General features: G+C 42.4%; 5 protein-coding genes across 8 annotated transcripts in view; 4 read left to right on the forward strand and 1 right to left on the reverse strand.

Moving 5' to 3' along the window:
• Window positions 1-3,986, forward strand: part of GCM1 (glial cells missing transcription factor 1) — a 14,676-nt gene extending 10,690 nt beyond the window's left edge. The window contains exon 5 of the mRNA XM_079970525.1: window positions 3,004-3,986. Coding sequence (XP_079826651.1) covers window positions 3,004-3,738 — 735 coding nt within the window. The 3' untranslated portion in view covers window positions 3,739-3,986. The remainder of the gene's footprint in view (window positions 1-3,003) is intronic.
• A 21,087-nt stretch (window positions 3,987-25,073) lies between these two features.
• Window positions 25,074-47,876, reverse strand: FBXO9 (F-box protein 9). 2 transcript variants are annotated; one of them, XM_079970526.1, is made up of 13 exons: window positions 47,518-47,875; window positions 44,876-44,953; window positions 43,633-43,791; window positions 42,312-42,369; window positions 36,169-36,268; window positions 33,320-33,450; window positions 32,371-32,485; window positions 30,199-30,317; window positions 29,648-29,738; window positions 28,859-28,954; window positions 28,489-28,582; window positions 27,120-27,274; window positions 25,074-26,209 (listed from the first exon to the last, which is right to left on the reverse strand). In XM_079970526.1, the coding sequence occupies exons 1-13, from the start codon at window positions 47,518-47,520 to the stop codon at window positions 26,101-26,103; spliced, it is 1,308 nt and encodes a 435-aa protein (XP_079826652.1). In that variant the 5' UTR covers window positions 47,521-47,875; the 3' UTR covers window positions 25,074-26,100. The 2 variants fall into 2 exon arrangements, with proteins under 2 accessions (XP_079826652.1, XP_079826653.1); XM_079970527.1 differs by lacking the exon at window positions 43,633-43,791 and having other exon boundaries at window positions 47,518-47,876.
• Window positions 47,877-48,062: 186 nt separating this feature from the next.
• CILK1 (ciliogenesis associated kinase 1) lies at window positions 48,063-74,130 on the forward strand. Of its 2 annotated transcripts, none has more exons than XM_079970461.1 (14): window positions 48,063-48,416; window positions 54,217-54,483; window positions 57,081-57,135; window positions 57,490-57,611; window positions 58,578-58,657; window positions 60,542-60,674; window positions 62,053-62,224; window positions 63,103-63,270; window positions 64,466-64,768; window positions 65,702-65,889; window positions 66,005-66,147; window positions 66,913-67,041; window positions 67,877-68,002; window positions 69,776-74,130. In XM_079970461.1, exons 2-14 carry the CDS (start codon window positions 54,383-54,385, stop codon window positions 69,928-69,930), a joined length of 1,875 nt encoding a protein of 624 aa, XP_079826587.1. In that variant the 5' UTR covers window positions 48,063-48,416; window positions 54,217-54,382; the 3' UTR covers window positions 69,931-74,130. The 2 variants fall into 2 exon arrangements, with proteins under 2 accessions (XP_079826587.1, XP_079826586.1); XM_079970460.1 differs by lacking the exon at window positions 48,063-48,416 and adding an exon at window positions 49,413-50,174.
• A 1,912-nt stretch (window positions 74,131-76,042) lies between these two features.
• On the forward strand, window positions 76,043-90,817 carry LOC307212920 (glutathione S-transferase 3-like). 2 transcript variants are annotated; one of them, XM_079970583.1, is made up of 7 exons: window positions 76,043-76,130; window positions 82,405-82,502; window positions 84,551-84,602; window positions 85,825-85,957; window positions 87,169-87,310; window positions 87,512-87,643; window positions 89,134-90,817. In XM_079970583.1, exons 2-7 carry the CDS (start codon window positions 82,416-82,418, stop codon window positions 89,278-89,280), a joined length of 693 nt encoding a protein of 230 aa, XP_079826709.1. In that variant the 5' UTR covers window positions 76,043-76,130; window positions 82,405-82,415; the 3' UTR covers window positions 89,281-90,817. The 2 variants fall into 2 exon arrangements, with proteins under 2 accessions (XP_079826709.1, XP_079826708.1); XM_079970582.1 differs by having other exon boundaries at window positions 76,046-76,125; window positions 82,396-82,502.
• Window positions 90,818-93,838: 3,021 nt separating this feature from the next.
• On the forward strand, window positions 93,839-119,080 carry LOC307213492 (uncharacterized protein). Its single transcript, XM_079971412.1, has 15 exons — window positions 93,839-93,960; window positions 96,047-96,154; window positions 99,340-99,391; window positions 99,741-99,873; window positions 102,741-102,882; window positions 103,579-103,710; window positions 104,611-104,730; window positions 105,377-105,449; window positions 107,210-107,335; window positions 112,794-112,900; window positions 113,116-113,167; window positions 115,495-115,627; window positions 116,773-116,914; window positions 117,666-117,797; window positions 118,754-119,080. The coding sequence occupies exons 2-15, from the start codon at window positions 96,068-96,070 to the stop codon at window positions 118,877-118,879; spliced, it is 1,557 nt and encodes a 518-aa protein (XP_079827538.1). The 5' UTR covers window positions 93,839-93,960; window positions 96,047-96,067; the 3' UTR covers window positions 118,880-119,080.
• The last annotated feature ends 803 nt before the right edge of the window (window positions 119,081-119,883 follow it).

Below are 119,883 nucleotides of genomic sequence, written 5' to 3' on the forward strand. Positions count from 1 at the left end.
CACCAGCTTGGAGAAGGCTGACCTACTGTAACTAAGTGTCTAACTAAGCCTACTTGGCTTTTCAGTGACACATGCTTAGGTATGTTCAGCTACAGGCTGGGTATGAGAATTCAGTTTTGTGAAAATGGTGCGTCATTTTCAATGCCTTGACAAACAGATATCCGTATCAATATAGATATGTTGCCTGCAGGTTTTAAATTATTTTACCTAACTTCAGTCCCATTGATCTATATTTATGTTAATTTCAATGGGATTTTACTGCACTTTAATGCACCTGCAGCAAGTTGAGTGATCTCTCTGACATCTACCAGTAAATGCTGCCACAGTGAGAGAATACTGACTTCCGATGTGGAGCAACTTAGGAAAGGGAGTGGGGGAAATCACCCCTAAATTATGCACAAGGAAGGAGACTACCCTGGTATGTTCCATGACCTAAAAAAAAGGAACAGGCTAAAATTAGATGGATTTTCAACATTTTCCTTGGAGTGTCACATTACTTTTCAACTTAGAAAGGGATGGGCTCTAAAGAATTTGCCACTAGCAAAATGTCTTCACAAAGTCCCCATACAGCAGAAGCGTGTTTTCTATGTCTTATTTCTGCAAGCAGTAATTTACTACTAATTATCAAAATCCACTGATATGGAATAATAATAATAATAATAGTCGCAAGTCTCTTATCAGTGGCCCAATGTGGGGTTTTTTGGGGGGGGTGGAGGATTAAACTCCCCCCAGTTATAATCCTACAGCTGTGGTGTTCAAAGCATATTCATTGTTCTGTGCCCAAGAGAAGTGTTTAGTAAATGACTGGTGTTTGTTCAAACCATATAGGCAAACGCTATGCCTTTGCAGACTGCCTTGAAATGTGGAGAACTGAAGATGTGAAAGATGTGAAAAATGAGAAAAATGAGAAATTGAGAAAGACTGAAATTGATAGGCTTGGCCATACCTAATCCAGACACAGGTTTCTAGCCGCAGTGAAACGTTTGTCTCTTTTCATACATCTAGGTCAATTCACGTGCAGGCAAAATAACTTTGATTTATGCAGTTGTAAAATATATGTTCTGATGAGGGGGTGCAATCCTTTTTAGATTAGAGAGCTATTTGGCTCCCTGGGTTTCTTTGGGTTACATTGCATAGCTGCTGGAGCAGAAGGAACAGACCAGGAATCTCTGGGTCACTTGTGACAATACACTGGCAGCCAGCTTTTGCAAAAGCAGCTGTTCATGAAAGTGATTTACCCACACGAGTAGTGTAACATCAGAGTGACTAATTCATAAAAAAAAGATCGCCCCCTTTCTTCTGCAAACTGGAAAATCACTACATGGCAATTTTCCAGTTCATGGAAGAAGAGCTGTCGGTTGTATGAGCAGCACTGTAGAATTTGTGGTGATGCTACATCATATTTACTGATTCATTCCCTCTATTAGCAATGTTTTGGGGGTGAGTGTTGATTCAGCATCAACCACACATGAGGCGGGAGCATCAGCAAGCTTAGGAGAATCCCAAGGTTTGCAGAAACCCCAAAAACCTTCAGAAAAAATATCCAGAAAGGTCTGAGCATTCTCAGTCACTAGCCAGAGAATGCTATCTGGTGGGGGGAGGGAGGAGAGGGGATGCAATGGAGTATTATGTAAGAGGGCTTGGCTGGCTGGCAAAACCCTGAACTGGAGCCCATTTGGTTGGTGCTCCTACCTGTCTCTATTATTTGTGCCTGCGGCAGTGAAGCTGAACTTGTGCGACGGTTCAGAATATCCAGTTGTTCAAGGAAGGAAATCATTTTCAGTCTAGTTTCTGTGAGGGAAGGGAGAGTTGTCAGTTTGGCTGGGATTAAAAACTCTCACACAGAGGATGAACAAGGACCACTGTAGGGAAGATAACGAAGGAAGAGCCCAGAGGAAAGGAAACTGAATGAAAGGTACTAAGGGGGAGGGGGATGAAGGAAAGATAAATGAGAATGAAGCTTAAGGAAAGGGATTGAAGGCAAGGAAGAACTAATAAAACAGAGAGGTGACGCTGGATAAACATAGCTGTGTTAAAAGTGAGAAGGGGCTGCATGGTTTGGTTGGAGAGAAAACAGAGTGCTAGAAGAACTGGTCAACTGTCCCAGCTACTAAGTGACAGTTGAGCAAAGTAGGCAGTGGCCTGAGGAAACAAATATTCAGACATGAAATTAAATAAAAGAGGGGCCAAGTAGAAGTGGAGCAAAATTCCCATAGATGAAGACGGGGTGAGGAACTAGTGGCCCTCCAGATGTTGTTGAATTACATTATCCCTGACTGGGGATATTGACTGGGGTTGATGGCATTCTTGTCTAAACATCTGGAGAGCTACTGCTTACTTTGCTCAGGTTCCCCATCCTTGGCTTAAGAGATAGGAGGAGCTGTGCACTGTTTGCAAGATTGAGAACCATAAGGTTTGCAAGAGAGAAAAGCATAAGGACATAGGAACAGGACTGGCCCACCCCTGAGGCTCGGTGAGGCAGTTGTCTCGGGTGGCAGGTTGAGGCCAGCTGTGAGGGGTCACAGATCCAGGCCTCTGAGGAGCACACAGCATGCTACCTCCTGCATTTGTCACCTGTCTCCTCTGCTCCCACCTCCCCAATTCCATTTGCTCCTCTCTGGACTCCTTTTTTCTTCCCCACCACCTTCAGTGCACCAGGGCTTCCCTGGGCTGCCTCTGGGCCCCTCAGGTGGAGGTGGAAGAGTGTGGGTAGAGAAGGAAGTAGCAGGGGGAACGCCATTTTCTGCTTTGCCTCAAGCGGTAGAATATCCTGGGATGGCCCTGCATAGGCATGTCAGGCTAAGAGAAGTCTGCTATTTTGTGACCTGGCAACCTTAAGGGGGCAAAAAGGGAAAACAAGGTGGATGAATTTCACATACAGAGTTGAACAACCCAGCTAAAGTCCTTTAGCTGCAGCCTTATAGTTCAATAGTATCAATCTGAGAAATTAAGAGGGCTTTTTGTTTGGCTGCATGATATTATGATGCATTTTTCTCTCTTAAGTCCCTGACAGGTGAGAAGCCAAACCAGGACACTTTGCCATTAATAGTCTCCAAACAGGAAGACCTTATGTCACAAAGTACCTTCTTGGGACAAGAGCAGGTGTTGAACGATTGCTTGTCTCTTGCGAAAGGGTACAGTTCAAGAAAATCCTCTTATCTAATAGAGCACACTCCGGATGTAGACTGCAGCAAATACCTGGACAGGTGCAAACAGATCAGAAGCAGAGAATATAGCTACAGAGGCCCAGCTGAACCCTCAGTATTTGCATATTCTGAATACAGAGAGCAACAAACCTGGAATAAGACTGTGGGCCTGGGAAGAAACCCATTAGCAGAGAAATACTGCAGTGGCTCTCCGACAGCCCTGGCGGGTCTACACTGTGAAACCCTGGCTTCCATAAGTGCAGTTGATGCAGGCATCCAGCATGCTCCAACCAAGTGGGACCCGATGGCAAAAGTTGGCTACCAGTCCTTCAGATCTAATGTAGGTACATTCGGAGGAGAAGGCATGTATGAAGGAAAGCCACACCTGCATTATAACAGCAACCACGCTCCTTCCTCCTGCTGCCCGATCTCTCCAGAGGAGCCCTGCCTCATTGCAGACGCTGCCCATCACTATTACCAGAGCTCCTTGCCCCTGAAAGGAAATGAGTGGCACTTTGAAGAAGAAAGGAAATACACAAATCTGGACCACTGCAACAATGAGATGTTTTTTAACTTCTTCCCTTTGCGATGACACTGACACCTTTCCGTTGTCGCTCACCTCCTCTGTATCTCTTGGCAGTGCCACGGATTGTCTGCTGTCCTGAACTTTGGGTGGTTACTTATGCTTTTTTGTTGTTGTTTAGTCGTTTAGTCGTGTCCGGCTCTTCGTGACCCCATGGACCAGAGCACGCCAGGCACTCCTGTCTTCCACTGCCTCCTGCAGTTTGGTCAAACTCATGCTTATAGTTGAGGCAAATAAAGTTGCTGATGTTGTAGTGCTGTTCCCCTCACTTTATAGAAAAGAAGGCGGACTGAATTTGTCACATCAGAGAATAGGTTCCCTTTCCTAAAGAGGAAACCTTTTCTCCAAAGGTTGTACAGCAGTGCATAGGCACATTCATGTTATAAGATGCATAACACACTCATAGAGAGTTGCTCTTCTGTATACATTGGCTCTTTGGGTCCTTTTCAGTGGTTCATGTACTGGAGGGAAGGACCAGTGAAGTCCCTCGCTTACATTCCTCTCTTGGGTGCAATGTTTTGCATGGTTTCAGCGCATTGGGTCAGCTACTGAAAAATGCCGACTGCAGCTCGTAAACAGAGCCATGTAAACCAGTACTATTGTCCTTATTTTGACCTGAGCGGTGATCTTAAAAGTGCTGACCTGGCAACACACTTTACTAAAATAGATATTCTTGCTTCTCAATAATATGCACAGAAAGCACAACTACGCTGCGCTAACAAACGCAATATGACCTTAAATCAGTTTGAATATATGGAGTGAATGCCTAGACGTGTCTACTGAGATGTTAGTCCCATACTTCAGTCCAAAGAGATTTATGGCCAGGACAGTGAGTACAGTGGTACCTCGGGTTAAGTACTTAATTTGTTCTGCAGGCCCGTTCTTAACCTGAAACTGTTCTTAACCTGAAGCACCACTTTAGCTAATGGGGCCTCCTGCTGCTGCCATGCCGCCGGAGCACAATTTCTGTTCTCATCCTGAAGCAAAGTTCTTAACCTGAAGCACTATTTCTGGGTTAGCGGAGTCTGTAACCTGAAGCATATGTAACCTGAAGCGTATGTAACCTGAGGTGCCACTGTATAGGATTGCAGCCCCTGATTTTAAGAGGCCACAGACCCCTCTGTATGGGAGATCTATTCTTTTATTTTTGCCACCAGAAGTTTCTCCTTCCCCGTCATCAGAAGCTGCCTCTTCTAGCTGAAATTTCCTTCCAGTTTTGGCTTGTTTAGCCCCTTTGTTAGAACAATACATTGAGGGCATTGCCCATACCACTGATACATCCGTTAAATGCACATTTAATGCACACGACTTCCCCCAAATAATCCTGAGAACTGTTGTTTGTTCAAGATGCTGGGAGTTGTAGCTCTGTGAGGGATCGCTTCTGAGGGTTTGGAAATGCTACATATATCAAATCCTAAAGACATTCAGACTTCCCCAGTTTCCAGAACCGTACCTATTTTCAAATAAACTGAGGTGTGCTCGCGCTATAAAATTTTATTAATACAAGTCTGGGATGAGAATGTTTCAGACCTTGCAGCAGTAAACCACTTTATAGTACCTCACAGGGTGCTATTATTTGGCTGTTCTCAATTGGGCTCAGTCAACTACAATTTGCCTTTTGTTCGCCGGTCTCTGCCTTCTTAGATCCCCTTTGCCTCCCTCCCAAAACACCTTGTTACTATGGGAACCATGTTGTCAGCAGCAAGAGTGGCATTTAGTGACATTGGCAGGAGCCGGCTAAGTTGGATTTATGGGATGTTTCAAAATTTACACAGCAATTTGCAAGCCTGTAATTGGTTTCACAACCTCAACAGGTGCCTCACAGCGTGACAGTGGCTTTTCTAGCTATAGGTCAGCAGAGGGAAATGTAGGTTAGTCCATCAACTTATGCCTCAGCTTCAGATAACCTCACATTTTGTGAATTTTACTCTGTTCTGTGAAGTCTACGAATACGTCCCTCGCAAACACCACCACACATGAAAACGTTTGCAACTGTGTGGATCCCAAAACGTTAAAACCTCTTGCGCTACCAGAACATGAATGTTGGATACCACTCACAATAATTAAATTGAATAAACAAATTAAAAACACCTTTTTATAACCGATTTTTATTGGTTATTAAACAAATGCAAGAACCATCAAACACTTATCCAACAGTACATCTAATACTCTATGCACTGACACTACTGGTAAGAAAACTAATGCAGTTGTACCTTGGAAGTTGGATGGAATCCGTTCCAGAAGTCCATTCGACTTCTGAAATATTAAAAAACCGAAGTGCTGCTTCTGTTTGGCTACAGGAAGCTCCTGCAAGCAATCAGAAGCCATGGAATGTGGGCATTCGGCTTCCACAAATCGTTCACAAACCGGAACAGTCACTTCTGCGTTTGCAGGGTCCAGGAGCCAAAACGTTTGAAAACTAAGCTGTTCAAAAACCAAGGTATTGGGGATTTGTTGGGGAAGAGATAGGACCCCCCCCCCAGCAAATGATATTTCAAATAATGAATACTGAACATAGTTCAACAGCTACCAAGGACACATCTTTGATGACCTTCATCTGCACTGAGACACAGCACAAGAGGAAACATCAGTGGGGTGTAGACTATGACCTGGAAGACCAGGGTTCAAATCTTTGCTCAGCCATGAAACGAACTGGATGACCTTTGGCCAGTCAGTCTCTCTCTTGTCCTAACCCACTTCATAGGGCTGTTGTGTGGCATAAAGAAGCTGGAGAACACTGCGCGACCTTGAGCTCCAAAAGCTGGCATTTAAATGAGAGTGAGATATGAGAAGCCTAAATGTTATCACAGATGGTTTGTAACAGGAATAAGGAAAACTATTCAGTCTCCCACTTAACTCCACAACGAGAAAGCACACACTGAAAATCAGCATGCAACACAGTGAGCATAGTTTTGAAGAAGGACAACTGCCCTTTAGAGTTCTTTGCCACCACATAGTTGGATCAAATTAATAAAAGACAGTAATAATATGAGTCGATACTCACAAAGCTGATCAGGTCACTCAATACACTTTTCTGAAAACTGAAAATGACTGAAAGGAAGTGGTGTGAAAAAGAAGCTTTGCAGAACTCAGTGCATAGTGAAATTTAATAGGTCCAACACAGTGATATTTCTGCCCTTTCCTACATTGCAGGGTAGCCAATGGGATGCCTTCTCAATGTTGTTGGACTACAACTCCCATCAGTCCTGGCCAGCATGGGCAATGGTCAGGGATGATGGGAGGTGGCAGTCCAAAATATTATGAGAGCACCATCTTGGCTACCCTTGTTATAGTCCATCACACAAACAATCCCAGAGGGAAAAGAGCAAAGTAGCGTGAGGTAACAGGTTCCAGCCCCTTTGAAGAAGACAGGTATGGCTTGGCTTGTCATATTACTGCATGAACAAGTTATAGCTGCTGCCATTTTTCTTGTGCACGGCTAGGAAAGGTCCGAGAGTCTCTCACTGTATTTTAAGAAGTAGGGTTATATTTCCCTGGTCTTATTACTCCAGTTTATCTACCTCATTCATCTCTTTTCAAAGACATGGGTGTTTGTGAGTTAACTGAAGAATAGGAGGTAGAGCAACAGATTCAGATAAAAGGAATGCAAAGTAACAGTAAAAGTCAGTCCAAGCAGGGATGCCAATTTGAATAACACATGGGGGGTGGACAGTTAAGCCCTGACCAAATGAGGCAGTGCGCACACACCATTTGAAAGGCAATGTCCATTAATTGGGGGAGCCCAACCCCCTCTAATATTTTACAGGGGGAGCCAAAGACCCCTCAGCCCCTAGAAGTTGGCTCCTATGAGTCCAGGATAGTGCTGCTGATTTATTTGGAATATAACCTTTTGAGCTGACGAACTCAAGACCATCAGTGACAACTAATCTTGATGTCTGTGCTCTCTTTCCCACTGTCAGAAGAAAGGACTGCTCCACACAGTCCACGATTAAACTACGAAATTCTCTCCCACAAAATGGCCACCAACTTGGATGGCTTTCAAAGAGGAGTCCACAAATTCATGGAGGATAAGGCTGTCCATCTCCACTAGCCTCAAGGGCTACGTTCCACCTCAACTGTTGGTGGCAGCAGGACTCCAAATGTTGGTTTGTGAGTGGAGAGAATGCTGTGACATTCAGTTCCTTCTCGCTGTCTTAAAACAAGTCACCCATAAAGCAGCTTCCCATTTCTGCTGGCTGCCATACTTAAATCATGATCTATTCAGGGAGAGTCCAAGAAGCGACATTCAAGGAACTGGTGTTGAAATATGATGGAGCAAAACTGATGGTTGAGGGGCGTGCCTCAAAGAGTAGCTGCTTGCTCCTGCTGCATTAGAGGCCAAGTTGCTATAAAGTCCATTTATTTTAAGTCTCTAAGGGGAAAGGGGCACTTTCATTTCTTTCTTTTTTTAAGGATTTAGAAACCACTTCCCAATGAATGCTTCTGAAGTGGTGCTCAACAGATATATGGATATATAGATATAGAGGGACGCGGGTGGGGCTGTGGGTTAAACCACAGAGCCTAGGACTTGCCGATCAGAAGGTCGGCGGTTTGAATCTCGGTCTCTGCTCCTGCCAACCTAGCAGTTTGAAAGCACATCAAAGTGCAAGTAGATGAATATGTACCACTCTGGTGGGAAGGTAAACGGTGTTTCCATGCGCTGCTCTGGTTCGCCAGAAGCGGCTTAGTCATGCTGGCCACATGACCTGTACACCAGCTCCCTCAGCCAGTAAAGCGAGATGAGCACCGCAACCCCAGAGTCGGTCATGACTGGACCTAATGGTCAGGGGTCCCTTTACCTTTACCTTTACCTTTATAGATATAGATATAGATATAGATATATAATTAAAAGCCCAACGTTATCTATTAAAAATAAAAATACATAATCTAAAAACGTGATTTGAAGCATCAAATTACAAAACTCTACCTAGTATACACTCTTCAGGGAAAGCCCATTTTAAACAAACAAACAAAAACAAGTGTTCAACAACCTCCTACAAGCTAAAATATTAGGTGCTTGTTTGATTGGAAGCCAATTCCATAAAGCTGGAGTCACCTTGCACTAAGGGTGTAAAGCAGCAAAACTGGGCCTTGAAACAATTTGGGAGTCAAAGCAGTTACTTTAGAATGGGTGTAATATCACTGCACCGGGTTAGACCTGTCCATAGTTGAGTGAGCCAATTCTGAACCAAAGTTCTGGATTGTTTTTAAGCCCAGGCCCACTTAGAGCTCATTAAATTAATCTAATCTAGAGGCCACCAAGACATGAATGACAATAGTTAGCAGAAGGTTTCTTTGTCCAAAGAGTGGGATTCAGTCAACCATTTCCCACATGGCACTGCTTAGACATTTCCTGTCAGGCAGTTATCACATTCCCACAACTGCCATGGGACCTGTGAAATTTGAGCTGGTGGTAATACTCAGGTCACCAAAAGGCCAAAGGCTACAAGACGACAACCAAAAAAATGGAAGTGTGGTATGCAGGTATCTGATTCCATTTGACTGTACCGATGACAGAAGAATGCATAGTCAGGACAGAGAGATTGTGTGGGTGTTTTTGTGTAGGACAACTTGTATAAGGGCCAGTTGAAGATTCTCAGCTGGATGGTCAGGGTGACAGGGAAAATAGTTAAGGATTTTTTAGGACAAGATGTTCCTTCAGCTTTTCACACGGATGACCCGTAGCGGCCAAAGGTATGAGCTGTGAGCGAAGTGGTGTCTGGCTGCTGGCACAAATTCACCGGGAGGCCTTAGGTGAGCCACAATATCTTAGCCTCAGGACTCCTTTCGTAACATGGAGATAAGTCATATTGGCCCACTTTATATGGTTGTTGCAGGATTGCTGCCATAACAAATGTGCAGCCCTTGAAACACCGAAAGAACACTATTTAGTGGTAATTACTATTCTTAGGGTGCCTCCAGACAGTGGTGGCCAGCGGGGCTGTGCGGGTGCGGCTGTGCTGCCCTCCAATCTGCCCAATGCCACACGTCCCTCTGTTTCCTGAGAGAGACGGGGGAGGGGAAAGGGTGCTGGGGCTTGATGCAGTGTGGGTCCAGCGGTAGAGCCAATCCAATGCTCCTGCCACTGCGCCCACACCACAATGAGCTCCCCATGCCCCTCTTGGTGACCAACATCAACACACGACATTAGAAAGAAGGGAGAGCAACACAGCTCTACCTACTGCTAGTGCCTTCAGGCTGTCGCTGTTTTGCAGGAGGGATTCAAGGGCATATATTAAAAATTTAAATTTGCTCTGTCACCCTAGTACAATTTAAAGCACTCTGTCACCCTACTACTAGTAGTAAAGTAAGTAAATTTTATTTATACACCGCCCTCCCCGGCCAGAGCCAGGCTCAGGGCGGCTAACATCAATAAAATTTCAGTAAAAACATAATAAGAAAAAAAAAGGAAAAAACAATTTAAAATACAGGTTAAAATGCAATTTAAAATGCAGCCTCATTTTAAAAGTCAAAACCATAAGGGGAGGGAAACATAAGGGTCAGACTGAGTCCAAACCAAAGGCCAGGAGGAACAGCTCTGTCTTGCAGGCCGTGTGGAAAGATGTCAAGTCCCGCAAGGCCCTAGTCTCTTGTGACAGAGCATTCCACCAAGTCAGGGCCAGTACTGAAAAGGCCCTGGCCCTAGTTTAGACCAACCTAACCACCTTGTGACTTGGGACCTCCAGAATGTTGTCATTTGTGGACCTTAAGAGCCAGTGTGGTGTAGTGGTTAAGAGTGGTAGTCTCGTAATCTGGGGAACCAGGTCTCCGCTCCTCCACATGCAGCTGCTGGGTGACCTTGGGCCAGTCACACTTCTTTGAAATCTCTCAGCCCCACTCACCTCACAGAGTGTTTGTTGTGGGGGAGGAAGGGAAAGGAGAATGTTAGCCGCTTTGAGTCTCCTTAAAGGGAGTGAAAGGCGGGATATCAAATCCAAACTCTTCTTCTTCTTCTTCTTCCTTCGTGGGGCATACCAGAGGAGGCAGTCCCATAGGTACGTGGGTCCAAGGCTGCAATATAATAGAAGTAAAAACACCCTGCACAGCAGCGTCTGGGGCAGAGCTTTTTTAAAGGAGATCTGTCAAAGTTGTTGAGCTTTCTTTAGGAGATACCCCAATGCTGTTGAGCTTTTTAAAGGAGATACCCCCAAAGCTGTTGAGCTTCTTTTATGAAATCAACAAAAGTTGCTGCTGAAATTTTTGGGAGCAATGGACAGTGGTTCTGCAGCTCTAAAGTGCCAGTACCGCCAATCAACTCCCATGCTGCCCTGCAGCTCCAATGCCGCCCAGCAGTCCCCCCAGAATGCCCTATGGCACCCAGTGCAGCCTCCCCACCTGCCCCAGTCTTGCTATGCTACTGATCCTGCAAGCAATTCAGGGTGAATGCAGACAAATAAGAAGGAATACCCTGTAAGCACTGGGCATATTCTAACCTCTGCAGAAGTGTGTAAGCAAACCAGGATGAATGTTCAATAAACCAGCTGTTTGGAGGAGCCATTAGATTAACCATAATTGCAGGTCATAGCTGGTACCCCTGGAGCACAGGCACATTTAGAGCAGTGCAAGCCGTGCAGCCACACAAGGTGAGCAGCTGAGGAGGGTGCCTTCTCAGAGTGCTTATCCAGCTTCGAGAAGGAGGCAGGAGGGTTCTGGCAGGGTCCTAGCATCCTCCTTCTCCTTGCCAAAGCCAGGCAAGTGCTTACCAGGCTTTGGGAAGGAGGTAAAGGTAAAGGTAAAGGTAAAGGTACCCCTGCCCGTACGGGCCAGTCTTGCCAGACTCTGGGGTTGTGCGCCCATCTCACTTAAGAGGCCAGGGGCCAGCGCTGTCCGGAGACACTTCTGGGTCACGTGGCCAGCGTGACATCGCTGCTCTGGCCAGAGCCAGAGCCAGAGCCGCACACGGAAACGCCATTTACCTTCCCGCTGGTAAGCGGTCCCTATTTATCTACTTGCACCCGGAGGTGCTTTCGAACTGCTAGGTTGGCAGGCGCTGGGACCGAGCAGTGGGAGCGCACCCCGCCGCAGGGATTCGAACCGCTGACCTTTCGATCGGCAAGCCCTAGGCGCTGAGGCTTTAACCCACAGCGCCACCTGCGTCTGGGAAGGAGGTAGGAAGGCTTTAAGACCCTGCCAGAGCCTATACCACCTTCCCAAAGCCCTGTGTAAGCCAGCACTGAGATGATTGCAGGGAGGGTCTGCCCCTCCCTGTAGGTCAAGTTGTCCTCACTTATAGGGAGGGGTCCCACTGTTTCTGGACTGAATGTACATAACCATTATTGTACGCCCCACTGCAAAAGGAAAAGCTCGTCATTTAAGGCACCCTTGTGAAGAACCCATAGCTTAAAAATGCTTCGCAATATATCTATCAAAAGGCTTCATTTATATGTCTGGATTGTGTTGTCATAACCAGTCGCACCTTTCCCCCAACCAGCATATTTATTACATCCACTGCACGCTATAAGGGGATTATTCTTCGTTGTGAAACGCAACCTTACACAATACACTCTTTCCCTGAGGACAACCCATCATAAACAGAAATTAGCGAGGACATAAAATCATTTGTATTTACAGCCGGTAACTTTCTGTTCTCGACCAACTTACCAAACATTGGCTGCCATATGTACTACATAGCCAAATACTGTTCCTGGCACTCAAGAGAAAAAGTGGCTGACAGGATAGCTGAGCAAAGACAACTAAGGCTGGCTGTCCCACCTCCATCTTGAGAAAGACACCGTGTTTGGGATTCACAATGGAAGAAATGATATGTCAATTTCCTGACTAATCTCTCGTGACATTAAACCAGTATTATGATCTCTTATGCCATTGCTAAGAATGCCAAATGGATGCATGTCAACTCCACAGCTCACAGGTTCTGACAAATAGATGCTGAGAGTTCAGCTCCATTAATCTTTATTACCTTCCCTGTATTACCATGCTATTGATTTTTCCAAAATGTTTCCAATTAAGATGGTGTTTTTCATATCCCAGATGTGATGTCAGACCATAATAGCAAGATTAACAGAAGAACTTGACATATGCAACACACTGAACTGCTAGCTTTTGTACGGAAAGTAATTAATATAATTAGTAATAGCATGATTAGAAGCATTAGGCCAGTCAACAAATTAAAGGAGTTTGCTTAATTAACTGCTTGACTTAACTCTAAATTGACAGTATTTTCATTAATGATGTCAGGCTTCTCATGTAAGAAGTTACCCAGATACATTTTTGTCTACTAGATTGTATAAAGCTCAGAATCTGTATATATGCAGACACGCTTCATGCCAGTGTCCACTGAGGTCAAAGGCAAAATTTTCACATATCTAAATGGATCTGCATTGTAACATTCATTGCACAAGAAAGCCCTTGTCACCATTACTGAATATACTTTCTCAGTTGACAGCTGTACCTAAACTGGATGTGTTGTGAGTAATCTAAAGTTCAATAAATTACCGGTAACTCTGCTTATTAATCATTTGCATTCCAAAGAATACCATCCATAAAGGAGTCACCAGTAAATGTTGCCAAACAAAGGCTTATCAAAGAATTTATTATCTTCCTTATCAAGAAATATTGGGCACAATCCTGCCAAAGGTCAGCATTTTTAGGTTCAGTTAATTTTAGCGAGAGATTTAAGTACACTCTGATGACTGAATATGCACCATACCTGTAAAGCATGTTTGAAGCACATTCTTTCCCTCAAAGAATTCTGGGTACTGTAGTTTACTCCTCACAGAGTTATGATTTCCAGCAACCCTTCACAAACTACGGTGTCCAGAATTCTTTGAAGGGAGAGGAATGTGCATCAAATGTACATAAAAAGGTCAAAACTGTCCCATTAGACTAATGGGATCTATGAGTGCCGTCCAGAGAGACACTGGGGATGAATGTTCTTGGCAGAACTGCACTTTAGCAACAAATGGATGTCAATTCTTAACTTGGAATAAGTTAAAATGCCAGTTTTTCTCAACTTCAAGATCCCAATCAGAGAAACATAAAAAAATCTGCCCTGAGGAGGAAATTTTTACACCCAAGAAGCATGTTAATCATATGCATTTACATTTATTATCTAGTTGGTGATCTTTCACTCATAAAAGCTCTTTTAATTAGCATCCCTTCAAAACAAAGAGGAAAAACCAGATTGAGATTATCCCTGTCTTGTTACATACCCAGACATGCATTCATCTTTGTCATCATATTTTCTTTAGCTTTTCAGGTTCAACTAGATTTTGTCTTTAGAAGGCAATCCTACACACAAGAGGGAAGTAGTTTGGGTTTTTTTTATTTGATATGTTTTCCATTTGGACTTATCAGAAATCAAGGATAGCAACTCTATTTTCATTATCTATTAAAAGGTAAAGGTAAAGGTACCCCTGCCCGTACGGGCCAGTCTTGACAGACTCTGGGGTTGTGCGCCCATCTCACTTAAGAGGCCGGGGGCCAGCGCTGTCCGGAGACACTTCCAGGTCACGTGGCCAGCGTGACAAAGCTGCATCTGGCGAGCCAGAGCCGCACACAGAAACGCCGTTTACCTTCCCGCTGGTAAGCGGTCCCTATTTATCTACTTGCACCCGGAGGTGCTTTCGAACTGCTAGGTTGGCAGGCGCTGGGACCGAGCAGCGGGAGCGCACCCCGCCGCAGGGATTCGAACCGCCGACCTTTCGATCGGCAAGTCCTAGGCGCTGAGGCTTTAACCCACAGCGCCACCTGCGTCCCATCATTATCTATTACTGTTGATGAAATCAGGGTTGGAGGCAGAGAGGTTTTAACCAATTATTCTTCACCATTCTGCATGTTCAGATGTAAGTGGGCATTGCATGGGAGATGCAGCAACAATATCCTAAATTTTAATGCATGTTTAAATATTTAGGCCCTTGCAGGAACATCAGCTGCACCTTAAACTTAGTTTCCTATTTGAATTCTTCCCATAGTTAACTTTGGAAGAAGGGCTGAAAGCTGAACCTAGTTAGGACTAAGCAGGAGATTTCCTCACTTCAGCTGAAGTTGACAGTTCCTGAGGAAGCCAGCATCATGGAGAGGCAGGGACAAATGTTGCAGAGTTTTGTATTTTTTTTTTTTTGTTTCCCAAAGGCCCTTTGCATCTATGTTCAAGAATATTTTTCAAGTCACTAGTAGTGCTTTGATGATGCAAACTGATCCATCAGAGTTCCTGGCAGAGGTTTAGAACTGGGCAGATGAGATGATACAGTAGGGAATTAAATCCGCTGAGATCCAGATACAGCACAAAAAGAGATGCTTTGCTTTATTAAAAAAAACCTTCAGAGGTTATGTACAATTCCGGGCACAATTCAAAGTGTTGGTGCTGACTTTTAAAGCCCTAAATGGCCTTGGCCCAGTATACCTGAAGAAGCGTCTCCACCCCCATCATTCAGCCTGGCTCTGAAGGCCTTCTGGTGGTTCCCTCACTGTGAGAAGTGAAATTACAGGGAAGCAGGCAGAGGGCCTTCTCGGTAGTTGCGCCCTCCCTATGAAACGCCCTCCCATCAGATGTCAAGGAAATAAACAACTATCTGACTTTTAGAAGACATCTGAAGGCAGCTCCACTTAGAGAAGTTTTTAATGTTTGATATTTTATCGCTTTATTGTAATTATTATTATTATTATTATTCTGTTGGGAGCTGCACAGAGTGGCTGGAGAAATGCAGCCAGATGGGTGGGGTATGTATGAAATATAATATAATATAATATAATATAATATAATATAATATAATATAATATAATATAATATAATATAATATAATATAATATAATATAATATAATATAGGCCATTACAGTCAGAACTTACTAATAGTTACATGTGACGCTCTGGAGCGTTGTCTTTTTCTGTTCCAGGAAGTGATCAAGGATTCTAGGCTGCCCTGGGTCTAAAATGCTACAACAAGTCATTTACAAGAATGCATGTCAAGATGGAGACTGTCAGATCTATGGTGGCTTCAGGAAGAAGCTTCTGTAGATTTAATAATGCACTAATATGCATATCGGTGCCTGCATTTCTACTATGAAAAGACAGACCTATCAGGATTGAGCTAGCTTTTCTGTTTGGTCTCACCTCGGCACCACCAGTTTTCTCTAAGATCTCAGTTATCGGATTGTCCATCTGAGGACAAATACAGACCACTTCACCCATCAAAAAACAAACTGTGACCACCAACTTGGAGAGTGGACTTAGATGACTGGGTGAAGACAGTCACACAATATGTGTGTGCATGGTATTATTAATTTAATCTTAGTTATGAAAATGATATACTGCCTTTCAGGCCAACAGAATTATTAGTGAGCACCAATACTTAAAGGTATATTATTATATCATCACAGCCACCAAACTGCAATGACTATGATTCTTTGGAGGAAGTAGCAACAGCTGAACTGGTATAGAACCAATGTACCTCTGTAGCTTCAGGGAAACAATAGCCTCTTTCATCTCCTTCCACACGCCTCAAACTTGCAGAAGGTAAACAAGGCTGTGCCCCCTGGTTCTCCTCCCTGTCCTCTGGGTGATGTCCAACTGCTCTGTCACAATTTGTGTGTGCAGTGTGGATAGGGAAGAAATTCAGTTCAGCTTACATTTAAAGCTGAATATGTCAAATCTACAATTTCTGAAGCAATAGGAGAACTGAAACACATCCATCCTTTGAAATTCACACAAATCTGAATTTTGTGATACAATTCTCCAACCAACCAATGTACAGTGGTACCTTGGTTCTCAAACGCCTTGGTACTCAAACAACTTGGAACCCAAACAATGCAAACACAGAAGTAAGTAAAAACAAAATTAAAAAATTCCTTCCAGTAGCACCTTAAAGACCAACTAGGTTAGTACTTGGTATGAGCTTTCGTGTGCATGCACACTTCTTCAGATACGTATCTATGGCAGACCAACACGGCTACCTATCTGTAACAGAAGTAAGTGTTTGCAAACTTTTTTCAGAAACCGAACGTACTCTGTTTTGAGTGTTACGCTTCCGATTTGAGTGCCACACTTCCGTTTTGAGTGTTATGCTGAGGTCTGTCTGTTTTTGCTATTTATTTTGTGTTTTTGATTTTGTGGCTCTTTTTTGTGTGTGACTGTGTGGAACCTAGTTCAGCTACTGATGGATGGATTGTGTGACTGCAGCACATTGTTTATTGCTTTCATTTTATGAATCAATGATCTCGTTAGATAGCAAAATTCATGTTAAATTGCTGTTTCAGGGATTGTTTTTAAAAGTCTGGAATGGATTAATCCATTTTGCATTACTTTCTATGGGAAAGTGCACCTTGGTTTTGGAACGCTTTGGTTTGGGAATGGAATTCCGGAACGGATTAAATTTGAGAACCAAGGTACCACTGTATACACAAATACATATATTAGCGGGGAGGTATGCCTTATTGGTAAAAGATAACATGCACAAATGCATGGTATTGGGAGAAATGGCTTGCAAAAAAAATATGTTCATCAAAATTGCATATTAAAATGTGCTCATTAGGAGAAACTTGCTCTAAAAAGCTGAAGGATTCTCATGAGGATTTAAAAACAAACTGTTGCAGAAATATGGAGAACTGAATTTAAAGTTGGAAAAATGAGAACAGCCACCGGCAGATCCTTCCATCCCTGGTGTGTGGTACAAAATACTTCTGTCAATCTTCTGCTGAGCTCACAGAAGTGAGGAGACAAGGTCAGCTGATGTAATCTCATGCACTTAGTAATGAATGGAGAGAAGGTGTTGAAAGGGAAGATAGCCATGACTAGATGGATGAGGAATAGCTGCATGGCAAATCCAGACACTACTGGACAAAGGGCAATTCGATGGCAGGTCAAGTTCCTTCCAGTATCTTGCCTTTTAATGAGAAACTGAATGAAAAGCATCAAGTGATATATGCATCAAATCTCCTTGAATATTGACTACAAAAGAGGAGCATATCTGGAAACTGACAGCGGACCCATAAATTGTTTGCTGTTACAGTGGTGCCCCGCAAGACAAATGCCTCGCAAGACGGAAAACCCGCTAGACGAAAGGGTTTTCCATTTTGGAGGTGCTTCGCAAAACGAATTTCCTATGGGCTTGCTTCGCAAGACGAAAATGTCTTGCGAGTTCCTGCGGTTCCCCCCCCCCTTTTCTAAGCCGCCAAGCCGCTAAAAGCCGCTAATAGTGCTAATCCGCTAAGCCGTCAATGGGCTTGCTTCGCAAGACGAAAAAACCACTAGACGAAGAGACTCGCGGAACGGATTAATTTCGTCTTGCGAGGCACCACTGTATTACACATAGCTAGTGACAATGGTTCCATAGTCCTTATCCACTCTTCCTGATTAAAAAAAGGATTGCGGCTTTATTTCCCACAGAGCCTAGGACTTGCCGATCAGAAGGTCGGTGGTTCGAATCCCCGCGATGGGGTGAGCTCCTGTTGCTCGGTCCCTGCTCCTGCCAACCTAGCAGTTTGAAAGCACGTCAAAGTGCAAGTAGATAAATAGGTACCGCTCTGGAGGGAAGGTAAACGGCGTTTCCATGCGCTGCTCTAGTTCACCAGAAGTGGTTTAGTCATGCTGGCCACATGACCCGGAAGCTGTACGCCGGCTCCCTCGGCCAATAAAGCGAGATGAGCGCCGCAACCCGAGAGTCGGTCACAACTGGACCTAATGGTCAGGGGTCCCTTTACCCCCATTTATATTCGCTCCATGATAATAATTTGCTTAGAAATTCCCAAAGAATCAGGCATGATCGCTTCTGATGAATGGGACTCTCAGTCTCAACAAAGATTAAAAGAAAATGTGGGACCAGGGCCAAGAAACTAGTATATATATTGGGTCAGTGCATGCTGTTTCAAGAAGTGCTTGTAGATACAATCAGAAAGGAAGAGGAGGCAAGCAGATTCACATTTAAGTTGATTTGATATACACAAGTGTGGTAATTGGTGGGATGGACATATCTTTCATATGTAGTTCATTGTATACTTTTTCTCCTTTGTGATTAATTAGCACCAATAACCTGGTATCTAACCTCAAGGCTCTTGAACAACTCAATGAATTAATGACTCACAAAAATAGAGAGGAAGAGGAAGAAGAAGAAGAAGAAAAAGTTTGTCGTCTTCTGTGCATTTCTGCTGAGGAAAGCAGCACCTGCTGAATTTTTACCTTTGATGCAGCTGTTAAATGCAGGTGGTTCTGCCAGGAAAAAAACGTGGCAATCTTAGTCTTATTTTCAGGATTTGCTCTTCACAACACTGAGCGCTAGACAAAACAACACCCTGAGTCTATTTCAGTAGGACCCAAGTAAGAATGCTTCACGTGAGTTTAGAGCAGAAACCAATGCTGTCAATTAATTTGCCTAACAGCTGTGTCTTCATATTTTCCAGAAGGACAAAGGACAAGATTCTCTGTTTAGTCCCCACCACTCATGATTTTAGGTACCTTTCCATAAAGTCCCATTTTAAGCCAAATGACTCAGTGTGACTACGTGTGACTAGCCAGTTCATGTAGTCAGAAGTCAGTTCAATAAGGATCACATCCAGGTATTTGTGGATAGCATTGCCACCTTCATTACTTTTTCAGCATGTCCCCCCCCCCCCCATGGCAGAAGCACAACAATACAAATCAACTTAGCGTATTTGCAGTATAGCTGCTTCGTAAATGCTTGACTCTGATTCTGACCTGTCAAGACTGTTGCTGCTTCCTTCGCCCCCTTGATAGATTTAAAATATCATGCCCGTCCAACAATCAAAACCCTTCAAAACAATAATTTTCTGCTAATTTCACACACACACAATCATGATTTGCAGAGCTATCCAAAATCCCTTTTGTGCTGGGGTTTTGAAAAACGTTTCCCACTATTCGCTTGTGTCATTTACACCTATGGAAATGGCATTGATCTTCCTTTCTTCTGGGGGCGGGGGGGGGGGAGGTTACGCTTTCTGCAGCCTAAGAAAAGACCCACAGGGAAAATACAGGACAATGACTGGGTGGTGGTGGTGTATGGATGCTGTTTGATGTGACTGAGCCAAGGAGGCAATTCCACGTTAAATATCGATGTCGGCCACCAGAGACAAAATAACTCTTCCATTTCCAGTGAGCCAATAAACAAGATATCCAAATCATCAACTGCCACCTAGTGGCAAGGAAGAAGTATTTCAATTTTTTAACAGGTTAAAAGAGACTCAACCTTCAATAAGACAAAACAGCTCCTCTATGACACCCAAACGCATCCTTCACTGTTTCTGTAATGGTGGGTGCCTATGTTTTGCTTGCTAGTCTTCCAGTCTCTCTGTTCATATGCATGGCCACTATTCTGAGTTCTTCTGTTTATTCCTTTTTCACTCTTTAATCATCCTACACCTGGTTTCTTTCCATCACCTTTATCTGCTGCCTTGTACTCAAACTTCTTTGAATGATGAAGCCTCTCTCTGATTTTGCCACATGCTTGTTCACTATTCTTCCTCCTCATTCTGTCTGTTATCTGTCTATTTCTCCTTTGGGGTGCTCTCTCTATTGTAGCTCCTTATACTCTTTTCCTTTATATTTCCATCAGGCCTCCTCTCTGCACTCTTTCAGAAAACAATTTAAATCTTCCTTATCTTGCATTTTCCTTTTGACGACATTCTATTTTAAGCTTCTTGTTTTATTTCCCTAATAAGTGGGTTTTGTTTTTAAAAACAGATCCTATGTTGCAGGAGCAGCCAACAGTGTGGTGCCTTCCTGATGTCTGGAACTACAATTCCTACTAGCCCCAGACAGCATAGGCAATGGTCAGGGATGATGGGAATTGTAGTCTACAGCTTCTGGAAAACATCCTGTTGGCTCCCCCTGCCCATAACTCTTTTAAAGGTTCCTTTTAACGTCGCCCACAAAATGTTAAGAAGGACTTAGCAAAAATTGCCTACCTAAATGGGGCACTTGCCAAATATTTGTGGATTGGGAGTGAGATGAAAATCTAGTTTTTCCTCAGAAAATTCTTTTTGCCCCATGTAATGCTGAATCTACTTGCACTTTGACATGTTTTTGAACTGCTAGGTTGGCAGGAGCTGGGACCGAGCAACGGGTGCTCACCCCGAATCCCCGCAACGGGGTGAGCTCCTGTTGCTCGGTCCCAGCTCCTGCATTTTGAAAGCACATCAAAATGGAAGTAGATAAATAGGTACCGCTCCGGCGGGAAGGTAAACGGCGTTTCCGTGCGCTGCTCTGGTTCGCCAGAAGCGGCTTAGTCATGCTGGCCACATGACCCGGAAGCTGTACGCTGGCTCCCTCGGCCAGTAAAGCAAGATGAGCGCCGCAACCCCAGAGTCGGTCACGACTGGACCTAATGATCAGGGGTCCCTTTACCTTTGCCTCTGAATAAAACTATTTTCGGTTCATACCGCAGGATGAAGGAAGCACACAGCTAATGGCGAATGGCCCAAGGTCAACTGGTGAACTTCATGGCTGAGTGGGGATTCGAACCCTGGTCTCCCGGTCCAACACTCTAACCATTATGCAACACTGGCTACACCATTATCAGTGTAGTGTCACTGGGGGCAGCACTTGTCATATTTTGTGTTGTTCTACAATCCACTTGTCATATTTTGTGTTGTTCTACAATCCACTTGTCATATTTTGTGTTGTTCTACAATCCACTTGTCATGGCAGGGATACAGTGGCTGATCTTGGAAGGTGTTCCTTTTCACATAGGGACCACAACCTTTTATACCGTGAATGTTGGAGGTAGATTCTTCATCAGTAAAAGCACATCTTAAGGTTGGAATCTTCACAAAGCCAAAACTTTGTGAAAAAGCTTTGCTTTTTCTGGTCTATGGCATAGGGAGGATCTACACACAGCAGGAAAACCCTCTATAAATAAGTCAGAAATTAAATTGTTATAACAAAATTAAATAAAAAACCCTATAGGAAAATGTGTATAATTTTTTCTGCTCTCTGGCACCATCTGGTGTTGCATGTTTATAGTGCATGCATATCGTTGTTTCTTTACTAATGTAGCTGAGTCCATGGTTATAATGAAACTTCTTAGTTCTCTTCATAGACGCTTCATTCATTTTTTTACCCAGTAGCTCTTCCGTCATTCAGTAATGATACCTTGTCTCTGATGGATATACCAAAATCCTTTCTGGCAGACTTTATCTGCCTCAAGTCTAAAACAAGGATCAGGAACTGTCGGCCTCTTAGTCAGGTGGTCAACTGGTCCTATCAAAGTAAAAGGAGGGTGTGGAAGGGAAAACCCTGGAGTAATGATGGCTACCATAGGTCCATCCAAACAATGGAGGTGTGGAGCTCGGACTTCATATTCCCTTGTCACCATGGCCTGCTATCAAAACTAATTGATGAACAGTGCCCTAGAATTTTCAAGTAAGCCTAGTTATGTTCCACATTATGTGAAGCTTACAATGACCCCTTTTTAATTATAGCTTGAAGTTGTTGTTCTTTTTTGCAACCTAGCAAATATACATCCATAAAAATAAACCACAATTTTCCAGGGCAATTTCCCATGATAAAAAGCTTAATCAGGGCATAGTTAACAGCCCTGTGGCTGCACTCTCAACGCAACAATAAATTCTACAGCACAGCATTTATTGGTTTATTTCCTCCAGATAAGGTATTGCACAATGTGTTACTTTATCATCAAAGAGAACCAGACTTCTCCCAAGGGCAACGTGCTAGAAAACACTATTAAATGATAAATACACATTCTATCCTATTATGATCCATTTTCAAAGACTGGTCTACTTGCTTGCTTTTTCAAGTTCTTCAGCTTATGCAATGAAAACAGATGAGTGCCACTACTGTTATTATTGAATGTTAAGAGAGCCTACTTTTAAATGCCATGTTTACTTTTAGGGTGAAATCCAATGTATGAACAGACAGGACTTCCTTCTCCATCCTTTCTTACAAAATCTGCTCTAGAAAATGCCCCAACTTGCCAGTTTTGTAGGGAGTGGCACTGTGGGTAAAACCTCAGTGCCTAGGACTTGCCGATCGCATGGTCGGCGGGGTGAGCTCCCGTCTTTCGGTCCCAGCTCCTGCCCACCTGGCAGTTCTAAAGCACCCCCAAGTGCAAGTAGATAAATAGGTACCGCTTTATAGTGGGAAGGTAAACAGTGTTTCCGTGTGCTGCGCTGGTGCTGGCTCGCCAGAGCAGCTTCGTCACGCTGGCCATGTGACCCAGAAGTGTCTCCGGACAGCGCTGGCCCCCAGCCTCTTAAGTGAGATGGGCACACACCCTAGAGTCAGACACGACTGGCCCGTACGGGCAGGGGTACCTTTACCTTTACCTTTTAGGGAGTGGTAGGGGGAGGAAAAGGGGGGAGTCCCATTGCATGAGCAGAAGTCTGTTCCACTCATGCACAGACCCCCCCCCCAATTCAAACCCTCCACTTTAAATGAATACATTTGTACAACTCAAGTGCTTCAAATTTCTTCTTTACAACAGGTATGTTTTTATAACACAGCATAGCCCTTTTTCACTGTGTAGAACTGATTTGATTTCACTTTGATTGCCAGTTTGACCAGGATTGGTGTAGCATGTTTAAACTTCCTTGTTCTGGTGAGCAACCTGGCACAGAATTCTGCACCAGCTGGAATTTCCAGTCTTCAGAGGCAGCCATATGTACAACACATTGCAGTGATCTAACCTAGAGGTTACCAGAGCATGAACGACAGAAGTTAGGCTATCCCTGTCCAGACAGGGGCGTAGCAGGACCACCAACTGAAGCTGCTGAAAGGCACTCCATGTCACTGAGGCCACCTGAACTTCAAATGACAGCAAAGGATGCAGCAGTACCCACAAGCTGCATACCCGCTCCTTCAGAGTAAGTGTAACCCCATGAAGAGGCAACCTCCTATCCATTCAGTCTAGGGAACCACAGTGCCTCAGCTTTATTATGGACTAAGCTTGAGTTGGTTGGCTCTCATCCAATCCATGATTGAGGCAAGACAATGGTCCAGCACATCCACTGCCTCACCTGCAGATGTAAAGGAGAAGTAGAACTTTGTGTCATCAACATATTGCTGACAACGTACTCCAAACCTCTAGATAACCTCACTCAGTGGTTTTATGTAGGTGTTAAAACAGCACAGGTGATAAAATCGAACCCTGAGGAACCCACATTGAAGGCTTCACATGGCCGAAAGGCATCACCTTCTGGAAACGTCCATCCAAGGAGGAGCAGAGCCACCTGAGTGGTGCCACTGCCTGAAACTTGCAGTTGCTCCAGAAGTCGATAGTATTGAAAGCCACTGAGAAGTCAAGGAGAATTAATAGGGATACATTTCCCTTTGTCATGAAAATGGTTCTAAATTAACAACCGAGAGCAGAACATGGTTTAAAAAATACAGCGACATTTTTTTCAATCTGAGCAAATACTTCTGTCTGCTTGGTTTGAATGTGTGGATGGGTTAAAAAAAATGACCCTGAGCACTTCTCCTTGAACGGAGATTGCAGATGTGTGAATATAAGTTGTGTCAATTTACTCAAGAGTTCAAAAGTGCACTGGCAATTTATGTTTAAAGTAAACAACCTGTATTTGCAGTCATAGAATTGGACCTTACAACTCTAGCAACTGAATTCAAAATACTGCTAGAATCCAGAAGTAAGCAGACCTACTGTATCCCGAGGGACTTTGGACTTCTACTTCTAAAACGTCTTCCACAAAAGTATGGCAAAGCACTTTTGAAAACAGCAGCTGGACTTCATAAGCTATTTGTAACAGCTCCAGCTAAGGGGAGGAAATCTACCACACCCAGATAGTTCTTTAGATCCCAGCCACTAGGGTTGGATGCTCAGATAGGTTAGTGGAACCTCTATGCAATGGAGCTCTTTTGTCCTACAGCCCCTTCCTTGAACCTCCAAAAAGCTTGTCCTCTGGAATGATATGTGATGAGACACAGGGACGCTGCAGCAGGTCACTTCTGAAAGACATCTGTGGACCCAAGCCATTGTCTCCAAGTTTAGGCTGTGACCCCCCAAAGGTTAATAAAAAATGCATTTAATTTTACTGTATAAAATATTTTGAGATTCTGCCTCGTAGCTATGAACCGTAGCCCTGTGCTTTGTCCTATAAACTAGCCATTTGTTTTATTTTAAAAAGCCTGTCTGGTGTACTGAATAGAAACACTGTATATAGACTACAGAGACTTGAGTTCAAATCTTGACTCAACAATGAAGATCAATGGGTGGCCTTCAATAAAACATCCTTCTTGTCTAACTTACTTCATAGGGATGCTGTGTGGATAAAATGATAGCAAAAACAAGCATATTGTTCTGAAGTTCCTGGGACAAACCTACGATAAATAATATAAATCGGCATTTTAAAGGGATGTGCTTGATTGTAAATAAATAAATGTAACACAAACTGGGAGAAGAAAAACATTTAGAAACTTTAGTTTTATGTTTGTAAGTACATATTTATGATAAGCGTCATACAGCAGTTGCATTCAACTCCCAAAGTACATACGCAGGAGAAGCAGCACACAGTACCTGAACATCTGTAGGAGTCCCCAAAAGCAAAAAAATCAGTTTAGTGTGACAAAACACCCAAGGGGTGTGCAGTATTCTTAGAAGTTAGGTGAAGGGTTAAACAAAGAAAAGACAAACATACTTGAGTACAGCCCTATTCTCATTTGCATAACATAATTCAAACAATGCACTTTCAAGTTCAGTGCTCCAAATTTCTTTCTTGAAATCCTTTCCTGGATCAAGAAGAAGAGAGAGGCAGCCAGTTCCCCAATGTGACTTCTCGCTCATCTTCTACCCCTTGCAATGCAATAACTACTAGTTGTTGAAACAATGTGATGCCAAAACAGATAGCAACAACTGAAGCTGAACTTCCGACTTTGCTTCCCTTGCTTAATTTTTTTTTTTGTAAGGCTTCAGCTTACAGCAAAGTCAATGTCTCTTCTTGAAAGGCAACCCAAATACATGTATTTCAAAGTAAACATTTATTTTACATTTGTGTAGGCCACACACAGATGTAGGACAATTTCTTCACATTTTGAGCCTTCCCCCAATGCACGCACACCATGTCATATGTACAGCAGTAGGTTTAGAACGATTCCTGAACTTAAGGTGCATAGGCAGATGAAGCCTTACGCTGGAAAGAGAACAGCTTATAAATTTGCTCATAAAATGACATGGCAAAAATGCCTTTTATGTTATCAAAGTCTTTTCACAACATAATCAAGTTTAAAATAATGTGTAAACTTGACTTCAGAACCAATAAAATAACCCTGCCACCCTAAATCAAATTATTTCCAGTATATATCTTTCAAAAAGATCCCCCATTTTTAAAATAAAATTCATATATATATATATATATGTATATATATACACACATTTATAACTTAAGTGTTGTTTGCTGTAATTTTTCATGCAAGAGTAAGAGATGTGACCTTCTTAGAGAGGTCTTTCTGAAAATGCAGTAAAGCTCTTCACTCGTGCAAAGAACAAAGGGGTGTACATCTTGTCGATGTCAAAAGAAGAGACTGCTGTTTCACCAGTAGACCTATAAAAGATATTACAGAAACACATTAGACCGGTGCTGCGATATTGCAGAAAATGGTACTGAAGACAAAATTCAGCTTCCCCCAAATCTTAAGATTTCATTTCATTTTATTAGTTTCTGTAACTTGTGGCTGCAGCTTATGGTTGCAAAAATGGATCTGATAGCCATGTGGGCCAACACCTTGTAAATGCCGGGGGGGGGAGGGGGAGGGAATGGAATAAGAATTCCAGTAATCTCACGAGGTGCTGAGTAATGCCACCTCATAAAGCAAATAATTATTTGAACCATTAAAATTTACAAACAAAACAAAACAAAACAAAACAAAACCCTTCAACTGTTAAGTATTAAAATAATCCAATCTCGATTTGTAAAAGCCTGGGGAAGCAAACATATCTTCAGTTGACATCTGAATGCTGTATATAGTGAGGAGAACAAATTTATCTTCAAGGGAATGGCATCTCCAAAACCACGTGCCACTACCAAGATGACCCTGTTGTGCATGCCTGAACCATGGATTAATGCAGGACAACACAAGCAAAGCATCTTCCCCATCTATCTTAAGGACTGAGTTGACTGTACCAATCCTCATCTACTTACAAATTCTTGTAGTGGAGGAAATCCAATTGCTTTTCTTTCGCTAGTGCATCCATCAGTGGAATGGGCGTAAAGGCAATTTTTAGCATTCCTCCCCCTTTCCCACAGACTGCTCCAGGACTATCCCCAGGGGCCCCCACCATGGCAAAGCCCCTACCATCACCACTCTTCCCCACTGGTAGAGGCTGATGGAGGGGCATCCTCACCTCCTCCAGGCACCAAACACGAGGAGTGGGACAGAAGAACTGACTACTCTCTGTTATTAATCTCAACCAAACAGTATTCTTTCCTCTCCCCTTTTTATCCAAAATCTTACTTGTAAGTAATGTGACAAGAGTGATGAATCCAAACAAGCTTGTTGAATCTCTGGCGGCCACTGGAACACAGCTGTAGCCCTACATGAAAGCTGTGGTCAGTTTCTTGCACAGGGACACGACAGAAATATCTGTACTTGTGGTAGTCAATTGGTTTCTACATGGAAACAGAAACAATATAGTGCTGTCGAGAATATGTAACAGTAAAGATAGTTGCCAAAGCCGAAGTTAAGGCTGCCGAATAAATGACACTGCTTGTATATTTCCATTTGAAAATACGTAGGTTCTATATATGATAAGCTATCATTATCATAAAACAATCACAACATGATGGTCAGAACTGAGAACTGTAAAGCAACAGAAGGCTTTCTGGGCGAAAAATCATCACCTAAGCAGTTTGAGTTTATTTTACAGAAAAATGGATGCTCTTTATATTTAAACAGCTTATAAAGATCAAAATATCTAAAAACCAGACTTACAGTAGAAAGCTCCTATTAAAAACATAGCAGTGGAGGCCTGCAAAAAAATTACTGGAGGAAGACAAACAGACGAAACTAGGTCCTTCTCGGCACCTCTGCTGCCCTCAGCTTACCTCCCGTAAAGTCTTACCTCCACCTGAATTTCTATCCCTTGACTTCAACTGACCCTTGTCTACTTCCTCTCTTTCCCTGCCCTCTAAAATTCTGGTGTTCTACTATTTCTTGCCCATAAGCCCACATTCCTCCCCCTAAACCCGCAGCTAACAATCATTAATTATTTGGTTCAGAGCAGCAAAAACAACAGAGATCACAAATGAGGCATAATCCAAAGGCATGAGCAGAAACCATGTATTTGCCCAACCCCCTTCATTTATCTCCCTCATAAGAGATTACAAATTGTTGTTAACTCTGTCTACATTTAAATAGCATTTTAAGTAATTGGTAATTAGGTGATACCAGAAGGCAGCTTAGCATAGCAATAACAAAACAAAAAACTAAATTTATGGGTTTTAAAAAGAAAATTGAGGGCCTTTGTGGAAGTACTTTGGTGGTGTATGTATCCTCTATTTATTTTGAAAAGTTGTTTGCCTATCTGTTCTCTATGCATCTTGATACCTCTTAAGATATTGTAACCAAACTTCACATAATGGTTCTTGAGATTAAGAAGCAGGTTTTTGTCTATGTTTGGATAAAGTTTGACAACATTTTGAATCAAAATGGCAGGCCGATTCTATCAAAAGTGCACTGATTTTTTTGTGTGTCTTGGAATTTCCAAGCAACGCTGGAAACAAGGCTTCTTTTCAATTAAGAAATTGTGTTCAAGAAAGCATTTACTGCTTTCTTGCTATCTTAACCAATGTCTCAGTCCTCTAGCATTTTGTTTCATATGTACCTCTTCCTTCTTCTTTGTCATTACAGCAAATACTTTGGTTTGATTGTCCGTATCCTGGGAAAGGCGATAATGGCCAAGCAGGATTGCATCCGTTCTAAGGTTTAGAAGGAAAAGACTCCATTAAAATATACTTCTCAAAGAGCTGACAATACTTCACAGATACTGCTTTCCTCTCTTTAAGTGACAACTTGGGGCTGCAACTCTCAAGCCACTTAATTTGTATTTTAGTTTGCTCCTGAATGTTAATGGTACAGTATTTTAGTGCTCACACCTTACTTTAAATCCTGACATCCCCCTTACTTAAAAGACGAGGCGCCAATCCTTTCAATGCATGACAAATAAAATTCTGTGATACATAAACTTAACACACCTTGTGTTTTTAGTTCGTAAACGAGGAACAATAGACTGAGGTTCTTCCGGAGTTGTTAGCATCATTACTTGGCCATCTGGGAAGAATCTCATGTACCTACAAAATTAAGCAACATTAACCCGGGAAGGATGATTTTCCTTTTGTAAAATCACATAAATTTGAAAGCAAAACAAAGAAATACAACTTAAACCAAGTTCCCATATATGTTTACATTTTTCCTACTTGAACACAGGTGATTATGCAGCAAGGGGCTTGTACCTGCATACAAATGTCTGTGCAGGACCACCAGAACTTGTCTGACCTCCTATTTCAAATAGTTTCTTATGTAACAACAGACTGCTCCCAAATGTTCTATGTTTGGGGATGTGGGAGTCTCGAGACCAAAAAGAGGCTCACCACACAGTGTTTTGGATCTTGGTGAGGGAATGCAGCAAAACAGCATAGGTCCCCATAATTTCAATCACAGAGATTCAATGGTGCTACTGGAGCTATACCAGCAGCACAAGCAGAGATATCAGTGTGAAGATTTAGCACTGGGGTGTCATATCCAAGAGCAGTTAATGCTCTGCATGCTCATAGTTTGAGAAACATGGAAGGGTTCACAATGTGAAATACTGAGTCCAAGTGATTTTCAGTGGTTTCCAACTGAAAATAGAACTATGATTTAGAAATTAAAACCTTAACCCTTACGAAATTATACATGAGCATTATTTGTCGTTAGGGTCTTATCTGCTGCAGTTATCACTATTAAGAATAGCCAAGCTGAACTGCACAAAGAAGTAGTTGTACCTGTAATAGTCCACTTGGTGCCATGCCCTATAGAAGCCATCAAGAGACTGTTCTCCTTGACGTATGTATGTTGTCTTGCTGATGTATACGCCTATGGAATAGGAAGTAAAAAAAGAGATATATAATCATCAATAAATTTATGAACAATGATCCACTGAGTTCTTAAATGATTCATGCTTATAAAGTGATAATTTTTTAAACTTTCAATTATATTATTCCATCTAAAAACCTCTTTGAAATCCATTGGATCTCTCACATAGTGATCCTCATCTTTCTCTTATTAATTTACATGCTGCAGTCCTATCCATTGCAACACAGTTGTAGTTAATCTAGTGGCATTAGGTCAATGCATCAAGAATGGGATATAGTCCCACCAACTCAACCACTTCAGTTTTACCAGTCATTTAACCCCTGGGCAAACTAACACTCAAACACTTCACATATCATTAACTGACCAGTTAGCATATTACATTGAGATATATTTAAATAAGAGAGAAAATGCTGCTGCAATTGTCTTAAGTGCTGCTTTTCTTGGTTAATGATTGCCTTACCATCAAATCGAACTCTAGGTCTTTCCAAAAACATTTCCCTCCATGAGGTATAAGGAACTAATTTGTTACAGGTCCTGCCCCAAACCTTCAAACAAGCCTGACGCCAGATTTCAGGATCCCTAGTAAAAGAAAAGCAGACATAAGAAAACACAAGGAAATTGAAAATACAGGGAAGAGTGAATTTGGCTGTGATGAGAAGAGACTATTTATGAATGGCTTTTATGCTACAGTTTAAATTTATAGACCTGTATTTTCCCCACAGTAACAAAACTGTTAGACTAAAGTTTGGAAAAATGAACCCTACACACATTACCCAGGAATAAGCCTCAAAGAACACTGTGGGACTTACTTCTGAGTAAACCTGCATAGGATGGTGCAGTTTCACCTGCTCAGACGTTTCACCTGCTCAGAGGTAAAAGAGCAGTGGTGTGGGTTTTTTTGAGACGTGGGGGAAGAGTTGACAACCGAGAAGCAGTAAGATTCATGAGTACTGGGGACCATGCAGAACAAACCAGAATGGGAGCTAGATCGGAGACAGAATGGGACAGCCCCAGATGCACCGTAGGTCTTTAGACCCGCAAAGCATGAGAGCCAACCATGCTTGAACACTCCAGAAGAAATAACAAAAATGCCAGCAGCCAAGTTCATGCTGGAGAGAGAAATCCGCTAAAGTTGCTAATGGTCACAAGAGGCACCTCTGCCATAAGCAGTGAAGTGGTCCACCTTTTTTTGATCCTCCTCATCCCTACCCCCAAAGGAGGCATTGCAAGGACAGGCAAGATTTCCACTATTTATCTCCATCCCCTGTTTGCACCCCAAATACATAAAACAAATCTGTGAATAATTTAAATAAACCACGGAGCTGATTGGCTGGCTGGCCTGCCTACCTGTCTCTCCCCCCCCCCCCCCTGTAAATCATGTTCTTGCTGGTTGGTTGGGCTGTCAGAATAGGCAGCTGCTACTGTTGTCATTGGGAGTCATTTGGCTCACCTGTGCATTGCAGAAAAGAACTGTTGATGGGGTGGGGGTGGGGAGGTGGGAAGTGCCAGAGCTTTTAAATGGCAATGATGGGAATCCCATGGACAATAGGAAGGATGGACAAAACAAAATAAAAAAATTCCTTCCAGTAGCACCTTAAAGACCAACTAAGTTAGTTCTTGGTATGAGCTTTCATGTGCATGCACACTTATCTGAAGAAGTGTGCATGCACACGAAAGCTCATACCAAGAACTAACTTAGTTGGTCTTTAAGGTGCTACTGGAAGGAATTTTTTTATTTTGTTTTGACTATGGCAGACCAACACGGCTACCTATCTGTAACAGGAAGGATGGAGAACTTCAAAGTAGAAGGCAGCAGGGTAACACACCACAAAGCAAGCAGGCAACAGAGTGATCCCTGTTACTTCATACGGGAGCAAACATAGCAGCACAGTTTCTCCTGCTGGTCATGTCCTATAACTTCAGACCTCTCAAATACGTGGCAATCTAGGACCAGCCAATACTCTCATTTTGTTCGTTGCAGGAAGCAGAAAGCTGGATGTGACAATGAACTGCTCTGCTCTATGCTTAGCAAAACTACCTTTATAACATGGCTTTTGTTTTACATAGTTGCTATTATTTTGCTTTATTTTTTATTATAATTATAATTGTTATAAAATTTGTATAGCGCCTCTCATCCACAAATCCCAGGGCAGTTCACAACATAAAAGCACAAAATATATTACAAAAACAAGAACAAGAAAACACAAATCAATAAGCCCCTCCCCTATTTTTATTCCAAGATAAAAGTGAAAAAGAACTATTCCATGAATCAAGCACAATTACAAGCACAAATTATTACCATTTTTAAAGCAGTAAATTTCATGGTTTCACAGTTAAGTTTTAGTCTGTTTTTGTACTTAACACAAAGTATAAACTCTGTTTATGATTAAAATATCATATTTGTTGTTTTAATAAGGTTAAAATGTTCCTGTAATTTTCCATTTCTATGTATACTGTCCTGGAATTCATTTATGTGTGAGAGAGGTGACACTATAAAATTAACACATGCTTTAAAAATACTTGATCCTTTGGCCAGTCAATATACAAAATATTTTTAACCAAATACCCAACCCCGATTTAATCCAGACTACCAAACTATGACAGGTTTCTTAAATGATAGTTGTGTTTGTACCTGGCACAAATGTAGAAGCCTCTGCAGACCAATGATAACTGTTCTAAAGACCTCAGGTCCAGATCACTGGAAACCACCCATCGAAAAATATACATCATCAGCTCCATTGGCAACACTTTGGAAAAAACAGATAAATAGTAATTATATATAATTACTCCAAGCCTATTTTAGATAGCTACTTCCAAAATAAGTGGTTCTTTGGATGTGTCTAAGAATTATTCACTGTTTATTTAGAATTGTACTATTTTAATAAAGATATCATAGCTATCTTTAGCTACATTAAGCATAGTGTGTTAGTTCCAAACAGCTGTTTCTCCAGAGACTGCTTATATCACTAAGCAAGTTAAAGTACTGATTCTGCATGTCAACAAAATGTTTACATGAAGCATGCAGCCCTCTATCACCTGCAACAAAGAATTTCAGCATCTATAAAGTCAACTCTCTTCTTCTGATGACAACTGTGTCGAATACATCACATGCTATCACCAGCATACAAAAAGAAAGAATAAGTAACTATCAAGAACACAACCAAGCAAGAAATCTTTAGAGTGTTATTTAAAGGGATATGATTCTTAAAACCAGCAAGAGGAAGATGGCAGTGTAAGTTCTTACAGCAACTACTAACAAGCAGCAGATCATGGCCTTTACAAATAGGCCTCCATTCACTTGGGTCAGGAAGCCTATGAAATTAAATGCAAAAACAAAAGGTAGGATTAAAAATAACTGTAAACAAAATAATAATAATAATAATCCCTGCATGTCCCTATTTTTATTACACATTTTCAACACTAAATATGTATTTTTAACATGGAAATTATAGTGTTAAGCCTATAGCATTCCAAATTATAACAACGAAGTACAGTTCAGACAGAGGTTTACCAGGCTCAAATGAAAACCCATGTCCACCTTTTTACTGTGCACACTATTTCAATATGAAAACTTCCCTTACCTGAGATATGAGTCTGATTCATATCAAGCTCTGGCTGACACAGTTTGATGGATGATTCCTGAAGAGTAAATTGCTGTTGAAAGTAGGATAGAAGGTCAGCCACCTTGCTATCATTCTCATTATCTTCAATGCTAGAAAAAGGAAGCACAAAGAGATTAGATTATCATACAACAGCCCCTTAACCATGTTTATGCTGAACCTATTAATTTCATTAATTTACTTCCATGCGTGTGTATATCTAGAACTGCAGCCTTGTTCCTGAAGGCAATGTTCTTTCCTATTTACATCATGTTCTAGAAACAACCTTTATTGGTTTCTGTCACCAATATTCATACTTGTCAATTTAAATGAGGATTTTTCACCAATACTATTCTATATTTTTTGTAAGTAAATTTCCAGACAGGCTCTTAGTTCTGGAAATTATTATGATACAGGTCAAACCTACACATATCTACTTAGATATAAGTACAATTGAGCTCAGTGAAACATGCTTCCAAGAAGATAAAGCTAAGGGTTCACTCTTAAGATTGCATACTTATTTGGGATTAAGCTGCATCAAACTCAGTGAAATTTATGTTTGAGTAAACAAACACAGGGTTGTACTGTGCAAACTTAAACAGGATTTCTCGCATATAAAATAACAAATATGCATTCCTTGTACAGACTAGGCTTACAAATGAAATGTGTGGAAAGTCACGGCCGTGGACATTAAAAAACTGAGGCACGTAATCTTTATCAGTACAGCTCTTGGAAAAATCAGACAAAATGCTTCCAGAAGAGCAACTGAGATCAGAAAACGGGGAGAGAGGATTATCCTGCCATTTCTTTGTTCAAGATTGCTCCCTTTCAAGAAGTTTTCTTGCCCTTAATTGACAGATGCACGTAAACATGTATTTAGAAATTGGGGATAGGAAGAGATATTTCAGTTAGATCAGGAAAAAGCACGCAAAGAACATATAAACTACCACCCCTGCTTCTGTAATGCAACTATCCTGACGTGCTTTTTCTGATTTTATTAAAGAGAGTCACTGGATTATAGCACACATGTCTATGTGTCAGGTGCAGTTTGAACCCTAGATAAATCACAGAAAACATGTTAGAATGATAAATACAAACTCTTTGTGAATTCTATGCCCTCTTGGACTCTCAACTTATCATTTGGCTTCTATTTTTTGTTTCAATGTAACTATGTGAATTTGTTGTTTGTTTGGTTATAAGTTGCCTTGAGCAAAATAAAGTGACTACCAAATTTAATAAATAAAGCAAAAATAAAAATAAACTTTGATCTAAGGTAAGTGTGCATAGTGCACAGCAACCTTGCAGAATACTTCAGAAGAGCAATAAATGAGATCTAAACCTAATCTTTTACCATCTGAGAGAAAACCAGTATTAATGAAGGCTAAAAACACACACACCAGATTTTCAGTTAATTTATATCTCTTGGCATTAAAAAAGAAAAGAAAAAAAAAAGACTATGACCCTGTTCATGTATTACAATAAACAATGGTATTTTTGTGATGGGCACAAGCCATAAGGAGCCTCAGGCTCTTGCTGATAAACCTTGGTTTATCACAATGTGCAAATGTGGGTGATGGCTGTTGTATTTGTATGAAAAATATATTTGTAAGTTTAATAACAATATGACATGCACATTTTTTCAGAGGCTGCTTCCAGTGACTTTAACAGAGTTTACTCACAAGCCAAATCTATTAAGTCCTATTGAACTAAGTGCAACTTGTGTCTTAGGATCATAGGATCATATTTACTTCAGAGTATGATCTAGATATAGTACAACACTCAAAATATTTGCAGGCAATATGAGTTGGATATTTAATTACTGTACAGCAACTTTTATTTAAAGATACATTATATGACACCTTTGGAGATCCTTTAGCATGAAGGATTAAAATGATCCAATTGTGTCCAAAACACAGCACTGCTAAATTACAGTGGTACCTCGGGTTAAGTACTTAATTCGTTCTGGAGGTCAGTTCTTAACCTGAAACTGTTTTTAACCTGAAGCACCACTTTAGCTAATAGGGCCTCCTGCAGCTGCCACGCCGCCGGAGCACAATTTCTGTTCTCATCCCGAAGCAAAGTTCTTAAGCCGAGGTACTATTTCTGGGTTAGCAGAGTCTGTAACCTGAAGCGTATGTAACCCAAGGTAAGGTAAAGGTAAAGGTAAAGGTACCCCTGCCCGTACGGGCCAGTCTTGACAGACTCTGGGGTTGTGCGCCCATCTCACTTAAGAGGCCAGGGGCCAGCGCTGTCCGCAGACACTTTCGGGTCACGTGGCCAGCGTGACATCGCTGCTCTGGCGAGCCAGAGCCGCACACGGAAACGCCGTTTACCTTCCCGCTGGTAAGTGGTCCCCATTTATCTACTTGCACCCGGAGGTGCTTTCGAACTGCTAGGTTGGCAGGCGCTGGGACCGAGTAGCGGGAGCGCACCCCGCCGCAGGGATTCGAACCGCCGACCTTTCGATCGGCAAGTCCTAGGCGCTGAGGCTTTAACCCACAGCGCCACCTGCGTCCCTAACCCGAGGTACCAATGTATATTTATTTAAATGGCACTTGGTAGCAGCAACTGTGCATAGACTTGCAACTTTACAGAGTGATTTTACACATGTTTACTCAGACATATAAATGTCTTACTGAGTTTGATAAGAAATCCTCTCTAATAACAGCTTAACCCTCTGCAGTTAGGTGTATTTCAACCTACTGATTTCAGAGCACTTAGGCATATCTCACTGCATAGGACTAGGGCTTAAGTGTTTAGAATTGCAGCTATTTGGCATATTCCCTCATCAGCATCTTAAGCTTTCAAAATAATAAATTTATTATACTTACTAGCTTTTCCCAATACTATCACCATCTGGAGATCGGGTGTAGGTGATCTTAAACTCAATATCTGGGACCAGTTGCATAGCCAGACGATAGAACTTAATAGCTAAAAATAAAAGTAATGTATACTTAAATGAACTGCACTTACTTTACTGAGCATATGCATGAAAAGCATGCTTATTAGCACATTTCTCAGAAGGTTGTATCTAACAATGCTGAAAAACTGCTCCAAAGGGTCGCCCTCCTCCCGAGCACTCATAAAATACCAGGAGGCAGTAGGAGAGGTTGACCAAGATCAATATTTATTTCTGTAAAATAAATGCATGAATCCAAGTATCATGAATGGTTACCATGAAATAAGCAGTGTGTAATACAAACACATATTGGGGACAGTCTATTCCCATGCACTAAATAAATGCATACAGTTGTACCTTGGTTTTCAAACAGAACACATTCCGGGAAGTCCATTCAAATTCTGAAATGTTTGGAAACCAAGAAGTGGCTTCCGATTGGCTGCAGGAGCGTCCTGCAGCCAATCAGAAGCCGAGGCGGATGTTCAACTTCTGAGGCAAAGTTTGCAAACTGGAACACCTACTTCCAGGTTTGCAGTGTTCGAGTTCCAAGTTGTTCATGAACTAAGCTCTTCAAAAACCAAGGTACGATTGTATACACTTCTTACACCAACAAGGACCTTAAAGCTGAACCCCTGAATCATTAAAACTGTCCAAGGACATATGAAAGTAGTCACAATCAACCAAGGATTAAAATGTCAGCATGTCGCCTTCTATCAGTCAGGAATAGGCAATGTGGCCTTATTTTTTCTGGTCCAGTCAAGATCTGGAATAAGGTGAAATGGGAGACCAGAGAGGAGAAATAATTCCCCTGGCAACTGTATCTTCCTAGGGAAGGCTACCTCACACTACTGGTTAATGCATTAGTGCATGTTCAGCTATCATTTTTAACTGACATCAATGGGAAAGAACCATGTAACTAGTTCTACAGGTTGAGGAGGGATTTGGACTTGTATGTCTTATACAACAGTCCCCAAACAGCATGACGAGCCGCTTTTCAATCTCAAGACGTTTGGAGAGCGTTTGTAACACAGCAGTAGCAGCTTTGCAAAAACAACTAAGTCTTTGGAAAACAGGCAAAACAAGTGAAACATGGTTTATGCAGAGAAATGCATTACAAGATGGGCAGATAAGTTGGCCTTCCCCCTTAAAAGTTGCAAGTACACAATATGTCCATGGCCAATGTATAGCATCTATACATAAGCAATGCTTGGATGGAGTGAAGATTCTAGGGTACAGAGGCAGGCCTGGGTGTCATCAGCATATAGACACTGAAAGCGTCTTTCACCACAAGGCCTATTTTTGCTCATATTAGATAATACAGTGTTTCGTGAAACCTGTATAAATCCACCAGTTCGTCAATGCAAGTTAGTTACTATCTCCTTTGTGACTGTCCTCAAAGCAGCACTTGGGAGCCACCAGTGAGAACAGGGACAGAGAACCTATGGCGCTCCAAAAGCTAGTGAACTACAACTCCCATCATTCCAGGCCACTGATCATTCTAGCTGCAGTTGATGGGAGTCGGGTGTTCATCATCTGGAGAACACAGGTCGATCTTTATACATTTCATCTAGGCCTCATATATAGCCTGTGACATCTTGGTGCGCTGGCCAGTTGGCACTGACCCATTAAGACATCCTTTTCAATGGTAGTTATTGAATGTCTCTCTAGTGATGTGTAGCGGTCTCCATCATTATTAACCTGCAGAAGGAACTTGAAAACTTTCCACTTTACAAGGCTTTTGCTGTCTGAAGAATACTGTTCCTGGAAACCCTAAGATCACTGAACGGAAGAATGTTTTAACTGCTTTTTGAATGTTTTTCACTGCAACTGATTTCAGGTTTTTAAAAAAATGGTAATCGTTTTTGGAATGTTTTAATCTGTTTTACAGTGCATTCATTTGTTTTTAAATGGTGTATTTCTTTGCAGCCTTGGGATCCGTGGAAAGACTAGGGCATAAATTCAATAATAATCTGCACTATACATTTAAAGCAGCATCACACCACTTTAAACAGTCATGGGAAGAGGGACTGATTCCTAAATTACTCTGGAAACTAGCTTTGAAGGGAATAAGGGTTTCCTAGCAACTCTTAGTGCCCTTAACTACAGCTCCCAAGATTCTTTGGGGAACGTTATGACTGCTTAGAATGATGTAATATGACTTTAAATCTATAGTGCAGATGGGGCCTTACTGACTGTAAAAAGTATAGTGGATGTTTCAACATGTCAGTGAAAATTATGTAGTCTTATTCACACTTAACCTTCTGTTTGAATGAAGGGAATGGATCAAATGCAGCTAGATTATAACTATGCTTTATTGGTTAAAGCATGGTGCTGATAAGGCCAAGATTGAGGGTTGGTCCCTGTATGGGAAAGCTGCATATTCCTGCATTGCAGGGGGTTACACTAGATTCTATGATATCAAATCCCATTGATTTCAAGGTAATTTATTTCTTGATCAATCAGTTAGGATCCAAATCTTAGAATGGTAGCTCCATTAGCCTCTTTCTCATATTATTCTTACTGAGTAATACAGCATCTTAAGGTCTAGCTTCATTTATTGTAAGTAACTTTTATAAAATATTTTACTTTTTTAAGCATGTCATCTAGTAAATGCTAGGACTGGTTTTGTATCCATTTATTTATTTTAAATGGTAACAGCAGCAGTGATTTTTATAATGGGGCAGCTCACAAATGACCTTTTTCAGTTTAGCCATGTCCAAGTCCATTTTGATTGGGATCCTCCACCCTAAAAACCCGGGCTCAATTTAGGAGGGGGTTCAATACAATGTGAACTGCCCTGAACCTGTGGGTATAGGGCAGTATGTAAATTTAATAAATAGTAGTAACAACCCTTCCACACCCTTTCCAAAATCTAGAGGGGGAAAGAAAAATATAAGCAGTTAAAGCTACGCACTCCTCCAATGCTATTGGGAATCACGAGAAAACATACTTCACCAATGCTTCCCAGTTCAATCCATATTGCATTATCATTTCCCATAATCCCTTATGACAACCAAGGAATGATCAGGCTTCTGCTATCAGGTGGCTTCATTGCCACGGCCCTTGATAGCCTAAGTTTGGGAAGAAGGGTTTGAGGGCCTGCAGGCCACCTATTATTCGCCCACTATCAGCAACAGGTGTAAAATCTGGTTTGTTTTATACTTAGGTCCTTGGAATCCATCTGATGAACTTTAAGACCATTCATTTGAAATGGGCACATTCGGAATCAAGTTAGGGCAGAGTAGTGGACTAACTACTACATATATATCCCACCTCTTATCCAAGGAACTTGGGTTGCAAGGTTCTCCTCTTCTCCATTTTAGTCTCACAACATCCCTATGAGGTATGTTAGGATGTGAGACTATGACTGGCCCAAGGTCACCCAGTGAACTTCATGGATGAGTGGAGGTTTTGAACCCAGGTCTCTCAACACTCTAACCACGCTGGCTTATAAAGGCCTACTGGCATGCAATGGCCCCTACATGAAAGTTGTTATAACATGAAAGAGGCTATATGATACATGAAAGGGGATATAGTGTGCAAGTCATGACTCATGGAGTGTCCTACAAAAGGGCACTATGGATATCACCAGAGTTGCAGCAATTAAAGAGATTAATTTTGTGAGCATCTCTTAAAGATTATGCTTCGCTTCCAGTAACCTTCTGTGTTGAGACTGTACTGTAAGGACTGGCACTCTACCATATGTTTATGGTATGGGTGCATCTTATCAATCTCTCTTTTATAGAATAGTACATATTGTTCCAGTGCATCTTCTAGTAATAAATGCACTTTCTCCAATCATCATTCTGTCTCATTTTGCAGAAATACCAAGTTATTCACACACAAGAATTTTATAAAGTTTTTTATTTAAAAGAAAAGAAGGGTAAACATCACAGAACCAACAAGACTCAGGTGAACTAACCTAGCAGCCTGGAGTGTAGAAACCAAAATAGATGAGGTTGAAATAGGTGAAGTTGCGAAGTCTTATGCGGCAAATGCAGCACAGCCTAATACAGTCTTAGCACATCGCCGAAACTGGATAAAATTCTATTATGTGGGGCAAGCTGCTTTATTTTTAAAATGTGGTATATGGCTAAAACTATCCTGTCCTAGCAATATTACATATTAGTGCAGCATCCCAACTGCACAAAGACAATATTCTATTGTATTTTAAAGGGTATACAAACAGTGCAACTCTATGTATATTTACTCTGGACCCAATAGAACTTTAAGACTTTTATTCACACTTAATTGGGCACAGGGTTTTAGCCTAATGTTGTTCTTTGACAGGAATATCAATGTTAGGATCATTAGAAGTCATTCTTGAGTACGAACATTTTTATATAAAAGCATAACTTGCTACAGCAATTCACACAAGCAGCATGTTTCAAAGTGAAGCAACTATTTTAAGGTTCTTTTTTAAAAATAGGATTTAATAAGAATGGAAACTGGGACAGGAGCTAATTTGTGTTTTTTAATATCGAAGCCTCAGAAAACCAGAGACAAGAACTACCCTCAACAAATAGAATAGTATGCTATTTTGTTCAGGTTAAATTTAGCAAGATCCTAAAAGACTGCCCACTGCTGCCTATTCTATATGTCAAGACTACTTCTCAAAATAGAATGCTGGTAAAAATCCGTTTCACACTGAACAATAAAAGTGAAGAGAGGGATCCTTAAGAGAAATCTTATTCAAGTCAAATTAGATATCACTTTGACTTTTTTCCAGCAAAAGAAATGGGATTATCGGCCAAATATCTCCCTTGTACAACAGCTTTAAATTTCACTATTTTTAGCCTTTTTAAAGACCCCTGAGAAGCGGTTTTCAGGCCCTGGCAGCATGTAATAATTTCCTGTATGAAACTGTAGAATTTCCTTGAGAGTTTTAACCAAAACTTCCTCCTGAGAGCATTCAAAAATGAAGATGACAAAAGCTGCATAACAGTATGTTTAGAAGGTACCTAGTCACATTGTGATCAGTAAAGCCATTTAGACACAGGCCAATATTTATGTGACTTTTTAGCACAGTATCCCTTCTGCACAGGAAGCTTTCCCACAGGAAATATTACATTGCGCCAACTGGATATCAAGACACTCAAGGGTGAATTTGCATGTAGAAGAGCTTGCTTAGCTATGAAAGTTCACCAGTGTCAATAGCACCTATCTGCCACCGACAGATGCTGGGTTTCTAAATATAACCAAATTCAGTACAGTGGTACCTCTAGTTACGAACTTAATTCGTTCCGGAGGTCTGTTCTTAACCTGAAACTGTTCTTAACCTGAGGTACCACTTTAGCTAATGGGGCCTCCTGCTGCCACCGCCACACGATTTCTGTTCTCATCCTGAGGTAAAGTTCTTAACCTGAGGTACTACTTCCAGGGTAGCGGAGTCTGTAATCCGAAATGTTTGTAACCCAAGGTGTTTGTAACCCAAGGTACCACTGTACTTTATATCATGGTGGCATGTTAGCACACCACAGGTGAGACATTCTTGGATTTTGAATCCTTCCCAAGTAAAGGAACTAGGCTCCTGACAATTAACAATTTTCTGCCAAGGAGTACTTGTCATTTCACACGTGCAGTGCTAATAGAAAAATGTAGCAACAAGTTCTATATATTCCAATACATGCTTCAAAATGAAATTGTCAGTTAAGTTTAAAAGTTCTTAAAAAGAAAAGGGCTTTAGAATCATTTATTAATCCTCACAACATCCCTGTGAGGTAGGGTACTGAACATCTCTTCCCGCACCCTAAGGTTACCTAATTAAATTAATGACTGAGCAGGGCATTTAACATGCTTCACCCAAGTCAAAATCAATATTCTAGCCAAGGCACCAGAGGCCCCATGTCATCTGAACTGTAGTTAGTGGTCCTTCACTTTTGCAACAGGATTCTTAACCAGCAGATGAGAAAACAAAACTGCCTAACTCTTAGCTGTGTTCACAATTCTTTCCTCCCAACAATTACTGTACAAATAGTAGTTTTCACCCACAGCAGCCTATGAATTCAGTTCATAACCAACAGTTAAGATCCAGAAATTTACTGTATAAAGATTAAAACACAAATATTAGATTACCTTCATAAAGAGCCCCATTTTGTTCTTGTTCCACTGCTTTCAGGAACAGTTCTCTTGCCTGTACAAAAATTAGTGAATTGTTTAAGAGTCCCTTGCCAGCAAGCCAAATAAAATTACTACTTAATCATAATATATGGCAAGTTTTATCAGCATTAAATATAAAATTAAGACACATAGAAGTGAAGTTTATCTTGTCCAACTAAATTTAAATAAATGGATTGTGTTTGTGATATGTTATTTTCTTAACCTTAAATTTTCATCATCTCGCAATACCATTTTACTTCTACTATTTGTTTTGCAGTTTTACAATTAATTCATCCATCTACGGTAGTTCTGAAACTGGCAGTAATTCCACTCATCTGAAAATATCTCAATACAGTGACCACAAGAGGATGTGCCATTGTGGATCTTTACAGCAGTTTTTCCAAGAGTAAGATAAAATTATGATTTGATACTATCATGGTGACTAGCATCTGCTGGAAAAAAACAGTAACTCCTTCTAGATTCTACACCTAGAGCAAAAATCGATGACATATTAAGCAAGAAAGCACCTGCGGGATGATTTCCAAAAGTGAAGTCTAAGGCAGTTGTGAGAGAAAGCACAGTCGTCAGAGCACATTACAGCTGCAATATTTCTGCCAAGTCTTGCAATTAAGAACAGAACACACAAATCAGGGAAATAGCAAGTTTTTCCAACATATTGTGTTATTTTTGATAAATAAAATTTGCTCTAAAATTTCCTAGAGCATCGAATGAAAAAGACACAGCAAAAAAGAAATGGGAAAGGGAGATAGTTTTTGTCATTCCACTTTCCTTCAGAAGAAAAACTGTCTAGCTTACTATAAAAAAGTGATTGAGGTGAATCAAGTTCTTCAGCATTTTCGGTTTTGACATGCATCTTCCTTCTGTTATGAATTCTTCCTATTTACACATGCAAGTTAAATTAGTAGGATTTTTGTCATTTTTATCTTGCTAATTTATCTATCCTAGTAAAAATTTGTCCCCATCATTTTACTAATTTATCTACAATAAACATGGCTAGTCCCTTTTCTTCATTGAACTTGGATCCAGACAAGCATTTTAGGAACTGTGAGCAACATCTTCCAAATAAATATTTTAAAGCATCTTTCTGTATTTCCCAGCTTTAAGGGTAATACGTCCATATTCTGTTAATTCAGAAGATGAAACAGAATGAGAAAGTAGGGAGAGATGGCACAGCGGTAAGAACAGAAGTAGAAAAAGTAGCCCATGCTTTTTAAGTGCTTAGCCCATAGATTGCATTCCATTAGCTCACTGAAGATAAGAAGCTCAATTTCTTTACCTTTTCCTCTTTTGCTAGTTCCAGCTTTCCTTTGGTATCTACAGCCTTTACTGAAGGCCCTCTTGCCGACGTTCTGCAGGATCGAACCTCCAAACCCGTAGAGCTCACCCCTGGGGTAAGTTCAAACATCCATTGTGCTCTGAACATCTGGAGCTCTGCCTAGAAATCCAGAAACTAAATCCAATATTTGGGTAGATGTGTCTACAAGTGCAAGATATTTAGATAATTTCTTCCATGTAATGAAGCAAATGATTCTTGGTATTTTACTTTTAAAAAAAATATTTAAAAAATATTTAAAAAATATTTATTCCAGTCAGTAACTGACATTTTGCTGCTGAATTTTAGTGTATTCATAGCTACTAATTTTAGAGTCTATATGTGAGAAAGAATCACTTTGCTGTGGGCCTTTCCAGGACAAATTTGCAAGTTTGGAAACAAGCAAAATAGATTCTGGTACATCTTGTCAAACCCAGTGCAACTGAAACATCACAAAAACATGGAATGCCAATAAATGGGTTCTGACAATCATCTAAACAAACGATTTACTATATAGTTAAGCCATCTCAGCAAGTGCTTTCTGAACAAGATTGCAAGGTCCTAATCACCAATGAATTTCTACTATTTTCCAAGCCAGTTTCTGAGTAAATATGGTGAAGAACTATTTTGGGGTATTTTCATTTGGTGAAAGTAATTGCGCTGGATCATTTAACTTGCTGAAAAATGAAGTGAATTCCTCAATCATTATTGCTGCTAAATTATAAGCTGCCCCATTGCCTATTTATTGTAAGAAAACTAAGAGTTGCAACATTCTTCAAATCCTTCGGATAAGTATGTGGCAGGTGTCACAATAAGATGCTAAGATGTCTCAATCTACACAAAAAGATAATACCCTAAAGGAAAAGGAAAGGTCTATTTGCAGAAAGAGCTTACTATAGCTCATTCTTCAAAGAGTGACCAATATACACTATGTCAGTATTTAAAAGCTTGGAAGTTAGAAAGAAGCCAGGAATTACAGCATTTTATATGAATTAATGCACTCCCTCAGATTGTGAAGTATTTCTTATCCACAGATAGAACTTACGAGGCACGTTATCAAATTGCCTATCTGTTCAAAGCATTCATATACATTGGCTCTAAAGTGCTGATTGGGACAACTGTACCAACGAAAGGGCAAAAAATACACAGACCAAAGAACTAAATTATGCAGATGAGTCCCTGCCCTAAAATACAAAAGCAGACATACCTGAAGATTTGCTTCCCCAGACCTTTCATTGTCATCTGCTCTTACCATGTCAGAGTGACAATCTTCTTCACCTTCTGCCTGAGAGAATAAATCACATGAAATTAGTACTTAAAGTCACATTTTTAATGAAATTAGTATTGTCCCATAATTTGTTCTTATCCTACAAAACACCTAATCTAAAATCATACAGAATTTTAAGTAGATGTTATAGATGAGCCACTATTCATACTCAAAGTATACCCTCTGAAAGTATTAAATATTATTAATCAAATAATAATAAGTACTTGCATGCAGGATTCTATGTCATTGCAACTCTGGGGTTTGTTCATCACTGCTTCATACTAATGAGATGAATATTAATTGGCTACAGTTTATTAATGGGATTGTTTACTAACTTAAGATTGTGCTCAATGGTTGACCTGTCTTCTGAAAGATAACCCCGTAGCTATTTTTAAAATGAGATTTCTTCATGCAACAGATAAATAAAAAGAAAAACATAAAACAGGAGACATAAAACCATTTACACAACCTTGCAGAAGAGAACCAAAAATGTTTAAAAAACATTTAAAGATGTGTTTCCTAAGATAAGCTATCTTTTGGAAGAAAAGGTAAGTGGACAAATACTATTACTTGCTATTAAAACTAAGACATCTATAGCTAAGATCTGAAACAGGAACTTTTCAAGTGTAAATTTAACTATGTGGCATTCTAGGTAAAGAATTTTGTATTCACCTCATTTGTATAAAGCAGTGATGAACAAACACTGGAGTCACAGTAACTTGACGTACAATCCTGCATGCAAATACAGAACCTTATCAGACCATGCATGAAGTAATACTGTATTTTATTTGTTCCAGTCTTATATGCCATTTGCTCCAGATGAAAACATTGGGCAGTTTGAAACAATTATATATATGTATTATATAAACCAAAATGAAGTTATTCATCCATTTAAAAAACAGCAACACTAAGCCTCAACAGTATCAAGACCATCAAGGCCTGGACAAATACACATGAAAATAGACTGTGTGTATGCAATTAGTGTAGCAGCTGCAACAAAGAGCTGAAGGTGGAAAAATAAAAAATCCTCCCACTACCTCATGAAAGTCTCTTACTTCCTTTCACAGAAACCTTCAGCCACACCCACAAGAAAGCACAGAATCAAGATAGTGGGAAGAGGAGTCATTTTAGGCTGCTTGCTATTTGATTATACTAGTTCTTGACAGGAATATTACCTGGATTGAGTTTTCCTTCACTGTGGGATCCTAAAACTCAGAAAAATCTTAATTGCAACCTGCTCAAAAGCAGGTTCATACTGGCAAAACTGATGTGCAACACCACACCCAGCTCAGCAAATGACTCATTCTTGCTACTTGGGATATAAATGCATGACACCCAAGTTCTGAGTGCTCAATATATATACTGTATACAAACCTATTAACTCATTATCAGGTGTTAAAGAAAATCATAGATAGCTTCAACTAGACTCATCCAATGAACAGATTCAAAGTTTGGGACCAAAGTGCTTTCAAAGTGGCTCAAACATTCTAAAAATATCTAATGCTAAAGTTTCCACTATTGTTTCACAAACAATCTTCCTCGAGTTCTGTGGGCCTCACTGGATGGATGGCATCAGCAGCTCTTGTATATTTATGATTATTTATATTATTTTTATTTTGGTTAGTCGCCTCCTCTCGCCATAGGCCACTTAGGAATAGAAGCTGCTGTTGGCAGTGATGAAGTCTTCTCCAAAGACCTGGGTGTTCAAGGCTGCTCCCTGTATGTATGCATGTATTTAAGTATATACAATAATTCTACATATTCATATACGCATATGCATACACACGCATATTCATATACGTGCATATTCATATATATATGTGTGTGTGTGTGTGCATATTCATATACATATATATGTGCATAAAAGGTAAAGGTAAAGGTACCCCTGCCCGTACGGGCCAGTCTTGACAGACTCTGGGGTTGTGCGCCCATCTCACTTAAGAAGCCAGGGGCCAGCGCTGTCCGGAGACACTTCCGGGTCACGTGGCCAGCGTGACAAAGCTGCATCTGGCGAGCCAGAGCCGCACACGGAAACGCCGTTTACCTTCCCGCTGGTAAGCGGTCCCTATTTATCTACTTGCAGCCGGAGGTGCTTTCGAACTGCTAGGTTGGCAGGCGCTGGGACCGAGCAGCGGGAGCGCACCCCGCCGCAGGGATTCGAACCGCCGACCTTTCGATCGGCAAGCCCTAGGCGCTGAGGCTTTAACCCACAGCGCCACCTGCGTCCCTCATATATGTGCATACACACACACAAAATAACAGCGGTCATATGCTTAATTTTGCATCTCGGTGCTGTATCATCTGCCCTGGACTTCAAACATGATGGATCACTGGGGAGAACTTAAGAATTTCCCCTCCAACATTTCTCCCGATGACAACAGGGATGCCGTAAGGAAAAGCTGGATCAAGTCAGAATCCCGGGATCAAATCAGAAACCGGGATGGCTTCTGCAGATCCGGAACGGCCCCTGACACCTGGGAGGGTCTGCGCACGGGACGAAGAGGAGGGCAGGGAGGAGGGAGGCGCGCTCCGCCCCGACGTGCCCCGCCCCGTCACGCGCCGCCATCGCCCCCCTCCCTTACCATGCTGAGGCCGAGGCAGTTCCTACCCCAGGCCGCCCGTCCAACGGTCGTTCACGCGCGGCTGCGGGCGCTGTGGCTGTTTCAAGGCGCGAGCGGCCTCTTAGGCTGGTTCTTCGCGAGCGTCGGTGACGACCGGCAGCCGCGGGCCTCGTCTTTTGTGCCTTGAATAATGCCTGGTTTTTAAGTTTTCTTCACCCCCTCCTCTTACGAGCGGTTAAACAAGCCGGGAAGGGAATTTTAGTAGAGTTCTCGGTCGGAGAAGCGGACCACGCAGCGGGAGTCACTGCGAGCGCGGCGTACGGCAGCCATTTTCTCAAGGAGAGAGAGAGCGAGAGCAGGTCGCAGGCAGGCAGGCAGGCAAGCGCGCGAGCGAGTGTAGCCAACTGAGCCGCGGAGCAGACGAGGCGCGCGGTGCCGGATGGGACGCCGCTGTGCGCACGCGCGCAAACCTTTCCCCTCCTCCCACTCGGGGCGCAGAACCAGAGCGGGTGGGTGTGACGAAGAGGAGGGACCTACTGTACCCAGAAGGCAATGCGCTAACGGTTGTTTTTTTTGTCTTCCGTTACCCTGCGCTGCCTGCCGGGAAGTGTAGGCGGCGCAATGTATGCCGGGAGCTGCGAAAGCGTTCTTTAAGCATTCAGCTGGGCGGTGATTGGCTGGGATGAGGCTTTCAGAAACGTCGCTCCGTGGTGTGCGATGGGGATTGTAGTTCGCGGTAGCTGAGGGCCGTTTAAGCACATAGAGGTGTTGAGGGGTGTCAAGCTGTAAACCAAACCAACCATCTGGACTTTGTGTGGTTTCAGGCCTTTGGCTCTCCCCTTAAACTGAGTAATGTGCGTGACCTAAGCATGGTTTCCCACAAGCAAATCCCACGGGCCTCGGTAGCACTTCCTTGACTGGTAAGTGGCGAAAGGAGGCAGCCTAAGCGACAAGTGTTTGCCCATCTCCAATTGCCTTCCCACCACCCGAGCTACCCCCTCCTTTTCTCTAGAGATGCAACCAGTGCTCCCCCCCAAAAAAAATGTTTAGGGGCACTCTCATTTTCCTACTCATGTTGAAATACTGCCGCTCAATGAGGCCAAACTTGGATTCACCAAATGTTTAAGGTGCCGTGCCGGATTTACATATAAGCTAAACAAGCTATACCTTAGGGCCCTATTCCCTTGGGGGCCCCCCAAAATCTTAAAAGGAAAAAGAAAACTGGATGTACATTTCCAAAATATAAGATAAAAAAACAAATGAAAGAAATCCTACATACAGCAAAAGTGTTTTGTGTTGTGTATGGACCTGTTAGGTTCATAAATTACCATATAGCATATATTCAACACAAAAAACAGTGACAATTTGTTGTTGACAAAGGACAGCTGGACATATAAAGGGCCCCATTACCTTCAGTAGCTTAGGGCCTCATCAAACCTAAATTCAGCCCTGTTTAGGGGTATGCGTCCCCCCAGAAAAAAAGCACTGGGTGCAACTAAGGGGAAAGTGGGCTGGCTGCATGAGGAGCCGGCGACAGATTTGGATACAGCATCTGGGAAGACAGACCCAAATATATATTCCCTTTTTTTAGCTTTTGGACTACATTCATGGAGAGACTGATAAGCTGAACTTCTCCCTCTCTTGACAAAAGCGTTTTGCATCCATCTTTTGGTTTCCATCTCAAGTTCTTTCCCATTGCTTTCTGCTGTTTGCTTCCTGCAATCCTCATAAGCAATGCTGTTAGGTTTAGATTGTCCACCCATCGTGTAGGTGGCTGTTTCCTTGGCCTTTTAACAGGTAGGTAGGGTCTTCCACAGTGAAATTTATATCTTCCCAATCCTATGGCATTCGGTCACAATTCCTGTACAGGCAAGTAAACGATAAGGTTTTGTTTAAAAAGGAAAAAACTCTCTTAGGCTGCAGTGCTAAATATAATTATGTCTGGTTAGATGCAGTGGGGTTTAGTTCCAAGTAAGCATAGAATTGCACTGTCCAGCCTTCATCCTTTGCTGATACTAGGCCTAAAGTACTCTTCCTAACAAGACAGGACTGAACGGAATACCTGTTCATCCCTTGTTCTTCATCTTCCTCATTTTTATTACCTCTCCTGTGTTGAATTTCAGGTTATTCTTTGGGGCATGGGCCTATCATCTTTCCTTGCTCTATGAAGAAGTCATACACATTGATGGCACCAGTGTTGTGCATAGTGATATATAAACAAACACTGTTTATGTTGTGCTTAGCTTCTACAAAGATATGTATCTAAGCTCAAGCCTTCCTGTGCAATGCTGACCGATCCTACCACTCCTCCCTCAAAGTCTGCTGTGTTGGCTGATACATTGACAACTTCAGTGTTCCCAGTTGTTGTTTGAAAAAATGTCCAGGGGCCAAGCTTTGCTCATCTTAGGCTTGCATGCATTGAACTTGCTGCTTTTCCAGGAAATAAGACAAAAATTGTGCTTGCCTAACTAAATGCCATACGGGGGAGCTGCTGAGTTGCTTTTACCAGGGAAAGCTCTTGGTTGTCCCTGCTCAGTGGCCGCATTTTCCTTTTGTGTGTGTACAGTATGTTTTTCTCTTGGTGGGCGGAAAGCTTCCCCTTGCCCATCTGAGTGCGATGAGTCTGCCTCTGCTCTGGTTTCCTTCTGATGGAAGAATCTACAGCTTCCACTAGCAGGGTTTGTACTGGCTATACAACTGTAGCTTTTAATCTTGTTTCCAGCAATTGCAGGACTTTCTTCTCCTGAGAGGGTGCGTGTGAAGCTGACAGACTTCCTTTGGAGCACTGATGTAAATTTTGTATGTCAGTCCCACAGACATGACAGCTTTGGGGGCTTCGTAAAATCAGATTAATCCTCAGGTTTTTGTTTATTGTCCAAATTCCTGAGATCTTAGCCATCCCTCCATGTCTGACAAGGAGTAAAATAAGAGTAGAAACTTCATTTGTTGCTTACATTTTGAATTGTTAAAAGATGACTTTTGCTACTATTTTGACATCTCAAGAAGAGGCCTAAAACTTGTCTGCTTGCAAGAATATTCTGATTCGGCCTATTATCTACTGTGGGAAAGGATGTAGAGACATTGATAGTTTTTTGTTTCTGTTTGTTCGTTCTGTAGCCTTTTAGTGTGATTTGTTGGCAGTATTTTAATACAAATGCTTATTTTGTGATAATGGTGGATAAAAAATAAAAACTGATCTAAAAGCAACAACTATATAATGTAATCACTAATTTTCTCTTAAAGAACAGATTAAATAATAATAAATTCTGTTTTGTTTTTTTAAAGAAACTTGTTTCTTAAAAATAATCTGAATAATACAGGTCACCAGCAAAGTTATATATTGAGCAGCAGCATCTGTAAGATATTCTAAGTTTAGTAAAAACCAAATAAAATATACAAAGCTGTCTCTTTATTTACAGTACATAAATCATATTATATTTAGTTGTAAATTTACATAGTTTAATAGAAATTCACTATTAATTAGGTAATGTAGGGGAAAGCATCAATTCAAAACCTTTAAATAGCATTTTTTCCTTGCATATTTCAAGCATGATCTCTGAGAGGTCTAGAGGGTGGGTTACACAAGGCCTTTTTGGTTTGTAATGAATTATCATGGCCCATATACTGCTCACATTTAGCTGTTGCTGTGAATACTGAGATTTTTGTTTTATTCATTGCATTTATATCCTGCCTTTCTGCCAAGGCACCTAAGGTAGTTTACAATTTACTGTACAATTGGGAGGAGAAGCAAAAGAAGGAGACCGTCTGGTTGGAGCAGGCTGCTAATGTTGCCTTTGCCTGCCTCCTTCACATGCTGCTTCCTCCTTACTGAGCAGATGATGTCTGTTGGCCCTTTGGGAACAGGGAAGGGGCATGAATGTGACCATGTCATCCATTCTTCACTACGAAACTCATTGTACTTGCTATGGAAAACTGACTCTGTAACCTCAAATAACATTATTTTAAAGAATATCTCTAGAACATCTTCTTTGCCTATATCTGTCTGTCTATCTTGTAATTATGAGTACTGTGTTTTGCTTTGTGGTCACTTTCATTTATGTACTTAGTTTTCAGGTAGGAGTCACTTGAAAACAAACAGGAGGTATCCTTCTGCATTTCTCTTGATTTCCCCCCAGTGCAAATTAATCATATTGTCTGTGATGGGATTGAGCGCTTTGTTTTGTTTTTCATTTGCATGACTCTTAACTGTGGGAATTGCCAGCAAAGTTCAGCTTTCTCATGGTTATCTACTATATATTTTGGAATGTTGATTGTTTACCAGATCACTATGCATTTGAACACCTTTAGTTATTGTAACCAAGGTTTGCATAATGGTTCCTAAGATGAAGGAGCAGGCTTTCCCCTGCATGTTGGTGAATGGAACTTTTCAAAACTGTGCTGTTTTGAACCTCTGGTTTCAAAACTGTTGGATGCAAGACTGCTAGTATACTATATAGCAAGGGATGCAGGTGGCACTGGGGTCTAAACCACTGAGCCTCTTGGGCTTGCCGATCGGATGGTCAGCGGTTCAAATCTGCTCAGTGGTGATATTGCTCTGTCCCAGCTTCTGCCAGCCTAGAAGTTTGAAAGCATACCAGTGCAAGTAGATAAATAGGTACCATTGTGACGGAAAGGTAAATTGTGCTTCCATGTGCTCCGGCTTCCATCCTAGTGTCCTGTTCCACCAGAAGCAGTTTAGTCATGTTGGCCACACGACCCGGAAAGCTGTCTGTGGACAAACGTCGGCTCCTTTGGCCTGAAAGCGAGATGAGCACTGCACCCCATAGTCGCCTTTGACTGGGCTTAACCGTCCAGGGGTCCTTTGCCTTTTACCTTATGTAGCCATTTTCACTTTCAGATTTGCAAACCAGTTAACTTCAGAATCGTTTGGCTGAGATCCCATTGAAACCTGCAGAAATTTTACACTCGTTTTGAGCACTTAGACTCAGAAGCCTCATTTAAACAATAGGTCTTATTTTCATGAAAATCAATAAACCTAGGACCAGGGATTGAGTCCTATATGTTTTCACGTTATACACCAAACAAGAAATGTTCTTTTTGTATCCTTACCACTGACTTTGCTTTTGCTTGCTACCTTGATGCTCAGCTCTTGCTGCAGGGTGGGGTTAGAATTAAAATACTAAAATGTCTCCATTACGGCTTTCAAAATGAGTGCTTTTAGACATTAACACGATTAATTTCCATTTGCCAAGATGCTATTTGACATTTCTGAAGCAGGGTCCATTACATTAAAATGACAAAAGCTTTCTTGGAAAATTAAGAATAATTAAGACCAGGGGATAACTATGTACCTTACCAAGAGTCCTATGTCTGTGCAAAGTGATATATATGTAGTGTGGCCCTCTATCCATGTGTGTGGCAGAACTCCAGGTGTGCATTGCTGGACCAAAAGAATTCCCGCCTGGGTAGCATAGGGAGGATATGAATTTTGTTCTCTGTACATAGAATCAGATGGTCACTTATCACGCAGCAGACACTTTAAACCACTTCCCAACCTCCTTCCCGCTTATGGTTCCAACCGTGCAGAGAGTCAGTCTGTAGCCTCTGGCCATGAATTTAGCATATCACACAATTAGGCACAAACATCACATAACGAATGAACACGCTCCACAGTTTCATCAACTAAAGCAGAATTAAAAAGCAGTGAGTGATAGCTCTGTTAAGAACCATTTTGAACACACAGTTTCATAACAAAAGCTCCTTTCCAAAGAAAAATGACAATGCAGGGTGTTTTTTAAAAGAACTTCTTCCTTAAAGATGAAGAGCAGGGAACAAAAATACTTGGATTAAAAAATATATATTAAAAGATTTATTTGCTTGTGATCTTTGACCCGTGATGAATGTTTGTCTTCAATAAAATATATTCATTGTGGCAACTAAATAAATATGTTGAAAATTTATTAACATCTTACGAAACGTTTGAGAAGAAAATCTACTGTGCTCTGAGTCAGTGACCCATTGCTAATCTTTTAATAATGGATGCTGACATAGGGTTCCTTGTGGCTACAGGAAAACAAACACTGTGGTGCATGAATTTTCCAAGTGCTCCCCCCCCCCGCACTGTTTTTTTTTAAAAAAACAACAACAACAACTATGGAGGTATCATTTGAATATGATAAGATTATATTTAGCCTTCCTGTAAGTAAGCTGACCTAATCATAAAGAAAATGATTGACAGATGGTAGACAAGAGGGAATAATGAGTCTCTTTTTCATCTCTCTTCTGAATCTGAGACAGGGGCAGCTGGTCTTGATAATCCTAAACCTTCTGGAATCAGATTAATCATTGGTCTATGTTATGCTGGGATAACATTGTCCATTTATGTCTTGCATCTGTCTGGTTTATCCATCTAAATATGATTTTGACGATAAGAAATTATTATAAATTAAAGTGCATTATTTTATCAGAATTGACAGGACTATGTCTTTGTCATTAACAAACTTTCTCTTGAATTCATTCTTCCAGTTCATATTTTTGTGCCTATAATTTTGTCAGTTTCTGGTGCTAGTATAAATTGCATTAAGTAGTTCATGTGGGCCATCTTATCAGTAGAGCACACCACACCCTCATTTGATCCCCTGTCTTCAGGCAGACCAGGAAAAACACAGATAATGATTATGGAGCCACATTGCAGGGAAATGAGAATATCCAGACATTTTGGGCTTGGAAAATGGTAAGCATTTCCCTGTATTTTTACAGAGGCAAAGCCAATCCCTGAAAATATGAGCCCGGACAACATTCACACTGTTCCAGATGCTTTGTGTTTGTGCTGCCACCGGAAAAACTTCACTCTGAGAGGAAATGCAGCTGTGGAAAACGGCATCCTAGGGACTGAAATGAGTTTGCATTCTGGAGGATCTCCATCATGAATAGATATACAACTATTAAACAGCTGGGAGATGGGACTTACGGTTCTGTTCTCCTGGGAAGAAGTATTGAATCAGGGGAGCTGATCGCCATTAAGAGGTAAGAGGCTCACGTATGTTGTTGTACAACTTCAGCATTAACTCTTTGGAGACACTGTGCAGCTTAAATAGTAGGTGACTACAAGTTGACAACGTGTTTGAAGATTGTGGAATCCAACTTTGCTGGCTTTGAAACTGGGCCTGATCCATTGGATGGGGGAGTCCGAAGCAGTGTGATATGGTACAAATATCAGCATGTTTGATAGGCCACAACCAGGGATCTGTGTTTGTTGCTCTTCAGCAGACCTGTAGGACTTGGTATTGAGTTAAACAGCAGCTTCTTGAGAATCTCTGCTTTCTAGCCTTTTGTGGCTAGGTCATGCCTGTTGAAATCTCTGAAGTTACTGGAATTTTGTGATGGAGTTACTCTACCCTTAATAGCTTCTCATCTCACTGCAACGAAATAAATTATGGGAAAAGATAAATTTACAGACTATTTTGTGCAAAATATATTCAATTATCCACATTCAGCTTTTCAGCGCAGAATTTGGTTGCCTAGGTGCAAGTTTATTTAGCACAGAATATAGAAAGCCATGGCTGTAACCAACCAGTATGTTACAGTCACATCTGTGCAGCTGACCAGATGGCTTGTGATGGGATTTTGACTCCCATGTCAATGTGGATGTGTTGTCTGTGCATGTATTGTTTATGTACAGCTTGCAGTATTTCACAATGTACTTGTTCAGAACCACAATAACAGATGAATAGCCCGGAGAAAAATAACAGCAATGCATTTGTATTGGGAAGGTTGGCATCAAATTCATCCACAATTCATGCACTGCAGATTAATGCACTGTGCAAGCAGGAAGCTTTGTCTTCACATTGAGCTAGTTTCAGTGTTTTGCCACATATTTTTTGCCCAAATGTTATTTAATTTCCTGATCCTCAGCTTTAGTTGGATCACAAGTACTTTTTAAAAAATGTCCTGGCTCTATGCATGTTTTGATGGGCAGAGATGACTAGAACTGCAGGCGTGTTCCAAATATAATGTTAGCCACAATCCAGCTATTTTTTGGTTTGTTTTAGGGTAGAAGATTGTCAACAACTGCACATGAACTAGTAGAAGGCATCATATAGTTAGAATATGTTTAGTAGCCGTAGTTTAGGTTGAGGTTTGCTTTGAAATATTTTTTGAACTGCTGCCAGAATGCCTTGTTTCAGCACAAATCAGCAATTTCTCTGGCATTTTTCTACTAGAGAGAGAGAGAGGTTCTGATTTTTTCCCCTTCATTGAGGAAAAGAGAATATTCCATATTTTTTCTTGTGCTAGAGGGAGAGAAGGAGCCACTGACCCAGTTATATTTATGGCTTTGGGAGTATGTGGCACTTACATCACCATAAGGATTGCCTGATCATCATTTCACAGGGTTGTTTGAATAAGATGCTGTTCTTTCAAGTCTCATTTTGATTGAGCAGCAGTGGGAAACCTGTGACCCTCAAGATGTTGATGAATTACCACCACCCCTTACCATTGGTCATGCTGGAGTCCAACCACATTGAGGGGGGCACAGGTTCCCAGACTCTGTGCTAAAGGGTGTTTGGCTTATTTTCCAGCTAAAAGTGGAAATCTGTGGGTAGGGAGAACATTGTGCTTGTATTAAATGAATTTACCCAATCGCTTGCATTTGGTGGTGGGCAATGCTGAGGAGATGGTACAGTATATTTGTATACATGTTATAGAACTGAAGTATCATATAGGAAAACACAAACACTTTAGACAAAATCTCCAGATCTCCAGAATGTGGAATGGACAGGATCATCAGATCAAACCCTTTACCCTGAACATAAAACAGCCAAGACCTCAAGATTTCCCCTTATGCTGAAAACCTCAATATAAATTGCGGTATAAAACAATGCTTATTTAGGAAAAAAAAATCGACAACAATAAACTTTAAGAAATATGGTTGTGTGCTTTTTAAAAAAATTCAGCAAGCTGACCTAAATCACATGCAAAGAAGAATACCATGTTCTCATTTTGCGTAATTCTACTTCTGCAAGTCATGAGTGCCTCAATGATCTTATCAGAGGTTTGCATGACTTTTAAACCTTTTTAAAGCCAAAAGGAGCAAAAATACAGATTAATTAATAAAACAAAAACAAAAAAATATGTGTGCTGGCCTAGCATATGGGTGGAGTCAGTGGCGTAGCGTGGGGGGTGCAGGGGGGCCGGCCGCACCAGGCGCAACATCGGGGGGGGGGCGCTCGCACTCACAGCTCTCTGCCCCTACCGGGTTAGGGGGCGCAAATTACTTGCCTTGCCCCGGGTGCTGACAACCCACGCTACGCCACTGGGTGGAGTGCCAAAGAGCTACCATTTAGACCTGTGCACAGTGGGGGGTTTTTTTCCTCTCACCACCACCATATGTGCTTTAAAAATCCTCTTAGTATTGTAAATGTGTTTCCATGTGACAGTGGCAGTGTTCAAGAAGCACAAGCCCAAAGACCTTGTTGGGCATGCAGAATTAGGGTGGTTGTTGGATCCCAGCCATAAAAGAAGCACAGCTCTGAGTATTGTGAGCTTCCATTTATTCCTTCATGGACCTAGTACATAAGTAGCATCAGATTGTGATACTGACTTCCTTACTTTGTGCTTTACAGGATGAAGAGGAAATTCTACTCCTGGGAAGAATGTATGAATCTTCGAGAAGTTAAGGTGCGTAAATCCAAAATTTGCACTGGATTCCTTCAGCTTTGGGTAGAGCTGTGGTTGAAAGTCCATGGTCAGATGCTGTCTTGGGCAGCATTGCACATTTCTCTGGGGAATTGGAGTGCGGATTGTGACAATTGAAGAACGGATTGTGCCAATGTGCCCACTATCAGCATTCATCTTTACAAGGCCAGAGGAACATTGGTCATAACTGACTCTAAGAGTCAGAGAACTTTTTAACAGCCAGGCGCTTAAATTTAGCAGTATCTCAACTTATGTTTCTGGGACAAGCGTTCATTGTCACTTATCTTAAAGCCCTGTTTCAACAGTGTCTGTAATTGTCTTATCTTGCATTCCCAGTCCTTGAAGAAACTCAACCATGCCAATGTGGTGAAACTGAAAGAAGTTATCAGAGAAAATGATAATCTGTACTTTGTGTTTGAATACATGAAGGAGAACCTTTATCAGTTAATGAAAGAAAGGTATGTTGATTTCCACCCAAAAAAACCCCCCACCATCCAGTATAACTCACCAAAACCATGAACTACTATTCACCAAGCACTATAACTATGCAATCGTAATTCATGGTAGCGAAATCACATCACGTACATTATAAGCATGATATTTAGGTTTTTGAACTGAGATTGCTCAGCTCCCACTTTCTTGTCTTGGAGGTCCTTGACTGGCAACTGGTGATAAGTAGGCCATGATCCAGTGACAATGCCCAGAAGGACCAAGGATGGGGACAGGAAACGCTGCCTGAATAATCCTGGCACCACATGTATAGCATGTAATTTTGTTCTGGTACTCCTAGACTTGAATGGTTTTATTTTGAGAATATTTTATAAGCTGCTTCTGAGAGCCTCTTGGCACTGTGAAGTAGAATTTTGAGCAGAGCAATCCGAAAGGGGGGAGGAACAGGAGGACAAATCAAAGGCAGACAAGGTGCCAGATCTGATTAAGACTGAAGGCAGTGATGGGTCACTTTTCCTTTTCCGATTCCCCATCTCCCATTGCTATCAATGGGAGAGAAAATAAATATGCTAGTTCCAGGTGTGGCATACTTTTCTCCTCAAACTGGGAGTGTGTTAGAGGAAGGGGAGGCCATTAGATCCAGTGGAGCCCACCCATATCCACTCCTGGCATGCTCTTTTTTGCCTTCTCTGCCATTGCAGCAGCAGTGGTGGAGGAAGAACCACAGATCTTTCCATGGGTGCAGTGAGGATGCCTGCTTCTTGGGCAGAACACCTCTGCCTGCAGATCTCCTGCTCTGTGCACTGGCACCCAGAACGTCCTCCTCCAATAAGGGATATATAAACACATGCTTATTACTGCTTGTATAACTGTATCCATTCTAGCCTTCGACTGTATCTCCAATAAATAAAGTAGTACAGCTAAGAACTCCCTTGTGTGAACATAAATCCCCCTCCTATACTTTTACCTTACAGGAACAAATTATTTCCCGAATCTACTGTCAGGAATATTATGTATCAGATTCTTCAAGGACTTGCATTCATACACAAACACGGTAAGACCTGACTAAAGGCCAAATTGGATGAGTATCTGTGACTGTATTGATGGCATGGTAGGAAGTGATATTAACAAATACTTAAGAAATATTTGAGCAGGCACTAAAGGTTTTTTGTTTGCGTTCAGGAAGGTAAACATGACTTGTCGAGAGTGGTATGAGTGAGGCTGAAAACACACTCTTCTCCAGTGTGTTCCAAAAAGGCTAATGTTCGTTAAACAAAATATATTTATTGTAGAATTATACCATTTATTGCAATTCCTAATTAAGGCTGCAGCTGGAAACATCCTTACTGTTGGGGTGTAGCCCCCACTCAAGTCAACAGGACTTGCCTTTGGGTAAACATGCAACAAGACTGAGCTGCACAAAATGTATCTGTAAAGCCTGGTTATTTGAATGAACAGTTCTATTGTTAAACTGACCTCCTACCCCTGTTAGAGGATTATGGGTTGATCATGGGATGTCATCCCAGGCAGGAGCTACAGGGTTCAAGGAAAGCTGCCAAGACTGTTTTGCTGCAAAAGAAGACAGAAAGTTGTGTGAAGCCAACGCAGACCACAGTAGTTCTGTGCAATTCTGGCAATAATAATACTGACCGTGTATTGCATTGTGTTGTTAAGTCGCTTTGAGACCTTTGTTTGTATAGTGATAAATGCAACTGTTAGTACTGTTAGTAATAATACAGTTGCATGGTTTACTGATATATTTGAAATGTCTTGAACATTTGCACAATAGTAATGCTAAGTGTGATTATCGTTGTTTTCTTCATGTTTAGTGATAGTGAGTGTGAAAGAGAAATTATTACCTTTCACACTTTTTTTTTAAAGAAAGAAAAGATATTTTTACCTGGTCAGATCTTCACCTCAAAATATAAAGCAGTATTAGAGGAGAACATTTTGTGGTTCATAATAGCTCAGTTTACTCTCTTGGCAACTTCTCTTAATAAAGTGTTATAATGGCGGCAATGAAAGGAGATGGGGTCAGATATTATGTAACCAGAGTGAGGGCTTGTTATTTCCTAAATAAACTCATTCCTTGTAACGTCCAATGCACTGCAGTTTCAGAAACATGAAACAGTTTCATAAAGTGAAAACGAAGTGGATGATTTGATAGAATGGCTTTGTCTAATTAATTGCTGTTGTGTTAACTAGATTGTAAAGCAATTCAAGTGTGCCTTGATAGCTCTTTTTGGACTGTGCCACTTGGTTTGACCCTTTCCTGTGGCATGGAAGAGTTTTTAATGCTTTATTAATGAATTTCTAGCAGGAAGTCTTTTGAGCAGGGACCTGACCTCAGATTCTGTTTGCTGTGCCAGGAATCAGCCCTGGAAGATTAAGTAATACTAAAATAAAGAACCTCATAGCATATGCAGAGTACACTGAGTCACCTTTGCCAGCTGCCACATTTTGGGGTTAGGAAACAGACCATCCAAACACGCCTGAGCTTTAGCACCCCTTTCTCAAAATTAACCACTGATTATTAGGGTTTCCAGATCTTTATATCCCCCACCCCGGCTCCAACATTCTATGCCTTTAACTGCTTTTGCTCTGTGTACTTGGGCAAATTATAGCATTTGAGTGATTCCCCAACTATAAGTCAGAGTGGACCCACTGAAATAAATTAATTTAAGTCTCTCAATTTCAATGGGTTTGCTCTGTGTATGATTAACATTGACTATCACCCTTTATCTCCATGCCGTAAAAAGCTTCCATCTACTGCTCGCAAGCAGTTTTCTTCCACTGTTTGAAGAGGAGTGGGAAAGCCAGATATTTTTTTTCCGGTCAGTCGACAAGCCTGCTAGTAACTAACCACGCAAACATGCACAATGAAATGAAAATGTGGGCGGCAGAACAGACTGACTAATGTTTGTTTTCATAACTACAGGGTTTTTCCATAGGGACTTGAAACCTGAAAACCTCCTTTGCATGGGACCGGAACTTGTGAAGATAGCAGACTTTGGCCTTGCACGGGAAATCAGATCCAGACCTCCCTACACAGATTACGTATCCACAAGATGGTAAACACTTGAGCTCATATGCCTTAAGCTGTGTTCACGTTACTCATGCTCAGAGTAGATCAAATAAAATTAATGAACACTACTCATTTAGGTCTATTAATGTCGATGGGTCTACACTGAGTAGGCTATGGCTGTATGGCTGTGTATGTGGTGTTAAAGATTACTTCTATTCCACTCTGATTGTGATTTTGGGAATAATTAAGAGCTGTCTGATGCTAACAACCTTTCAGTGCCAGGTTAAGACTTTCCTCTTTAGCCAGGCATTCGATGGAATTTGAGTTCAATGCTTTATGTTACTGCCAATTTGGATTACTGATAAATTCACCCACACTCCTGGAAGCTGGTATTTCAAGTTTTAAGTTACTGGTTTTATTGCTCGCATTTTGATGGCAGTGGTTTCTAACAATTTTAGACGCTTTAAAACTTGATTGTAAGTTTTCATGTTGGTGACACATTTTTTAGATGTGCATCAATTTTCAACAGTAATTCAGTTATACTAGCAAGACGGAGGTAAACTAACCCCTTTCCAGCCCTGGGAAGAGCATGGGGTAAGGTAAAAGGTAGGTAAAGAACCCCTGGACAGTTAAGTCCAGCCAAAGGCGACTATGGGATGTGGTGCTCATCTTGCTTTTCAGGCCGAGGGAGCCGGCGTTTGTCCATAAGCTTTCCAGGTCATGTGGCCAGCATGACTAAACTGCTTCTGGCACAACTGAACACTGTGTTGGAACCAGAGTGCACAGAAACCCCGTTTACTTTCCCACCACAACAATACCTATTTATCTACTTGCACTGGTATGTTTTCGAACTGCTAGGTTCGCAGGGGCTGGGACAAAGCAATGAGAGCTCAGCCTGTCGTGCGGATTCAAACTGCCAACCTTCCGATTGGCAAGCCCAAGAGGCTATGGGGTTTTAGACCACAGCACCACCCGTATGCGACACACCTACACATTGCGGCCAGCACACTAGTGTGTCACAACACACAGTTTGGAAAGCTCTGGCCTAGAGAATGTCCTGCGTTAGGTGATTTACAAATAAAATAAATAACAATTGCGCGGCACCTCACCACTTTGATTATAGTTTAGAATTTCAAGGGTTAATTATCCCTGCAAGACAGAAGATATATTGGGGAAGATCTAAGCCCAAGACAGGACAAGCAACCCTTGAATAAAATTGCTTCAGCTTCTTACCTTGAGCAATGCTCAGGGAGGGAGGTTGAGTTGGGAAACATTTTAGAGGCTCTTGTTTCCATGCTGGCAGAGAGAAAGGGACCTTTTGCAATTGCTGTCCAGTGCAAATGTACTAGTCTGGTGTAAGGTTCTGCTTGGCATATTTTGTAAATGAACCCTGCTGTGTTTCCCCCCTCGCTTTTGGCTTTCAGGTACAGAGCTCCTGAAGTGCTTTTGAGATCCACTAACTATAGTTCTCCCATTGATATCTGGGCTGTTGGTTGTATCATGGCAGAGGTTTACACACTCCGGCCGCTCTTCCCAGGAGCTAGCGAAATTGATACTATTTTCAAGATTTGCCAAGTGCTGGGGACGCCAAAAAAGGTAACTGTGAGCCTGTCTTCAGTGCACATGAAGGAGTATAACTCTCTGAATATGTTCTGTTCTCCCCTCCCCCCTACTATTCAACTTCTTTTCTGCTATTGACACTGGATAGCTGATTGCTAAGATGTCTCCAGTTTTATACAGTCTTGATAGAGAAAATAGTAACTTGTACTAAAAAGGAGACATTGTATGGGATGGTGGGGAGCAAAGGGAAGAAAAATGTGCTGCCTTGGAATTAATTCCAGTGGAATTCAGCATGCATGAGAGGAAGCTGTGACCGCTCAAACTTTAGGAGAGCATTCTGCATATGATTGGAGTCATTCTTTATTGTTGAATTGCTGTCCATAAGAATTCTATGCCAGGAACTGGCTGACATTACTGTGCCTTGGTGCTGCAAAAGAGAACACACATTGCTTAAATGGTGTACAAGCATATAGTGCATATTGATATGAGAAAGAAAGATACAATAAAGGTACAATGAATGCAGTAGAATAACAGAAACAAAATGCCTGACAACGGTCTACCTATTGAGTGGCCTGGCCAAAATATGGCGGTGATCAGCTAACCTAGGACTGCCTTACTCTACCCTGTCATTGCCTTCACTTCACCCTCCAGCTTTCTAGTCATGAGTTAGGACTCCCTGGTCTTCTCACGTGCTCTTGATTCTCTGGGATCACTTCAGCCTCTTACCTGCCCCTTCAAATGTGTGAGCTGATCCGCTTGCTTCAAATATCCCAGGATCAGTTCATTAGTCAGCCAGACCTTAATGCAATGTTGGAAACGTTGCTTCTGAGGGCATGAGGGTGGCATCTTGAGCAAGGCTGCACCAGCTACATGGGTATTCATTTCCTGACCAGGCATGCTTCTGTCCTTTTCAGAATGACTGGCCCGAAGGCTACCAGCTTGCCGGCACCATGAATTTCCGCTGGCCTCAGTGCGTCCCAAACAACCTGAAGACCCTCATCCCTAACGCAAGCAGCGAGTCAATACAGCTCATGAGAGACATGTTGCAGTGGGACCCCAAAAAGCGGCCAACGGCAAGCCAGGTTTGCTCTTCTTTCATGAATATGTCTTTACAACTCTCTGCCTTGCTGACAGCTCACTCAGAGGAACAGAGGAACTTTCAAAGGTTACATGGAGGAGTGAGTTCAAAACATGTGTTGCAGGCTGTTGGTTCTGACCACTATTTCCCACCTCCAGTCCCAACTCAGTGGAATATTTTTCTGATTCAGGGAAGTCTCAAGTCTCTTCACCCACTGCTGACACAGCTCTGCTTTTCTCTATTTCTTATTGCAGTTTCTAACTCTATACCTCGCTTTGTTTCTTCTATGCATTCCCATCCTTGCTATTCAGAAAAGGAGCACATGGAATTGGATTTGTGTTCACATCAGCACCTCTTAAAAACTGCAGCGGGGCGGACAGCTTTATCTGATCCTTTATTCGTTTTCAGTGGAAATAAAGCAGTGAGAACAAAACTCATACTTTGAGAATAAAGGCTGCCTGGCACTAATTGATTAACATGCACTACTAATTGGTTTAATCAAAGGGCCCTAATAAAGTGAGATGTTGTCTATTATGTTTATGATTTCTTACCTGTCCTTCACCATAAGGTCCCAGGGCAGGTTACAGCAATTTAAAAAACTGTTAAAAATAAATTGTGGTCACTGGAATAGCGTGCATCCTGAAAAAAACATTTCTCAGGTGTCAAATGCCATGGTAAAAAGGTAGCCCAATATGAGTTATGCCAGAGAGAAGTCTCTGGGCATACAGACTGTGTGGGGAGGGTTGTGCACAACACCATAATTTTTAAAAAATAAAATAAAATTTTGCACCCAGACATTCCAGATTTTGCCTATAATTTGTAAATTGTGCAGATTAAACACATTATGCAAACTGCAAAATTGTTTGTGGCATGGATGAGTTGCTTTTCATTTTTGCATAAATCTGGTTTTGTTGTGGAGGGGGAGAAGGAGGGTTGCAGAAAATGGAAGACCAACCCGTTTCCCTTCTGAGATTTCAACAGGCATATATTTGTAGCACTAAGAAACCTACTTTTATAAAAAATGAAAGCAGCAACTACTAGAAAGTTGAATTTTGCATGTGCTATCATATTTTGGGTCTTCCTTGCCCTTAGGTGGTATTGTGGCATGCACAGAGCCCTAGATATTGGGACTGAGAAACTGCCTGTTTCTGCTTGCTTGACTCTCCTTGTTTAAAAAATTTCTCTCCCTTGACTTTTAGGCTCTTCGATATCCTTACTTCCAGGTTGGCCAATTACTGGGCACCTCTCGCTCTACTCAGGAGCTGGGAAAGCAACAGAGAGACCTTCCTGATAAAGCACAAGTCCACATGAAACCCATTCCACCAGCACAGCCTCCTCCTAAAGCACAAGTTCGCCTTTCCTTCAGACCATTCCAGCAGAACCAGCCCTCCCACTCCCTGATATACCCCTACAAAACAGACACCACCGTGAGTGACCATTTAAGAGAAGACAAGCCTAGCCAGGTGGCTTTGCCAGAAATTCACAATAAGATTCCTCAGCAGGTAAGACACAGTCTTGGATGAGATGTCTGTCTTTCTAAAATGTGGACATTATCTCACTCTTGTATTTTAAATAGGATTGGCTGTGTGATTTTAAGTGCAAATGCAAAAACAGATTTCTACTTTTCTTTTTTGTTTCTGGATGCTAGGAGCTTGTTCGTGTTGAGCTGATCTTTCCACAGTTGCTCTCAACACAGAGGCTACATAATGTTGCATGAATGCCGCAGCCTCTCCCATCTATTCTGCGTTAGTCTTGGGAACTCTTGACTTGGTCTCCAGTGAATTGGAAATCAAGAGTTCCTTAGTGTAGAGCAGGCAGGTGGGGCAGACCTTGGCTCTACTGATACATGGGGAGTGTTTATTGAAATATGCCTGTTAGGAAGGATCCAAACTTCTACTCATTTGAACATCTGGGTACTGATGGTTATACATGATCTTCTTTGGGAGGAAGTATGGTACAACCATCAAGTGAAGTTGGAGGTCTCCCCATTTGGATGACGCATGCAGACCCAACTTCTCAAAATACATGCTACACCTTGCTCTGAGCAGGCAGTTATGTCTCTCCTGCCCATGGTGAGGCAGTAAGCCATGGGCTTCCATGGCTTTCAATTGGCTGCAGGAGCTTCCTGCAGCCAATCAGAAGCCACACTGTGATTTCCGAATGTTTTGGAAGTTGAACGGACTTCCAGAACAGATTCTGTTCGACTTCCAAGGTACGACTGTAATGGGGATTTATTTATTTGGCAGAAACCGTAGAAGAGAAAATGAAAGTGAGTGGTGGCCAGTGAGACCAGATTTTGGCAGTAAAATCACAGCCCTGTTGCCAAAGGTCCACTCTCTGCCCACTGGAAGCACTTCCAATATTTATTTTGCTCATACCGCAGTTCTGATCTTCACATGCTTTTCTGTTTTCTTATTTTCCTTCCGCAATGTCAGAAAGCAGACATTGGGACAGAGAAGGCAAATGGGGAACTTAAACCAAAGAACCGTCGTAGATGGGGTCACATTCCCGGGACACTAAAAGACTCTGAGGATTGGGAAGACCTGGAAGATGGAGGTGTTAACTCTTCACTTGCCAGAAAGGAGCTTAAAAACAAAGGGCAGAGTGATGAAGCTCTTTGTAGGCAAGTTACTGGCCTTATTTTTCTTTCTTTGTCCATAAAAGTGTTTCTATACTGCTGTATCATACATACTGCTGTATCCTGCGGTATAAACATGGCTGGTTGATTTGGGTTTCAGATTTGAAAGTATCCTGGATCTCAAGCCGTCAGCTTGCTTAGGAACTGGGAACAGCGCGCCTTCCTATCTTCGGCAGGACACACCAACGTTGCAAGTTTCTGCAGCCAAACAACATTACTTGAAACATTCTAGGTATTTACCTGGTTAGTAAAAATAAATATTTACTATGAAGCTTTGTAAAATATGATAACTCACTTTTGACGTGAGTGAGTAACCTCTAGTCCCAGACGTCCTACTGCTTATTAGCTGCAATCCTAACCACACTTACAGGGACTTCAGTGGGATTTACATCCCAGTAGATATGTTTTGTTTTCATTAAGCCATTTCCCTTAAATTTGCTACAAAATGCATTTTTGCAAACTTTATATTTAGCAACAAAAAATGTTTGGGAAACTATTTTATTACTGACTGTTGATTAGGTGTTGATCAAACTGTCTCGAGTTTATGATTGGTTGTAAAATAATGTTACATTTGTATACCATCCTTCCTGCAAGTTGCTCAGAGCGCGTTTTATTTGTGTTTTAGCTTCAAACAATCCTGTGAAGTAAGCTGAACTGTGGCTTAGTGAATTGCTTAAGGCCATATACTGAGTTTCATTGCCTGGCATAGGTTTGTCCCCGAGTTTCCCAATATCCAAACCCATCATGTATTGCAGCTGGTTCTTTTCTGGTCTCTCACTAGAACATGCTCAGCTTACATTCTACGTGGACAGCAACCACAATCTAATGCCCTTCACATTTAGGCATGTTTAACCTAATTGTGTGGAATATCTATGAAATTAACATACAAAAGCAAGGTATAATACAACCCCAAAGCGCTTGTCATCAATGGGCAACTGACGAGCGAGATATGTATATAAATAAATGTATTCCTGCTGCATTTTTACAGCGTCTTACTTCTTATTCTAGGAATAAGCACAAGAAATAATTTAGTCTCCAGTTCAAGCAAAGATTCCATCCCGTCCAATCCATGGCCCAGTTCTAATTTACCTGGAAAGACATCGGTGGTGGCAGGAGGGATCACCAGGCTGAACTCCAGTAAGGAAAAGAAAAATTGTCTTCTTTTTTAGTTCTACCTACTTTGACCTGTTTGCTGACTGCATTTTGTGATAGTGATCCAGTGTTTGATGTATTGACATCCTTGGCTGCTGGGTATTTACTGCATAAGACAGACAAAACAGGGTAAAGTGGCTGTGATCCTAAGTTTATTCACAGCTTTGATCCATGCACATTTACTTGGAAGTAAGTCCCGCTGAGTTGAGTGACATTTCTTCCCTAATACTTCTGCATAAATTAAAGTAAATTCCTGCTGGTTTTACACTGAAGATCATGACATCATATACATAATATATCAGATTTTTTTTCGACGATAAAAGTCTCTGAAGAATCAATTCAGACACTTAGGGCTCATCCACACTTCCCACTGCTTTCCCCTGGGGAAAACCGCTCTTTAGTGCTCAGTGAGAGCAAATGGCAATCCAGGTTTTCTCTGGATTGACATTTGCTCTGATTTAGCACTAAGCAGTGGGTTTTCCCTGGAGCAGGGCAAGATGGAAACTGCTGGGACCTGTGCCTAGAAAGTGTGGGTCAAGCAGAAAGCCACTTGGACTCTATGCACAGGACAAGTAGAAGTGTGGTGCAGTGCTGGCACAGTTTCAACTCTTTCTGGTGCCAGTACCATCTTATCACAGAAAAGGAAGCTATCACATCACATGGGGTGGGACTTTAAGACAATAACTGGATTAAGCATTGGCTGGATTATTATGAATGAAAATAACTGGATTAATTTTTTTAAGGAAAAAATAAAGGTTGTTTGTGGTTGTTTGTGAAATTTTGTACTGGCCTACTGCATTGACCTCCGATTTTCTTTCAGGCAACACAGGAGCCAGTGCGCTAAGGGGTGCTTACATCCCTTCATTTCTGAAGAAAGAAGTTGGCTCTGCTGGCCAGAGGGTTCAGTTAGCGCCAATTATTGATGCATCGTCGTCAGACCCATCTCGTAAGCTCTTTCTGTTTCTGAAAATGGTGCTGGGGAGCACAGCAAGAATGCCACTGCACTGCAAAATGAGGGTGCTTCATCTGTGACTATCTGCAGTCCGCTTTAAATGGGGTCATGCTTTAAATGTATGGTGTGCATACAAAGCGCAAGAGGGGCAATTGTTGAACCAGCTTTCCCACTGTGGATTAAAGAGTAACTCCAGAAAGATAGGCATGCTTTCTGGGATGCTTCCCATGTTTTGTTTTGCAGTACCCAGTCAGATACATGGAGTTGTACTCACACACTGGGACTTCCCCTTCCTCTTCTCTTCCTGCTTCCCCCCCCCCCCAAAAAAAAATCTGCTCCAGAAAGTCCCCCAACACTCTGGAGCCGATTTTGAGAATATACAGAAAGCTGCAGGGGAGATCAGATGAAGGGAAAGTTCCATGACAACCGAGGGACAGGGCCTGTAGTTGCTAATATTGCAAATCTAATCTTTTTTCAGTAGTTGAAATGGCTGATACAAAAGAGCCACTGTTTGTCCGAATACCAGCAGACTGAATTTCCTCTAGGACTACAGACCCTGTTTGTTCTGCAGTTGTATACCTCTCACACAAGAATTCAGTGTCCTAAGGATTTTGTCATTATTATTATTATTATTATTATTATTATTATTATTATTATTTCACCCAGCAATTATATTTCTAGACCTTCTGATGGCAACAATGTTGGACTATAACTCCCATCATCCCTGATAATTGACCATGCTGGTTAGGGCAGATGGGAGCTGAAGTCCAATAAAATCTAGAGGGCACCATGTTGGCTACCTCTAGCACAGACAGTACTTGGTTAAACTTTAGGATTCAACAATGTAAGCAGGGAATTGAGAGCATCTCAAAGCTCTGTGTTCCTACCCACAACTAGTGGTAGCAGAAAATAAGCCATTTCAGTAAAAAAACAACCTAAAATACTCCTTTCTTTGGCCCTTGACAGAACCTAGAGCAGTAGCTCAAAAACACCGTAACTTATTATTCCAGTGAGGCAACTCTTTGTCCTGTTTTATTTTTCATATGTAAAGTGAAGAGAGAGAGCAGGTCTTACGGTATCTTAGTTGACTTCTTCAGAAGCATTCAACTAAGATAGTTTAAAAGCATTGGCATAGAAAGTTGTGGATTGGATTCTGCGTGCTAGTTAAAGTATATTATTTTTTTTAAAAAAAGAATAGTTCTGCTTATCAAATTGGTGTACAGTGGTACCTTGGTTTAAGAACAGCTTTGTTTATGAACAACTTGGATTAAGAACGCTGCAAACCCACAAGTAGGTGTTTTGGTTTGTGAACTTTGCCTTGGAAGCAGAGCATGTTTCACTTCCTGTTGAGTGTGTTCTATTTGTAAATTGAGTCACCCGCTGCTGTGGGAAAGCACGCCTTGGTTTAAGAATGCTTTGGTTTAAGAATGGACTTCCAGAATGGATTAAGTTTGTAAACCAAGGTACCACTGTATTCATTCAGATTCAGATTTGGTGACAATGGTTTGGATCCAGAAAAGCTTTCCGTTAATGGAAGGGTCAAGTGGAGCCTTCTGCAATCACAATTTTTTCTTGATTCTCCACATCTCTCACACTACTCTGGACAGCCTCCTAACTTCTCAGAGCAAGGGAGCACAGGAGCTCCGAATCACCCCTCCCATTTGAAATTCTCTAAGGATCCTTTGGTCAAAGTCACCAGATTCTGTATCTGAATTTAACCCCTGATCCATTCTCTCCTTTCACACTTCCTCTCTTTTTCCTTTGTAGAATACACTTCTCTGAAGTCTGTCAGACCTCATATAGGGAGGCCGTCGTTTAACATACCTATGAAAAGCACGCCAGGGCTGCTGCCCCACCCACCTCCAGTTCAACCAGTCCATGGACGAATTGACTGGTCTTCAAAATATGGCGCTCACCATTGAACTCTTGAGCTGCAGTATACGTTCCACGAACAGTGACCAATGATAAGACTGTCTCCAGCAATATTTTATACGCTGGCAATTCTGTCGATCGTTTTTTTGTATGACCAAGAAATTTCAAGACCGTCGAAGAGGGTTTATTTTTAGTTGTATGTATTTGAAAGCAAATCTTGGACCTTTTTTCTATCATTTTTATTATGTGGTTGGGCAATTATTTTCATAGAACCAATACACATTTGTATATCAGGTTTAGTATTGTGGGTCCCTTGCTTTATTTGGCATTTTTATATGATGAACTTGTAACTTTTTTAAAGAAAACTATTTTTCCTTTTTTTGGCCTTTTTTATATAAGTGAATAAATGTAGCAGATTGAAGCAGTATTTAATATAAATATGGTGCAGGTAGACATAAGGGCATTTACCAAATACTTATAAAGTTAAATTTTCAACTTGGTATGTTGGAAAAATAACCTGTTAAGCTTAGTATCCAGAGCCGCCTTTCAGCTTCATAATTCAGCAGCCACAGTCGTGTTACTGGTCTCGTCTTAGCTGTAGTAAATCATAAAAACAACTGGGGCATGAACTCCTTGTGCTTCATGTGACTGAGAATTGTTACAGCTAGTTGATCAGCAAGATAGAATAGTAAAGCTTTTCCTTCAGGCTGCAGATAAGAGTTTTGTATGTTCTGAACAAACCTGAAAAACCAAATCCTTGCATATAAAACATGAATTTGGCAGGTGAAAAGATCCAGCCTATTTTTTCAGTGTTCATTTGTTCCCTACATACAGCTCATACTGGTTTGGTCCAGGATAAGCTTCTCACTGCTGACTATGTAAACTGGAAAAGGGAAAGACTTGTGACAGCAGGAAATTAACTTGACCACATGCTTCTTCATTCTAGCCTCTTTCCACAATGCAAACTAAACCATCTACAGGTGGAGTCATCCTTCAGTGGGAAGCAATATGGGTTGCAAGAGTAGCAAGGCCCTTGGATAATATTTAAAGCAATATTAAATATGACAAAGCTGGTTCGTAGAGTAATATAAATGGAGTATTAAGATAAATACCAGCAGCAAAGTTAAAATGTTTTTTTTATATTCCACACAGCCTACATTTCATTTTTATGGCTTGCCTTTTTGGAAATGCAGCTTAGCGACTTCTTTTACAGGGTTGACAAAATTTATCCTTTATATAATTTGAGGTTTACATTAAGAAATGAGTTGACATGCATATTTATATACTGTAATTTTAGGATCGAGTTCCAGCCGTTCTAGAATGGCCAGATTTTAGCAGATGTCAGTAAGCCAGAATTTTAAAGATTGAAGCTATACAGCAGAACATGGTATAGAAAATGGCAGATTCAAACCTATGCATTGTTTTTAAATGAAAACAAAGAGTTGAAAAAGTTTTAAGGAGACTGCCCTGCTTGGCAAGTGTTCAGCTGAAATGATACATCATTTTTTAAATTGAGGTGGGAGGAATGGGGATTAAGATCTCAGCTCACAGAAAAGGCTCTTTCTCAGGGAGAAATAATTACCCAAAGCCAGTAGATGGGTGTTTCTGTCTAGGCAGTTTTTGAGTATAGAATGAGCGTCTTTTCTACGTCTTTGTTTCCAATCTGTGGTGGAATCACGCTGTGTCTTGAGCCATATTCTGCCATTGCACCTTCTCCGTCATCCATGAGGGCAGGAGATGCAAGTAGGCATGCTAAAATTGTGTGTCAACACCTTCCCATTCCGATGATCGGCTGACAAGCCGAAGGAAAGTCCCATTTCTTTTTGCATTGTGGTGTCTGGCCACTCCTTCACTAAAATACAAACAATTTTGCTTCAAGCATTTCCACACAGCCAGCGAAAGAGGTGGACAGATAACAGAAATGCAGAGGGAAATTGAAAGCAGAGCTGTGGATGATTCTCTCACAGAAAACATAGGGTGGAGTTGGCAATCAAACAGCTAGGATGGCAACAAAGGTGTTGTCAGTTTTTTTAAAAAGCGTAACAGCTGCATTGTTCTTTAATGCATGGATGTGAGACCTACAGCCCTTCAGATGTGGCAGGACTCCAGTTCCCATCAACCCCTGCCAGCATGGCCAGTGGTCAGTGATGGTGTAACATGCATTCCCAGGTTGCCTACCTCTGCTCTAACCTGTCACAGGCAACATCCCAACTCCATAACTTTTGGGAAATCAGCATTTTTTTTCTCCAGAAGGTAATAGGATATGAACTCATCACTTGCCTTCAGCTGAACAGTTGCTATCTCCCTACCCCAAAATAACAGCATTTGGGGGTTATCCCACCAGCTGTTTCATTTCCCCTATTCCCTTTGTTATTGAGGGAAAGTTCGTACGTAGTTCTGGTTTCTGCAACCATGGAAACACAAGACTAGCAGCTATTTCTCTCTCTCCTGTACATGAGCTATATTTGACCAGTATTTCCTATTTGTAGTAAAGCACAAAATGGACCAAGAAGTTGTTATACTTTCTTATCAGAGCCTACACAAAGCCTTGCTCTGTTTCATTGCAGTCCTCGGTGGCTGCTATATGAGACAGATGAATTTGGAAGGAGATAAATTTGACCCATTTTTAATTCTGCAGTGACAACGCAATTTTCAAAATTCATTTATCAATGAGATAACTATAACCTATTAAATCAATTTACTACTGACATGGTATTTGTAAATCCTCTGTTGTGGTATTTGTATATTCTTTGGTTCCTGCTTCAGGGACTGGGACAAACAGAAACATACTTTTGCTTTTATACTGTTTAGAAAAATATGTGGAGGGTCCCCTCCAATGGAAAGCAAAATTGCCAGTATTTAATGGAGGATTATTTCATTTAGAACTTTTTTTAAAGGAGGACACTAGAGTTACTAATTATTAAATGGTTTAGCTTATATTTAATTTTGCTAATAGGTTTTCCTTATTAAGCTGCAGTTCTCACCACAGTTACTAAGGAGCGAACCCCACCGGCATTTACTTTTCAATAACTGCTTAGGCTGTAATCCTGTTGGCTCTCTTACCTGAAAGTCCTTTTCAGTTCAGTACATGTATAGGATGTTCAGGCATGTAAAGGATTGCAATGTAAGAATCATGATTGATAATAGCCCAGAAATGAGCACTGCAACCCCAGAGTCGTCCGCGACTGGACCTAACAGTCAGGGGTCCCTTTACCTTTACTATTGTCTGATTGCTTAACTCTGCAGTCCTGTACAAAATTACCTGGTAGTAAGGACCACTGGTCCAATTCAGTGGATCTTACTTCTGAGTAAGCACATATAACATTGTACTGCAAGTTTAACAGATAAGTCTGGAGCAGTTTACAGTGGCACAACTGTCACTGAATTCATATGGAGCACCTCTGCTTGAAGTACATTTTCATGAATTCTTACGCTTATCATTTGAATTGACAACATAATTCCCTGGAGAGCAATAAAATGGCCTTATTTCCACTTCTCCTTGGTTTGTGTCACAAAAAATGATAAAAACCACAAGTGGTATCTTACCCCGAGATCTGACCAAAAGCAACATCTCTGCCAAATATGCCACATGTTAAATGTTTTCACTTAGCAATGTTTGTGACGCCTCTTCATGTTTGAACCATTTGTCTTGCATGCTATAGAGTAGCTGGTGGGTGTGAAGAGCGTGAAAGACACTTTATTCTGAAGTAAGATACACTCACCTGTTCCATTTCTGTACTACAGGTTTGTTTTAAATCTTCTGCACTTAAATGAATGGGCACCTCGACCTCCTTAAATTTGTTTTTCTTCAAGTGATTAAGGCTGCAATCCTAAACCTGCTTGAAGAGTAAACATACAGTTTCCTACATTCAACAGCACTACACTGGCTTATAAAGTTGTTGAGGTTTATAAAAACCGGTTATTGGTTTATATTTGTGATGATTAGTCAATAATGTATCAGTGTTGAATAGCTCCACTCTACTCACACGGTGACTCTAGCACAGTTTGTGGATCACTACAGCCAAGGAACGCTTTAGTAAAAACACGAAACATTGTGTGTCTTGTAGCCAAGGAAAAATATGTATGGAGAATAAGTACAAAGTTAAATGTGAGTCAACGGGTATAATTGGGTATGGAAAACCTAACATGTTTTCTACTTAGGGGTCTTTTGTGGGGTTTTTTAAACAAATGCTTGTTTCCTTTTGTGTCACGAGAGGCTTCTTCCCGAAATAAAGTGTTTCAAAAAATCATGTTTTTGAGTAGTGTTGAATAATCCCTGCATTCAGTGAAATTTGGTTGTGCCCAGTGCTTTTTTCCAGCTGAATGTAGCACCTCTCAGGTGGGTGCCATGGTCATTCTAAGGGAAGGAGGGAGGTGTTCATGGTGAGTTCTTTTTCTAGAAAAATACCACTGGTTATGCCCTCTAGTGTTCAGTGCCTTTCCTCTTCTACCTTTACACATTCGGAAACTAGTAAAAGACACAAATATTTAGCCAACGTTCAACTCTTAATGGCACCATTGAGACTATTAAATAATAAAGTAATAATCAGGATAGCACTCAAGGGCCAGTTCACCTCTCACCAGCTTGTACCACAGTCATGTTCTACATTCAGCATGCAGCTGACATTGTAGTATAATAATAATAATAATAATAATAATATATTTCCCCAGCCACTCTGGGCGGCTCCCAACAGAATATTAAAAACACGATAAAACATCAGTCAAAAATACTTCCCTAAACAGAGCTGCCTTCAGCTGTCTTCTATAAGTCAGATCGTTGTTTATTTCCTTGACATTTGATGGGAGGGCGTTCCACAGGGCAGGTACTACTACCAAGAAGGCCTTCTGCCTGGTTCCCTGTAACTTCGCTTCTTGCAGTGAGGGAACCGCCAGAAGGCCCTCAAAGGAGGACCTCAGTGTCTGGGTAGAATGATGGGGGTGGAGATGCCCCTTCAGTATAAGCTCTCCCCAAGCAATTGTGATGAATCCTCAGTAAGTTGGCTGTTGGGAACAGATCTGTGAAAAAAACTCATCCCAGCGACTTTGGCTGAGAAGAATAAAGTCCCTAGTCCCACCCATAGTTGTCAGCTTTCAGATTTGAAAATAAGGGACCAGCAGCCTCAAAAATAAGGGATCAGCAGCCTCACCTGTCCCGGGGACAGTCTACGGGATATCTAACAATCCGGGATAGCAGCAGGAAGCAGCGGGAAATGGCGCTGGAATAAGGGAATTTCCCGCAAAAAAAGGGAAGGTCCCAACCCTAAGATTTCTGTGGACTCTCATTCCTGTTTTTTTAAAGCAGAGATTGGCCGCCTGTCATGGGTGCTTTAGTTGAGATCCCCTGCATTTCCAGGGTGTGTGTGGCTGGGGTTGCACTAGAGAACCCTCGTTAGGTAGATCTATGCATATTTATGCTGTGTTGGGTTGTTGTACTGTAATGTTGGATTTCCAACATCATAAAATGCTTGTGTTTCTCCTCCCACACATACACACATACAAGTTGAATATAATAAGCTGCATAAATTTTTAAAAGGCATTATGATGCGAAAAGAATGGCAAACTGCCACATGCAGCGCCTTACTTGGATGTGTCTGGAGTCTTGGAAGCTTGACTACCCTACGTTCTCCTACAAATGGACCTTGAGCTTGTTTGGAGGTTCTAGCAGGGGAGCGCAGCTATCGTATACCCTTGACCGAAGAACGGTACACTCCTTCTATCTCGGATGGTCGTCCTCTTCCACCGAGCGCGCAGCTTCGGGAGGGACGCACATGGAGCGGTGAGGGAGGAAGGGGACACCCGCCTAGCCAGCCAGATCAGCCGAATCAACCCTGGCGATCAATGGGGTGACAGATGTCGCAGCCAGATCGCCCTCACATCCAGAGAGAAAAGAGACCTAATGTCTATATATACCTCTCGGAAACCTGTTGCTCTCAAGTCATAGTGACTCTGATCAGCTTGTCCCGCTGTGCAAAAAAGTGAAATTCTTACTCGAACGCTGAAAGAGAACAGAGAAAGAGAGCGTTCTGCAAAATCGGGTTGGTTTTATTTATTATTCCGATTATTTTGGCCCTCGACCTCCTTCCCAGGTTGCACTGAGCCACATGCAAATTAAATCTCTTGCTACTGGCTGGGCCCTCTCGTCTTGCCCACGCCCCCTTGCCTGCCGTGCACAAAACGGCGAGGGAGGCGTTGCCTGCTCCTGGACTGCGAGCGCCTTCAGCATTTGCAGCTAGCTACCGCCGAAGGTAGGGTTCCTTGTTCGCAGTTGCAGCAGCCATGCACGTGTGCAGGAGTGCATCGTGTGAAGCGCTGCAAGGGGGGTTGGCACGGGACCAGAGGCACAAAAAAGTTGCCCGGCGATGATGATGATCGTGATGGAGACTGGTTAGCAGCAGTTGCTCCACCAGGCCTGTTGCACCCATCCATCGGGTTGCCTTTGAAAGGCACCGTGAACCGAGGGAGGGGAGCTAAGCTGCAGTTTGCCCCAGCGCTGCTTGGCTTGGCGCATTTGCTTTGCTACGTTGCGGATTTGGAACGTGGGCGGGTCCGGGTGGGAACTGAGCGTTCGAAGTTCGAAGCCTTTGATGTGCCCAGATCAAAGCGCTCCGCTGGAAGTGGGTTGCTAACATGGGTTGGTTACGGAGACTTCGCGATCCAGCGCTTAAACAGCGGGGGGGGGGGGGGGCTGCCTGCCGCAGCCCCAAAGTCAGAGAGCCAGTGAACGCACTTTTATTTCCCTCCTGCTTTCAGCTGCCCATGAGTGGGAGAGGCTCTGTAGAAGGTCCAGAGGGCTTCTCACCTGTATGGGGCGCCTGCGACGGGGGTAGCTAACGTGCCGCCCTCCAGGTGTCGCTGGACTACAACAAAAGATTTATTAAACTAAAAACCCATACAGTGGTACCTCGGGTTACAGACGCTTCAGATTACAGACACTTCAGGTTACAGACTCCACTAACCCAGAAATAGTACCTCGGGTTAAGAACTTTGCTTCAGGATGAGAACAGAAATCGTGCTCCGGCGGCGCGGCGGCAGGCCCCATTAGCTAAAATGGTGCTTCAGGTTAAGAACAGTTTCAGGTTAAGAACGGAACGAATTAAGTATTTAACCCAAGGACGCAGGTGGCGCTGTGGGTTAAAGCCTCAGCGCCTAGGGCTTGCCGATGGAAAGGTCGGCGGTTCGAATCCCTGCGGCAGGGTGCGCTCCCGCTGCTCGGTCCCAGCGCCTGCCAACCTAGCAGTTCGAAAGCACCTCCGGGTGCAAGTAGATAAATAGGGACCGCTTACTGGTGGGAAGGTAAACGGCGTTTCCGTGTGCGGCTCTGGCTCTGGCCAGAGCAGCGATGTCACGCTGGCCACGTGACCCGGAAGTGTCTCCGGACAGCGCTGGCCCCTGGCCTCTTAAGTGAGATGGGCGCACAACCCCAGAGTCTGTCAAGACTGGCCCGTACGGGCAGGGGTACCTTTACCTTTACCTTTTTACTACCACTGTATTTGTGTTAGATTGGTTAAATAAATAAATAAATAAATAAATGTGCAGCCTGCTTTGAGGGGCCCATTCATGGCGCCCTGCAAACCAAGCATGGAGTGGGGATGGCAGGGCGCATGCCTGTTGCATCATTCTCAAGCTGCCCTCCAGCTTGAGGGCGTGTGAGAAGGGCGCAACAGGGCAGGGTGCAAAGCTGGGCTCTCAGGGTGCCATAAGGAATGTGCTCCTCAAAAAAAAAAAAAAAAACTGCCCAGGGCAAGATCTGGGCACAAGATTCCTACATTTGCAAGGGGTTGAACTAGATGACCCTCGTGGTCCTTTCCAATTCTACAATTTGATGATTTGATTATTCCTGTAGGGGTGACACAATTCCCTCTAGTACAACAGATTTTCCCAACCCTCCATACTTGAATCAGTAAGTTTCGGCATGTGAGCTCGCTTCCACCCATCTTCTGTCAGGACTTCAACTGCATCCCAGGGTTTTCTACATGGTAGAAAGGAGCTGTGATTCCTACAGATAACCCATCTGCTCTGGATGATATCCCATGGATGCTGAAGAGCATGGGAGACAAAATTGAGCTTTGAGGAACTCCAAGGGGTAGATCAAAAGTACCCTGGAACAGGAGAGAGCCCTTTTAGAAAAACTAGAGTTGTTTGAGGTCAAAGCAAAGGAGACAAATTATCTTTGATTTTATTATGTATGTAAAAAATGCTGTATACCATCTAACTCTTCCTCCAGCATTTGAATGGATCAAGTAGATTCAATGAATTGGAGTGCTAGCAGCATATCTGTGTCTTTTCTTTATCGCCCCTTCTTTCTGATGCTAGATCCCCATCTGTAACATTCTATTGGTGCCCTGCCTTCTGTTTGCTGGTGGTTCTAGCATTCTGACATTTATCTCTTAACGTTTCACTTGGAGTGCAAGTTGACTTGACTTTATTGTGTATTGTTTTGGATGTCCTTTGTATCTACTACAAAAAAATATATATATATTTTTAAAAATAGTCCCCCAGCACTACTTTTTAGAACTGACCCCTCTTCTGAACAAAGGACTGGCACCCCCATAACACCAGCCCTCCAAGTCCCATCTCAGGGACAGCCCATAATAATACCATGGTCAGTAGTATTGAAAGCCGCTGAGAAGTCCAGGAGAACGAAAAGGGAGAATTCTGCCTCCCAAATTGCACTTCTCAGAGTCAGTTATCTGCTAGAATGACTTAACACCAAAAGAATTTGGTTCAATTAAAAAAATACCACTGCTTATCATTTTGTTTCCCCTTGTCGTTTCTGACAACCATGATGCCATACTATTGATATTCAGGGAGCAGTAAATACTGCCAAATGTGAGGGCTTAGTTAACCTTCAAACGCTTGTTTCTATTGTGGGCTTTCAAAACCATGTTTTTTTGTGTGTGAAACCCACTTGAGATCTTTATATTCAAAGAACAATCTGTTCCTTTGCTTTTATGCATCTACCAGGTGGGTGAGTTCAGTTTGTTCAGTCTGACCCTTCTATAAAAAAACCAGAATTTGAACTGAGAATGGGGAAATAAGAGTACAATCAGTGGTACTGATTTTATGTCCCATATTTGTTGGCAAGGTGTCTAAGGTATGATGTCTAAGATATCTAGGAAAGGGTAATATTTTTTTCACTGGTGCTTTCTCCAAAACTGGTATAATATGAACTTTAGTACAGTGGATTTGTTTGTTTTGTTTTGTTTCATCACTGGATACTTTGTTTAGCAATCATTTTCATTTCAGTGTTTCATTTCTCCCTCCTTGTCGCCCATTCCTCCAACCTTTCTGTGAAAGTTTCTCTCTCCAATTAACACTCATCCCCCCCCCCCAATTCATCTGTGTCACTGAACATTTATTCCTAAAAGTCAGATGAAAGTGGCAAGACTTCAGCTCCATGTCTGTGCACAAGTGCAAGGTTTTTCTACACAACAGTGGTCAGTGTGGGAGAATCCTTATATGTAGCTTGGTGGGAAGGAGGGAATTAACACTTTGCCTGATCAGATGCCCCATGTCACCAGGTGGCATCGGAGACAAACCTTCAATGAAAGCAAATGTGAGGTTTTTTCCTTCACTATTCACATTTCTTGTGTGTGGCATTGAGACAGGGACCCTAGTGGTTAAAGCCCACTAACTCTTTACCATGGTCCCGATCCAGATTTGGTGAGTCTGCACTGGCAATTTGTGTAAGTAATAAACTGCACTTAAGAGCACACACCTAGTTAATGTATCTTCTAGTATGGCCCTAAGTCACAACCAGCATTCCAGGTGGTATGATCCTGAAACCCCATAGGAGCATCCCTGGTGGATCCTACTCAAAGTCCATCTAGCCCAGCATCCTCTTTCTGACAGTGACCAATCGGAAGACTCAAGGAATCCCACAAGGCAATAATCACGTTCTGTTCTTGCCCCTTGGCAACTGATGTTCGGAGAAATACTGGCACGCAACATGGCAGTTCTTTACCTTTCAGGGCTAATAACTGTTAATAGACCTATTCCTATTATTTGTTTGTTACAAGGCAGTGTATGTCATCATCCCGCCACATTATATCCCCACAACAATCCTTGAAGGTGGAGACGGAGTGACCTAACCAAGGTAGTGGGAGATTTAACTCTAGGTCTCTCTGATCCTAGTCCAACCCTCACTAGACTAACTCTAATCCCCTATAAAGCTGCGTAGGCAACACTTTCTTTTGTCTGACTTGAATCTGCAAGAATTAATTCCACCTACTTCATTCATGTATAACTTTTACATGAAGAACTCCCATCTTATTCTGAAGCAGACCAGTTGTCTAAGTAGGAGGATCCTGTACAGATCATACTTTGATGTTCTGGTACAAGGTGTGCTTTCTGTGCATAAGAAACAGGTTGATACATATTGCCCATCTCTGGTTCACTCTGCCCTTTGCTGCCCACCTGCCTGCCTCTGTCTCCAGTTCCCTCCTCCTCATTTGTCATTATACTGTAGTTTGCAGTGCCACCTGAACTACAGCATAACAACATCCTTAGGGTATTATTATATGACCTTTCTCTTTGTTGTTTGGACTGACTCTTTGTTGTTCCTTCTCACACCTCTCTATTGGACCACAGAATAAGGTATTCCTTTTGAATTATCCTCTGAGAGAAGAAAGGAGCAAACATGGCTGCCTTCTCCTCCTCTAGGCTAGTTAGACTAGAAACCTTTTCTATCCAAGGCATTTATTTCCTCCAATAAACAACTTTTTTATTTTCTTACCTACAATCATCTGTGTTGTGTCTGTGCGATTGCTGCAGTCAGATGTACTCTTTAACTCAAATGCAGCAGCAGTAGTAATAATACTACTACTTCTAGTAGCAGTAGTAGTAATACTCTGCATCATAAGGGGCTTCAATGGATAATTGGTCCAGCTACCCCACTACAAATAGCCGTTGTTTCATTTTCCTGTTCTAATGGTGCTGTAATGTGAAGGACTTGCTTTTATTCCAGGTTTTCTCAATTCACCATCTTCATGTTAGAAGTGGGATCTGAAATAATTTCTCCAATGCTCAGTGTGAGCCTACAAAATAGAATACAGTGGTACCTCAGTTTATGAACTTAATCCATTCTGTAAGTCCATTCTTAAACCAAAACTGTTCTTAAACCCAGGTGCGCTTTCCCTAATGAAGCCTCCCGCTGCCTGTGCTCTTCCACCGTTCGGCTTCCGTTCTTAGACTGAGGTAAAGTTCGCAAACCGGGACACTACTTCCGGTTTTGCGGGGATCATAAACTGAATTGTTCGTAAACAGGACTGTTCTTAAACCGAGGTACCACTGTAGATTGAATTTGCAGACTGCAGTTGGCTAGCCTTCGCCCACATTCTTGGATCATCAATGAGCAGCTGAAATCTGGGTGGTTTTGTTTTCTTTCTGTCTTTTTATTCATGTCTCTTAGCCGAATAAGTAGCTGTTCTCTCCAATGATGCAGCTGTCTTCCACAGTTTTTCAGCCGTTGCTTCCCCCCTCCTTATTAAGGGACGCAGCAACACTGAGAACTGTGGCCTATTGTTTACATGCCAACACAAAATTTTCCCAGGATCCTTTCTGCTGAAGACTAGAGAAAGTAACAGACTGGGTGCTTTTCCTACTTCCAAAAATGTAACTAGTTTGACTTGAATGGATTGCTAATTGTGCACTCTTCCTGCCTTGTGGGTTGCAGAATAGAATAGCTTTCTTTTTGAGTTCTTCTAGTAACCTGTTCAGGCTTGATAGCTGTTTCCTTTCCTTTCCTTTATTTCTTTTTAAATAAAGTTTCGTTAAAGTTTTTCACAATACAATAGAAGACAAGCTAACCTACACAATAAAAAGGGGCAAAATAAGAGAAACGAAAAGAGATAGAAGAATACAAGAACTTTTCACACAAGTGTATCTTAACTTTTGTCCCCTACTAGTGCAGGGAGGTAACCTGGCCATTGGACTGACATACGTAATATTTGTTCCAATTGGGACCATTGGAAAGGATTTTTCTTAAGGAGGGGAGTGCCCTGCCCACCTTCTGCCTTGCCAGTGCAAGTCCAGAAAAGATTTATTTGATTTGAGGTAAAACCAGAGTATTCAATGGTAATTCTGTATTGATCTGTTTTGGGTGTTCAATGTGATGCCAATAAAAGGTTTTACAAAAGAAAAAGAAAAAAGTACAGAAAAGCTCTGAATTTGGTGGTCCATCTGCCCTTAGGGTTAATCTGCCTCTGCATCCACTTTTCCTTTTGCACAAAGGGAAACAACAACAACACTCTTTAGGCAGTTTTTATTAACATGCCAGGGAAATGAGTGGAAAGTACTCTGTGTGTTAGCAATGTATCAATAAGCAAACCATAACAAACTGCATTTGCCAAACGATGGCCTTTTGTACTATATCTTGGTGTGCCAAGAGACCTAATGACCTCTCTGTATTGCTTAACGAACGATGATTAGTTTCAGATCTTTATTTGGTGAAATGTGTTTGCTCAAGCAAGTTGGCTGTGCACCAAGAATGATGCCTTTGTGTTTCTTTTCATCAGGCAATCAAGAAGCTGAAATCATGTCTGGAAAGCCCAAACTGTACTACTTTGATGGAAGAGGCAAGATGGAGTCAATACGATGGCTGTTAGCAGCAGCTGGGGTGGAGGTTTGTGGTTCCTTGTCTGCCAGCTTCTGTACAGAGATGTTATCAGGGTTATGGGATATGCCTTGTACAATGTGGGATGCAGTTAATAGGGCACATTACATACTGTAGCCAAATGAGATGAGAATCAGTGGGGTATTCCTATTTCTTCCAGCACGAACAGATTTTGTTTCTTGATGTTTTGAAACTTTGAAGCAAGCAACTTCTTTTCTTTTTTTTTGCCATATCTTGATGGAATATATGATAAAGCCATCAAGTCAGAAATTTGTCCTGGGGTTGGATAAACCACCCTTTGGCCTTGGGAAGGTCCCCCCTTCCATTTCTTTTTGGATATCCCATTCATACCATGGGAATATTTTTTGCCTCTTCCTTTCACCAGCACAGCATACAGAACTGTTAAGAATGAATGCATATGCAACCTGCTACACTTAAATTATTTTCATAATTTACTTATTTTGCAACTGCATATTCTGAAGCCACGCAGTCATTTATAATAATAATAATAATTTATTATTTATACGCTGCCCATCTGGCTGGGTTTCCCCAGCCACTCTGGGCAGCTTCCAACAAAAGTTTAAAAATAAATTAAAATATCAGTCATTAAAAACTTCCCTAAACAGAGCTGCCTTCAGATGTCTTCTATAAGTCAGATAGTTGTTTATTTCCTTGACATCTGATGGAAGGGTGTTCCACAGGGCCGGTGCCACTACTGAGAAGGCCCTATGCCTGCTTCCCTGTAACCTCACTTCTCGCAGGGAAGGAACTACCACAATGCCCTCGGAGCTGGACCTCAGTGTCTGGGCTGAACGATGGGGTTGGAAATGCTCCTTCAGGTCTACTGGGCCAAGGCCTTTAAAGATCAGCACCAACACTTTGAATTGTGCTTTTGAATTGTCCCAGAAACGTACTGGGAGCGTACTGGGAATTGTCCCAGAAACATACTGGGAGCCAATGTAGGTCTTTCAAGACCGGTGTTATGTGGTCTCAGCAGCTGCTCCCAGGGGAGAGGAATTTAGAATCAGTATGTCAGTACTGCTGAGAGCCAATAGAGAAAAATGTTCTACTGTTATGTACAAATTGTTGGCAAGTCATGACTTTAAAAATCTGGAGTGGTATCCAAAAAAGCAGGACTTCTCACTGCACAATGGGATTTCCTCTCTGTCGCCTCTCCCCAGTTGCCCCCTAAATCTCTTATGGGGGTTCCTCCAACCCTCTGGAGCAGATTTGGGGGGAGTGTGGGGTGAAAGGAGAAGAAAGAGAAGTTTCGCTGTGCAAGTGGAAATCTTTGCATTAGCAGAAGCACTTAGTTGGAGTCTGTCTCAGAGTCCTCTGAATTCTATTGAAAGCTTATGAACCACCCAAAAGAGACGGAGGATTTGATGTTTTATGAAAAACTTTAATTCTGGTTTTTATTTTTTATTACAAGCTGCTTTGATGACCCTGTTAGGCCAGAAAGACAGGATATATATATTTAAAAACCAAGTAAGTAGTAATTTCTTAGATGTGCCAACATAATATGAAGAAAGGTTGCTTTTTGTCTTAGGGTGCTCCTATTTTACTCAACTTTTACCCAGCACAAATCAGTAATCCAAAACAGTTTATCAGAAATACCTAACTGCAGTACAAGGGGAGAGGAATTAAAAATATGATTTCAAGGCACTTAAACTTGGGCAACTGGACATCTGTTTTTTCTGTGATTTGCATGTTTTTGGGTTTTTTTAGTCCTCGTGCTATTGTGTTGTGTGATTCAGTTGAAATCCACTCGGTATCACAGTGATGTAGGAGGAAAGGAAAATCTTATCAGAAGTGAAGAAAGCAGCTGTTCCTTTCTTGCATTTCACTGGTTTTAGAAACCTGATTCAGTGCTGGAAATGCCCACATCTTGATAAGAAATGGTTTGGTTAAGTTATGAAAGGCTCATTGCTAAGTTGTGACTTTTCAGAAGCAACAAACTCTAGGAGGGGGCTTGTCCTTGGATGACGTTCAATGATGAGTGTGCTTCTCAAGCACTGCAGCAATTCATTACACTTTTTCTTTTCCCCATCTGGTAGTTCGAAGAGGAATTTCTGGAGACCAGAGAGCAATACGAGAAGCTGCTTCAAGGTAATTCAGTGATTTTGAAAATATTTGACCAGTCAAGTCAAACAAAGTACCATACTTTTCCATGTATAAGACTAGGGTTTTTTTACTTTTAAATTATGTGAAAAACTGTGGGTTGTCTTATACACAGGGCAATCTCCCCCCTATTTTCTTAAATTGGAGTCCCTAAAAATATTGGACATCTTATACATGGGGGCGTCTTATACACGGAAAAATACAGTATCTTCTTGGGAAGGCAAAGACTTTTGAGTGCCAGAGAAGAATTGTACTGTTGCATTTCAAGTAAGCAACACAGTCTAGTGGCCGAAGGGAGAGATGTTGATTTTAATTGATCTCCTCATCCTCCGGCACCACCAGAAAAGTTCAGTACAGTGGTACCTCGGGTTACAGACGCTTCAGGTTACAGACGCTTCAGGTTACAGACTCCACTAAGCCAGAAATAGTACCTCGGGTTAAGAACTTTGCTTCAGGATGAGAACAGAAATCACCGCGGCAGTGGGAGGCCCCATTAGCTAAAGTGGTACCTCAGGTTAAGAATGGACCTCCAGAATGAATTAAGTTCTTAACCCGAGGTACCTCTACATTGGAAGTTATGAATGCATGAAGGCACACCTAGCCACAGAGGACACTGCCCCCATTTTCTTAATTTGGAATCCCCCCAAATAGGTGTCGTGTTATACACGGGGGCGTGTTAGACACAGAAAAATACGGTAGTTCTCTTGAAACCTGTTTTAATGGTCACTGTTTCCATGACTTGAAAACAAAGTTGCTAGCTGACTGCAAGCTTGCAAAATAGTATTTTTGTGGTTTGTTTGGCCAGCCCATGTAGAATAATACAGTGGTACCTTGCGTTACAGACACTTCAGATTACATACGCTTCAGGTTACAGACTCCACTAACCCAGAAATAGTACCTTGGGTTAAGTACTTTGCTTCAGGCTGAGAACAGAAATTGTGCTCCGGTGGCACGGCAGCAGCAGGAGGCCCCATTAGCTAAAGTGGTGCTTCAGGTTAAGAACAGTTTCAGGTTAAGTAAGGACCTCCGGAACGAATTAAGTACTTAACCCGAGGTATCACTGTAGTCTCCACATTGCTGTAGCCAACCATTTCCTCATTTGGTCTCTGCAGTCCTTCTGAGCACCAATACAATGCTGTGGGATTGTACTGACTTTCATTTCTAGAGGGAACATTTTGACCTTTCACTGTTTTTTTTATCCTCTCAAAAGATGGATTCCTCCTCTTTCAGCAAGTGCCCTTGGTGGAAATGGATGGGATGAAGATGGTTCAGGCGCGAGCTATCCTCAGCTACATCGCAGCAAAGCACAACCTCTACGGGAAGGACCTGAAGGAGAGAGCACTGTACAGTACCAGAAACATTTAGCTAGCTTTATGTTATACTTCAGGTCCTGTATTTCACTCTTGTTTCTGGCTCCTGAGACCCACTCCATCCTGGGGCCATTCAGATAGGGTGGACTACAAATCCTATCACCCCTGTTCAGAGTTGCCTGTGAAGAGGGATTGACAGATAAACCAACTCTGAGAATTTTAGCTTTGTGAGGACAATCAGCAGAGGGCCTTCTTGGCAGAGGGCAAAGGGCCTTCTTGGTGGTGGTGCCCTCCCTGTGGAACACCCTCCCATCAGATGTCAAGATAAACAACTATCTGACTTTTAGAAGACATCTGAAGGCAGCCCTGTTTAGGGAAGTTTTTGATGTTTGATGTTTTGTTCTGTTTTTAATCTGTTGGGAGCTACCCAGAGTGGTTGGGGAAACCCAGCCGGATGGGCAGGGTATTATTATTATTATTAATAATAATAATAATAATAATATCCCTTAACAACTCTTAACCCTTAACAAACCACAGCTCCCAGAATTCTTTGGGGGGAAGCCATGACTGTTTGAAGTGGCATTGCATGGTTGTAAATGTATGGTAGAAATGTGGCCTGAGTCAAAGGGCTTGTCCTCCACAATTCCACTTATCCTGCCACTTTCCCCCAGGGAAACCCACTCTTCACTGCTGAATCGGAGCAAACATCAGTCAGATTCTCCATGGAAAAGAGCGAGTGAAAAGCAGATTTTTCCAGGGAAAGTAGAGGGGCAAACTTTTACCTGTGCTTTCTAAGCATGGGACAAGTGGAAAAGCAGTTGGTAACAGATGATTCTTTAGCTAGTCTTCATGAAAAGCAAATGTTAGGGTGGGAAAAAATCATAGCTTTTCCATGTGGACTAGGAGTGAGCACTTTCTGCCTCAGTCACCTGCAGACCCAGTTGTCCTCTCATTCTGACCGTTTACAAAGTAGTGCCTTCCAGATATTTTGGGGGAACAACTCCCATCATCCCTGGCCTTTGGCTGTCTTAGTTGAGAGTTGGAGCCCAGCACATCTGGAGGTTTGCAACAACATGGAGAAAATCCTCCATCACCAAGCAGCTGGAATTGCAACGTCTTGTCGACACAGGGTAGTTGGCGGCCTCTTTTCTGCACAGCAGGAAAAAGCTGAAATTCTGTTTTGTGTGTGCATGTTGTAAACAAGATGGGCGCCTTAACAGATGTGTGAATATATGTCTCTTTAGAATTGACATGTATGCAGAAGGAACAACGGACCTAATGGTCTTGATTATGATGTACCCTTTCTTAACACCCGAGGACAAGGAGAAGCAACTGGCTACAATCATCAAAAAAGCAACACAAAGATATTTCCCTGTTTATGAAAAGGTGCGTTTCAGTAACCTGCTTTATGAAACAGGCTTGTGATCTGGGCCGCTTCACAAATTTAATGTGTAAAATGTAACATGGGAAGAACAAATGTGTGGTGTGTGTTTGTTTTTTTAAAGGACAGGTATAGTGATGAGAAAGATGCTTATGTGTGCTTGGGAAGCTGTTCTTAGGCGTTGGGCTAACGTTGGTGTCTTGCAGGTGCTGAAGGGCCATGAAGAAGATTTCCTTGTTGGCAACCAGTTCAGCTGGGCAGACGTCCAGCTGCTTGAAGCTATTCTGATGGTGGAGGAAAAATCCTCCAGTGTTCTGGCCGACTTTCCTCACTTGCAGGTACGGCAAACAAACACAATATGAGCGGTGTTAGAAATTCAGATCTATAAGCTCGGCACCAAATGGCTCCTTAAACCAAGGTTGCAGTTGCCAAAATGGAATGTCTGGTTGCCATTTTGGGGCTCTAAAGTCTTCTTTTTCAAACGATGGACTGACTGTGGTTGGTTCTCAATTAAGCATCTGGCTAGCTCAAATGATAACCCTGACCTCGGTGAAGAGCTTTGAGAACTTCAAGAAGAAAAGTCACTTGATTCAGGGACAGCCCACATATATATCAGCCTATTCCGGCCTCTTTTTCTTAGTGGTGACATAGCCATTCATAACGTAGGGATCTCCATGTGAGCAGGGCAGTGGGGTGGGGTAAGTTCACTGCTCCTGCTCAGAAAAAGTGTTTTGGTTCCTGAGATTCATTCAAATTGTGCAGATAAAATATAACTGATAGAATTATACAGGAAGGGATATTAGTGTGTGAAAACAATCGAAATCCAGTGATTCCCCAGCTGGAGATGTCAGGCACCATCCTGGCACTTGGTTGCAAGTGGTTGAAAACCAGGTGCAAAATGTGCCTGGCTCCTGGCTAATTTCAGACACTGAATATGAGTTGTGTTGTTTCTTCCTTTTTTAAAAGAATTCCTTTGCCATCTGTTCCAGACCTGAAAGCAGATGGGCTTCTGTCGAAACCCCTTCTAGAAAACTGTTAGACCTTAGGGTAATGTGCTGCTGCTGCTGCTGATGCACACTAGTTCTGCGTGATGAGTGGCTTAATGTTGCCTCCCATTAAAGAATTATGAATTGGCAAAAATGCTTAGATGTCCATGAAGCCGCTCTCCTTAATTCAAACCAGAGTGAACATGAGAAGCATGTGCATGTTAAAAATTCATTTTTTAAAAAAATGGCTGTTGACACAGCTGTAGCAAAGAGAGCTATGGCACTCTAGCTCAGTAGTTCCCAAACTTGGTTTTCCAGCTGTTTTTGGACTACAACTCCCATCATCCCTAGCTGGCAGGACCAGTGGTCAGGGATGATGGGAACTGTAGTCCCAAAACAGCCAGAGACCCAAGTTTGGGAAACCCTGCTCTAGATCATGGGTTGGGGGACATGTGGCCTTGCAGATGATTCCACCTCCCATCAGCCTCAGCCAGCACAAGGATGATGGGAGTTGTAGTCCGGTGACACCTGCAGCTCTAAAGGTTTTTAGCCTATGCTCTAGAGCAGGCATCCCCAACCTCCAGCCCTCCAGATGTTTTGGACTACAATTCCCACCATCCCTGACCACTGGTCCTGTTAGCTAGGGAACATGGGAGTTGTAGGCCAAAACATCTGGAGGGCCTCAGGTTGGGGATGCCTGCTCTAGAGATTGATTGGCTTGTTGGGCCATCAGTTTTAATAGACGGTGAAGGTGATGGGCATTTTTAGTGCTATAGTTCAGGTTCTTTGATTCTGAGTCTGCTTGCTCTTGTTTTTTTTCCTTCCTTTCCACTTGTTTGCAGGCTTTTAAAGAACGGATCAGCAACATCCCCACAATTAAGAATTTTTTGGAGCCAGGAAGCCAGAGGAAACCTGTGCCTGACGAGAGATACGTGGAGACCGTGAGAAGGGTCCTCCAGATGTATCACAATATGTCTGCAAGTCCTTAGGCAGCATTTCTGCTGAGCTCCAGAGAATCACCAGTACTAATACTTAATAACAATGGCTGTCGTAAAACTCATGGCATTGTGTTAGAGACTAGACTGCTGTATGACACTTGATAGCTGCTAAAGAGGCTTCTCCATGGGGATGTGCATCCACATAGAAAAAAACAATATGCCCACATCTAAAACACATTTAAATTGCACAATTTCGCTATATGCAGGCAAGGTAGGAATGCTCTCGTGAGATTTGGCGGGAAGTTGGATTGTCCTACGGGATCTTGTGAGAGCAGTCCTACCAGTCCCAAAGATGGCACACTGAAATTTGAGGTCCAATACTGGTCATGGCTACCTGCAAAGAACCCTGTGAGTTGTAATTTGTTGAGGGTTCTGAGAGCTGTTAGGAGACCCCTATTCTCCCCACAGAGCTACAACTTCCAGAACTCCTTGGGGAGAGAGATTGGTTGTTACAAAGCACTCTGGGACAGACCAAATACCCCGCTGAACATTTGAGCCAGGCAGGATTTCAAATTCAGAGACGTTTTTTAAAGGCAATGTTTCCCCCTCTCCTTGTCTCAAAAATGGGCGCCTTTGATCTGTTTGAATCCTGGCAGATCTGATGCCTTTGTGGAGTAGTACTATAGCCTGTAAATTCGAAGCCATTTGGCTGCCCCACTCCAGGCTAAAAGCTGGAAGAAGACTGGCTGGTCTTCATTGAAAATTCATGGAAGATTAGTTATCAGACTTGAGGAATCTTCAGTATCCCTGGAATCTAGCAAACAGTTAAGTTAGATGGCAAAAGACAGGGTGTGTCTCCTTCTGAACTGAAACCCAACAAACAAACAAACGGATTTTGAATTAACTAAATATGAAAAGCTTCAAAAAATAAATTATATAAACACCTTTTCCATTCAGAAAGCAAAACCAAACCAAAATTTCTCATGCACACCCCTACTACTTGTGTACTTGCTAGTAGTAGCATACGTAGCAAAGGGAGAATGCCATATACAAGGCCTTCTTTTTAATAGTAGATATATTGATCAATATTCCTACTCTTTTTGGAATGCAGCTTTCTTTATTAAATATATTTTGTGTATCCTCTTTCACTGGGTGAAGCAATATTTTTATTCAGCTGGATGGATATAAAAAACACTATTAGAAGGGAGGCTCCGACAATCCTTTTCTGCCTACCAGTGTGTTCTGCAAATGGAAGGGGTTTGCTGCAGAGCTGGAAAAAAATTCGAAAGAGATTCTGTTTCAGTCTTTCTGCCTTTCATTGCTGGTATTTCTGAGCTCAGACGGCCAAGGTTATGCAAAACGCAGGAAAACATTCAAAGTGACACTTATTTGCAAATTCCTGTGAAATCAAAATACACTTAAGTTGCTAAGCCTTCAATATATTTTATCTACTACAACTTTTGCATTCTGTTATTATACTAAGCTGACATTGGATTTGGTATATTCAATTTGTATAGGGTTTTTCTTCCTATTGCTGCTACAATCTGGAAAACTCTCTAATAAACTACCTTGATTCCTGAGTAAAGAAGCATTTGCTTTTCCTTACTGTGTAAATATTGTGTGCCGGATTTACGTATAAGCTAAAGAAGCTATAGCTTAGGGCCCCACTCTTGGGGGCCCCAAAAAAATTTAAAGGGAGAAAAAACTGGATGTACATTTTATTGGCAAAACCTATTGGCGTTTCTCAGCTTTCTGACTACTCTGCTAGGTCTGGCTAAGGTCTTGCAACTAAACGCAGAGTTCACAAAAGCAATTGGCAACTTGGCTCCAGACAGGATGGACGAAGCAGGAACCAGGAACTTGTAGTGAGGTGTTTATTTTATACAGTGGACTATTTACAGGAACAGAACAGAACATGGATCTTTAGCTAGCTTTCTCATACACGACTCACAACTCTCAACCTCCAACTCCTGCACTGACACATTCCAGTTAGTAGGCCATTACTCATTATTTCCCTGAGAGAGCTTGACCAATCATGAAGCTGTTTCCATGCCTCTGTATCACCAAGCAGATTACACTCCTTTACATTGCCTTGGCTGTCTGCCAAACCCTAATTGACTCTGTGTGAGTAGCTGCACATATTCAGATTCCCAACACATTTCAAAAATATATGATAAAAAACAAATAAAACCTACATACAGCAACAGTGTTACTTATGATGTAAGTAATGGGCCCCGCCTGCTAACCTGCTCCCTAAAATATCACTGGTTTGCTCATTTCTATATACAGTGGTACCTTGGTTCCCAAACCTAATCTATTCCAGATTTTAGTTCAACAATTACTTTGGAAAAATACATATTTTGTCATGTGCAAATGGATGGATACCTATTAGGTCCATAAATTACCATATAGCATACAGTGGTACCTCGGGTTACATACGCTTCAGGTTGCAGACTCCACTAACCCAGAAATATTACCTCAGGTTAAGAACTTTGCTTCAGGATGAGAACAGAAATTGTGCTCCAGCGGTGCGGCGGCAGCAGGAGGCCCCATTAACTAAAGTGGTGCTTCAGGTTAAGTACAGTTTCAGGTTAAGAACGGACCTCCAGGATGAATTAAGTACTTAACCTGAGGTACCACTATATTCAACACAAAAGCAGTGACAATTTGTTGTTCACAAAGGACAGATGTACGCATTACTTTCAGTAGCTTAGGGCCTCATCAAACCCAAATCCAGCCCTATTCTGGATCCTTTATTGATACTGCAATTTTATATGTGTCTACCCACACATATGATTGTGGTTGCTGTTGCACGTAATATATTTCTAGAAACATAGAATTGTAGAGTTGGAAGGGACCCTGAGGATCATCTAGTCCAACCCCCTGCAGTGCAGGAATATGCAGCTGTCTCATATGGGGATCGAACCGGCAACCATATGATTCGCTAGCCCCAGCCTGACGTAGCTGAAAAAAGCCGCAGGCCACAGAAGGCAGTCTGGGGTAGCTTTTTCAGAACCTTCTTTCAGATAACATATCAGTGGCTATTTTTAGACTGAATCTGAACCTCAGTTGGATAATGACTAATATTAGGGCTATTACGTTACTGGCTAAGGTTACAGTTGGTGGACGATAGGAGACTACCAAAATGCTGTGTTTCAAAGGCTATGGCTACAGCTGAGAGTATAGTCTGCTAACTCAAATTCCTGGTCAATTCACAATGCACAAATTACTAAATAAGTGTGGGTTTTCTAAAGACACCCTCTTTTGCTAATAAGGCTGTTTTTCGGAAGCTACATTTCTGATAAATTTTCCTAGGCGAAAGCTACCTGCCAGGTAGAGGAAATGAATCAAATTCAATTGTTTGCTGCCATTGCCACCTGCTGGCTACTGCTTTGTTTTCTAATCTTGCCAGTTAAAAGCATCAACAGAATGATTTTGTTGCACACGACTCCCAAAAAGTGATTCTGGATGATGATGATGATTTATTAAATTTATATACCATCCTTCATCCAAAAATCTCACAGCATAACAGTGCAAAAGGAAAACAAAATTATGGGGCATTACAGTGGTACCTCGGGTTACATACCTTTAGGTTACAGACGCTTCAGGTTACAGACTCCGCTAACCCAGAAATAGTACCTCTGGTTAGGAACTTTGTTTCAGGATGAGAACAGAAATCGTGCAGCAGCGGCGTGGTGGTAGCGGGAGGCCCCATTAGCTAAAGTGGTGCTTCAGGTTAAGAACAGTTTCAGGTTAAGAACAGACCTCCAGAACAAATTAAGTACTTAACCTGAGGTACCACTGTATAGGCAATTAAAAGCTGGCACTGCTCAGAATGGTGGGCTAGGAAGGGGAAGCAAGGGAGACAGAGTCTAAGTCAAGGGCCGGCAAACTGTTTCAGCAGGGGGCCGGTCCACTGTCCCTCAGCCTTTGTGGGGGACCAGACTATATTGGGGGGGATGAACAAATTCCTGAGCCCCACAAATAACCCAGAGATGCATTTTAAATAAAAGCACACATTCTACTCATGCAAAAACATGCTGATTCCTGGACTGTCCGCTGGCCGGATTTAGAAGGCAATTGGGCCGGATCTGGCCCTCGGGCCTTAGTTTGCCTACCCATGGTCTAGGTGTCAACAGTGAGGCCTGTCGGGACCTCCTTCTCTGGCCAAAGATGTCAATGAACAAAGTGACGATAATATCCTGGCACAAGCTCTCATGGGCCACATCCAACTTTGACAGACAAGCTGGCCCACAACAGTTTATGCCACACCATTTATTAACAAGGTTGTTGATCTTTTGAAGAGTTGTTCAACTGGATTTGCCAAAAAGGATTCACATGGTTAACTCTCTGGAATTTATCACACACTAACTTATATTTAAATCCACACAGATCTGAAAGTTCCGGGTGTTTTCACACATGACATTAAAAATCATCTTTGACATTGTGTGCACGTTAGAGAGAATATCTTTAATCCGGGGTAGAAAACAGACACTTTAGAACCGAGACGTGACAAAGTAGCCAGTACTAGTGCAGAAAGGAACTGCAAATCCTTGTTGAGCTTGCGAACGTGGCTTTAGGTTCACTCAAACAGAGGCTGGAACGTTATCTTTATTGTTTGAGTGGCAAAGTCACCTCTGTGGGAGGAGTTCCAGGATTTAATTGCTTTTAGGCAAAGCTTTTTGTCCACAACAGGAAGAACCACCTGACGCTCACACCAAAGGCTCCGAGGTTAGTTCCTGATGCACATCCATGTCTTTAATAACTAAGTTAAGGCTATACAAAGAAAGCAGGGACAGCAATCATAAAAAATGTTGGCGTGGTTGCATTTAATCTATGTCTTCTGAAGAACGGTTTAACAGGCAAAAAGGAAATGCCAGTCTGTATGAGTTTGCATGCCTCTTGCCTCAAGAGCAAACATTCAGCAAATGAAGCATTCGTGGTCATTTCCTCCATGCTTAGAGAAGGTTCATCTTCCACCTGCTGCCTTTCTCCTTGTCAGGCAACTGTCAGAGGCACATGAACACTGGCAGAAAGCATGGCAAAGGCAGAAGTTGTCTGCTTGCCAGCTAAATCAGAGTTTGGGTGGAGTTAAGACATACAATACTGCTCTTTTGGATTCCTGTAACAGAACCTTAATTTTAAGCCAATTTTAAGGCTTTGTAGCTTCAACAATTGTTGAATTTACAGCTGCATATTAATTTGGCACCCAAGGTGATAAAAAAAATGTTCGTTGGAGAGATCACAACTGAATCAACCGGTAGAGCAAGCTTCTAAGGAAGGTTAATCTGTATACATTTGTGTCTTCTGATCTTTCAAAAGCAATGTTAAAAAAGCTTGTTTCATAAGGTATTTGGCCACAGAGTGATGCTTTTCTAGGATTTGTGATTTTACTGTTGTCATGCTCTCATTGGAGAGTTGGCCACCAGCTGGATGCTGAAAGCTTTTGTTATGTCGTGGAGCTTTTCAGTTTTATTGTTGGTTCTGTGTGACTTCATATCACTCATAATAAGCTGTCCTGCGCATGAAAAGGCAAGTGTGTTTCAATAAAGACATGAATAATAAATAAAACGTATCAAAGAAAACAAAGATCTGCATTTAGTTCCCAGACTTGAGATGAATATTGTAAGATGTACCTCCTGCAAAATATTGTTATAAGTCACCCCAATCCCTGCCAAGCTGCGCACAGGATTCTAGGGATCTTGGACCTCAAGCCAGGTCTGTGCTCCTTTGGAGAATTGAAGACACGGCAGAGGCTGTTGTAGTTTTAAGAAATGGTAAAGTTAAAGGTAAAGGACCCCTGGACGGTTTAGTCCAGTCAAAGGCGACTATGGGGTTGGGGAGCTCATCTCGCTTTCAGGCCAAGGGAGCCGGCGTTTGTCCGCAGACAGTTTTCCGGGTCATGTGCCCAGCATGACTAAACTACTTCCGGCGCAACGGAACACCGTGACGGAAACCAGAGCACACAGAAACGCCGTTTACCTTCCCACCACAGCAGTACCTATTTATCTACTCACACTGTTGTGCTTTCAAACTGCTAGGCTGGCAGGAGCTGGGACAGAGCAACGGAAGCTCACCCTGTCATGGGGATTCGAACCGCTGACCTTCCGATCAGCAAGCCCAAGAGGTTTAGTGGTTTAAACCACAGTGCCAGCACTGGAGTCCAAGGCATCTCCCCCCCCCCCCAATTGCCTTCAGTCAGCCTGCCCAAGATGGATCTCTGTCTTTGTTCTCCCTTCTCCTCAGTACACTCTTTTCCTGTCACCTCACACCCAGTTACCTGGCCATCCTTCCAAATCCCCTCTGTTCACACTTCAGGGCAGGGGGGAAGGACAGTTCTCTTGTCTTGCCAGTGGTTTTCAATGGTTCTCTATTGTTTCTTAATGGCCCTCGCTTGGCCAGGTCATTTTTGCATTGGCCAGCCCAGGAATTCCTCTGCAGCTGGTATATTCCCTTCATATCTCAACCAATAAAAATCCTACCATTTACAATGGTACCTCAGGTTAAGTACTTAATTCGTTCCGGAGATCCGTTCTTAACCTGAAACTGTTCTTAACCTGAAGCACCATTTTAGCCAATGGGGCCTCCTGCTACTGCCGCGCCACCAGAGCACGATTTCTGTTCTCATCCTGAAGCAAAGTTCTTAACCTGAAGCACTATTTCTGGGTTAGCGGAGTCTGTAACCTGAAGCGTATGTAACCTGAAGCGTATGTAACCTGAGGTACCACTGTATTAATTTTCTTCCCCAAACCTATACTGTTTGCATGGCTTTCAGCCTCCCCATAAACACTTCCATCTTTCCGCTCTTTCCTTCCAGAATACCCAGCACCTGAATACCATGGCTGGGAAACCCAAGCTTTATTATTTCAATGGAAGAGGGAGAATGGAATCCATTCGCTGGCTGTTAGCTGCTGCAGGTGTCGAGGTCTGTGCCTTTGTTTTCTTCCAGAAGGAAATCTGCAGATGAGTTGCTTGTTTAAGTTATGCCAGGATGACCACGGGAACCATTGCCACAATTAGAACATCCTTAGGACCATATCAGCATACAGGAGACTGGGTTTCTGATCTAGATGGTTTGGCAGGGAAGCCACAGGTACATAACCCATTATTTCACAACGATAGGAGTAAGATCCTTGGCTGTCACCCAACATCATGGACACATTTCCTTTCGATGCAATATTTTTTATTTCAAAAACCAAGGAAAGCATAACCAAGGCAGCCACAAGGCTTCCTTTTGTTACAGGAGGATATCACATATCCCACAACCCACACTCCGGTCTATAATGTTGAAATTGTCACTAAAGCTGTCAGGTTATAGGGCCACTTGGAAATCAGGAAAGAACTGTATGCTGGGATGCTGCCTCCAACTCCCTCATCTTACTCCCACATTTTCCAGGTTACTAAAGGTAAAGGTACTCCTGACCATTAGGTCCAGTCATGGCCGACTCTGGGGTTGCAGCGCTCATCTCGCTTTATTGGCCGAGGCAGCCGGCGTACAGCTTCCAGGTCATGTGGCCAGCATGACTAAGCTGCTTCTGGCGAGCCAGAGCATTGCACGGAAATGCCGTTTACCTTCCCGCCAGAGCGGTACCTATTTATCTACTTGCACTTTGACGTGCTTTCAAACTGCTAGGTTGGCAGGAGCAGGGACCGAGCAACGGGAGCTCACCCCGTCGTGGGGATTTGAACCGCCAACCTTCTGATCGGCAAGTCCTAGGCACTGTGGTTTAACCCACAGCGCCACCCACGTCCCTCTTTACCTTTACCTTTTCCAGGTTAAGCAGGCTGCAAACACTTTTTCTTTCTTTTTTTTATAAAATTTTTATTAGGTTTTCACATTTTATACACACACACAAAACAAGAACGAAAACAAAAACAAAACATGTATAATTTCATACTCTTACTTTCTTTACCCCCTTTCCCTGACTTCCCCCCACCCCCTCTTCATACATCCCAATTCCAATAATTAATTCCGCAAGTTCTGGTCTTTCATCTTTAACATATTATTGTTATTTTTGAACTTAGCTCTTTTTACTTATCCACATTTAACTTATCCAATTCTGTTATAAACATTAAATCCTTTTTCTAAGGTCTACCTAATTTCCCTTCCAAGAATTTCTTCCTTCATATAATAGTTAGTTATATGTCATAATAGCCAAATACAAAAATCATAAAATTTTGAGATTCTGTTCTCCCCTCCCTCCCTACCCCGGTTTCCATCCCTTCCCAAGCGAATGTCCACAAAAACAGTTCCTAGCCCGGATTCCTCACATCCGAGGCCTTCAAGTCTCTGTCAGTCTCTCTCTGCCAATTTTGTTGGTAACCCTTTTTGTTGGTCCTCAGGTCTCGAAGGAGTTCTGTCACAGTCACATCAAGTTTTCTTCCATCCAAAATACTTAAAAGCAATTGCTGCAAAAGGTCAGCTAATCTCCCATATTTAAAGAGGAAGTCCCAATCATATTTCTTTATTCTTTTAGATTCCAGTATTCCAGGTACTCCAGGGACTTCCTCCTTCATCTTTCTCATCTTTCGCAGATTTGTAATCCGAAGATCTTCTTCTTTGTTTCCTGAGAATATAGGCTTCTGATTGGTATTTTCCTGTAATTTTTCCACCCCTTCTTTCCTCTCCACCAATTCCAAAAATGTCTCTTCTGGTTCAGCTGCAGATTCCTTCTCAGTCAAATCCTTTATACATTCAGCAGAGTTGTTTGTTTTAGAGTTCAAGGTCATAAGTTCTTTGTTCATAGCCGTACTCTGCTCTTGCAGGATTCCCACGAGAAAAAACATTTTTTCTATCTCTGCCAGTAATTTTCCCTCTGCAGCCATTGTAATGTCTCTAGTTCCCCCTAGGGGGATTCCAATTGCTTGATAGTCCTTTTTCCAACAGTCCGTTACTTTGTTGTTTATAGCTACGTTGTTTCCAACCACCTCAATTCAAGTGCAACACTTTTAATTCAGAGAATCATTAAATAACAAAGTTCTTAACTTTAACCGCCCGTTTGACAGCTCCTTTGACAGCTGTCAAACTCCTTATTCTTTTTCCTCCGGCTCGCACACAGGACGCTCCCGGGTTCGGGGGGGGGGTTACACAAAAGCTTCCAAAATTCCTCACTTTCTCTCCAGCACAAAGACTTCTCCTGTCAAATTCTTGGAAATATCTTTTATCTGACACCAAAAACAATACTCTCCACCTTAGTTCTCCGATCCTTGCTTTAGATCGTTTGTAAATAGGGGGGGTGCGGACTTCCCTTTAGCACATCCCCCGGTTGTACCGAATTCAATGATATAAATTTTAAAGTCCAGATTCCATTCTACTCACGGGTTGTTCGTTTTCCAGTCCGAATTTTGGGGAAAAAGTCAGCGCTCTCTGGCCATGGCTACGCGGCTTCGCTCCAATGAAGTAGCGGTCTACTCACAGCACCACGCCGCTCCCCGTACCCTCTCCGTAGCCTTTAAAAAGACTCTTCGTGGGTTGGGGAAGGCGCTTAAAGGTGCCCGCTGAGTCACCAAGTCCGCAGGCTTCCGCACCTGCGGTTTCTAAGGGTCCCCGCGTCGCCGGCGTGGTAAGACCCGTCTTCAGCAGAGCCGATTCCCTCCGAAGCTCGGAGGGAATCCGCCATTAGCCGATCGCGCTAACCCGGAAGTCCCACTTTTTCTTTCTTTCTGGAATAAATTACATGGAAATGAGCTCTCAACATGATAGACAAGTGTGTGTTCTTGTTTGAAATTAACAGAACCACTTAACAGAACAACAGTTGGCATGCCAGGGACTAGGAAAAGATTAATCTAGCTTCTACATGAATTAAAGTCCTATATCAACCAATTATGTTTATTCACTCAATATCCCTGATCCATAATAATCCATTAATGCTCTGTATAGTCTCGTAACACAGCCATGGCTGGTTCGTATGTTGCTTAGCCTTTGGACTTCTATTTAAAAGTTTCATTCTTTCTATTGTCATGTTATATAAATTGTCCACTTAGATGGTCACTGATGCAGTAGGCTATGACCCATAAAGGCATACGCTGTAATAAATTTATTGGTTAACGTGCTACAGCACTCTTGGTTGATTATAAATAAATGAAATGTTAGTCCTCTCGCTTTTTCAGTTTGAAGAAGAGTTTTTGGAAACAAGAGAGCAATATGAAAAGTTATTAAAAGGTAAGGCTACAGATTTAATAACTTCATCCAGATCCAGAGCGCTCTCTCTCTCTCTCTCTCTCTCTCTCTCTCTGTGTGTGTGTGTGTGTGTGTGCCAAGAAATTCTAATGCAAGTGTGTTTGGGCAGGGTGTGTGTGAACAAGAACTCAGCTACTTTGATTCTGCTTCACCATTGGAAATGGTGTTACAAGCATCTCTGCTCTCACTATGGGTGGGCAGAGGTTCAACCAATGAAATACCCCCCTTTTTTCTTTAAATGCTTCCTTTCCCATTGTTCCTTTCCCATTGTTCACCATGCAAAGCAGTACAGGAACTTGCCAGGGCTGACATGATGATTCTCTTTCAACAGATGGATTTCTGCTCTTTCAACAAGTCCCCATGGTTGAAATTGACGGAATGAAGCTAGTGCAGACTCGAGCCATCCTCTACTACATTGCTGCAAAACACAACCTCTATGGGAAAAACCTGAAGGAGAGAGCACAGTATGCTTTTTAGAAGCCATATTACACTAATATGCAAGGTTTTTTTCTGGCCTAAGCGCCTGCTTTTTTAATATAACAAAACAATAAAGGGTAAAGGTAAAGGGACCCCTGACCATTAGGTCCAGTCACAGACAATTCTGGGGTTGCAGCGCTCATCTCACTTTACTGGCTGAGGGAGCCGGCGTACAGCTTCCAGGTCATGTTCCCAGCATGATTAAGCCGCTTCTGCTGAACCAGAGCAGTGCACAGAAACGTCGTTTACCTTCCCGCCGGAGTGGTACCTATTTATCTACTTGCTCTTTGTGCTTTCAACTGCTAGGTTTGCAGGAGCGGGGGCTGAGCAACGGGAGCTCACCCCGTAGTGGGGATTCGAACCGCCGACCTTCTGATCGGCAAGCCCTAGGCTCTGTGGTTTAACCCACAGCGCCACCCACTTGAGGAGAAATGAAGGCAAGAACTGGTGACTGAATAGCAACAGCAATAACTTAGAAGGGGGGATACCCTCTGGGCTCAGCTTCAGGTAGCAAAAAGGTCTTGGAACAGCTGTGAAGAAGCATATGCATATGTTTTGCATATACATTTCTTCCATATTTATAGCAATCATGTAAGAAAAATTGGGGTTGGATTTTACAGCCCCACTCCTGTCAAGGTCCACTGCTGGTCAGAGAAAACTGAGATGGAACCTAATAACAGGAAGCAAGGCTGGCTGTTCTTTATTGCATATCTGTTGCAACAGAGTCTGCACAGACACACACACACACACACACACACACACGTAAGGAGGTCAGGAGCCCAGAGCAGAATGTGCAGACCCTTTTAAAGCTTCAGAAATTGTAACAGAAAGGCCACCCCAAATTGTAATACAGATGCCATAAAAATGGGTTCTACGCCCTACAATTCTATGATTCTATGTAAATCAGATCCTGCTCAGAGTTCATGTTTCTCTGACATATTTACAAGTCAGGCATCTTGATTGGCCAACAATACCTGCTAACAGCCCTCCCTGGCCTGTCTGAGACATCCTTTTGAAATGGTGAATACCTCGACTCCAGAATCCATGACAAGGACCAGTTTCACTCATACACAGATCTGCCTTTTTGACAGGTCTGCTTAGATAGTTTCTTGTTAAACCAGTTTCACAGGCAGGAGGCTCAGGAAGAATTTCCTGCTACGTGGATGGAGGGGTCTCTGAGGTCGACTAGAGGCTAAACATGGTCTCAGCCTTGCTCAGTGTATTTGTTTGGTTCATGTTTTATTCGAATAGGGTATGGTTTCATTGATAAATTGGCCTTTTTGTTGAGAAAAGGGCCTGACTGAAAGTAGCCTTTTATCAATACTTTCTGCAGAGTGATTGGCAGATGAAGGGTTAACCCGATAGCCTGTGGTACCTCTCTGACTCCTGCAGTGGCTAATGTTGTGCAAAGGGATTAAGACTTTGGAAGAATCATATAGGACCCTGAGGATCATCTACTACAACTTTAATATGCAGCTGTCCCATACGGGGATCGAACCTGCAACCTTGGCATTATCAGCACCACGCTCTACCCAACTGAGCTGTCCAGGGTGTGTTTTAGCATTTTTCTTAGTATTTTTGAACTTTCATGTTTTATGTGTTTTATACACATGCATTCCTCAGGGCTGCTTATTAGGAGCACCCTAATACGATTATGAGGGACGCAGGTGGCACAGCCTAGGGCTTGCCGATCAGAATGTCAGCAGTTCGAATCCCTGCGATGGGGTGAGCTCCCATTGCTCAGTCCCGGCTCCTGCCAACCTAGCAGTTTGAAAGTGCGCCAGTGCAAGTAGATAAATAGGTACTGCTCCGGCAGGAAGGTAAACGGCGTTTCCGTGCGCTGCTCTGGTTCGCCAGAAGCGACTTAGTCATGCTGGCCACATGACCTGGAAGCTGTACGCCGGCTCCCTCGGCCAATAAAGCGAGATGAGCACCGCAACCCCAGAGTCGGCTATGACTGGACCTAATGGTCCCTTTACCTTTATGATATGCAAAATGAGCTATGGAAGGAGAAGACGGGAAGTCATTGATATCTTAAGGATGTAAAAATGAGTACTTTAAAATGTAAAACAGAAAATTTAATTTATATAGATTATATTTATATAAATATTTATATCTGGAACTAAGCAAGAGGACAGCAGTCAGGGAGAGAAACTTAGCACAGATTCAGGAAACAGCTACCAGGAAGTGTCTTAGCAAAAACTGCTGGAGGGTCAGAGAGAGTTAGGCGTTGAATGCAAGCTTGCTTTAATCAAGTTCTTTGTTTTATTTTACCCCTGCGTGATTGTTAATATTACAAACACCACTTGAAGCAAGGCATAGAAGGCGTGGGAGGAAAGGCAGAACAAACAGAGATAGGGAAGGATTTGGTTTACAGTGCAGTTTTATAAGCATGTTGCACCCAGTACTTATTGGCAATAAAGGTGTTCCTAAATAGGAGGTGTGTGTATGTGGTAGGAGCAGATATTCCCTCCCCCCCCCCCGAATTCAAGCCTATGCATGTTTCCTTGGAAGTAAATTCTTCTATGGCCTATGAGACTTGGTCCAGGTACATAGGAATGCCAGCTCAGTACACCTGCTAACCTGTAAACCCCGCACTGAGTGTGTAGATCCCTGTGTTGATCCTTGATCATTCAGATGGTGGCCTTGGGACTAGCGCGTTCAGCATGCATCCAAGTATGCGTTGCACATATGCTGAGCTCCACCTGCTCCCTTCTCCTCCACCATTTGCTTTTGCATCCCATCAAGTGCTGGAGCCGAAACCAGACACATGGGAAGCTAAGCCTCAGCAACGCCTAATGATCAGGGCAGCCTGTAGTTTATTTAGGATGACATTGCCTCTCTTTCCCCCCAGAATTGATATGTACGTGGAAGGAACAACCGATCTGATGGGAATGATCAGGGTTCACCACAAATCACCTCCTGGAGAAAAAGAGAAGAATCTTAGTTTAATCATTGAACGAGCCACAAAAAGATACTTCCCAGTTTATGAGAAGGTACTGTATGTAACGGGACGCGGGTGGCACTGTGGGTTAAACCACAGAGCCTAGGACTTGCCGATCAGAAGGTCAGCAGTTCAAATCCCTTAATGGGGTGAGCTCCAGTCGCTAGGTCCCTGCTTCTGCCAACCTAGCAGTTCGAAAGCACATCAAAGTGTAAGTAGATAAATAGGTATCGCTCTGGTGGGAAGGTAAACGGCATTTCCGTGCACTGCTCTGGTTCGCCAGAAGCGGCTTAGTCATGCTGGCCACATGACCTGGAAGCTATACGCCGGCTCCCTCGGCCAATAAAGCAAGATGAGCGCCACAACCCCAGAGTCGGTCACGACTGGACCTAATGGTCAGGGGTCCCTTTACCTTTACCTTTACTGTACGTAACATGCTGGCACCATGTTCTGGTATGTCATATTTTGTTGAAAGTGAAAGGCCATAGATTTTGGTGCTAGTTAGGGTTTGGCAGAACCACGTGCTTTGGTAAAAAGTGGGGTGTAAATGCATAAACCCTAAAAGGCCTGGAAGAACAAAATGGTCTTTGCCTGGTGCCTTAATAACCAATGCATGGCCACTAGATGACCCTCTGTGTGAAGAACATTCTAGATATGAGTGCCACCCTGAAAAGGCCCTCTCGCCTTGTAGCTACCTCCTCACTTCGTACTGCCATGTACATGCATGCAATGAACTTTTCTTCCGTAGGTTTTAAAAGAGAACGGGCAACCTTTCCTTCTTGGCAACCAGTGGACCTGGGCTGATGTCCAACTGATTGAGACCCTATTAATGGCAGAAGAGAAGGAGTCTACCATTCTCTCGCAGTTTCCTTTGTTGCAGGTAAAAGAAGTAGCTGAATTAACAATGACCGTGTACTCAGTAATATAAACCTTCAGTTGAAGTGAACAGGCATTTGACTGATTGTGTCCTCGACATTTTCCAAACTCACGTATAGCTAGTCAGATGCTGATACTCCTGAGAACAAGGAAGTATGTTATACAACACAACACCATTCTAATGAAAGCTAGAGTTTCCATAGGACTGCCATATTTCAAACAGTGAAAATCCAGACAAAAATGGTTTTCAGGGGCCAAAGTTGTTAAGCTTTTTATGGCAAAATCACAAAAAAATAATAAAAGTAAATAAATGCTGTTTGGGGGCTATTTTTAAGGAAAATAGCCAAAAATTGCACTGCCTGCATGAACTGCCATATGTCCAGATTATCCAGACATTTTTTGCTGATTTCTGCCTGGACACTGCTAGAGATAGCAATATCCCGGATATGTCTGGAAAATTCCGGACGTATGGCAACCCTAGTTTCTATCTCATATTACGTTGAAGGCCCAAGTCCCTGCAGCAAAGTATCCTAAACCTTTATCTCTTGCTTTCCATATGAGCTATCCATTTTATGCACATTTCCCCCTAATATACACATTTTTGTATACATTTTTTCATTGCAGAACTGCATTGCAAAATTCAGAGAAGGGCCTATTTCCAAGGGGTAGCTGTGTTTTGGTTAGCATTTTGTTTTGGAAAGTATGAATTATTGGTTTTACTATTGTGGTTTTCCCCAAGAGACTTCAGGAACTGACAGTCGTTGATGGGGGCTGCAGTCAGCGAACTCACACTTCTCAGGATTTGGGCCTGACACACTGGTTTCAAATTTGTTCAGCACTGTAATTTTAAGATTGCATACCTAACTTACTTGCTCTGAATGATTTGCAACATTTGCAATTTTAGGCTTTTAAAGCAAGAATGTGTGATGTCCCTACGATTAAGAAGTTCCTTCAGCCTGGAAGTCCAAGGAAGCCGCCGCCCAATGAAAAATTTGTAACAACAGCAAACAGGGTTTTCAACAGGAAATGAAAACTGGGCATATGTTGCACTGCGTTAACTCCTATCTGGGAAGCAGCTGTCTTTAACAATGCATTGCAAATGCTTCTTAATGCTAGTGGGCTGCTTTTAAATAATAATCCAGTTGGCTTCTGACTAACTAATAAAGTTTTGAGATAAATGCTAATCCAAAACTCTTCAGCTGCATTTGGGGGGCTGCATTTGGGGGGTAGGAAGTGGGAGATTCCAGACCTAGATTGGGGCAATATATTAAGATAGATAGCATTTGGCAATAAAACAACGAAAATGATGTTGTAATAAAGAATTCTGTGTTTTTATCCAGTTTAAATACTTAGGCTGGGGTCACAAACATGATGTATAAAATGGCACCCTTGAATATTTCCCCTGGTGCTCATGAAACCTATTATACTCAGGTCCTCTTTGTCATGAGATAGTTACCGTCTCTTTCCCCCTCTTGAACAAGTACACAGAGCTGAAGGGGGATATTGGAAGAGTGGTGTTCTTTGGCATTTCCTCTTTTCAAATTTTAGATTGGCACCTTGGGGGGGGGGGATAGAACGACTGGCAGTCTTTCTCCTAATTTATGTAGCACCCCACTTTCTGCTCCCTGTCATCCACTTCCTTTTCCCTTCCACTCTCTTGGTCACTCCAGTTTCTGTTCAGCTGCTCACGTGCCGACCCAAACCCTGAGAAGAACATAGAGCTGAAAGAGGAAGTGGGAAAGGGTACTTATCTCCCAACTTCCTCCTTCAGCTCTATCTACTTTTCCAGTGGGAGTAGCCAGAGAGCAGAAAGTGAGGTACCACAGGAATCAGGAGAGATAGCAAGCATGGCTTGCCAGAAAGACAATGTACAGTGGTACCTTGGGTTAAGAACTTAATTCGTTCTGGAGGTTCATTCTTAACCTGAAACTGTTCTTAACCTGAAGCATCACTTTAGCTAGTGGGGCCTCCTGCTGCTGCTGCACCGCCGCCGCACGATTTCTGTTCTCATCCTGCAGCAAAGTTCTTAACCCGAGGTACTATTTCTGGGTTAGCCGAGTCTGTAACCTGAAGCATCTGTAACCTGAATAGTCTGTAACCCGAGGTACCACTGTATACACACACATAGGTAAAGCTGATCCTCTTGAAAATGCAGACTAAAAATGGCTGTTCAGATGACTGCATTAACCAGAGTTGTCAGCTGTTGGAAACGTCTCCAGGACTTGATGATAGGTAAAGGTAAAGGACCCCTGGATGGTTAAGTCCAGTCAAAGGCAACTATGGGGTTGTGGCGCTCATCTCACTTTCAGGTTGAGGGAGCCAGCGTTTTTCCATGGACATGCTTTCCAGCTCATGTGGCCAGCATGACTAAACCACTTCTGGCACAATGGAACACCGTGACTGAAGCCAGAGTGCACAGAAACGCCGTTTACCTTCCCGCCAGAGTAGTACTTATTTATCTACAGTAATACCTCTGCGAATATCTGCCTTATCTAGCATCCGTTCCAGCGAACATCCACGGCAAACCCGGAAGTACTGGAACGGGTTACTTCCGGGTTTGTCACTTGCGCATGCGCAGAAGAACAAACCGCTCTGCGCACATGCGCAGATGCGGCACTTTGCCCTGCATCCTTTTCAGCTAGTGACCAGGGCTGTGGAACGGATCCTGGTCGCAAAACAAGGTGCTACACTACTTGCACTTGCATGCTTTCGAACTGCTAGGTTGGCAGGAGCTGGGACAGAGCATCAGGAGCAACCTTTAGATTGGCAAGCCCAAGAGGCTCAGAGGCTCAGACCACAGCGCCACCCATGTCCTACATTGGTCCACCTCAGACCTGGAGCTGGTCCTCCTATTCTCTCATCAGGAATTCAAGCAAGTGGAAAATTAAGGTTGCCTCATGCATGACGTGACAGGAAGTGTATGGCACCATTTTTACACCTGACAGGAAGCCACTGGCCCTGTCAGTCTGAGATGCATAGAGCAGCTGTAGTGGGGAGCTGCATTAGGTCCTGACTCACCAGAGGTGGAAATACCTATTTTGCTCTGGGTTTAATTCTGTTTGGTGGTTGTGGTGGTGCAGTACCTTTGGAATCGTAGCAGATCCATACCTTAATGGACCCATTAAGACCCGTTTTGCTCAGTGAGGTCATGTGGACTCCAATCCCAAGCACTGTTTGCTCAGAATGAAGCAAGCCCCAATGCATTTTACAGCTTTTCTCCCAGGTAAGTGTGAAGCCTTTGGTCATCATGTGATGAATGCAGATATCATGCATTGTAAATCCACGAAAAATGTGCAGCTCTGTCCACAGGATTGTCTCAGACATAAAGCATAATGGACCCTTTCTCACCTGCTTTGAATGCGTGATATGGGATATTTTGATCTACCTTTAAAAAACAATAAATACAGCAGTTTCAGATAGAACATTGTTTATTCGTGCATGCTCACATAAGTTTAGTAATGTTAACTAAGCCCAAGTTTCTGTTTTTTGTTTTGTTTTTTAACTGAGTGGTAAGACAAGAGGAAGAGACTCCCCCAAAGTAGGTGGAGTTTCCTGGACTGCAAGATTTTTGAAGGCACAATTTATCTGCGTGTGGAGAAAGAGATCAGCTAAGTTCGGCTTTGCGAAAGGTTAGTACTGGAGGTTGGAAATAAGCAACTTTTTCAGCCTTAACAGGTGCAGTCCTATACAGTTCTACTCAGAGGTAAGCCCCATCGAGTTCAGTTGAACTTGCTCACAGGCTAAGTGGGGATAGGATTGTAGTCTGAGAGACTTTAAATTAGCTTCTGTGTGGATATTGGGTTAAATATTCACCCCAGAAAGCTGTGTGCAGCAATGCAAGAATATTTTACTTAGCCTTTGGCATGAGGAAGGAGGGGATAAATAATTGTATTTTAATTGAGGAAAGCAAGGAAAGTGGGAATAAAGCATGGGGTGGATTAGCCAGGGCAAAAAGTGAAAGTGTGGGGTTGGTTAAAGGATACTATAATAAAGAGTGGCTGATGTTCAGTTAGATGAAAGCAATCTCAGAGTCATGATGGGTTCGACCCCCATGTTCAGCAAAAGATCCCTCTTGCTGTGAGAAATGGGGATTTCACATGGATTTGCTGCATACTATGTTGCTGGAGGGAAGGGGAAGATTGTTGGGCCTCTTATTTTAATAGAGCAAATACATTTCGGGTGGTGGGCAGCCAGTGAGGAATGAACGACCATCATCTGAAGGGGCAAAACAAAGCCTGTAATCTCTGAGCATACTGCCCTGGCACTTATTTCTGTAATGGCACTTATTCAATGGCACTTATTTCTGTAATGGGATTCCCTAAGCACACTTTCCTGGAAGTAAATACCAGTGACACTTACTTCCAAGACAACATTTTTTAACAAAAATGTGTGTGTGCGCGTGCGCGTGCTGCATTTAAATATTATTTATTATGCATATTTTTTCTTTTAATCTGTTGCAAAACATCCCTCAAGCTAAGGATTGGCTTAGGCATACAACAGCACCTATTGATTTGACGGCCATATAAATTGCAAAAAACAAAAAACAAAACCCCCAAACCAGAATATGTTGCTTTTCTTCTGCATACTCTTTGGTGCTGAGAGGCCTGGATAGAGCAGCAGGGTACACTTGCCCCAGGTATTGTGGGGCTATGGCTGGGGGGGGGGCACCAGGGACCAGCTGCTTTTCTCTTTGTGTTCTTTACTGTACATTCTAACAAGACTCCTGCCTTGGGTGTCAGACAAGCTTTGCATGAACTTGAGTGCAGATAATATAAGAGTGGAACATGTGCAGTTAAAATGATAGCCTATCCGACAGTACAGATGATTCCTGATAGGCAGTGTACCCAGAAGAGTGCCTCTTTAGCAGGGTTGTTTTTGCATGAAAATATGAACAAGGTGCTTTGCTGCTGGTATCTGCCTCACACTGAAACAACTTGTACACACCAAATAACTTGAATAGTGTAGACTGCAGAATCTGTGTGCACGAAACGAAGTGGTGATGGCATCACTTTCCTGTTTCTATATTGAGAAATGGCCACCACTGAACCACTCCAATGCAAAACGCCTCATCTTCTCATTTCTTTGGAAGAATTACTCAAACCCCATCTTTGTTAGTCTAAAGCACGGGTGTCAAAGACAGACCTCGTCATGTGGCCCGTGTAGCCGCCGGCGGCCGCCAGCCTTCATCTTTTATTCTCGCTTTTTTTTTTTACACAAGAAAGCCGCCTCTTCAGCGCATGCGCGGCAGCCTACAAGCCAGAGAACGTCTGCCCTCTAGCGGCACCAAACTGCTGATGCGGCCCCCGATGAATTTGAGTTTGACACCCCTGGTCTAAAGTCTTCCCCGTTTCTCTTTATTCCTCTTTCTCACCTACCAGGGAACCTCCATTGGGCATGGGAGAGAGTCAGACCTGGAGGGAGATGCTTGGGTTTTGCATTTCCAGAGATGGGAGTTCAACTTATCCGCATTTCCCCATGCGTGTCGAGACCCCGCAGCCACCCCCTCGTTGGAAATAACTCACACAAGGACACAGATATTAGGTTTATGTATTGGGCAAATTTTGGGCCACAACTTTATTGAAATTACAGAATGTGAGCAGTATTGGCTTAGGCATTGATTGGACCTAACCATACCTGACTCCTGCCCATTGTGCAGTAAGGGGGTAAGCCACCGGTAGGGGGAGCCCTGTCGATGCGAACCCACTCAAGCTCCCCCTGGTATTTCCGTCGGGGTCGTGTCAAGGCCCTAGCCCCCAGCCGGGCTTCAGACTAAATCAACACCCCTGGGTTCCTTTAACGGAATACCCTTAAGCATGGAGGGGCAGGTGATGGCCACACCTCCCCTCCCCCACACAAGGTCAAAAAATGCCTAACTGCAACCCTAACAAAGTTGTGATGATTGCTACGAGGTAGGTGAAAACCAAGTGGCCAGTGCCAATTTGCCAAGTGGAAAAATTCCTACCAGGCCCCTCAGACAACCAAGGCAACCAACCAAAGTCCATAGCAAGGCCATTGCATAACCTGCAAAATAGGGAGGGAGGGCGGGTGATTGAGGAAGTGAGCCAAAGAGGAAGTCCTCTGGCTCGCCCCTCTGTTTAAACAGCCCCGACCACGCCCCCCCTGGACAGCAGGTTGGCTGGCCGGGCTCTGATGTGGCCGGGATCCCCCAGGCAACGGGGGACAAAGTCCCCCGTCCCCGGTGGGGAGTGGGTGGCCATGCGGTCCACCGCAACTCCTCCCCACTGGGAAGTGGAGCGGATTTGTCCCTCCTGCTGCTCCCATCTCCTTCCATAGGGAAAACTGCTCTTTAGAGCTCAATCTAAGCAAATGGCACTTTTGGTTTTCTGTAGACTCCCATTTTTCCCAGTTTAGAGCCAAAGAGAGGGTTTTCCCTGGGAAAGGAGGAGAAAACCGCTCCGACCCATCTTTTCTAGGCACAGGAGAAGCAGAAGCGTGGATGAGCCCTGTGTGTTTCTCCCTCCTGATAGGTCTTGTGCAAACCTGGAACCTGCACGGCTCCTGACAGAGCATCACTTGAATATCTGTTACCTTCTCCCACCTTCCATCTGAAGGCTCCTTAACAGATGCAGGCATGCAGAGCCAAACTATTGGGCAATTGTTCTTTCTTCCCTTTGCCCTACTTAGTTGGCCAACTAGGCAGATAAAGGGTTCCAGAGAACAAGAAATTTTGCACACTATTTTGTGACATTTTGGTTGGCCTAATAAAGGTATTGTACTAAGATGGATTTTGGAATTTTTAAAATGTGGGCCAACACTTTCCTGCTGTAGGCAAATGATCCCTGATAATAACCCTCAAGGCAATACCCTTTCCCCCTTTCAGTTGTCTCCAGCTGGAAAATTTAATTGTCCTCCCATCACCCATCCTGGTCCAATTGCTAACCTCTGCATCTCATGATATGCCATGAAGGCATCAGCTTGTGAAAACAGCTAAAGGGGAGGTATTTATTTCAGGTTAAATAATTAGATCACCTTATTAATTAGAATGAAACAAATACTTTACATATTTACATGTGCAATTTTTGCAGCCAGCATACTGGATCTGGATCTTAACAAGTCCTACGTTCCCAGAAAGCTCTTTGCTTTCCCCCCTCTTGCAATTACATCCAACATCTCTGATGTGCTGTGGATTTCATTCCAGTCTTAAAATATACGCTGCCAAAGCTAATAAAGAGCTTTTGAGCTATGCATTGTTTACAGAACACTGATCTTATAGCACCGTCCAATCCATCCATTTTTTGACAGCAATTGAAATTTGAGTGTTTGCTTTAAACCTTTGAGCACTAATACCCATAACTCGGCTTGGGTTGAGTTACTTCATAGTAACTACAACACAGCTTCTCTACCTTCCTGCACCCCCTTGGTGTCAGGTATTGCCACGAAAAGCTGGATGACCTGGCTCAGTCAGACATAATGATCTTGAGCTGAGAAACTATCCTGGTTTCATATTGTCTTTTGCAAACAGAAATTAAAGCAGTTTCCCAGTTCAGACCTCATGGCAAATGTGGTTTAACTAGCTAGGATGTAAGCACTGAAGCTGGACATGTGAAAAGAGGAGTGGGTGCACATTGCACATGCACATTGCTCATTATTGAGCCAGTAAACAATGGCTTGTTGAACCATTCTTCAATGAACTGGATTTAGGAGGATGGAGACTCAAGCAGGGGCACATTCAGATTGCGGGATTACTGCATTTGTTTTCCTGACTATAATGCTAGCACTGCTATCCTAGATTCTAAGGTTCCCTTTTTACTGCATTACCTGTTGCATTGTGTAACTGTGGCGTTTTGATTGATATATCACCATGTATGCTAAATTTTAAATGGTGGAGGGAAAATGTATGCTAGAATGCGGCCCCAAATTTCATCATGTGAAATTTTGGGTTGCTGTTTTTCCCCTGGAAGTAATTGACATGGAAATGAGCACTGATCATCAGCTAGATTATGCTAGTTTTTAAGAAGTGGCTTTTACACCCTATGGAAGATCACATAAAACATGGACATTATCAGGTAAGGAAATGTTGGGACAATGGAAGAAAGAGCTGCTTGAATGGAGTCCAAGTTCCATCCTAACGTACCTATTATATTGTGGTGAGTTTTGTGGGTAGCTATGCACTCAGTAAGGGATGCGAGTGGCACTGTGGGTTAAACCACAGAGCCTAGGACTTGCCGATCAGAAGGTTGGCGGTTCCAATCCCCGCGACGGGGTGAGCTCCCATTGCTCGGTCCCTGCTCCTGCCAACCTAGCAGTTCGAAAGCACGTCAAAGTGCAAGTAGATAAATAGGTACCGCTCCAGCAGGAAGGTAAACAGCGTTTCTGTGTGCTGCTCTGGTTTGCCAGAAGTGGCTTAGTCATGTTGGCCACATGACCTGGAAGCTGTATGCCGGCTCCCTCGGCCAATAAAGCGAGATGAGCGCCGCAACCCCAGAGTCGGTCATGACTGGACCTAATGCTCAGTGGTCCTTTTACCTTTCTATGCACTCAGTAAGCCACACCATTGAGGAACTGGAGGCCTCGGCATGCCTATTGTAATCCAATCCACCCTGCTAAAGAACAAGAGCTTGCTCATGTGCCTTGACTGAGTAGAGGGGGAAGGCTGGGTGGGAATAATGGGAGGCACGCACAGCATGTTTATGTGCTGAAGGGGATGAGAAAACTAGAAATTGTGTAGACACTGACTTTCGCCTCCAGGCTGACATCCAGGAATTGTATCATTCTGTATGCCTGGAAATCAGCACGAGCCTAAGCATGTTTTAACTCAGGTGTGAGTTCAACTGTGTTCACTGGAGCTTGTTCGCCCCTTAAGCATGCTTGGGACTGCAGTCTTTGGAAATCAGACAATTCTTCTAGATCCTTTTCCTGTTGTAACCACAATAATGCTCAGCCTTTCATAATACATATTCTATTCATTTTTTGTAACATTTAATATAATTCATAATACATATTCTCTTCATTTTGCTCCACCTAATTGAGCTGTTCTGCAAAATTGTACCTGAATGGTTGCGTACACAATTGCTGGTTTATATTTAATTAAACTTTTTCTTCTCCCCATTAAATGGCACTCATCAGGAAACCACCAGCTTAGAAATATGTCTGGGAAACCAAAATTGACGTACTTTGAAGGCAGAGGAAGAATGGAATCCATCAGGTGGCTCTTAGCAGCAGCTGGAGTGGAGGTTGGTTGCTTCTGTTTGGAAAACTCCCCTTGCACCAGAAATTTGCACAATTGTGTGCTCAGAGCTTTGAACGGGAGATTTCCCAATTCACAGCTCTCACTCTTAGCTATTTCTGTCTCTATAGAAGAGCCACGTAGTAACTTTATGCAATAAAAAGAATTGGCATGACACAGGAATGGAAATAACTTGATCTGTTTTCCTGTCTTTTTTTCCAGTTTGAAGAAACGTTTTTGAAAACAAGAGAACAGTATTTGAAGTTAATCAAAGGTAAACTCATGGTACAAACCTATATACCGTATTTTTCGTCCTATAGGACGCACCGGCCCATAGGACACACCTAGTTTTTTGGGGGGGAATAAAGGAAAAAAATATATTCCCCCCCCCCAGCCACAGGGCTGGGGCGGGGGAAGCCCAAGCTTTAAAAAACGCACCTACCGTAGTTTTTAGAGGAGAAAAACAAGGGCAGCAGGCTCCCTAGGCTGCGGATATCTGCCCGAAGTGCGGAGCGCTCTGCTTCAGCGCGCCCCATGCTCCGGGCAGCAGGCTGCTATCCGCAGCCTAGGGAACCCTGCAGGAACTCTCGCGGGCTCCCCAGGCTTGCTGATAGCTTCCTGAAGCCTGGAGAGCAAGAGGGGTCGGTGCGCACTGATGCCTCTCGCTCTCTAGGCTTCAGCGAAAGCCTACATTTGCCCCATAGGACGCACACAGATTTCCCCTTCATTTTTGGAGGGGAAAAAGTGCGTCCTATAGGGCGAAAAATACGGTATGCCTATTCAGAGGGGAACCCCACTAAATTCAATGGGGTGTAAGCCCAGACGAGTGAGCAGCCTTTTTTCTACCCATGGATATTTCTGAAACCATAAAATGTTTACCAGAGACAAAAGTGGAAGGCCTGCATGCAATACGCAGCAAAGGAAGTAAAATCTCTTTTGCTCCAGCCAAGGGTGTTTTGGCACATAAAGCACAAATCATGGTGTTGCCCCTTCACCCTCTGAATTTCCCACTTATAAAATGTAAATGTAAAATCTATATTGATAGGAATATATTTTAAAATATTTCTATCCTGCCTTTCTGCCCCACACAATAAAACAAAAGATGCCCAAATGTGTGTCATGAGTGTGTCATGTAGATGGCAAATACAACATGCATTATTGGAGATCTGAATGGGGAAAAACATTTCCCCAAAATGTGTAACATTCCTCAGTGCAAAATATATTTCTCATTTTATTGCATGTTATATAATCTAGGCTACAACATACAATTTCTTCCTTGAAGGCAATTATAGATGGACTTGAGTACCTGGGTTATAGGACAGGCTATCCTTGGAACAATTAGTTTATTTATTTCCTTTTATTTTGTGTGGTGTATTCTTTGGGGGTGGTAGATTATAAAATGGCCCCAGGGTCTGACATTAAAATGACCTGAGCATGTAGAAATCTGTCCAGATGTGGTTGATTCTCAGAACCCATGGGAGGCTGGAGGTTTGAATCATATTTAAAACAGGGCCCGGGATATAAAGTTTACTACTCAGCAATGTTTTCTTGGGCTTGCCGATCAGAAGGTCGGCAATTCGAATCCCCGCAACAGGGTGAGCTCCCATTGCTCTGTTAAAGCTCCGGCCAACCTAGCAGTTTTAAAGCACACCAGTGCAAGTAGATAAATAGGTACCTCTGCAACAGGAAGGTAAACAGCGTTTCTGTGCGCTCTGGTTTCTGTCACGGTGTTCCGTTGCACCAGAAACAGTTTAGTCCTGCTGGCCACATGACCTGGAAAGCTGTCTGTGGACAAACGCCAGCTCCCTTGGCCTGAAAGCAAGATGAACACTGCAACCCCATAGTTACCTTTGAATGGACTTGATCGTTCAAGGCTCCTTTACCTTTATTTTTTTTTACCTAATCCTTTTAATTATTTTAAGCATTGTTACCCTGCTTTTTAGCCAAAAAGCTTCCCAGAAACAAGACAGTTCCTGCTCTCAAGCTAACAGTCTAAAAGACATGACTCAAAAGGAAAAGGTGTTGGGCAGAGAAGAGGAAAATAAGCAAAAACAAACACCATCGCGTTACTTATAGAAGCCAGCTGGAGGGAGGGAGAAACACATCAGGGAAAGGAGGAGCCAAAAGGGGTTGGTTTCTCTGCAGAACTAATGCTGTGGTCCTTGCACAGCACTTTGTGTCTATGCCAAGCTGATTTTTCCCATCCTTGCAAACCATGTAAAGAATTTGTTGTGGTTTTCTATCTAAGTTGTGAGCTTGATGGCACCTGGGAAAGATAGGAGAGCTTATTCAATGTGTCAAATGTTGGACTCATTGGTCATAATAGCAGGGAGAAGCTAGCTTTTCTTCTCTGACACCAGAAGAGCCTCCAGTCTATTTGGAAGGAGCCCACGGATTCAGAGTATGAGACGTGTTGCAAAATGATAGTAGATTGGCTACTTTCGCTTGGCTGTTTGCTTTCTGACAAAAAGTTAGGCCACATGCTAGCTCTGAAAGTGCTTCACTGTGGCAGAATCTTGCCACATTTCTTTAATCTCACAGAATAACCATTTTGGACCGATCAATGACTTTGTTTTGGCTTTTTTCTTTGTTTTCCTAAAGATGGATACTTGCTGTTTGATCAAGTCCCTCTGGTCGAGATGGATGGGCTGAAGCTGGTCCAGACCAAGGCCATCCTCAACTACATCGCAGGGAAATATAACCTCCATGGGAAGGACCTGAAAGAAAGAGCATAGTACTTATCATGATTCATCATACTGTACTTGATAGCTGCATTAACAGTAGCTGGTAACAGATAGCTGGTATTAACAGTATTCACACATGCTCAAAAATTTGCATTGCCTAGGAAAGAGAAAAAAAGCTGTGAGAGGCCAGGGAAAAGATATTCTTGAAGATTTGGGCTGCTGGTTTGGTGTCTAACTTGTTCTAATGCCCAACCCATATGTGTGTGCATGTGTTTGTCCTGCGTGTTACATATTATGGGTGATGTCCAATGCTGATCACACTCAGGATAGATCCACTGAAATCAATGGGCAAAAGGGCACTTCTTCTTCTTCTTCGACAACCCAAACAACCTACAATTATGTGATTTTACTTTAGCATGTCAACGAGTAGTATTTAGAGTTTTGGCTTCCTTTTAGATGACAGAGGAAGAACCCTGGAGACTGATGGTGCCTTTGTAAATAATGGCATTATTTACATATCTACAGGTGGGACACACAGGAAGCGAAGAGTATTTTCATCAGCTGGCAACAAGTCCCTAGGCAGCTATTTGTGCAGTTCTCCTCCTCGTAAAGTAGCACTCCCAGGCTCAGCTACCGTATTTTTCACTCTATAAGACGCGCCCAACCATAAGACGCACCTAGTTTTAGAGGAAGAGAACAAGAAAAAAAATATTCTCTCCCTCTCTGCACAGTGCCTCTCCAACAAAGCAGGAGGAGAAACAGAAGCAGAATGGGAAAGCTGCGCAGCACCTCTCCAGCGAAGCAAAGTCAGAACAGCAAGAGGGATCGCTGCACAGCGAAAGCAGTGATCCCTCTTGCTCTCCTGGCTTCAGCGAAAGCAACACAAAGCCTCCTGAGTGCAGCGGTAGCTGCGCAGCCTGCATTCGCTCTATAAGACGCACACACATTTCCCCTTACTTTTTAGGAGGGGGAAAGTGCATCTTATAGTGCGAAAAATACGGTAATTCTGCTTAGAAGCTTCCAGTTCTCTCTTTCTAAGGTGTTCAGATAACCCCTAAGCACTGAAATAATACATGAGGATAGATCGACAGGCCACATGAGCTAGACCCACCTCCCATTTTTATGTTCCTATTTTCCCAATAAGTTCAATTAAACAGATGAATTTTCTCTACCCATGCCTGCCTTGTCCTCACAGCATTGACATGTATGTGGAAGGAACCATGGACCTGATGGGGATGATTCTGATGTATCCTTTTTCTCCACCTGAGCAAAAGGAGAATCAGCTTGCTTCCATCCTTGAGAAGGCCACTACCAGGTACTTTCCAGTCTACGAAAAGGTATGGCACCAAAGATTCCTATTTGTAGCTACATCAGGGATGGGGAACTTGGGATCAGCCTGCGTCCTCCAGAAGCTTTGGACCACAATTCCCATCAGCCTCTGCCAATGGTCACCAATGGTCCAAGATGTTGGGAGCTGTAGCCAAACAATATCTGGAAGGTTCCTCACTGGAGAATGATGACTTGGACTAATGGCACAGGTCATATTTTTCGTAGCTCTTTGAAGATATCAGACAGGTTTTACTATGTCCTGAGACTTCTTTGAATATAGAGTGAGGCTTCATCTGTGCTATACAATTAAGGCAGCACTGTGCAACTTTAAACAGTCATGCCTTCTCCCAAAGATTCCTGGGGGCCAGGTGCACCAACTCTAGGGGGCCGATGAGTTTTGGGCCCCCTCAATATTTTTTGGAAAGGGGCCAATGTTGAGGGGGCCCAGCATGCATTGTAGCTTCAGCGGCCAGCTCCTCCGGAGCACTTGGCCTCCTCCAGATGTTGTGATGTCATGCAACAACATGCATTAAACGAACGATGTGACACACACACAATGTGTGCTGGGCCCTCTCAGTGTTAGTTTATTAAAGGTGCTCAGAGTGGTTATCATCTTATGTGGCTTATAGGACATTTAAATTTAAGTCCCGAAAATGTCCCACACTGTCCCAACATTTCTCGGCAGAGTTAAAAGTACATTTTAAGGTAAGAGAGTACATTTTACTCAAAGCAAGCACATTCTTTATTGTTGTTTTCTAGGCCCTGAAACAGGCTGGAAAAGAGTTTCTCGTTGGCAATTGCCTCAGCTGGGCAGACGTACAGCTGCTTGAGGCAATCTTAATGGTAGAGGAGAAGAAAGCGGAGGTTCTTGAATCCTTCCCTCACCTGCAGGTAAACTGTTGGGAGAGTGCATCATGCAGAATTCTGCTCTCGTTATAGTTCAGAATGTGTTTGTTCAGACCTCTGGATTGAGGTGCATAGAGTTCAGTTAAGGTTAATCTATAGTTAAGGGGCTATAATGCCCTTTCTGGGCAATTGATTCTAGAAAGCTGCCTTATAGGAAGTCAGACCTTTGGTACACCCAGCTCAGTATTCTCTACACCGAATGGCCATTTCTCCATGATTTCAGACAGGGGAACCAATTATTGTATCCAATTTAGCCTAACCTTTGCAAGTAATTTCCCCTAATATAAATCATTTGGGGGAGGTCATTTTCACTTATAGGAGATTTTTGTGCCCTTTCTCCTAATATACATTTTTGTGGAAAAGGTTAACTGGGGAGCAAAATGCAGAGAAGTGCAAATGTTAAAGGATAGCTGTGTTTCAGTTTCCGGTTTCATGAAACGTGAATCATGCACTTTCTTCGTAAAATGCAAATCGAACCAAATTTCTCCCCCATCCTTACAATAAACGGGAAGTTGGGGATTGAGGAAAAACATGTACTCAAGAAGATGTACCCGAGGGAAAACCCCTCATAGCTCCAGCAATGCCCAGAGGCTTCCACCTATGCAGCTGATTCCAGCATCTGTTTTCCATATAATAGGAGTGAACCTGTTTGCCACATTTAGATGTTAGCGCCACAGAGTGGGATCCATTCAGGGGGAAGCAGCAATCAGACTGTGTGGATCAAATATTAGCTTTCTATGTGCAGGACAATGAGTCTCTCTTTCTGGTGGTTGGTTAACGTATATTGGCATAATTCCTTACTAAATAACTCTTCAGGTTGTATTGTCAAATATCCTTTAGAAGGATGTTAGCCTATACACTACAAGCTATTCTGATGCGCTCTCTCTTTCTCTCTATATATAAACACTTTGTTTGGTTTTATTATTTTATTTTTGCCTTAGGCTTTCAAAGCAAAGGTGAGCAATCTTCCCACCATAAAGAGGTTCCTGCAGCCTGGAAGCCAAAGGAAACCACCCCCTGATGATGCATATGTCGCAACTGTGCTGAAGATTCTCACAAGTGACTAAGAAGCATTGCATTAGATTTTTAGGCTGCTTGCCAGAGTCACCATGAATGCTGAAAACCAAGGGATCTTTAAATGAAATGATTGTTACCTGCCATGAAAAGCAAAAGTGGCAACATGGAATGTTGAGCAGATGTTGTTTCCGTGCATGGGGGCATATTGATTTAAAGTGTGTAAAGTGCTTGCATTAAAATATTCAACAAGAGTGTATTTTCTTTCATACAGAAAAATGACAAGGCTATTTATGCATTCTTTCATTCACATATTTATAACCTCCCATCTAATTCATTCTTATTAACCAGAGTGACTTACAATAATAATATATATATTTTTTTAAAAAAATCACAATTCATAATCAAACACACACACATAATAGATTGTAAAACAACACTGTTCACATGGCTCCTCCAAAGCTAATGGAACAGGCAGTATGGTTAGCTAAAAAATGCTTATTTTTGTAACATATGATGTAAGGACACTATATTTTTTATCCAAGGCTCAACAGAAGGACAGAGTCACACGCTGGGTTCAGTATAGTTTCCAAACAATGGCCAAAAGAAGTTTAAAGAGTTGGACAAATTTAAGGTGGATTGTCTCATCAAGAGAGGAAACTTCAGTGAAGTTATGTACCCTCAAGTGAATAGTAGTATGTCTGGTCCCGGTAAACAGCGGTCTTCAACATTCCTACCAGCAGTACTCTGTGGCAATGGTTTATTAGATGCATGGTGGCTCTATAATCTGACCCTAAGAGATTATTCTTTCTAATCCTTGAGCCACAATATTTCGGAATAGATCATGTAGTTCTTTCAAATCCCTGTCTGATAAAATAACAATTTGATAATCCACATACATGAATCAGACCATGCTTCAGTCATCGTTGATTTCAATGCTGTGAGAGGGAGTCTCAAGACGCTTCTTTTGGTGCCTCCCAATAACTCTCTTAACACATACAGAAATTAGGAACAGGCCATAATCTGGGATGCTATGAAAGCAGTATTGAGAAGACAT

The sequence above is a fragment of the Podarcis cretensis genome (genome assembly GCF_951804945.1).
Source record: "Podarcis cretensis genome assembly, chromosome: 3".
NCBI classification, from domain to species: Eukaryota; Metazoa; Chordata; class Lepidosauria; order Squamata; family Lacertidae; genus Podarcis; species Podarcis cretensis.

What these genes read in the sequence shown, in the direction of transcription:
- FBXO9 (XM_079970526.1), bottom strand. An exon ending in CTGGGGAAGCAAATCTTCAG is followed by an intron (nt 43,792 to 44,875) that starts GTATGTCTGCTT and finishes CTGGATTTCTAG; the next exon opens with GCAGAGCTCCAGATGTTCAG. An exon ending in CACCAAGTGGACTATTACAG is followed by an intron (nt 28,955 to 29,647) that starts GTACAACTACTT and finishes TTAATTTTGTAG; the next exon opens with GTACATGAGATTCTTCCCAG.
- LOC307213492 (XM_079971412.1), top strand. Translation starts at nt 96,068, where the DNA reads ATGGCTGGGAAACCCAAGCTTTATTATTTCAATGGAAGAGGGAGAATG. An exon ending in TAAGTTCGGCTTTGCGAAAG is followed by an intron (nt 107,336 to 112,793) that starts GTTAGTACTGGA and finishes GGCACTCATCAG; the next exon opens with GAAACCACCAGCTTAGAAAT. An exon ending in GTATTTGAAGTTAATCAAAG is followed by an intron (nt 113,168 to 115,494) that starts GTAAACTCATGG and finishes GTTTTCCTAAAG; the next exon opens with ATGGATACTTGCTGTTTGAT.
- CILK1 (XM_079970461.1), top strand. Translation starts at nt 54,383, where the DNA reads ATGAATAGATATACAACTATTAAACAGCTGGGAGATGGGACTTACGGT. An exon ending in GAGCTGATCGCCATTAAGAG is followed by an intron (nt 54,484 to 57,080) that starts GTAAGAGGCTCA and finishes TGTGCTTTACAG; the next exon opens with GATGAAGAGGAAATTCTACT. An exon ending in ACAATAAGATTCCTCAGCAG is followed by an intron (nt 64,769 to 65,701) that starts GTAAGACACAGT and finishes CCGCAATGTCAG; the next exon opens with AAAGCAGACATTGGGACAGA.
- LOC307212920 (XM_079970583.1), top strand. Translation starts at nt 82,416, where the DNA reads ATGTCTGGAAAGCCCAAACTGTACTACTTTGATGGAAGAGGCAAGATG. An exon ending in TAGCAGCAGCTGGGGTGGAG is followed by an intron (nt 82,503 to 84,550) that starts GTTTGTGGTTCC and finishes CCCATCTGGTAG; the next exon opens with TTCGAAGAGGAATTTCTGGA. An exon ending in ATTTCCCTGTTTATGAAAAG is followed by an intron (nt 87,311 to 87,511) that starts GTGCGTTTCAGT and finishes GGTGTCTTGCAG; the next exon opens with GTGCTGAAGGGCCATGAAGA.